The following is a 142,598-nucleotide window of genomic DNA, read 5'->3' on the forward strand; positions in this document are numbered from 1 at the left end:
TTCACTTTGGGTACATGGAGCCTCCATGCTGGATAGTGTTTCCATGCAATGCAGGACTCTCATCACCATGCAGGGATGGAGGGTGACATATTAGCAGGGATTAAAGAAGAAAAGAGTGGTACGTCTAATTTATCATCCATATAAAGAAGAAGGATTAAAAATCAAGGGCTTTGGGATGAAATAACTAAGTAGGAAAAACTGATGAGCTTAAATAAAGTGCTGGATTTCACAAGGAGAGACATAACACACAATGAGACAAAAGAAAACCAGAAAAGTATATTTTAAAAAATCCCATCTATTTGTACAATAGTCTCAAAAACTTGTTATCAGTGCTTTTTAAAGCCACTATTTGTCTGAAGAACCTTCACAAGTGATCTCTGAATACGCTACAGCCTGGAGGAAGGCCAAGTGACTCGCTCTGTTCCCATATTTATTAAATACCAATTTTCTCAATTCTTTACATGAACTGACATTTTAAGGCTATCCTTTCAGCAAATTGATTACAAATTTGGAAAACTAGAACTTGCTTTGATGGGTGATTTTAGGTTTATCATCCCTGGCAAATTCTGTTCTAAAGAGACTTCTAAATTAAATCAGTTACCAAAAATAAAAGGTCTATCAAAATGTTTTCTCTTTCTGATTTTAAGGTGAGAAAACAGGATGAAGGAAAAGACACTAAATGAAGTATTTTGAAATTTGGTTTTCTCTTAAAAGTAAACTGAAAACCTAAAAAAGAGAGCTGAAATCCCATATTCTACGTGCTGTTTTAAAGGCAGTGCAATGCAGAGGAGTTCATCCAAAATTAAAAGCTTATTTGATAAAAATATTCAAATCCTACCCAAGACGGTTTTTTCTTTCACAAATGGAATACCAATGAAGCTGGCCAAGTCTTGGTAAGGCTTTTCATTGAAAACACTCCTACTGTAACATTGACAAAGTCTCAGAATGGTTTTATTTAAACATTTCTTGAGTACTTAGCCTAACTATGGCTTTCTTCCCTTAACACCTTTGCAGCTTCATGCTAGACTATCTAACACCATATCCCAGCTTGTCTACCTACCATGGTCCACTTCAACCAGTGGCACCAAATACTCAGCTGTAGGATTTTGCTAATTCGTGTCCCCCAGTCAGGAGGTGACTGAGCCTGCAGTGCTGCTTCCTGCCCAGCTGCTGGGCAGTGGGGATGACTTAGGACCTGCCTCCAAAATGTTTTCCAAGGAGACTCTATGACACCAGGGAGCATTCCCCTCCATCAGTTTGATGGGGTTTTATTTTGTGTTTTGAGCATCCGTGGCTTAGCAGAGGCAAAACAGAAGGTTTAAGAGACTCAAAGGGGATTAGGGATGAGACTAAAGCAAAAGCAAGTGTTGTTCTCAGCATGAGAAGTGGTACCTTGCAGCCGTATACAATGGCTGGGGAGAAAGGAGACCTGATGGCTGCTTAACTCCTTCCTCCGGTTTCCATTGAGATGAAGAGCAGCGTATCCTTGACACCTGCAATAAGAGAAGCTACTCCACCTGAGTTTAAGTTATTTTTGGCTCACTGCTGGACCAAATCTTTAGCTGTTGCCAGCTGCTCACTCTAGCTACAACTTCTACAAACCTTTAGCCACTTAGGGCTTCCCAAGGTGCCTTGGTGGGGCTGGAAGTGTTGATCATGCTGTTGGCTCCCTAGTATTCACAGGAGATGGTAAACATCAAGAAGCTTTGCAGCTCTGAGAAGGTCAATGTGATGTTGATCCCCCAGGGCTTCTGGCACTGCAAAAATCATCAGCACAATGACACAAGCTCAGCTGTCCCACCATGGAAAAGATGAGCACCCATGCTAATCAGGTGTCTTCAGCAGGCATCTTCCAAAGCAACGCTGCAGTTGGCAAGGTTGTGGGTGTACTCTCTGGCATTGACCATTGAAACGTCATTGGCCTCCCCACCACAGGGATTTGTGCCAAATGGTGGCCTGCTCCCAGCATGGTTGGTGGTGGCTCACACAAAGCAGGACCATGCATTCCCACAGCATTTATTTGGGGTGGCAGAGCTGCTGCAACTCCCCCAGGAGGTAAAGACCACTTTTGCTCGCAGTGAAGCAGAGTCCCAGGATGGGTCCTGAGCTGTCACTGACTGTTAAAGCCACAATGGTCCTTGGACATTTGATATCTGTTAAGGAAGCTTCTTTTCCCTAGGTTTCCTGATGCAGAGACTCAAGCATGGATTCCAGAAATTATTAAATAATTTATTTGCAAGATACAGCATAGAGCAGCTCGAGCAGGTTGCCTCCAGAAGAGGGACTCCCAGCCAAAAACCCTTGGGCAATTATACACTTACAATATAAGCTTCCTACCTTTTGTGCAGCAATTCAGGCCAATGGTAAAGTTAGAGTCTGAGGTCTCTCTGTTCATCATTGGATCTCTTCATTTCTTATCTCTGTGGGTAGTGGTCTTTTTACTGACCAGACTAGACATCAAAGTCCTGACCTTCAGTTATTATTTTGCACCTGCAGCTGGCGAGAAAAATAAGTTATTGGCAATAAACAAAACATTATTCTATTTGTTGTCTTCTTTTAGACCTGCTGTTCTGTCCTTTTACTTATCTCCAGGGACGCAGTTCTCACCAGCAATCAAAAGCTCCCCTTATCTAGTAGTTTGACCTGACTCTGAGGCCTTTTTTGCTTAACGAGGGAGAAAGATCAGAAGTTCACTGCTTGCACTCTAAGCAAACTTACTTGTATAAGTGAATTCTATATAAGCAGTTTCTAAACAAGTTCCATAAGAAGTAGTATACTAAGTAATTCAATAAGCTGAGGCAGTGTCTTAGGAATTACTGTAAGAGGAGCGAAACCGTTGGGAAGGCAGGATTGAGAGGATTTTTGCCCATTTTTTTTGTCTAAAGTGTTTTTCATCTCTGAGGACTAAAGGGGCCCGATTCTGCTGTCAGGGTTACATGGTCAGGCCAAGACATCAGGCTGTGGGAGAGCACTGAAATGCTCAACATCTGCAGGGGCCAGGCATTGGGAGGTGAGCACATGAGAAAAGCATCCAGCTCTGCAGCTGCCTTGGGGGAATCAGTGTTATTTTCCTACCCATTTACTGTCTCAATGACAAGGCAAACAAGGGGGAAAAAAGGGCTAGAGAGGGCTCTTCCTTCCTTTTATTTGGTCCTTTCACAAATCAAAATCCTTTCTTATACCTCCCAAACTGGAAAAGCAAATGTATTGGACAGAAACATAGCAGAAGAGTGAATTCCACCAAGAAGAAGGGAGGGAAAAAAACAGTAGAAATCTTTTGGGCACAGGCAAACAGGTGGGGGGAGTGTCTGATTTGCGAAGGCAGGGTGTCTGCAATCTTTGTAGCAATTAGATTTAATGGGACAGAAACGTTTCTCTCCTTCACGTCCCCTCCTCCTCCCAGCCCGAGGGGGAGAAAGGAGGGAGGTGGTGATGAGGAGGTGGTGGGGGGAGACAAGATTTGAAAGAGTCTTTGACGTCAGCCCTGCCCTATAAAAAGCTGGCAAGAAGCTGGAAAGCGAAGATCAGAGCTCGTGGAAGAGCAAAGATGCCAACCCCGAACATCTCCACCTCTGCAGCCAAAGGCTTCCGCAGGGCGGTGTCAGAGCTGGACTCCAAGCAAGCTGAGGCCATCATGGTAAGACAAAGCTACTCCACTTCTTTCCCTTCTCTTCCAAAAACTGCAGCCTTTCCTGTAGCTATATGCAGAGGCAGGGTGGGATAGATGGACCAACACTGCCCTTGTGGGAGATTCCCCAGATGGGCACCTCCAGGCTCCAGGCTGGCAAAGGGAAATTACCTGAACAGTTCTCTCTACATAGTGGTACATGTGAAATGCAAACTTATAGGTAGATTAAAGCTTGAACTAATGCAACATCCCGCCGCTGGCAACAAAAAGCAAGGTAAATAATCTGTAGTATACCTAAGGCAGAACTAACAAGGAATCCCCAGTGTGAAAGGTAATTTGAAAACCTTAATGCTCTCCTGATTTCAAGGCAAAAAACTCCAGAGATTTCACCTGTTTCCAGCATAATGAAAAAGTGTACCTGTATTTCAGACAATGTGCGAGGCACAGGCCGTTTAATCAGTTTGTTCACTGCTGCTGTGTCCGCAGTTTTGCTCTCTCCCAGCACATCCCACTCCCATTTCTGTTCCCAGCCTTGCCTGGTGTGTTCTCAGTCCTGGATTTAGCTTGGGGAATGCTTCTACGCACACCAGGTCTGTATGTGGCAAGGAAGGACGAGGAAAACTTCCTGTTGAGCTGACAAGTGTCTTTAGAAAGCCAAGTTTGGCCAATCCATTGGACTGGCTGTAGGGACAGGGACATTTCACCTCCTAACCCAAATGCCGGGACAGGCAGGAGAAACCTGGAGACTCCTGGCATGGGACAGTCCTGTGGGTAAGGAATGTGGCCAGTCTGTGGATGGCCCTGCAGGAGCCAGAGCAGCCCGTGGCAGTGGGTGCAGCAGGAGGGGACCCCTCAGGATGCTCAGCATGTGGAAACCTGGGAATCAAGCTGGATTAGGGAGCAGATGTGCTTGGCAGATGTCTGTAAGGTGACTCCAGCAGGGCAGTTATAGAGCTCCCTGTTTCCCTCCCCTACACACACTGCCTTTTTCACCCACTCTCCTCTTAACCCTGTGTGATGCTCTGATTCAGTAAAATCAGCCACTACATAGGCAGCAAGAGGTGTTTTGTAGAGTGGAGTGTGCTGGAAGGGAACAGAAACATTTAGGAAACAAGGAAGTAAGTTTGCTTTCTCTCATAAATGCAAATGAAGAAAGGCTTCCCTCTCATTCTCCTTTTCACTCTAACAAAATAATGAACATTCAAGTGGTTCTTGAAAACCCGGTATATTTCAGGTTGCTCATCAAATTGATACTTGAGACGCTTGTTGCTGTCTGGAGAAGGGATGAGTGCTTGGTTATTACACATTCTGGAGTGCTGCTTCGTGTTTGATGGGAAATGGGCCACTGAACAAAGGGACCAAAGGATTTTGGGTTCACCAGGTGTGCTGGCAGCAGTGTGGCAGCCTGCTTGGGGTGAGCGGCTCATCCAGCCTGGGGCAGACATAAAACCTCAGCCTGTCTTTGCATCCCTTCTTTGAATGGAAGTTGTCATTAAAAAAATAATAATAATTTTAAAAAACCCTTAGCCCTGTTAGGATCACTCTGAAAGCAGGCTCCACGAATCGCTTTGCCCTTTGCTCTCACCTAGCACAGAATCTCTCCACAATCCCATCACTTATTTTACTGGCTTGTACCAGGCAAGAGGCATGACTCTGCATTTGTATGTGACAGTGCGTGTTCCTGGCGTGACCATGAGCAATTGGCCACCCAGTCTCTGCCCACCACCACACCAGCTCTGTGTTCTCTTGCCATTGAGCCCTGGGTACCAGCACCCCGCTGCAGGGGAAACTGTCCAATCTGTGGGGAAAAAATGGCCTTTGTATTCTCAGAACTCATCTACACCAGCAGGTATTTTACACGTCAGCTGTGCCAGCCAAACACCAAACTCACACTGCAGAAAATTATTTTGTTTTGTATTTAGTTTTTCTGCTGCTAATAGTTTTTAAAAGGCACCCCAGAACTACAACTGGGGCAGGGTTTGGTTACAGAGCACACAGGCAGAAGACAGCAGCTGGAGACAAACCAGCAGGAAGGAGCGTCTAGGGAAGCAGGGGTGGGTCATTACTGTCCCCACACTGCAGGGAGGGAAATAGTTTTTAGGGTCCTTCCTGCTTACTGCAAATAATGAGCTAGGGAAAAAAAAGCCAAAGTACTTTAACTCAGAACACAGTACTTGTAATGACACTACTCAGGCTGGGCTCTCTGAGCTGCAGCGAATTCAAAAAAGGAAAAACAAACTAACACTTCTTAAGAGGTGAATGATTTTATCAGAATCAGGCCCTGGTTAGGCAAATAAATACTTTGCAAAATCGAATTAAAGTTTACAGTGTAACTAGATATACACTCAGGGAATTAGCCTTCAAGACGATTCGGAAATACCATGTAATGGCACCTTCCAAAGCAAGGAAGGCATCTGTCATGGGAGATCAGTTTGGTTAGTTTATATCCCAGATTCCTAATTTCCAGCAAAAAGGAGGTAAAACCCTGATGAGCGTAAATGTGAGAGGCAGAGGAGAGGATGATGAGATGGGGAGCACACAAGCAGGCAGGCAGGCAGACCCCTTCCAGCTCCCTTCTCCCAAGCAAAATTCAGCCTTTTATCTATCTATGTATCTATCTATCTATCTATCTATCTATCTATCTATCTATCTATCTATCATCTATCTATCTATCTATCTATTATCTATTAGATTTACCAACCCAAAACATGCCAGCATGGAACTAAGTAGCTTCCAGGACCCCTTGACAGGGACCAAAATCCCCTTCTCCTGCCTGCCAGGGGCCAGCCAGTCCCAGCTAACAGGTCTGACTTGTTGGGACTGATGCTCCCAGTGCAGCTTTCCAGTTGTACAGGTCTACTCACTATTTAAACTCCTCTAGTCAGATTTTAACCTGATTTGTAGCTTAAACATGGGAGTCTAATTTCCATCCTCTCTTCCCTAGAAGTAAAATCCTGCTGCACCTCTGTGCCTTGGGGCACGCTATGATAAAACATCCTTGGCTAACGCAATACCTGGCTTGGGACCATTGCAGAGCCCCGTTACCATGGCTAGCACAAGGCTGTTTGCCCTACTTATTGCAGGCACTTTAAAGTAAACACCAGCTTAGTTTCAAACACAGTAGCAATATAAAACACACGCTTAAAGCTGAGCAGATGCTCCCAAGCTTTTAAAAGTTATGGCTGAGGATACTTATTAGATGTCTTCTCTCTTAGGGCATGAATACTTTCAATTTAGACAAGCAGCCATATGTGCTTATTTGTTAGAAGGAGTTTTTCTGTGCCACAAGGAATAAAGGGGTTGAGGATCAGCAAATACAACTTCAGAAGGGTGTCTTTATTAAAAAACAACTGTATAGAAACGTGTGGGCTGGCACCTAAGAGTGCAGTATTTCTCAGACTGCATTTAAAATGTCAGCTTTACACCACTAAAGTGTCCGAGAGGATTTTCACAGGAAACATTAGTTACTGATGGTAGGCTTTGAAAATCAGAGAGAAAATGGGCTTAGTATTCGAGCAGGCTTTTTGAAAGGAAAACATTCTCCAAATTTTCACAAGGTAGGGAAGATATTTTCCAAATACTTTCAATGTAATCAGAGGGAAAACTTCAGCTTGTCTCCCTCTGTATGCAGATGCTAGATGGCTTTATATGCTGTTCCTTCCTTGGTAAAATGTTTCTTTTACCAAGTTCTGAGGGTTTGCCATCTAGTTTGGGCATTGAACACAGAAAATGGGAAACAGCTGAGCTACCTCTAAATGGAAACCTGGTTGTAAAAAGACCAGGAACAAATAAGTTAGTATATGAGCTATTTGTATAACAAAAGAAACAGTAGTGATGGAAATAGCTTGTAGCTCACTATAAATACAAACAAGTGACCTAATATGACCCCAAGCACAGCGTTGCAGCATTTTGTTGCAGGAGTTTGTTGGGACAAAACAAACCTATAGATTGGTTGAAGGAGTTTATTTTTTGGTGTATATGGATGTGGTTCCAATTACACTTCAATGGGCAAGCAGAAGAAAATGTCACGTTGGATACTGCAAGAAGTTTAGCTAAGCTGCCCTGCTAATATACCTGCAAACAGTTCATGTTTCTGGGCCCGACCACAGCTGTGGGCTTCAGCTGTCCCTCATAGTCTATCTTTTCTCAGATGTTAATCTAATGCCTCTTCTCTTGAGTTCAGCAGACATTGAAAACTGTGTAAGATAGTTTCTCATTTTTATTTTTTGAAGGATATTGAAAACTGTTGCTAGGGAAGGTGAGGGGTGAAGCCCACTCTCTAATCATGCTACAATAATATTTTACACAGATTTTTCCTAAACATCAACATTTCTAAAAGTTCAATTCTTAAGCCTCAGTACTCATTACCAGATGTTCCTCTACAAAGCCAGGCAAGTCAGTCCAACCTTCTTTTCTCTGCCGAGACACATTTGTCACACCTCACCCAGCTACCAGCATTGCCTCTGATCTCCCCTACAGCTCTATCAGAAGTGTTATTTATTTCTATTCTGCCTTCAGTCTCCGCGGTTCATTGGCAGACGCCAAAGCCTCATTGAAGATGCCAGGAAGGAAAGAGAGGCTGCAGCTGCAGCTGCAGCCTCTGATGCCACAGAGTCTACGGAGACAATTGTCTTTGAGGAGAAGGATGGGAGAGCCATGCTGAACCTCTTCTTCATGCTCAAAGGAACCAAGACTTCACCACTGTCCCGTGCATTTAAAGTATTTGAGGTGAGTACCCAAACTGTTGTATTGGAATCAAGGAATACACTACACATTTCCTGGCTGTTCTGTAAGAAATATCACTTCAGTCAGCTAAAGAAGACCCAGACTAGGTCTGACTACTGCCAATTATCATTTAGTTGTCTGATGTCCCCACAGTCATGCTTTACTCGTGCCCCAGTGTGGCCTCACTTTCCATCACTAGGAATGTATCACATCTCTGTCTGGTAGGGCTGTTAAGCTCTGGGCTTAACTTCGCTTAATTACTGGAGCCAACCACACAGTTTCACACCCACAATCCACATCCTTGTGGCTTGTAGAATACTCTGACGGTTCCCTCTACTGCTCAGCACTTCAACTTCATGTGCAGGGCTCTCATCCCATATTCAAAACATACCATGTGCCCTTTGTGGCTAAAGACCAAACCTGCCCTGCTTGTGGGTCAAGGCTTTGGCAGTCTCTGAATGGTATCGCCACATTTATTTGATCAAAGAGTTACAGGAACAACTTTCACCCTGGGTGTAAAACCTACATAACGATTTCAAAATTAGCTTCCTACTTAAGGGATGAGTTTGATTCACATGTTAAGGGTTCTCTTGGTTCCCCCCAGAAATGCAACCTGTATATAGTATCAAGGAAAACTGGTAACTAATTGAGCATTTTCCCCTGAGCCAGCAATATAGTGTTACATTATCTAGGATCTCATTACCATGAATGGAAAGACTGAGATAAGCGCTAACTATTTAAACAGTAATCAAAATATGACAACTTGCATTTATGTAGTATATTTTCATCCAGAAGGATTCAAAAGTGTTTTACAAACTGAGGTTCTGAGTCATGGTTTATCTGCAGTAGTTTAATTTCATTGACTTCAGTGGGGAGAGGACAATTTGTTCCTGTTAATCAGTCACATGGATTGTGAGGGGCCCCTGGAGGTCTCTAGTCCAATCTCCTGCTCAGAGCAGGTCCAGTCACAGCAGGTTGTTTGGGGCCATGTTAGTTGCATGCTGAAAATCACCAAGCTTGAGATCCCACAGTCTCTTTGAACCCCTTGAGCAGTGTTTGACAGCCTACATGATAAAAAGATATTATCTGTTTGGTTTTTTGTTTGGTTATTTGTTTGTTTGTTTGTTTGTTTGTTTTCTTTTTCCCTTGCTTCCAGCTTGAGCCCATTGCCTCTTGTTTCCCACTGTGTACTGTTGAGACAAATCTCTGTGTTGTTTACATCCTCCCACCACTACTAGTAGACAGTGACTCAATCTCTCCTGCCCCTTCACTTCTTAAGGCTGAAACAATCCAATTTCCTCAGTCTTTCATCATATAACATTGTGCTCTGCCCCCATGAGCATCTTGGCAGCCATCCACTGTAACTGCTACAATGCATCAATATCTTTCTTCTATGGGACATGGTACTCCAGATGTGGTCTCTGTCATCCCAGATAGAGAGGAGGATTCACTTCCCTTGACCTATTGTCTGCAGTCTTACTACTACAATTAAGTATGTGGTTGGCCTTTCTCATCACAAGGGCATACTGCTAGCTCATATATTAATACACATGATAATTATATAACACCTTCCCTATGAAATGTCACCACTTCTGAGGTGAAAATAGATCACCAGAAACCCTGTACAGCAAACCCACTGCCTAACAGCTGTAAACACATAAAAAGTGTGTTTTGGTGATAAGTATTTCCCTGAAATTGTGGGCATTCTAGCTATTCATCGCCCAAGTAGTGCTATCTCTGATAATCTTATGAAAAGTGTTCAAGATCTTCAGCAATTACAAAATCATAGAATCATAGAATGTCCTGAGTTGGAAGGGGCCCACAAGAATCATTGAGTCCAACTCCTGTCCCTGTGTATGACAACTCCATAGTTCATACCATGTGTCTGAGGGTGTTGTCCAATCTCTTCTTGAACATTGTCAGGCTTGGGGCTGTGACACCTCCCTGGGGAGCTTGTTCCAGTGCTCCAGCACCCTTTGGGTGAAATTACAAAATATCTTGCATCTTCTCTAGGAGGACTGTTGCAAGAAAATATGTTTCCTGGGAAACATATTGTTCTTGTATCAAAACTGAAAGAATCCCAAAGACAAGCTTGTCAGACAAAAGCCTTTGTATTGCTGTAGTTGAGGTCTCCTTCCTAGAAGTGCACAGCTGCCACATAAGGCATGAAAAATCCATCAGTGTTAACATTTCAAATGCAATACACTGCTTAGTGGGTATGAAACATCGAAATGTAGGCTCTTGTACTTGGTATATTTTCTGTTACACTGGATTTAAAGTCTATAATCTAAACAATTTCTAGAACATCAAGCAAGAAACAAGGGCAGCTTATGTTAAAATATTGTTTTTTAGTTCCTGGAGCAATTTACTTGCTTCATCAAGATCTCTTCTGGTTAAAAAAAAAAAAAAAAAGCTCTTTGAGCTTGTCACAGAGAGAACTCTAAATATAATAAAAAGAAAAGCATGTCAAGCCACGGCAGAGGAAGATTCATTTCCCAGATCCCTCTGGCAATGCAGGTACAAGATATGAAAGCAGATGGGCATAATGACATTTGCCTCATCATGAACCAGGCTGCAGGGAAGCTGACTTCCCTCTGCTATATGTGTTTCATGCAGCCAAAGCATAGGTAATGCAATCACAGCTGACAGATTAATGCAAAGGCATTGATTGTTGAGGCGACAATGTAATAGAGAAATTGGTAGGTACATTCAAAAACACAGGCCTAAATTTAATTTACCTGTGGCGTCGCATCTGTTCCTTCTCATTTTTTTTGCCTCCAATTAACAAAAGAAATCATGTCCCTTCCTTTACCAAAGATCTCACAGATACATTGGGAAGGTTGGGTTGCTGCCCAGAGATCTGTGCTTGTACTGCCAGTTTTCACTGAGAAAATATCCACAAATCTACCAGGGCCCTTTGGAAGACTATAGACTCCATCTTGTCTGCTTCTTATTATTTGGGGACGGTCAATTCTAATAACGGTCCCGAACGATCCCAGCTCTGAAAGCGATCCCCAAATTACCGCCGCCGCTGTCGGGGGCGGGCCAAGCCCCGCTGGTTCAGCACCGCGGCCAGCGCCGCCTGCCCGTGCCCGCGCAGCGCTCGCCCCTACGCGTCACCGCCCCACAACCCCAAACCAGCCCCAAAGCACCTTCACCTCAGCTGAGAGACGGATGGAAAGGGGGTCATGGGAGGTGGTGTTTTGCCACATCAGTTTCCCCGCTTGATATGATCTTCTTTGCCACTATGGAAGTCTTCTCTTGATAGTTATTGGCCAGTCTCACTGGTTGTCTGTGCAAGAAGGAAAAACAGTGAAATTAATGGAGAAGTGTGTTTATCCCAAGGGAGGGGAAGTAGAAGAAAAATACAAAGGGCTGTCCCTCCCAAATGTATCCATATGGGCACCTTTGGGAAGTACCAGCAGGTGTTTCAAGTATTGTTTAATGTTTTTGTTCTCCATTTCCATGTCCTAAAAGACATTTGAAGCCAAAATTCACCACCTGGAGACCAGGCTTAGCCGAAAGCCCCGTGAAGGGACCGCTGAACTGGAGTACTTTGTGCGCTGTGAACTACACAGCTCTGACCTCAATACTTTCATTAGCTCCATCAAGAGGGTAGCAGAAGATGTGAGGACCACTAAGGAAGACAAATGTAAGTAACTTAGAAGCTGTTACAGTTTTGTGGACAGGCTGAGCTGTAGAGACAGGGTGGAGCTTTTGTTATTCCCAGAAAAGCGGAAGGGCTACCGTGTACTGAATTTGAGCAAATCAGAAAAGAGTGCCTCTGGGACACCTGAATCCTGAAAGCCACTTCCCTCCTTGCCCATTTCTCAACTGACTGCAGAGTCCATAGACAGTTCTTCTGTCACCAGATTGAAAAAATAGAAATAGATGATGAAATTTCATGTTTTCTTTATACCTATCCCACAGAGTTTTCCATGCCTACTACTGTTTTTTATTATAAATGTAAAGTAGTTTCCTAACTATGTGTTGGGAACTCTGTACAGATCCACCACTAAATTACAAGACACCCCCCATGCCATCCTGTTCATAAGACAGGTGATTCTTACTGTAAAATATCCCTAGAAATCTGCAGAAATTACTCAATGATCAGCCGGACCTCTGGATTTGTTTTTAATGTGAAGTCTGGAATCTAGAAGTAAAATCCAATTTTCATCTTCTTGTTTACTTTTGTCACAAAACACTCTGCTGAGAGATAGGCAGGGAGGTAATGAAATGGAGATCACGGCATTAGACCTGATTCGAGGACAGGAGTGCTGAGAGTGTGGGACTACTTCCCAGAAGGCACAACTGTGTCCTATGATGTTGTGTGTGTGCATTTGGTACACCAGGTCAGATGTATATTATTCAAGCAGGGGATGCTCCATCCTCACTTCCACAGCTAGTTTTTATCTTTCTCTTTCCCCACAGTTCACTGGTTTCCCAGAAAAATCTGTGAGCTGGACAAGTGCCATCATTTGGTCACCAAGTTTGACCCTGACTTGGATTTGGATCACCCGGTGAGTCAGTCTGTGTGGCCGCATCCTCACATGGGAGTCCTGAGCCTTCCCTCAGAAGCAGGCACCTGGAGAACACCTATTATTTCAGCTGATCAGGGAACTATCGTGCAATCACCAGCAGGAAAGAAGTTCCTCCAGCCAGTGATGAACTTTGTTGGGTGAGAAGTTATAGTAACTGATTAAAAATCCTGTCTCTGTTCCTGTTTGTCATCACAGGGCTACTCTGACCAAGTATATCGCCAGAGAAGGAAATCAATAGCAGAAATTGCTTTTCACTATAAGCAGTAAGTCTCTTTCCTAACATCCATATGGGGATAATGCCATTCCAATGCAACCTGTTGGGAACTCATTGTGCGACTTACATGAGACATCTTTTACGTTTTGTCTCCCCATTCAGCCTTGACAGCTCTTTTTGTGTGCCTCTTCTCTCTATGTATTTGGGTTTCTTGTTAATTAAAAAATGTCTCTGGTCATTAATTCATACACTAATAAAACCTGAATAAATTTCCTGCATAACAAAAGCCACGTATAATTCCATCAGATGTCCAACTTCATTTTGAATTGTAGCATCTGTTTTAGAATGACATCTAATCCTGACTTCAGTGTTTGAAGTACTGAAAAAGCTACCAGGTGCACAGAAAACTTGTCCCAGCGGTTCATTATCCTGGCTGTGAAAAAATGTAGGGTTTATTTCTAAACTGAACTTTGTTAGCTTTGACTTTCACCCAAGAGATCACACATGCCTTTCATCTATTAGATTGAATTCTGCTATCAGACTTTCATTTTTGTTTTGTTTTGTTTTGTTTATGAAGGTATTTATAGACTGAATTGTTCACCTCCTAACTCTCTCTGATAAATTAAATAGATTCCAGTAATGGTCTCATTGTTGTCTTATATAGATTTAAGACTATCTCTTATACTCCCACTTAATACTTCTGTTCTGATATATGCAGTAATAGCACTCAGCCTCTTCACTACAACATCAAATTGAACTCTAGTATTCAGTCTGGTTTGTAAAATATTTCCTAGATCCTATTCAGTAATACTGCCTTTCACCATAGCGTCTCTCTCTCCGAACAGCACTTTAAATGTAGATTTCTGTAGCGAGCCATATGAAAGCAGGCTATGGAAATTATATGGGTCACCTTCTTGAGCTACTCCTGGAACTAGGGTGATCTCAGAATGGCTTTCTGCTTTATTAGGTTCCATGTTCTTTGCAGATTTGAAGCCCAGGATACAGACATTGATGTTTTTATCCTGTACTAATACTAAATGCACAGAAAGTCACTATGTCAGCAGGAGAGTCCTGAGGGACACAGGAAAAAATACTCTCCTAAGATGATGCACCCATTTAAGATGTCTTCTCTCACATCTCATCTGCAGATTGGCATTTATGAGCCCCTGTGTAGCATCCCTTCAGGCTGTTAATGGAAAAAGAACTATGCTTTATTGCTGTAATACGTGAACATCTCATTTGTTCAAATACAGAACAGAAGGATTCAGAAAATACAATTGCTAATTATGATGCAGAAAAGGCAGAAGTGTCAGTCTTATTTAATTCCCACTTACAACAGTATTAAGATTTTCTGTCTTTGTGCCCTTAGTCTTACTGACAATATATTTTCCTGCGGTTCAAATGTATTTAGTTTTCCTTATTCGCTGCTTTTATTTCCCCACCACCGATTCATTCTTGAAGCCATCAGCCCCCTGAAGTTCAGGCACATGAAATTAATTTATTTTCACACAAAGTTTCTTTTTTTTTTTTTCCCAGTGAAAACTTCAACTTTTTTTTTTTTTTTTTTTTTTTAGTGTTATGCCCACTAAGCTTTTGCTCATCCCGTGTTCACTTATAACCTCTGGTTAGACTAATGCTTTTCTCTGTGTTTATGTGTTTGTTACACCTGTACCACTGACCCAATACTAAAGCTTTGTCTTTCCTCTCACCCCCCTGTTTGGTTTTAAGAAGAGCGTTTGACATGCAGAGTTTCTCCAAAGTGCTTCCTTCTCAAAGGGAAGAGGAGCCTGGCTTGTGCTCTGCTACTGTCAGTAATGGTGCCTTTGCCTTGCAGTGGGGACCCAATCCCTCATGTGGAGTACACAGCAGAGGAGATCGCTACCTGGTGAGCACTGATTTAATCTGTGACACGTATTTGCTTCACCACTAGAAGCTGGTAATCAAAACCTAAACAGTTAGGATGTGACCTCTTGAAAAATGTATCAGAAGTGCAAGCATCCCACTTAATGTCTTGTTACAAAAAAGCAGTAACTCAATGCATGGTGTTTTCTGGTAGCAACTGCATTTGGGAGATAAGTTCAAACACAAGGTGAGAATTTTGGGGTTGTCTTATGCACGGACAGGAGTTGGACTCGATGATTCTTGTGAGTCCTTTTCAACTCAGGACATTTCTAGTCTAGTCTAGTCTACATCCAAAACAGTGATACTCTGTCTCTTCCTCTTTTGGGGCTGCACCAAGAGCACTTTCACGCTGCAGCCCCCAGGAGTTTCCCACAAAGGATCCTCCCCAGAGAGTGAGGTAGATAAATTGGAGTCCTGCCTCTCCAAGAGCACCTGGCTTAGTAGCAGCCTCCAAAGGGCAGTTATCATAGCTGCAGAAAGAAGTATGAGGCCCATGGTGAATATCTGGAGGGTACCTTGCTGTCCCCACTCATGAAAACACTTTGAACAAGTTTATTTCCAGCAGTGTTGCTGCAGGAGTGTCTCTGAAAACAAGGCTGGCCAGTTTATATGAGCTGAGTACACAGGCTCCTAAACAAGGCCATCTCCTGGTTATATTGACTGTCTTCACAGTACAACTTCAGGAGGTAACCCACAGGGAATATTTTAATACCAGTTAATACGTTTTATACAATCTTCTGACCTTCAAGGTCAGAAATAGTTCTGTGCAGATACAGCTGCTGGCTTTACAGGCTCATTTGAATGTGCGTCTATATGTTTACATACCCCTATCAATGCACACAGACATAGACTTAGTGGTGGAGAAAGGAGAAAGGACAAGAAGCCTAGAGGTTTGATAGTGTATAACCAGAGGACAGGAGAGGACTGAACACAACAAGCCACTGAGTGTCTGCCATCTCTTGTCCTGAAGGAAGGAGGTGTACAGCACCCTGAAGACTCTATACCCCACCCATGCCTGCAAGGAGTACCTTGAAGCTTTCGGTCTACTGGAGAAATTCTGTGGCTACAACGAGAATAACATCCCTCAGCTGGAGGAGGTCTCCCGCTTCCTAAAAGGTGGGTACAAGCCTGAAGCACCCAGGCCCAGGTTCTGCCAGGGCTCCAACATGGTGGTGGCAGCTAGAGCCAGGAAAGCTGAACCCGAAGGAGGAGTGTGTGGGCAGACACTTGGGAGGAGAGCTGCTGGAGGCTTGTGTATTGCCCACAGAGTAGATCCTAGGCAGTGGGGACTGCAGCTAAACACAGTGGGCTGCAACTGAAGGTGAAAGCCATAGTCAAATGTTCCCACTGGCCATCTAAAGAACAGATATTGCTCCCTATCAGGAGCAGAAAGACTGGGCCCGACACAGCAGAAACCCTTTAGTTTCCAGCACTGATGTTTTTGCTGTCCGTGCGGGGAAAATGGGGCACCAGCACAGCCCCTGCAGAGATGGTCTGTGCTGTTTCAGAGAGGACTGGCTTCCAGCTCCGGCCAGTGGCTGGTTTGCTGTCAGCGCGGGACTTCCTCGCCAGCCTGGCCTTCCGCGTCTTCCAGTGCACGCAGTACATCCGCCACGCATCCTCACCCATGCACTCCCCCGAGCCGTGAGTATCACCCAGCCCCAATCACCTCTGCTGCCTGGGCATCCCACCTGGCCAGCAACTAACCTTCTCCCTAATGGGCAAACTCTATCTGCTGCTGACTGCGTTCTTCACCTTTCCACTGGGCATTGGCAGGGACTGCTGTCACGAGCTGCTGGGGCACATCCCAATGCTGGCTGACAAGACATTTGCCCAGTTCTCTCAGGTAAGGGGGAAGGGCATAAGGTGGGAACCCAAGACAACCACAGTCTCACCACCTAAGCATTTCTTGTTCTAGGATGTATTTATATTAAGCACAATGTTGAGGAGACCTAGTGATTGACTGAGAATATAGAGTAAAAATATCAGGCTCTGCAGCAAAACAGTTTTAGTCTGAGCACGATGAATCCCCAGCAGATGCACGGCAGTGCAGGGCAACAATATGTGTTGTCTCAAGACAGTAAGACAGAGGCCCTCAGACCAAATCTATCCTGACACTCACCCCTTCCCTTCTCTTCCCAGGACATTGGACTGGCATCTCTGGGAGCAACTGATGAAGAAATCGAGAAACTTGCGACTGTAAGTTTTCCTCTCTGTTGGGTGGTGTCTCTGACCCCCTCCAGCAGCATCTCTGTGGTATCGGGGGAACTGATCCAGCCTAGTCTCCCCAGATCCGCAGGCTCAGAGCATCTACCTGAGCAGCCCAAGCCCTGCTTTCATGGTGCTTGTGCAGAGCACGGATCAGTTAAACAGCGGAGCTCACTTGCACATAAACCCAATTTTCTCAGGCACTAGAGTATCATGAAGTATTTCTAGCAACAGCACTGCTGTGACTCTTTGGGATGGGATTAAATGACATCCACTTCCTTTGGCTCTCCCTCTGCAAGGTGACCCATCCTGCTCCAAGGGCACTGAATGGCAGCCTATGCAATGGCCAGATGTGCAGGGGACCAGCCTGGGGACTCAGTTTCCATCTCTTCCTGGCATGGCAGCAATTTAGTTTAGCACTTTGCTGTAGCAGTGGTGGGTGCAGGGTAAGGCGAGAGAACAACGTGCCAGGCACCCGCTCATTTAAACAAGCCTAGACCCTGGCTGCGATGCAAGTGCTCAGAAGTGACAGGGAGATGAAGAGGTGAAGCTGTGTCCCCTATGCATTTTTCTTTCTCCTTTCACAGCTTTACTGGTTTACAGTGGAGTTTGGACTCTGCAGACAGAATGGGATAGTCAAAGCCTATGGAGCTGGGCTTCTGTCTTCATATGGGGAGCTCATAGTAAGTCCCAGCATAATTTGCCTTTCTCTCTGCTCTAGATCCTGTATAGCAAACACCTTCCTTCTCCGCAAATCTCCAATGACTTTATCTGATCTAGCCTCCCTCTCTGTCTGTCACATACATGCTCTCTGATCCTCTTAATTTTATTCTGGCATTTTTCTGCTGTGTCCATAGCACTCCCTGTCAGATGAACCAGAGGTGAGGGACTTCGACCCTGACGCTGCTGCTGTTCAGCCCTACCAGGACCAGAACTACCAGTCTGTCTATTTTGTGTCTGAGAGCTTCAGTGATGCAAAAATTAAACTGAGGTAGGACTGGATGGTGAGGGTGACCCAAAGAAAAGGAAATGAAGCTATAATATATTGAAGCAGGGCTTGGCACCATGGCTGCTTTCAATTCAAGGTCTCAGAAGTACTCTGGAAACTGTTGTCAGGTCTGTCAAAGTAAAGTGGTTCTCCAGCTCCCACAGGGTCCAGCCTCAGCCCCTTGGATTTGCCCAAGAACCCGCCAAAACGTGCTTGACTCAAGGGCTTGAGTGTGGAGGAGTGAGATGGAGGCACTTGTGGAGAAAAGACCGAGGGAGTAAGATAAATCTAACTTGTCTCCCTGGTTCTCGTAGGAAGGAGTTACAGACTATCTTCAGTTCCCTGGTGATGTCAAGCAACAAACTTGAGGGCTAGTGGTCCAGAAATTGGAGACCCAAAACATTCACCAGGATCCTCCCTATTTCCTTGATGCAGAAAGACCAAATGATTCAGGCCAGGTACTGGCTGTCCCTCACAAGAGCACCCACCAGCGTGTCCTAAAACATGGACTTCTGCATCATGTGAAAGTTTGCTCTGTGGGTGAAAGTTTCAGGAGAGGGGTGAAGAGCTGCTCGAAATGGTGGCATTTAGGGTGCAGAGAGACATTTGACTTCCTGAGCAGCTGCTGGGCAACTTACCCATTTATCATTCAACCAGCAAAAAAATCCCTAGCATCATTAGTAGCCCATACACAAACAAAAAATATTTGCTTGGTGTGAATAGTTTTAACCATGGAAAAAAAAAAAGGAACATTTGTTTCCTAGGCTGGTTAACTTGGACTAGCAGAACTCAACAGCATCCTACCACTGTAACTGAGTTTCCCTATTCCATGGGACTGCAAATAGAATGGAGAGGGGCAATTCTACCCAGGGACATCTATTCAGAAGAGAATTGTCTTGGACAACATCCAGATTTGCCCAAAGAAGGAAAGCTCAGTCCTTTAACATTTGACCGACAGAGGAAAACTTTGCCTATACCATTTTGTCTTAGCATAGGAAAGGGGTAGGATGAAATGAAGTATTACACAATGTATATGACTTTGCATTTCCTCCAAATGGGGTAATTCATATAAATAATGTGGTGAGGACTGCTATATTTCAATTTCTGCTTTTATTACCCTCACTTGCACCGTCCATAAAACTCAGAGTCCAGCTGCTCAAAAGCAAGCACCTGGAGAGCCTGTCCTCTCACACACACTAGATTGCTTTAAAAAAACCCACAACTGTTGCTTAATGAGTCATTTCCTTGCATTTGAAAAGGAAAAAATCTACCACATACACATCCAAGATTAGGCTAGAGGGTTTTGACAGTGACAAGCACTGGAAATGATCCTCTTTAAAGAGCTCAGAGACCACACAGATGTTACTCAGTAGCGAAAACATTAAAACATCTATATTTTTTCATTACTGGCAGCTGCCACCATAGACCTGATTGTCAGCGTTACCTCTCAAGAAAAGCCTCTTTTCCCAGAAATACACACTCTCAGTGCCCTTTCAGGCACCCATGTCATACTTGAATGCTTCAAAAAGGTGTCAGGTGAACACATCCATGTTGGAGGGCAGGTTTCTAACCATTAGAAGATGTGCTGTGAGTCATCACTGTGGCTGATAGCATTAAATAAGCGAGGTGAGCTGGACCTTGCCTGGTAGAACTGAGATAAGCCACATATTTTAGGAGGTGGACAGAAAACCTCTCTGTTTGCAGGTTTGATTTTTTTTGTTTTGTTCTGTTTTGTTTTGTTTCGTTTTGTTTTCTTTCCCCTGCAAGCATGGCAGCTCCCTGCAAACACAAGACTGCGGCTTTGGCCATGTTGCCTCTTGGCCCTGTCCAGTATTTTCCTCCAAATCCTGGCAATTCAGGATTAGGCTTCTCTGCGGCGTGCAGTAGCAGCCCGAGAGTGGGATGCTCTTCCCCGAGCCCTGCGCCCGAGCAGACCCGCGGTAGCCACAAGAGGGTACCCTAAGCTAAGCAATTCAGGCGCGAAGGGGTGAAGCCTCAGCAGAGGTGAGAAGAGCGCCTGTTGCTAGTGCTGTGTGTCCGTTCATTTGCCCAGGCCTTTCCAGCATGACACTATAGCCATGAGTACCTACATCTAGATTCCCAGGCTCATATTTACACAGCCAGTAAACGAAAAAAAACCTACTTTGTTGAGTGTACAAATCTTAGTGTTGGAGGTGAACATGAGCAACATTGGGGAAATCTTACCCTTGATTTGTTTTCACTTGACCATGCACTTCTCCATTAGAAAGACAGCAACAAAGTCTTGCTCTTGAGAGGTTTCAGGTAAAGTCAGGCTCATCACGGAGATCTAGACTCTAGTTGGCTTTGGGTCCAGTAGTGCAACTTTGCTCAAGCACATGGCTCTGGTGATGCTATTTCCATCCTTTTTCCCAGGCCTGAGCTGCAGCCTGTCAAATCTATTCTTAATATGGCTTGCAGCTAGTTCTCCCCTCCACAAGCAGAGATTAGTCAATAAATGAATGTCAGAAAGGATTTAAGAATATAATGCTATAATACCATGGGCTTTCCCTGCAATTAGCTTCTAAATCTCCTTGGCATTTTCAAAAAAGAAAAACATAAATTAAAGTAGAGAATGCCTGGTGATGGCCACAGAGGTGACCAGTACAGTGCATCCTCCAGTTTGATGCAATCCCATGTGTTCAGCCCACAGAAACCTGCAGTCAGACACATGGTCTTCCTTGCTGAACAGAAGAGATCTCAACTGCTGCTATAGGTCTGGAAAGGTGGGAAACCAGAGCCTTTGTGCTAACCTAGAAACTGCCTAGAGAAGGCATTAACTCATTGTGACCTGGGTAAGTGGTGATGGGCAGGAGGGAGACTCAGGACTCCTCTCTTGTACCAAGCTCTCTCACCCCTCTCCTTGCAGGAACTACGCGGCACACATCAAGCGGCCCTTCTCAGTGAAATATGAGCCCTACACCCACAGCATCGAGCTCCTGGACAGCCCTCAGATGATCTGTCACTCCCTGGAGAGTGTAAGGGATGAGCTTCACGCGCTGATTAACGCGCTCAATGTTATCAGTTAATACGAGAACTGGGGTCTTTCCTTCCTCTTTTCCCTCACAGCCCCCAAACCACCTGCTGTGCCCTCACCTAGTTCCCAGCTGATAACTCCTACCTGTCTTCTCCAAACATTTACACTGCTGCCTGTCACCCCGTGACCCCAGCAGCTTCCCAGTTTTGTAAGTAGGGCCAGCTCAGAGGAGGGCAGAGTGACGGACCCAAGGCCTGATGGCTTTTTGGGTAGCTTTTCTATTGACTGCTGGAAGAGGCTTAGCATAGATCGAAAGCATGGCCAGGCTACAAATTTGAAGTGAAGAGCTGTGTGCTAGGCTCCTAGGTGCAACAAAGAGGAGAAAAGCTTCTTCATCTAACAAAACAAAAACTAAAATTTAAAAAAAGCCAACAAAACAACAAACCAAACAAACATAAAAAAAAAAGGAGAAAAATCTCTATTTTGCCATTTGAGAGCATATATTCATCTGCATTTATAGCCCCAAAGCAACTCCTATAGCAATTTAATGAGGGACCCTCAGAACCCACTGTCTCCTGCCTCTTGCAGCCTTGTATATTTGGGGAATGTAGAGCTGCTCCAGAAGCTTTTCTGCCTGCACCAACCCTGTGAGGTTTAAAATTTAATCTCCCAGCCTCCTCTCAGGTCTTGCACAGGGGAATGCTTAGGCATGAAGCCCTGAGCTGCACCACCCTACCAAGCTGTAATAAGCATTGTAGCTTCCCTGAACCTCTAAATTAACCTAAGCCAGGAGCTGCCTGTCTGGCTTAGAGCAGCCCTGATCTACTTGTATCCTCCCCAGTACAAGCACCACAGAGCCAGCCCTGGCCACCCTGAACCAGAGCATGGGCATTGCCTTCAAGCCCTTGTTTAAAAGCTCCCACAGCAGGGAATGCTCAAGAGCCCAGCTGCCATCCTTCACAGCAGATACCAGTCATAGCTGTCAATGTTCCTGCATACTGGTGGCCCTGGGCAGCCTCGGCAGCCTCTTGGTGTCCTGAATTTATTGGTTATTGCAGAATGAGTGGGGCCCTGGGTGACTCTAGTTTGCCAGTTTTTAGGGAGGGATTCACGTGCTTTCACTTTTTCAGTCTATTACACAGGTACAGCATTGTCTTGCTCTTAGATATCCCTGTATCACTGTCACCTGATGCAGCTCAGGTGTGTAACTAATGCTGTTGCTGGCCGTTTCTGAGGAAGGTAAGATATGGTTAGGATGCTCAAACCCAGTTTCATCCAGCTTTCACTGTAGATATTAATGGCTCAATCTGATGCAAAGTTCTCAGTTTTCCTCCCCCTGCTTTTGCCCTTCTTATCTTCTTGTAGGCTGTCTCATAACTTAGCGGTTTGCTAAGAAGTTTGGCCCAAGGTTATGCAGCTGTGCAGTATCAGAGCTGGGCTTGGGATGAGTGGAGGCAGCTAAACAGCTGTGGGGGACTGCAAAGGGGAGAATTACACATGGTTGTTTGCATGATCAGTTATAACATTTCTGTGTAGACTTTTACCATCCTTATCCACTATATATGATTTTTATAATTTCCTCTTTAAAGAAATGCAAGGCTTAGCAGTTAAGTTTTGGCTATTAGCTGTAAGTACCCTCCAATACTTATGTATACCATCGCTCTCCAATGTTACTTCTACTGTAGTTGAGTCATAATAGTGCACAATCCATTATGCTTTATCCCTTTTCAGACCTTTACACACATATGCTTAACCCCTAGTTCTCTCAAATTTTAACTGCTTAGCTACTGACAGCACTTAGTCTCCCCCTGCTTAAATTCCTCCTTTCCATTTCCTTTCTTACTTGATCCCCCTCCAAAATTCCTCCTGAAATGCTTAAAAGACCATTACTGAAATCAGCAGTTCAACACTAGGGCTAGCTGCTTCTCCTCAAGTTGTTCCTCCTCAGAGGACTGTCTTGTAAGTGAATAAAAATACTAAGTTCATTCAGTTATTGTAATTTTAGAGCACTTTTTCCAAAGCTCCAGCTATGATTTCCCAATCTGGGTGGATCCAGATCTTGACAGTAACTCTCAAAGCTCCCTTAAGAGCTGTAACAATTTTTAATTCGGGGTCTTAAATTATTACAATTAGATTAGGCAGCTGGGGTAAGCTATGCAAGACTAAAGCAGGTTAGGTCATAGGTTAGGTATCCAGCCCTGAAAATCTGATTGGTGACTTCAGTAAAACAGACTAAAATAAAGAAAATAAACAGGTCAGATGTAGCAATGAAGCCTGTGTAGTTAAAGCACAGCTTATGGCCTTGTTAGCAATGATCATGCCATGTTACTGGCTTGTGCATTGCTGTTTGTCCTCTCCTTTGGTATTCTCCAGCTCCTGTGTTACAACCCATGAGCACAGCAAGAATGCTGCAAAGCCTGCAGTGACACCAGGCTCCTCATCAGGACTGAGCAGGGAGTCTGTGTGGAGGCCTTTGCTTTCTGGTCTGGCTCCAAACCCATAAAGGTCTGAAGGTGGTCACCTCTAGTTCTCCAAAGCACTTCACAGTCATTATCTGTCTTGTTAAATGTCTAAAATTAATGCAATTTAGAAAAAGACCAAAGTTATTAACATGGGGCAAAAAGCCAAGTTAAAAATCCTTGCAACTGCAGGAGCCCTTAACTCCTCCGCCTTGCCTCAGAGTTTGCATTGCTGCTCTGTGACTCTGTCAGCTGTTGCTTGTTCGAGGAGCTGTAGTAAAATCTGTTGCCCTACAAAAATAGAAAATAAGCAAAACTCAAAGCCTAAACCAGCCCTGTTGGTATGCAAGCATATAAACAGATCTACTGCAGCCAGGCAGGAGGTGAGCAGCACACGGGCTGCATCCCCTTGCTTCCCAGTGATGAGGTGGTGCTGGGCACGCTGGGAGTGAAGGGGCTCAGGCTGAACAGGCACCCAAGGTTTCTCTTCGGGATACTTTTTGTGTCCGTGACGGTGGCCAGAATTTTTAGGCCCATTAGGGGGACATCTAAGAAACATGAACCCGTTTGTATTTACTGCTCCCGCATCCATTTAATATCTTAGAAGATTTATCCTATTAGTAACATAATAGGTCCCCTTCCATTCTGTCTCCAAGGCTTGTTCCTTTCTATCTAGTTTCAAATACGGTACTTGGCCCCTTATATCATAAGCCATATAGGAATTGAATTCTTCCTTTCTCATTTTACTTATTTTTCTCATTTTGCTGCTTCTACCTGAACTTTGTTTTCTTCTGTATCCTGACATAAAACTGTAGGGTCTTGGACACAGGGCCACCAATGAATGAGCTATCAAAAAAAGTGTGGTAGGATTGTAAGCCAGTCCTTATTCTGTCACTGCTTCTTAAGCTACTAATATCAAGGTTAACTTTTCAGCCCATCACTTTGGGTATTTTCCTACAATTTTCTTCAGTGTATTTTTAATAGTCTGACTCATTTCTTTCTACCAGTATGGAGAATTGCAGGTGATGGTGTATCTGCAACCCTTGTTTAATCCCCAGGTTATTCATTAAGGTTCGAGCTACTTCACTTACAAGCCCCCTGCTCTTCATCTCATCCTATCTCAGCTGCTGTTCCATACCTATGGCAAATTTTCTTTAACAGAGTTTTTACAGTTCCAGGGGCTGTATTCCTATCAGAATGATCCCTTTGCAGTATTTGCTGAGGTCCTTGATTTAGCCAATGCAGTAGAGTTGGCAGCTTTCTTTTACTAGTACACTTTTGCATCATTGCACATCTTATGAAGTTTTTATTCATGTTCTCTATTTTTTGCTTCATTTGGGGCCAAATAGAAATTCTTTGCACTCTTTTCAGTGTGCCCTGTACTCCTTTATGTAACTTATTATGACAGTCTGAAATAATTTGTTCTCATTCAGCTGGCCAAAACATCCATCCCATCTTCTCTTTTAGATGATTCCTGGTCGAAGCTGCAGTAAACAAACTCTTAGTCAATTAATCTACTTGCTCACTACACTGTTTCTCAGTATTGCTTTCAGTCTTCCCATGTACTTTAACATCTTTTACATATATTTTATTCTCACTGTCCCTCTAAGTTTGTAAAATAAACCCTTTTTCTTAATGGGAATCCCTTTATGCACTTGCCATTGCCTTTCTCCATATCATGCATCCAGTATTTTATTCTACTATCAGCATTGTAACTATCTGCAGAGAGATATTGTGTAGAGGGGTCTGTCTTTTACTGACAGCCTGTAAACTGCTTGGCATGATCCATCCTCTGGTTTCCTCACTATTTGTTCTGTCATTCCACTAATAGCAATATCTTGGATTGCTTTTCCTCCTTGTTCAAATCTAGCACTCCCATAAATGCACGATGTCTTTGGTTTATTACTGGTTTCATTTAAAAGGATATCCACATTAATATCCATTTTTTCTTTTTGTGCTCAAGAGCAGAGTATGAGTAGACTGAGGTGTAAGTGGACTATTCAGGGGGAAAGCCTTGAAGACCATCACTGTCTCTGTCCAGCCTTTCTCATGACAAGGGAAATTTTGGTATAGCCCCCTGAAAGGGAAGGACTCATATCCTACTGGTATCCATTTTCCTTCAGTATTTTTCTGTAACAGTACTGCTTTCACAGAATCAGCTCATGTTGAAATTCTTACTACAAATAATTTTCCTTTGACCGGGAATTTTAGTGCAGGAGCTCTTCAAGCAGCTTCTTTCACATTAGATAAAGCATTGTCTTGCTCTTTGCTCCAGCTCCCTTCCTGATTCTTTTTCTGTCATTTCCATAATGCTCTGCTGGTACTAGCAAAGATGAATACACTGCCATAAGATACTAGCATGGTTATAGATATACCGCCATAAGAAATTAAATCCTCCCAGCACTCTTCAGAGGTGGGACTGATTAGCTGGAGTATTTATTTCACAGAAAGCTTAACCTTTCTAGCACCTATCCATCTTCTTTTTTTCACCAGTTCCAATTCCCAAGCAGTTAACCTGGGATTGTGTTAATTGCGCCATATTCAAATTGACTTTAAATCCCATTTGGTCTATTAGTTTTAAAACTCAGCTACTTCTTACTTGTACCTCTTCTTCTGTAGCTGTCCCTCAAATACCATCCGCATAAGACAATTTCTTTGTCACCTGGATACCATAATTCAAACACTTTCTTACTTCAAGCGTGTGCAGCAAGGCAGGTGCTCGGCTCTGTGGGATGCAAGTAAAAGTACATTGTTTGTCTCTTAATGTGAAAGCGACTTTGTAGATTGCTTCTTCCCCTGCATTTTGCCATATGGGAGTTTGCTGTGAATCATGGGGGTGCATTTGTGCCGCTAGCTCTCCTAATTCATCCACTGTCCAAGGAACCTGATTCGGCCTTGGGGCTGCCAGGACAATGGAGATCCCTGTACTCCCTTGGCAGTGGGTGTGTTGGTACATGGTGTCATGTCCTGCTGACATTCAAGAAGCTCCCCATCAGCTCATTAAAGAGTCTCCATCTTCATTAAGCTTATGGACTGATGTTAATGCTGCCAATTTCACCCTTGTCTCACCATTCTCCTGGGCAATTTGATTAAATGCCCATGATAGCATGATTAAATGTTCATCAAGGAGATGCCCAACATGCAGTGAATAAAAGCTGGTGGTGCACACGCTCTAATCAATTTATGGCTTAATTCCCATTTAATTCAAAATTTGGAGCAGTTTCTCTAAGTCTTACACTCCACTGTACTGCTGTACTTTCTTTCAGTGGCTTCATATCTGCAGCTACCTGCCTTGGGGTCATTTTTTTTCTCTTTAACAGCTATAGCAGGTTGAACTGTCATACCTCTTTGCCCTGGGATGGCACTTGTAGACTTTGTGGGATAAGCTGCTATTCTCAACTTCTCTTCTGATTTGCCCATATCATCCTTGAAATCATTTTCCTCTGGTGGCTCCCAATCCAGTTCTCTCCACCACTTCCTGCAGCTACAGCCGTTATTTTTAATTTTTGCATCCCAATCTGCTTTCACAAGTGTCTAATTTTAGCTCTGCGTTTATTATGATCAGGTCCCTTTTGAGCTCTCCCTTGCTCCAGGGTGAATCACTGCACTATATGTGTTAATCCCTCTCTTTGCTTCTGCAGTTTTTCATTCTCTTTTTCTAAATTCATCTGATTCTCTAACTGCCGTTGGACCTCCTTATTGCCTTTTTGGGCCACTAGATTGTATTCCTTTTCTGAAGACAAACTTATTTTAAGTCACTCGATAGACTCTTAAAACACAATTTTCCCATTGAAGCAGTTGATATTCTGATGTTGCGTTGGTTCTGTTGGCATGGGTTATTGCTGCGTCTCATACCAATCCCACTAACAGAGGTGATGTATTCTCAAGTCTCCTTTCGTCTGCTCTCCCATATCAAGGAACACTAGGTCTCTATCACCCATCGGCTTCCTGTGGGCTGGTGAGGCGCCAGCCCCTGCTGTAATCTCCAATATAGTTGGGATTTCCTGTAGCCCTCCAGTATTCCTGGTTTTAGACTTTTTCCTGAGTCTTTTTAGATTTTTCCCATGCTTTAAATTTCATCTTAAGTCATCCCTTAAGTGTTGTGCACAAGGCTGGCCAGATTTGTAGAGCTGCCTTGAACAAGATTGTTCAGAGGAAAAGACTTAGAGAATCTACCCAGTCACACCTTCCACCAAAAGATGTTATAAATTCCCTTTTCCTGACCATGGAGCAGATTTGTAGGATTATGTGGCTAGTTAGACCTAAGCACAAGCTCATGTCTTTTGGCTGTGTCATAGGAGTCTTTTTGTCAGACCTCATCAAACGTGGCTGCAAGATGTATAAAGAGTGACCTGGAGAAAGCCAAAGTGATGGGTCAGCCCAGGTTAAACCCTCCTGTAGATGGAGCATGGGCTGGTGAGGGAGGAGGAAAGGAGAAAAGCCTTCCTTGGAGCCAGGCCCCGCCGTACCCTCTGATATTTGCGTGTCCCGGTGCCTCGCTGAGTCGTCTCTTGTTGTCGCTGCTGCTGCTGTGGGTGGATCTGTCTGTGTGTCTCTGTGTGAAGAAAAATGAAACAGAATTATTTTTCATTTTGAAATTGTGCTGCTGCTGACACTATATTAAGAATAAAAAATATATATTTCTGGTCTAGCATCCTGAGTTTGGCTCTTGCATCCTTCTGCTGTCCAGATTCAAGTTGGTCGTCTTGCCTTCAGGCAGCACACAAAATGCAACCCTGAGCCCATTATGGCAGGAGATCTGTAACTTGGGCTCATGCAAATTGTTGACTTGGAGGTGTAGAACTGTCCCTTGTTTGCAGATGAGCTGATCTAAGCCTTTCTTTCCCAGGATATTACCAATTGCACAATTATGCACGGAACAGTAGTTGGGAGGTCTCTTTTAAATAGTAACACACCAGGGGGCCTGCCTTTGCTACGTGCTTTCTCTCCCAGCATTTCACACTACTTCTGTTCAGTTCCAGTAATGCTGGCCGTGTAGGAATGCCAGTGTATGCACTGGTGCCTGTTAATGTAGTCTGGTTTGCATGTAGCCAGGCTATGCAACCCCAATCCTAAATGTGTTGAAGACCCTTCTAAAAGTAATTAGGGGTGGGTCCTGCTTGCTTAAGCATAGAGACTATTTTAGATGACCTAAGGCATCTGCTGCAACCATCAGCAGGATGTAGGATGCCCAGGAATTGGAATGCATCCCTGGGGATCAAAAGAGATGCCCAAGGCCACAGAAGTGTTTCCTGCTCTAGAGTTTTCCTTATGTTTACAGAAACTAAATCCAGTAGTTCTGAAAGTTGGCTTTTACATGAAAGCCAGACTCTTTCTGCGGTTAAATCCCTTCCCGAATCATGGACAGAGGTGGGTTGATTTATTGCCGGCACAGGTCTGGACCATGCATCCAGGCACCCCAGCACTGTCTGAGAGGGAGTTTCCTAATTTAGGACTTGTAAGGATACCCTGTATCTTCACAGTGCTCGTTAAAGTGTTACAGCTGTAATGAATTCATCTTCATTACACACTTGGGAGGTAGAGGAGTACTCTTGTCCCTGTAAAAGGCTGATGGATAAAAGGAGGCACAGAATCAGAGAGACTCAGACCAGACACAGAGCCTGAAAAGTAATTACATGCCTAAACAGCTTTGGGAAGAAGTGTCTAAGTGGCAGATCTGGGGCTTGAACCTCTGTCAGCCCCCTCAGGACCAAATCTTTCTGTGCTGTGATGGTGTGGATCAGAAGAACTCAATTATTTACAAATCCGATAGCCACAGGTATCTGTGCACACACGCACTGCGCCCCCCAGAGACAGGAATTGATTCAGATTGGCTGCAGCTGACCTGAGCTGTCACTTGTGCTGCCAATCTAGCTCAAATCAGACTTTTTTTTCTTTTCCGCCAGGGACCAGAAAAGGTACTCCACTTTCCACTGCAAAGAATTTGTTTTCAGTTTTCCTACACTTGCTCATTACGATGTTTGGGAAAATGCTACATTTTCTAGGGGAAAGATGATCTTTTGACAGTTTCCTGGCACAGCTGCAAGCAGAAAATATCTGAAATATCTTGAGAAGTGATCAGATTTTTTTTTTAACTGAATAGAGAGGTTTGCAAAGATTAGGTAAATGATTTAAAACCCTATGCGACTGCACCACAGATGTGCTGTCATAGCCTTGCAGCACTCCCATTGTGCAGCTGGTACTGTTGGCAGTGGGAGGTCAATAAAATGATCACTTGGGGACTAGATATTTTTCAGACTTGCAAGTACTGTGCTTCAAATGAACAGGGATTTCTTTGTGCCTCTGTTAACAAATTCACTTTGACCATCTTGTACCCGGTGTATATCATCTAGGAGAAGCTGGAGCACATGCGTATGTTCACGTTCGTACTGCAAGCCTCCCAAACCCACATATGTCCCAACAGCGATGGGACCCACCCAGACTCCTCATGCATCTCCCACATCCTCTCCTCCAGACGAAGAGACCTAAATTTCCCCAAATACAAACTGGTCTCCAGCTCCAACCAGCCACTATCGCGTTTCTATATGTGATGTTCAGAGGTTCAGCTCGGGATGGAGCAACTGGTTTTGAAACTCATGTGAAACACAGGTTTGAATTAGACCTGAACCACAGTGATGCAAGATTGGACAGGCTCAGTGGTGAGCTCCAACGCCTGATGGGGTCAAGGCCCATCCTCATTCATTTTCCTGGAGAGGTAATGATGCAAAATCCTTTTTTTTCACTCCTGACATTAGCTCTACTTGGTCTCTTTGCGATTATTTTCTCAGGGCACAGCAGGGTGAATTGATCCAGAAAATATTTGCAGGGATGGTGGAGGATTAAGTATCTCTCACACATAGTTAGATGCAACAGTTGTTACCCAGGACAGTGGACAGAAAAACAGGGTGGGTTAAGGGAGTTGTTCATTTTCTTTGCACTAAGGTCAGCCTTAAATAACTCTCTCACCTCCCTCAGAGGCTGAGACAAGATAATAAGGACAAAAATGTCAAAGCAAAGCACGGGGCCCCTCTATTTACAGCAAAGGCCAAATCGCTAACGAACAGATTGGAGCTTGCTTTCTAAACACCGATAAGCGGCAACTTTGAATTAGCAGCCCCAGTTCCTCCGTTGCTGTAAATCAGCCTGACCCCGACTGCCCGTGGCACCCCAGTGCCTCCCCCTGGCCCGGGGCTCCCCGGCATGAGGAGGGAGCTGCAGTGGCGGGCTTACCCCTCCCAACCCCTGGAGATCCCTGTGCCTGGCTCCAAACACGCCCCTGCCTCCAGCTTCCCAGCCCCCTAACACTAACAAGCCTTATCAGTAGGATTTACACCTCCTTGTCTAGAAACCCATAGGCAAGTCTGCAGACCAGTTACCGGTGTGCATCCAAATCCTTAAAGCAGCTTTAAGTGCTCAAAATAATCCACTTACCTGGTGATAATTAATGATATCAGACCCGGGAATCCCCATGCCCTGGCAGGGGAGATCAGAGCACTCTACAGTGGGGTCCGTCTGACTGCGAGCAGGGAGTCAGTCAGCCCTTCTGCAAATCCTTGGCACCTCCCGGCCCCAGCAGAGCATCCCGGGAGTAGAGGAATAGCTGGTGCAGCTGGTGATAACCCCAGAGAGATGGATGCCTGGGGGCAGCCACTGCTCATGAGAGCAATGGTGGGTTTGGTCTTATTTGCTGCCGGATGCTGTGTTAGGAAAGGTCCATTGGTGCAGAGCTGTGCCGGTCGGCAAAAAACAGTTCCCATGTGGACGGTGCTGTGGGAGTGAGGTGAAAGGGGGAAGAAATCACAGCTTCTGTTTTGAGCCCCAACTCAGATGGACACATCTGAAGTGCTAAAGCTCAGAGCATCCTGCAAAGGCAAAGGAGTGAGTGGCACCTCCAGATGGCAAGCCACATCTCCCCTTAGGGCAGCGGCATCAGGGCAGCTTTACCCAAAAATTCCAAGAGCACCTGAATAGCAAAATGTGCTTTTAAAGTAAAGATTATTCAAGAAAATGGGGTCTCAAAGCTTTGTATTTAAACTTGGCAGAAAGTGTGGTGTAAGAATGAGTACATTGTTCCTCAATGTGCTCTCACAGTATTACTTGCAGCCCCTGATTTTATCATCAGGGAAACTGTGGCAGATGTTCATGGTGCACCCACAGCTACAGAAACGAGCGGTGGCAGAAAACACAGAAGCATGTGACATTTTAAATCCACAAGACCACTTTACAGCAGGGGACAAATCCAGTCTGAGCCAGCTGATTATAGCAGCCATCACTTTCTGCTGTGTCTACTGCTCTCTCATGGCCTGCCCATGCTTTCCAGCATCATGGCCAAGGACCAGGTCTTCTTCTTCCATATTTTCCCAAAGGTTTCTCCAGGTCATCCATGCCTTTGCTTTCCAAGTGGTGCCTGTGATGCCACCTGCTGTGGAATACATGCTGGTGGAACCATGAAACTTTAGTGCCTACAGTTGTGGACACTGGAGAAAACTCACTTGTGGACTCCATGGTTGTTTTCTGATGACCAGGTCAAGATCCTCTTTGGTTCTTATAATGGACTTCCAAGACCTGAAGAAGGATAGGTGTGGTATCAGCGCTGAAAATGTGTATTTTTGGATTGGTGCTGGTCAGGCTATTTTTCCAGCACTTCTCCACTCTGTGAAAGCTATTTGTTACTTCTGTTGTTCGTTACTTGTCCGCTAGCAGGGCATCATCACCTCTTCTAATGTTTCTCTATCTATGACAAGGATTACTTTTGGGCCATTAATAGCCACAGATTTAATCTTCTTCTCATTGATAAACAAACTAATTGTTCTGCTGCACCTGCTAATAGCTGTGTCTAGGAACAATTAGTAGCTCTTAGGTGCTATTTTCTCCTCTACCTTCTCAAAAAAAAATGTGGCCAGTAATATTTTAATGGGGCTAAAAGGAGCATACCTGTTTTTTTCCATCTATATTTATAACCTTGCATGTGCTTTTCCCAAGGTGGATGGGAAAGGTTTTGAGAGCTTTAATCTAGAGATCATTCCATTCGGTCTGTTTTACTCGGGTAGCTGTACTTGTGTAGATGTTTGAGCCTGCAGAGGCCAGGGGGGCTTGAGCAAGGTGCAGCCAAGCCAATTTGCAGGTACCATGGTCTCTGGTGATCTGGGCTGGCCAAAGGTCAGCATTTCCTTGCCAAGAGGCCTGATGTGCTCTGGAGGGACGGCCAGAGGGTCTGAGTCTCAGTAGGCCATTCTCAGAGCACCAGCACACCTGGGAAACTCCCTTTTCCTCTAATGAAAGCTGCTGGAGTTGTTCCCTGGGGCATCTTCTACCAGTGAGCTGCATCTCCAGAGGTGCGAATGTACTCATGACCCTCTCCACTCTTAGCAGCTAACCCAAAGGTGACAGAAAAAAATGGTTCAGATCTGATTGGTTATAATGGGCTTTGGGTTACACCGGGCTATGGGTTACATCCTCCATTTTATGAATGTCCCTGGCCTGGAAGAGCCTGGAAAATTGTGAAATCTGTGGTCTGTCAGGAACATCTCCCTTGAGCCTGGTGTCTAGTGGGGCAATGGGGATGTCTCACATGCTCTGCGCCCAGACAGCCACCTGGATTAGTTTATGGAGGCACCTGAGATTACTTGTATCCCAGTGAGTGGCCCCCTTCTCTGCTTGCACAATGTCCCTTTTGAAGTGAGCGCATCTCTCACTGTGTGCTCCAGATAACCCGCAGAGCCTCGCCGTTTGCTATAGCAGCTCCATCTCCACCCCCTCCCGAGCACACAGGGGCTGCCCCACCTACCCCATGTATCTCTGCAGGTATTGCAGGATTTGGTTGCAAGTGTGCATATGATTAAGCACCCTTCTCCGTGCCGGGTCCACCTTCCCACCCTTCATCTCACGCTGCTGGCAGGATGGTCGCATACTGCTGCTCCAGGAGTGTTTGGACATGTCAACAGGAGCACAGCTGCTGGAAACCAAACGGAGACAAGAAGCACAGAGAATGCCGGCTTCCCCGCTCTGCACCACACAACCAGCTGCTGCAGCACTCTGCGCGGGGACCGGAGCAAAGACCGCAGTGGGCAACCGCTGCGCCCAGAGGGTCCCTTTGCCCCGCGCCAAGTGAAAAGCTACACCTCTGTAGCTCAAACAGCCCATGTGTTTGAATGCGTTACCTCCACTGCACATCTCCAGCTACTAGTGGCCACACTGGGGCAGGTCCCAGGAGCTGGCCATCCCTAAAAGCTGCCCTTGGGGGTGCAGACCCCTCTGGGTGCCTCAGGGCTGTGTTTTGGCAGGCTGCTGGCACAGCACAGGGGTGCATTGGCAGGCAGCACCTCCTCAGGAGCTATTTGTTTCACAAGCTCCTGGATTTGCCCTTGAGGGAAATGGAGGCATACCGTCCCCACTGTGGTGCTCTCTGCTCTGCTTTGGGACCAACACACACCTGGGGATGGGCAGAGCAGCCGCAGCAGTGGTTGCCGAGTGTAAGAACAGCAGCGAAGATGTGGGCGGCATTTCAGGGTCCCCAGGTGCTCTCCAAGAACTCACTCACCTCCAGATCTCACCTTTGCTGTCAGTAAAACTTGCACAAACTTGTAATTGTTAACTAGTTCCCCCATAGCAGGCTTGTTATTCTTTTCAGGACAGCTTTGAAAATGCTAGACATCTATAGTAGTAAAGACTTTATTGTGCTGGCGATGGACTGTAAAACTTGATTACGTGACACTAGGGATTGCCTAAACCTTGTTCCGACTTATGCAACTGCTCGGGGTTTAGGGGATGTGATCGAGGGAGGTGGCTTCGGGTCACATCCAGAGGTAGTTTAGCACCAACAGCAGGAGCCAGAAGCACTCAGACACTCTCACTCTTTGGCCAAGGGACCCCAATGTGGACCTGAGGAGTTGAGGGGTTCACGAGAGGCATGCGTAGCTGAAACGATGGATGAGTGTTTAGCCCATCACTGCCTAGTCACATGAAAATCATGGGGAAGCACAACCTGGAAGGAGTGAGCTGAGATTTTTCTGTAGAAAAAGCTTTAGTGTTGAGAAACAGGCTCCCCTGTTGTCCCCCTCTCTCAGTTCACTGCTGACATGGGAGTTTTCCCTCTAAGACAAAACTTTCCATAGTTTATATCCATTTTATATCACTGCTAACATTTTTCATATTCCAAAGGACCATTTATGGTAAGAAAATACAGTTTCCAATAAATAATCAAAGGGATCGTATTTTGGAAGGGGGAAAAAAAAATCATAGTGGGAAACTTTTGCAAAAAAACCTCGTCTGTGCTTAACTTTGAGCCAACATGATATCTTTTTTCCTTCCAATAAATCTTCTGGCTTATTTCTGCACCCAAACTATAGTGAGCCAAGAGGGATTCCTAAAAGCTCGGGTACAGTCAGCCCTTCCCCTCTGGGGCTACAGAAATGCCACGAGCTGTTTTCAGGATTTGGTTAGCCAAGAATAAGAGAAGAAACAGACTAATAACATGGCATTTCCAATGCAAAATAAAATATATATTTTTTTCTACATCACTGGGGTAAGCCCCAGGGAAGGAGAAAGCCCACCAGGGAAGTTACACAGAAGAGAGAAGAAAGTGGATAGAGGAAGCCTCCTCACAAAGTCCCCCATCAACAAAACGAGTTCAGGTGAGCTTAGGTACCATTCAAAAGTGCAAGAAATAAACTCCTAAATGGCAAATCTCAGTGTGTGTGATTAACCTGCGAAACACCCTGCTCTGGAGCCTTTCCCAGGTGACCACTGAACTGAGGTCCATCAGGCCACATGCAGTGTGGTAACTGCATGAAAATGATGACTAAGGAGATCTGTAGGGTAATTTGGCAAGTTGTCCCCTTCGTGTGAGATGCTGGGTGGGAGATTCCCGCCCTGGAGGAAGTGTGAGTGGCACAAGGCTTCTGCATCTGTTTTTGACAGCCTGCCAAGTTTTATCCTGTGTAGCTGCTAATTTCCCATTTTCTAGTGGTAGAAAGAAGGTCTGAGTAAGTGAATTCCCTCTACTCATATCTTGCTGAAACCTGAGAGCTCTTAATGAGTATACCACTAGGTCATTCAAGTACATCCCATATCTTTTTTGAGGGGAAGTGAGGCAGAGATAATGTTACACGTTGTGCAGAGATGCTATTAACTGTAGTTGAGCATCACAACTTGGATTTGTTAGCAGGAGGCCAAAAGAATCACATGGCAGGGGATGTAACTGATAACCTTGTCTCACATCTATTTGAGTAAATGAGTCCCATCCCCATACACTCATCAGAGATTTAGCACTTTTCAAGAGCCTTTTTGCAATCGCATTCATTTAGCAAACATATGATACTTCACACTTTAAGCCATGACAGGGGCATGTGAGACTTCCTAACTCCTAGATGCTGATGGATGAAATTGCTTTGGCTACTTAAGGAATCAAGGGTCTGGTTTGAGTCTCAAGGCATTCTGCAGATTTTGGTGAACTTTTTCTGATATACTATGTATGGACAGTCAGGCTTATTCTAAGTTAAACAAGCAGCAGAGTTCAAACAGACGAAAATGCCTTCATTTCAGTGGTGCAGAGAACTTGTAGTCCCAAAGTTTAGAGCAATGGGAACCTTGAAGATCATCCCATCCCCAGCATTTAAAATGGGCCTTTCCAGGGAGGAAAAAAAAAACGACGTATACTTTAACCAGTAAAAAGGTATATGTGTGCTATTGGTGACAGAAATGTTGAGCACAGAGGTATCAAAAAATGAGGTAATGTTGTGAGAGAGAGTTAGACCTGTTGCCAAAGTCAGACCCATGAAAGCCAGTGGACCATTCCTGCCCATCATCTCCTATTAAGAGCAAATTTACCTGCCAGAATGGAGATAATCAACTATCTCCTGGTTTTCGCTGGGATTTACCAGAAACATTTCTTGGTGTCAAAGACATAATTTTGGGCAGATCCCCAAAGAGAAGAGGTGCACAGAGCTCTCACCTGCAAACCACAGAGACTGAGTCTCTGTTCTTTTTTAATCCCAAACAAGAATTTGAAAGGGCACCCGGAAGATGAAGGAAGGGGCCTGCCTTTCAGTGAGCAAAAGGGGAAAGGCTTATTTTTTCCCATACAAAATTTCAAATGCTCTAACTCTGGCCCCATGCTGAGCTAAAAAAACGACCCAAGGTCTCCTGCAAAATGCAGATGTTATTCCTCCCCCCGGGTCAAGCTGAGAACGCGTGTTTCTCTTGCCGTGCACCGCATGGCCAGGGAGTGGGGCCGCAGGTAGCCTCAGCACAATAATGTGTTTTCCTTCCTTGAACACCTGACAGTAGCATGGTCTCACTGACAACTTGGTCCCATCACTGCATACTTTCCAAGGTGATATTAATCAGGCAGATCAACATGTTTGCCTTTAATTTTACTTTTTAGAAACAGCTGTTGAGCTACCTCAATGCCAGCAGTGCCTATTGCCAGCATTAGTGTCATTAGTAATCATTGCAGCTGTAATAGCACCATTATCTCCTGCTAAAAGGGTCACTGATGGCTTAGGACAGAGCTTCAGGGAAGCAAAAACAGATTGGGTGAAATGAGATGGAAACTGCAAACTGTTGCTTCTATCTTAAGTTGCATAAAGACCTGTGGATGCTATGTAGAGGGAAATTAATGTGCACAAACAGCAAAATTTTGGCTAGAGCATCATTGAGGAGGTGGGACTCGTGCTAGCTCTTATGTCACTTGGGCTAATGTAGACCATATAAATATGGGAAAGAGAGAATGCGGATATTACTACCAACCAAACAGTCTTCATCTCTCAGAGCACACTTCTCTCCATCTCTTGCTGCCACTTCTTTGGGTAAGTCTAATTGCCACCATTTAGCTTCTACCTGTTTTGCAGAACTGTTTTTTTAAGTTGATGTAGTTAGTGGTGATAAGTGCTGGCTTGCTAGTTCAAGAAAATAAGGTCTCTTCAGGTCTTTGAGCATATTGTGCTGGGTTTTGGGTCATCATCATAAATAACAGGCCCTTCTGACTTGGAAGAGAGGTCTTTTCCTCTGAAGGTGTCTACTGATCTCAGCTCTCCTTGGCACATATGCTACAAGGCTCAGTGGGATGGTGCTTCCAGTCTAGTTTAACCTTTTTGGGGAAGACAGCAGGCGATGTGAACATGTGGATGGAGATGAGCTTCTACTTATATTATTAGTCATTTACTGTGACTTGTAAAGCCTGATACAGAAAGATACCCTTCACTCTCAAGCTAGGGCATCTTTGGAAGGTCCATCTGCTGCTTTGGTATCATTTTCATGCCAAAGGAGCTGGAGGATATAAGATGATTGATGACAACCTATTTCTCCCTCCTAGACCTCTTTGTGTCTCCTCTGTCTCTTAACCCTAGGCCTCACCCTGCTCAGCATGGCTCTCTGGATCCGATCGCTGCCTCTCATGGCCCTGCTCGCTCTTTCTGGCCCTGGGACCAGCCATGCAGCTGCCAACCAGCACCTCTGTGGCTCCCACTTGGTGGAGGCTCTCTACTTGGTGTGCGGAGATCGGGGCTTCTTCTACTCCCCCAAAGCCCGACGGGACATTGAGCAGCCTCTAGGTAAGTCAGGCTGACCGTGAACGCAGTTGTATGCCATGCGATGCAAAATGCAGCAACTGCCTATCTTTGACAGTGACACCACAGATGCCCTTGCTGGGGAATGCCAGGAATACCTTTAACTTAACAACAGCATCACATTGCTGATGAAAAGCTCTGCAAGTTAAAAAGGCAGATGTAAGGGCAGGCAGGGGAAGAGGATTCGTGAGGCAAAACGAATTGTGCCTGAAAACTCAAACTTGTCTATTTCTTTGTGTGGCCATTACACTGCCCTGGGAGCATTTGGAGAAAATAGAGGTAGAAGGAACCCAGGAAGCCTCCTTCTGGCCCAAGACAGGATGGGTTGTCCCCATCCTATTCCTGACCCACCCTTGTCTAGTAAGTTCAGTAAAACCTCCTGTGAGAAAGCTGCTTCTGCCTTCTGAAACTGCTTGTTCCCATGCTTAACTGACCTTCTTCTTGAGTGTTTCCTCTTGATAGCTAACCTGAACATCTCTTGCTGTAAACTATTACTTTTCTTCTCCATAGTGGACATTGGGAAGTGTCTACTCCTTTCTTCTTTATGGCCACTTTTCGAAATATTTGAAAACTGTTCCCGTGTCTAGTTTTAGCCTTTTCTCAGCCAAATTCCCTCTACAACCTCACACTAACTTCTTAGGTCAAATTTTCTAGATGTCTGTCCATTCAAATTGTTCTGCATTTGGTCCACATCCTTATGGACTGGTGATGCCTGAACAATTGCACAGTACCCCAGCTGAGGTCTTGCCAGTGCTGAGTGAACAAACTGGAAGAATGATATTGCATGTTTTATAAACCGTGTTTCTGTTTACACAGGTGGTTTGCCTGTTTCAAAGCAGCACTGAAATGTTGATTGATAGTGATCACTGCCTCCCTTGGACACTTTGGCCATTCCTCAGGTGGATCAGCAGTCCCTGAAGGACCTCTGTAACAGTCAAACCCTCATTCTGGATGTGCAGCGCAGTCTCCCTGACTACCTTTAGCACCTTTCTAATTTCTTACTGAACAGTCTCCCACCTTTTCAGTGTTTCTATAGTTTCAAAGGTAATTTTTAGTGCTAGTCTTGCCCTTCAAGAAGCTTACAGTGCCCACAGCTTTGTGTCATCTCTTATTTCATGGTGGTGAAATGCTGGTGGAGCTGCTTTCATTCCCCTTCTCAGGACTTCTGGACCGCTGACAAGTGTAAGAGCCAGGAGGCAGGAGGAGATGACAGCCCTGCCTACACACCTTGTGATGCTGGTTCACTGCCCCTGGTCCAGCACTTTTTTTCTGCGTGGAAATGCAGGTGGGATAAGGCAGTCCAGAGAGCTGCACTTCAACATGGTGTTTGTATCTAGATGGGGACAGGAGCTGTAATGCTCCAGCTGTAATGTGAGGAGATGGGTACCTGCAGCTCCTCTCAGCTTTGGCCCCTCTAAGAACCCAGCAAGCACATTCTCTCTTCTGTCTTCCAAGCTAGAATAGATGTAGAAGAGACCTCTGCTGAATTCCAGCCTTTTCAATCATCTTGTTTTAAGAAGGACCATTGCTTATCTTCTCCTGACTACAATACACCTCTCCCACCATTTCTTTCCCTATCACACACCGGTTTAATTTGTATCTGATTCCTTCTCTTGCATATATAACCATCTTGTGAAATAGTCTTAGAGGTCTTTGGAAGGTGAAGCAAGGTAATGTCATAGCAGAGGGTTTACCATGATTTGTTTTGAATAGCCAGTTGGGCTGTTAGTTGCTCCTTCCTCTGATTATTTGTTTCTGAAGATCACCACAAATGGTTTGGAAGTTTCATTAGCCAAATTCCCTAAATACTATATGGAGAATTGTGTTGGGCCAGAACAGTTCGAAAGCGTCTGAGGATTTTCTGCCTCATTTTCCAGGATTTTTGCCTGAGCCACCCACCTCTTGGTCACACAAGCAGGTTGTGTTTACAGTCTGCTCACAGCTGGCTTGAAGGATGAAGAAAAGTAAATCACAAAATATTGACTAACTATTTCCTTTTCTACTTAATGTTGGACTAAGTCTTTCCTAAATTTTCCTCCTAGCACAATAGCATAATTTCTTGTTACTCTTGTGCCTCATTCATCGTATCATGCTTTGGGGGCTTGGTGATTTTGCATCTTGTGCTGTACTTTTGTATTGCCCTAGAAACCACATCTCATTCTCCTTTCTGAGCATTTTCTTTTTGTTGTTAGGAGCTCTTTTCTTCTTCCAGGAAAAATCACCAGTTTATTTGCTATTTTCTATATCTTAATTGGGCAACTAAAACCCAGACAGTTCTGTCCTCAAGTTTCCAAGTTCCAAGCAGCAAATGAGACACTCTGTTGGGTTTTGTCTGTGTCCGAATACCCCAATTCACTATTCCTGCTAAAAACCTGTCCCCAGCTATAAGCAGAAGCAGGCTGTTCAGGACCAGCTGGGAAATGCACCTAGCTCCAGAATTGGACTTTCCTTGCAGTTCCATGGATGCTCCAGTTGTTTGCCCAGGTTTTTAGAAGAGGAGTAACTGGCTGAGGGGGGCTGCAGTCCCAAGCAACTCATCTCTCTGGAGCAGATCAGCCTGTTTTATCATCTTACTTGCCAGCTGCTCAACCCCAGGGAAGGTGCAGGGTTCCTCTTCTCTACACCTTCCTCAATAAAGCCCCTGTATCTCTTCGTCCCTCACACTGCTAATATCCACTCAGTTTTGCTCCTTCTGAGCACCACAGCATTGTTTTTGGAGAGGAAACACAGAGTATGAAGGTGCTACAAACAGCATCAACCTGGTGAAACCTTTGAAACTTCCTCCCCATTTTCCAGCCAACTCTGGCTTAAAATTCCGGTGTCTGCAAAGGGGGTGTCTGCAGGGCTCAACAGCCAGGGCTGATACTGTGTGATGTCCCACAGCTTGCCTTCTTCTTCCTTGGCAGTGAGTGGTCCCTTGCATGGTGAGATAGGAGAGCTGCCCTTCCAGCAGGAGGAGTTCGAGAAAGTGAAGCGAGGGATCGTTGAGCAATGCTGCCACAACACCTGCTCCCTCTACCAACTGGAAAACTACTGTAACTAGTGGCCAGGCCAGCAGCGGGAAGCTCGTCGGCCATGGGTAGAAACATGCACTTAATGCTAATGCACCTTCAAAGAAATTGAATAAACGTTGTGGATCTCTTTGAAGGACTGTGCTGGTTCATGCATCCATGGATTGAGGAGGGGGCACTGGTGTTTACTTTAGGGTGTTGCCATCCATGCTCAGGTAAGGCAGTTTTAAAAGGTCCTGGAGCCACCCATCACTTCACACTATTCTTCTGCCATCCAAATGAGCTCCCTGGGAGGGAGGAGGGGAATTAAGCAGCACTGAAGTGGGTACACAGAGCACCTGGTACCCCCAGGGGACAAGGAGGAGAGGGCAGAGAGGTTTGAATGGGAGTTCCCTTTCTAGGGAAATGTTACAGGAGAACATCTGTGGCAATGTCATGCTGACCAGTTTCTTGCAGTTCACAGTCCAAATATAGCATCTGGGAGATGAAACTTACTCAGCAGCATAATGGAAACTGTTCAGATTAAGCAAAGAATTAAGTCACCTATTAATTGTACCTAGAAAAATCAGGGATGACCACCATGGCCAATTTAGAAAGGGTGTCCAGTTTTCCCTTCTGCTTGTGGGTGGCCCAGGCAGAGTCCCTGCTGTGCGACATGCTTGTCATTCACAAGTATTTGACAAGTCACATGCAGAAAGTAGATTTAATCCAAAGTGAGTTTTGAATGTATTGGCCAAGAACCGGGCATTTCAGGGCAGCATAGCTGTTCCTGGTGCTGCAAATCTCTTTCAAGTATCTGGCCCCAAAATTGTTGCTTTCTGGGTGGAAAAACTGCCATGGAAATGCCAGCTGACTGGGGTGGTAAAGAGTGTGAGGAAGAGCCATGTCCCCTCTGCCGAGGGACTCCTGTGCCAGTGCAGGAGGTCCCCATGGGATGGGCACAGCCTGGCAGACGTGGCAGCAGTGGCTGGGGCCGCATTTTGCTGGTGGCACATTTGGAAAGCAGCCTGAGAGGGGGCTGTGGTTTTAGCAGCCTTTTTTCCCAAATCAGACCTGACTGCCTCTGTTGGAGCCATGCAGATGGAAGCTGCCATCTCATCCCTGCCAGGATGCATTGCTCCCGCTCCTATCGTGAGCACAAAACTGGCAAAACTATCGCAAACTGAAAGGCTGGAAATGCCTTCTCAGCAGAGGAGCTGCTGAGAAGACACAGCCATAAAACAGAAAACCAGAAAGCACCAGTGATTCCCTGGGGTGACCCCCACACAGGCTTGCTTCCCTTGATACATCCAAGAGCCCATTGCAGGGCCCCCTCCTGCAGCTGTGGCTGACTAGATCTGCTATGCTGGTGCTGCTCCCCTCAACCACCCTCCATCCCTCTCTGTTGTCCGTTCTTCTGGGCCCCACTGAATATTCCCAGCAGCAGTGCTCACACCTGTGACAGGCAGGCTTGGGCCCAAATCTTGTGGCTGCGGAAGCATGGCAAGACATTTGCTGTTTCTGAGTTACTTGGCTCCCACCAGACCTCATAGCACATAGATGCAGTGGTTTCCAAAGGGGACTCCCTAGAAACAATTCTCCCACCTGTCTTGGTGCCCTTGAGATCAGGACTGATGTTACTGCAGTAAAAACAGCAGAGTTATTGCTCATGGTAAGGCCACCATCATATTCAGGCACACAACCGAGTTCCGGCAATCCCATAAATCCATTCGACCCAAGGAGATGCCACTCTGATTCCAAAGGCAGAGTTTCATGTCTGCTTGCGTGGTCTGGAGGGAAAGCTCATCAAAGAGAAGTGATCCCCTTCACAGCTTAAAATGAAAGATTTGTTGGAGTCACCTGGAGTTGTCCTGCATCACCTAGGACTGAGATCTTATACTTAGCATCAGGGATCCATGGAAAGCAAGTTAGCAGAGAGGTTCTCCTGAGACAAGACTCAGACTTTCTAGTGCAAATATGAGACTTCCATCTGTACCTATCTGACAAAATTGTACAGGTCTGTTGGTGGGGAAAGTTGGAAGTGTGAATACTGGAAGAGAAGGAGGTGGTATAGGAGGAGCCTGGAGTTCCTGATTGCAAGACTGGTACTGGCACTTCTCCAAGTGCTGAAGAGTGGTGGTGGAGAGAGCTAGAAGAAAAGGGATGTAGCCAAGTCTGTGGAGACACCTCTGGCTTCTCTAAGAATGGGGCACACAGGTCATGCCAAGGACAAGTGCAGACCGGAGTGGTCTAGAGTTCTCATTTGTAATATCAGAGCTGCATCTTTCATTATAGGGATAGCCTACACATACATGTTCAGCATCAATGGGATGAGCAGTCACAGCAATGTCGAGTGTCTGCAACAGAGCATGGTGGTTCCTGTGTCCACCCTAGAGCTGTTCATCTGCTGGCACTCCTGCCCTAGCAGCAACGCTCGGGTGAGGACAGCTCTTTGGAGATGCCCAGCTCATTTCCTGCTCTCTGCCATTGTTTGGTTTGCTTGTTTGTTTGTTTGCTTTTTCTGAATGCTCTCAATTAGGACTGGTTGGGAAACTGCAAATGCCACGTTTTTGCTGGAAAATGTTGATTCATCAAAATCAGCACTTCCCACAGGACCAGACTGGTTTTAGCAAGGCAAGATGAAGGGACATGGGTGGTTCAGGTGCTCCTTCTGCAGGCATCAGGGCAGGGATTTCATCCTCTGTGCCCAATTGCCCAAGACTGCATGCTAACCACCAAGCTCTGGGCTACCCCGAGGTGGACTCATCTTCTGCTGAAAAATTCCAGGAGGTTTCAGCAAACACAGAGTGGGAATTGTTTTGAAATCTTAAGATGGGGCAGGACTATCCTCTCCTACCCAGCTCGAGATGCAGCCTGATATTTTCTTGCCAGCTTTGGATGCCAGGTGAGACAGGGGTCTGGACACATCAGGGGCACAGCTGGTGATTAGTTTGGGCTGGAGCAGAAGAGGGAAGGGTGAGGAGCAGAAAGGGGCCATGATGGACATTCCTCACTATTCCCCTGCCTTTGTGCTTCCTGGGAAAAGGAGTCAGCAGGTCCCTTGGTGGGGAAGGGAAAAGGAGGGAGTGGAGATGACCTGGGATCAGGGAGGGAGGGATGGCCACATGTCTGCTTTAGGGACCCAGGCAGTCTGAGCTCTCTGCAGAGCACATGCAGCTGCCCTTGCTCCCTTCCTCCCCAAAGCAAGAGCTGTCCCAGAGGTGTATGGCATATGGTGATCTATTCCGCTTTGCAGGAGGTGCAGGAGAAAGTACTGCATCAATTTAAAAGCTGTAGAAAACCTAAAAAAAAAAAAGCCCTTATGAATACACTTTGGTTTCCAGGACTGAAAATAACACAAAGGGCCAGCTCTTCACTTATAAAAGCTGCAGCAAGGTGAAGGCCAAAGGAGAACCAAGGTACTTTTTACCCTTTTTCCTGGGACTCCAGAGAAGGAAGCCTGAAGGCAACCCTGTGTGGAACACACAGCTGCTTGTCTTGCAGAAGTGATGCTGGCAGCTCGCTGACCCTGTGCTGTGACAGGTCACGAAGCTTTAGCCACTTACCCCACACAAACCTGATGATGGGCAGGAGCCCGGAGTGTCCTTAACTGTGGTCCAGGATGAAATTTCTTTATAAAGCCCCCCTCAAGCCCCTGTGCCCTTGCCTAAGCCATTCCCTGCTCTCAGATGTTCTTGGGAGATGCCGGATCTTATGAATTCCTGCAGGAGAAGTGACTCAGGGACAGGGAATGCTACATCCATTGACCTCCCTCCCTGCTCCTCCTCCTGTTTGGCTTTGCATTGTGGTCGTTGGGAAGCAAATGTATCCAGCCCCCTTTATTCTGACTCAGCAGTTGCTTTGAAGTGATTTCTGTGGTAGCGGTGGGGCATAATGCCCAACTAAAATATCTTGGCTCTGCTACTCTTGCAACAAACTTCCAAAGGTCTTATGCTAGCGGTGGAGGGCAATTTGAAGAGAATGCAAATAAAGGCTTCAGTTCATTCATGCTACTTGAATAGAGAATTGAAACTGAGCCACAGAGGGGATTGCAAGACAAACTCTTTGGGCTGCCGAGTTGTTAACACTGCCTAGAAAAGAAAGGACCAAAGTTGCCCATTTCCCAAGTGCGCGAAGCCTTCCTCAAAAGGGCTCCAATTCAGTTTTGAGGAAAGGGGAGTGACACACACAGAAATGGGAATGGAGAGGAGCCACTGCGGGGCACTGACCAGTGGGGTCCCCAGTGGCTGGGTGACAGACCACGTCCTCTGGGCTGCTGGATGGGCTGCACTGCTCCAGCTTATCTGGAGAGGAAGGGAAGCTGCCACTTTCCCAGAGCTAATCCAACTGTATTATTTCCTTTTCCGGGAAGCCACAGATGTAAGAACTCTGCCTATTATCCTGTGCACTCACAGATTTACTTTATATAAGAAATAGACAGACTATACTCTGGGATTTCCTTTAACCATCTTATCAGCTTTTTAGGAAATTTTAAACCTGCTTCAGCCTCTCTCATCTGCAGAATAATTTCTTAATTAACTGGCTTGCAGAGGTGACTTGGGTTGGAAAGCATGAACATAGTACATTCAGTGTTAACATCCCAAATTCCCTCTGATTTAGAGTGACCTCATCAAAGACACCTATTTTGAACAAAAAATAGACCTTCTTCCTTCTCCTTTCACCCTGGGCAGGAAGAAAGGTTTAAGTCAGGCTGTAAATTGATCTGGAAAGTCATTGCCAGTACATTGTCTCTGAGTGAATTATTCCTGTGTGCCACAGGGAGGGAGGAGGTTGTTTTTTTCCAAGTCCAATGCCAGGCTGGCTCTTGCATCCCCACAGTCCTGTTGGGCAGAGCAGGCAGGAGCAGATCTGGGACAATCACGGGAAGAGAAGCAAGCCTGTAGGAGTGCACAAGGAAATGATCTGAGCCTAAATCCTTTCCCTATATCCCCAGCTGGCTTCAGGAATGGCAGTGGGAGGTAGACAAACCATTTGGGTTCCTCCAACCTCCTTTCTTTTGCTGAAAGAGCTAGCCAAAATATGGCTTTTTTTCCTGCCTGGTAAATGCCAGAATTTCAAGGACACATGTGGTTGCTCACACTGAAACTTCCTGTACAATGTTTTCAGATTTTGGAAGAAAATGGATAACAAATAAATTTGGCTTTTGATTTCCAGGTTGTTGTTGTTTGGGCATCGTAATGCTGCATTTTGCGGGTGGGGGTGTTTTACAGAAGTGCCAACTTCTGAAATGTAACTTTTTGCCAGAAAATAATGCAGCTTCCTCTTTTCTAATCAGAAAACGGAAAATCAAATATAAATGACACCACCCACCCTACATTGACAATAAACCATTCTGTGGAAGTTTCAGTGGAAAAAATTTCTAGCCTTTTTTCCACTTATCAGAAACCTCCTCCACTTTGGAGCCTGGGATCCAGCAGGGTCCTGACTCTGCAGATGTGCCTGCCGGCAGATCTTGCGCACCCAAGTTTCCAGCTCTTCCTACCTGGTATGGGAATGTTTGGGGGGATTTTTAAAACTTATCCCCAATTATTGCTGTCTTTGCTTGAAACAACTCAAGACCTGACCCATGACTAGTAAAAACAGCTCCTTTGCTCCTGCAAGATCACTGACCTCACTTCGGGGACACCGAGTGGCACCAAGCACCAACATCATGGCCATTTTTCCTTTATGGTTTTGACTACAGAGCCCTGATTTCATTCTTGAGATGCTTGCCCTTACTCTTCACCCTGCAGAGCTGTTGCTTTGACTGCCCCATTTCACCGTGCATCCCATTTAAGAACATAGTACTGGGAGTGACTTTCAAGCTATTCGCCTTGGCCCTTGCTAACCTTGCATCACTGTGCCTTCTTCTTCTCCAAAAAAGCTTTTTGCATCACAAAATCTTCCTTTAGCCAGGTGCAGTTTTAGTTTCTGGAACCTCTCCTGAGGAAATTGTCCTCTCCTGGTGGGTTTCATGGTCCTCACAACCTGGAAAAGATCCTGAGGTTTCACATATCTGTTCGAAGCAAAGCAATTATCCGTGGCTCTGCCATTGAAATAGGGTACCACAAAAATGTTGGGAATCTGTTAAAGCCAGATTCCTATGACAGCTCTGCCTTCTCCTGCAGTCCCAGCTGCTGCCAGGGGATGGAGTGCAGGGCAGCCCACAGCTGGATCGGGTACCCCTGCCTGCAGCTGCCTGGCAGCACTGTCTAGGGCAGGGCAAGGTGGCATGGGCACCAGGGGCCCCCAAACACAGGGAGGAAAGGTTAATAAATACAGTCCAGGTAAGGTGTTGGAGAAAAATTTGCTGGAGGTGTGATTCTAGAGTAAGCCTTTGCACCAAGGCCATGGGACCAATGGAGCTGGGGCAGTAAGGACATGTCTGAAACAGTATGAGGAAACTGCCCATCTACCCATGGGTGGTTCCTGACAATGATGACAGCCCTTGCTGGTGTGGCTGGTGACCTGGAGGGATGATGAGCTGTGTTGCTGCTGCTCTGGTCTTTGTTTAAAGATGGTATTCCTCCAAGGAGGATTTTAGTTGCCTTTCTGAACCTCTGGGCTTTTGAAACAAGAACTGTCAGCCTGACTCTCACACCCTGGGGAACCTTCACCACTGGTTCACTTGTCGCCCTGCAGCACACCTCTCTGGCATATGCCTTGGGGAAACTTTACCTGCCCAACATTTCCTCTGATGCAGCATGTACCTATGGAGTGTTTTGGGTCAGATAGACACGTGTTTTTGAGTCAGAAATGCCCTTTCGAGCAGACCTAGATTTAGGTCTGCAATAACCTCTGGTCCCAAAGAGGCTGTGCTGTGCAACAAAACCCTGGGCTCTTCTGGCTCACCCTGGCACTGAAGGACTGCCAGAGCATAAATATATATCCTGAATACAAATATTAACATTTCAAACAAAGCTAGGATGTTCCCCCACCCAGAATTACCACCAGGCTGCTGCTGAAATCTTCGCTCCTGCCCGGTTCACGAGGCATTTCATGGCATCCCGATCCTCCTCCTCCGCTGTGACACAGCTTTCATCAGCTATTCTGCTGTTGGAGATGTCCATTGCCCCGGCTGGCATCTCCTCCCGGCGGGTTGAGACCATCCCGGGGGCTTACGAAGTGAGGCTGTAGCCAGCAGAGGGAGCGCTCAGAGCTCCAGCCGGCACCGGGACGGCTTGGGAAGCGCCGAGAAAATGCGTTGTACTGAACCCTGGCCCGAGTGATGGGGCACCCTGGCTCAGACACCAGCATGGTGATGCTCAGCTGTGAGAGGACGGGGGAAAAGAATCTGCCACGAATCCTCCCAGAGACCTCGGGTACCGGGTGTGCCAGAGATGAGGATTCCCAAGGGAGAGACATGTTTGAGCCTCTCAGACTTGGGTTATTTTGCAATGCCCACTCCAAGTCGTCGAATGAAATCCACCGTTAATTCAATTCTGGGTCTGGCCTCTTACGATTGCTTTCCAAATCAAGTCATTGCTACAACTCAATTATTAAGTAATCACTCCTATAGCATTTTATTTCCAAAGCAATTCATACCTCCATCCCACTACCAGCCTAGTCCTTGTGCCCCACATCAGTGCCAGAGCCCTTGGTGGCCTGGGACCTGCAGGAAGCTTGAGTGTTTTGGGCAGAGCTTCATTTGAATTTAGGCCAAGCAGAGCAATACAGAGCTAATTTGTATTACTTTAGTGAATTCAGGACATAACATCTGGCAGTATCTGTAACAGCCTCTTATCATAGAAAAAGGGTCTAAATTATTCTCCATGAAATGCCTCAGTGGTAGGGGTACGTCTCCACTCACATACAATAATAAAATATGCTTAGTTAGCCAAATGCACATCAGCAAAGGCTCCTGCCCTGTTCCCTCCTAACTGTGCAGATCCCCCAGGTTTTTAAACAAAGGGTCTTCAAGACCAATGGGCAACTTTGCAACTTGTGTCTATATAGATCAGTAACTAGAGAGTAATGTAACTAAGTCAGGTGTTTCTGGGATTGAGTTAGGACAAGCCCATGAGGAGATCCTGAGGTGGATGAGATAAATATGTCATTAAATGACTCGCAGAGTGAGGTTATGTAGGGAAAGCAGAGTGCTGAGTGTTAGGAAGATGCTGTGAAGGGTGAGCACAACCACTGATTAACATCCCTTGCAAAGCCTATTGCAAGCCTGATAAAAGACAATGGGCCACATTTTCACCACTAAATACATCAGGGATGAAAGAGAGCTGGGAGAAGAAGCAGAAAAGAGCACCAGGAGTGACCCGACCTGCCTGAAACCTGCCTTTCTACTAGAGAGCAAGGAAGTTTGCTGTACTTACCCAAAAAAAGATTGAAAGACACTTGATTACAACAAAGACGGTAGATGTGAGATGAGCCTTTATGGTGCACAGCAGCCAAACGCCTTACAACATTTAATGTCTGGAAGGTGAAGTTAAGCCTGTGTACACTGGAGTGGTGTTTGGTGGGCAAGAGGCAACTACTCAGTGGGACAGATCAGAGTGATGCTGTTGCTGTGAGGGGCTGCTCTGCTGGGCAAAGCAATACATAGGTGATGGTAGAGCCATGGGCAGTAAAGGTCTCCGCTGGAAAACAACCACTTTTTGCAGTCCATAACCCCTCACAGCCGAGATATTTCAGTGAACTCTGCCACCAGGTGAGGCAGTCTGCTGGTGTTACTGCTCCCTTCCCAAAGCCAGGATCAAACAAGCAGATTAAATCTCCAGGAAGGAAAAGATAGATCCTTGTTCCTTCAACCCCACATTTTTTCTCAAATTACTCTTCCTCCCAGGTCAGGAGAAATCTCAGGCAGTTCTGTAGCAGAAGACACTCTCTGCCTCACTGACTATGTTGTGTACTGTTGGCTGGTCCCAGCTTTTACGTGGCAATTCCTTGACCAAAGGCAGCCTGGTATTTCCAGTTTAAAGCTACTCAAAGTAAAATCTGAGAGGAGAGCCAGCACTTGCTTGTGATGTGGGTGACTCCTTCAAATTCTGAACCTGTCTAGCACACAGCAAACCAGGACTGGCAGGCCTTCAGAAAGACAGGATCACAAAAGCTGCGATAGGTTCAGTCAAGGAATAAGGGGACAAAAATCAGTGCTAAATAGCTCAAGCAGTGATTTGTTTGGGCTTTTGTTATGGCTAGCTCCAAATCAACAAGCACAACCAAACTGTCAGCAAGTCCATTTTAGCCATGAGCAGCCGTCTAAAATTTCCATCAATCTTAATCTATAATACCCTCCATACATGCTAATCCAAATCCCCTTTTTGACTACTTGATAAATTGAAACTTAAAACAGCTCTTAAAACACCCGATGCCCAGTACAGAAGTGAGAGAAGACTTCATCTCCAGGGCAGTGAGAGTTCTGGGGCGATGCCTTTCCCCTTGGCTACCCACCACACTGTGACTGTAACAAAACTGGCAAAGCAAACCACTTTATCTGACTATTTCTGATTGTCAAAGTACTGGGGCAGCCCAGCAGAGACACAGGCGCTAACACACTCGCCCTGCTTGGGCACTTGCCGGGGCACGATGAGGTTCAACACACCAGTGAAGGTCCTGCAGAGAATTTCTCACCAGGGCTGCTTCATCGCAGATCTCCATTCATGATCCTAGCTTGTATGCTTTGCTTTCCTTCCCCAACAAAGTTGTGAACAGCAGCAGGGCAACTGCAGAGCCTGGGAACAGCCCCTGGGAGGAAACCCTGGGGGGAAGCAGTTTTCTGTCGGAGAGCCCTGGAGCAGCTTGTATTATTAAAAAAGAGGCTGTGGTTGGGAGTCTGGCTCCCCACAGCCTGCAAGGTGTCAAAGCCAGAGAAGAGACAGGTGAGAAAGTAGATGCTGTTCGGGTGCACGTGTGGCAGTGGTGCCTTCCCAGCCAGGCGCTGAACGCCAAAGCCAGCTGGAGCACAGCCAGCTTAAACTGAGTGAAGTGATCACACCCCCTGGTCCGTTGTGTCTGGTCTGTACGGCTCTTGCAGCCTCATGTTGCTATCCTCCACATCCCACCCCACAGCTGTGGGAATCCCCATGCCCAGGGAAACTGGTTTTGGGATAAAGGGATGCTCCATCCTCTGTCTGGGCTTAAGAGCTCACAACACTCTCACCCGTAGCAGGTGGTCTTTTAAAAGCATCACAGGATCAATTCTGGTGCTAGAAACTGGTGGGCAGAGAGAGAGGTAGGTCACAGGGGCTGGCATGTTTGGTAACTAGAGGCCACATGCCAGTGGCAGGGAGAAGAACAGCCCAGAAGGTGGGAACCACTGCCAAAACCCTCCAAGCATGGTGGAAAACGTTTCCTCTTCCCCAGCCTTCTGCATCAGCCTCATGCAAATTGTGCAGCCTACTTGCAAACAAGCACTGTTCCCTGGCTCTCACCTCCCCATGAATTACCCATTGGCCAGGGCAGACCCTTGAAAGTGAAGCTCAAGGGCCAGTTTCCCATTTTCTTGCAGGGGTCTGGGGCTGTTTTCACTTCTGAGACCAGAACCTGGCTCCAGCCATTGCTATCCTAGCAGAATCGTGCCCAGAAAAGCATGCTTAATTTAAAAGCCAAATGTCAACATCCCAAGCCAATTGTTTAGACTAAATGAAAGGTTTTTAGAAAAAAATCAGTCTGACTTAAATTCCACTCTCCTTCCCCTGGAGATTGTGCCCTATCTGGTTGCCTCCCAAAGGTGGGAGCAAAGGCTTCGCAGTGAGTTACCTTTTATTTTGTATACCCCAACAGTGCTATGAATGCTTTCATGTGGGTCACCAGGAATGGCGAGGGTGGTGATGGGTGGGAGAAAGCGGCCATGAAACAGGCATCAGCCACTGGAGGGGTCTGTACCCCCATTGCATTCCTGCATGTGGGGGGACCAGTGAGGCATCCCCAGAAATACTGCCCTCCCCAAGATAGTTCTGGCTTGGGGCAGGACCTGCTGTCCAACGTGAGTGGTGTCTCAACAAGGGATTGGGATGTGAGCTCTTAAAACACCCTGATGACTCCAGCAAATATGAGAAGATACTCAAGTTAATTAGGGAGCAAGGGCAGCACTTGGCCTACCCAAATGAGCCTGAAGCCCCTGGGCTGACTCATTGGAAACAGTGGGGTTCACCCAGAACTGAATATCAAAGCACCTTGTAAGAAAGAGCAGTTGCAGGCACTTACTGCCTCCAAAGATGCGATTCCTGGAGCGGGACCCAGCAGGTCTGGCTTGAAATCATTCCACAGCTCCGACACTAATGTTCCTTGGATGGAAAGCAACTTTCCTCTAAAAGTCCCTTTTAGCGGATGCCTGCTATCCGTTGCTAGATTTTTCTCTCTATCACATACAGAGACAAAGGAATTCATTCTACCTCTGGGAAACATCTTTTTCATTTTTTTTCTCTTTGGATTAGGTCAGTAGAGAAGAGGTTGTTCCAGTCTGGCACCTCTTGTGGTTACTGTACTTGTTTTGACTAAGAAACATCCGTGTGATCTGTACATATTTGAAATGGTTGCCTTTAATTAAAAAAAAAAAAAAATCTAACCCAAAATCTACACAATTCACTTTCAGGCAAAAATAAAATAAATCTTCACCTCTGTGAAGATCTACTTGGTGGACTGAGGTGGGTCAGCAAGAAACCCACTTGGAAAAATAAAGGGAGGAGTGGCAGGCGGATTTGAACTAGAGATACAGTTTGCATTGTTATAATCACACTTGCTAATCATTAATCATATCCATGTATTTGGATAACCGCAGCCCCCTATCATAACTAGGGATGCCCTAAGCTGGGGCCTGCTGTAGTTGAGAGCATTATTTCCACGAATTTTGGTGTTGTCTCATCAAACTTTTGTCCATGCAGGTGTTCTACTACTCTCTAGCTACTGAGCTGTGAGCAGTGTGTCCTTGCACTCAACTCAGATAAAAGCAGAAGGACCACTGCAGGATGAGGGGGGGGCCACGCGTTGCGCACAAGCAATGTCACGAGGATGGAGAAGCCGCCTTCAGTTTGAATTCGTCAACACATAAGGGGGTTGATTGTAGGGCCATCCCACGAGCTTCACCAGGAGCAAACTCACCAAGGGTAAGAAGCCCTGCACCACGGGAGGTGGCTGACGGTGCGTATATCCACATATGGATTATGCAGGGAAAGGTTCGTGGGGGGTCTCCCTTGCCCATAGTGGTATCTTGAGTTGCAGTTTTCTTTAAACTGTGGGGAAGTTGGATTAGGTGAGGAATTCCACAATTTCTCAGCTTTTCAAATAACATGTCTGTGATATCGCCCAGTCTGACTCGCACTCCCACCTGTCTTGGGAATCCAGTTAACCCTTTGCTTGTGGACTTCAGGGTTTGCACTGGGGCTTCATGGAGGGTCTTTTTGGAGTCTGTTATCTTCGGCTGTTGAGACAGGGATTTAAGTTGCACTGCCAAAGTGGTGCCAGAAATAGGGGGTAGAATCAGGATTACCTGCCATTTGGCTCTACTTACTTAGCCAATCACTCGCTTCCCCCTCAGCACAAAAATACGTGTGCACACACATGCCTGCACATGCTATGCAAGCATACCACCTGCTGTTTTGAAAAGCTACATGTATTGTTTTTGGTGGGGGCTACCTTCCAAGTAATCAGTAATTAGCTTAGCAGTCCTGAGGGTCCTACCCTGTGAGGTCTCCTGCTTCAGGAGCACTGGGATCTCTACAAACCCTTGCTTCCCCCACCAGAGGCTTTCTGGAGCACAAGCAGCACAATAAAAAAGCTTCCCCCCCATCACACAGCATTGCATTGAACCTATTTGCCCTGATACACTACTTCAAGATGCCAACCCCATCTATTCTTCCGTCCTTGGAGGTTAAATAGCCCCAATGGCCAACAGGAGACAGCAGAGATGAGGCTTTTGAGGGCATGTGGTCCCAGGTGGAGCTATGTGCAGGAAACCCTTTCCCCCATCTCTCCATTCACTCTTCCCATGTGAGAGACCCTGGGAACCCCTGCTGGGATGAGCTGGTGACATTCCTGGGCCCACCCTGGCTGGGACCTGGCTCGGGGTGCAATCCCCACCTCAGCTGCCTCTGCTCTGTCAGTGCCGTGCCACACTATCACCGTACTGGGTGGATTTTTCAGTGGCAGAGTATAAACATTTCTAGTGAAGTGCACTTAGTGTAAGTTGCTTTGCCAAGTGCTGTTGCCTCCTCTCCTTCGTTATGATTATGAGAGTGTTTTGTTTAAGTGAGAAATGCCGTGGGCGTCCATCAGCTATGACAAGGGCAGGACGGTCTGGAAGGGATGCTGGCAGAACAGGTGGGCACAGGATGTCCTTGTGTCACCTGCTCCAGGAATGGCAACCAGGAGAGGGTGCAAGAAGTGGGGATCTTGTTGCAAACTCCCATATAACCACTGCCAGCCATAGGTATCAAAAGTCCCAGCCCCTAAAGGAATGAGGCAATGGTGGACAGATTTATTCCTGTCTGGATCTGATGAATGGAGTTACAAACCAGAAGGAAACAAAGTCACTTTCCCAAGATGACATGTGGATGCAGTGGCAGAGGAAGGCTGTGCTTGGGATGTGGGAGCCCTGTGTGAGTCCTGTGCTGCCCCTTCTCCTGACATCTGCAGCTGCCTGCCTGTGGAACCTCAGCCCCACATCTTCCTTTGGGGTCTTCACTGTTCAGCCCAGAGGCTGCCAGTGGCCTGCCCAAAAAGCCGCTGGCCTGAGGAAGTGATGGGAAGGTCCCTGCTGGGACTGGCAATTGGAGATAGAGACGGTGGTCCCAGATAAAGGGTGAAGCCAGAGATGGTGGTCCCTGATAAGGGGTGAAGCCCTGTCCTGGGGAAGATGCCGCCCGCCAACCCTCTGCCCAAAGACAATGAGAGCTGCAAACAAAGACCCACACTGAAGCACAGCAGCAATGCAAAAAGAAAGAAAAAAAAAACACAGAGGAAGAAACGCCTGAAAGATACATAGCTGGGATTCCTGAACCCCTCAGAGGTATTCGGGCTTAGCCAACAGGCTCGGGTTTTTTTTTTTCAAAGCCATTAATTACACAACAGAGACGTATCTGCGCCACTCCACCTCTCTGCGGCAAATAAGGGCCCCACGTATATTCCCTGAAATTCTTCACCCTCTGTGCTCAGTGTCATTGCCTCTCTCAGGCACTTGGAAAAGTAACCCATCACAGGGTGATTTTCCAGCTGACTCTTGTGTCTCATTTTCTGTGGTGTATTGAAAAGGCACTCAAAGCGTGCACCTCCAAAGAGCACATCTGAAATATGTGAGCTGCATCAGTAGCAAACACTGGAGACTGTGGCAGAGGGTTGAAAATACTGCTCTGCTCACCTGGGCAGCTTTGCTGAGTGAGCTGACTGCTCGACTAGGCTGAGGGGAAGCTCTCCCAGAAGCTGTACCAAGGGAAAATCAGTACAAGGAGTGCATCCACCTCTAGCACGGCCCATCACAGGCATTGTCACCGGCCACTCTGCTGTGGCTGCTCTGTTGAAGCTGCTGGAGAGGACTGCAGCAACAACTGCTGTATCCCTTTTCTTTTTTTTAGAAAGAAGAATTTATTAACAGCTCACCTGATTTCACTCATGAATCCAGCAGCACCCAGCAAGACTGACCAGTTCATACTGATGCTATTGGGAACAGGACAAAACAGTTTGGAGGGTGAATCCTGAGTTTTTCAAGTAAGAGCAGAGTGAAGAGTTGTGGGTGAGGGTGCAGTGCTGGGGGGGTGAGACATGGACACCCTTAGAGGGCACGGTGTGGTCCTGCTTGGAGGCAGGTGGCATGCCTGCAGTCCACCTTCCCACTCTTCAGGTTCTCCTCGGGACACAAAGATGCCCACTACTAGTGCTGCCTTCCCAGAGCATCCTCGTCGGACCAACCCCGTGGGGACACAGCTATGTGGAACAGTCCTATCCCAAAAGATATTATAGTTTAAAGGGTTTCCCACTGCATCTTGCAGCACATTTCATTCACAAGCTGTTTTGACTCAGAGCTTGCTCCTCAAACAGACTCACATTTGCACAATGCTACAAAGACCCAACTTCATCCTCTGGTGCTTGGAAGAACTAATTGTACCTGCTGGACCTTTTCTTGATCCTTAGATGAGCTTGGACATCTTCTCCCCGATGACATTCCAGTATTTTCATGGAAATGCTTTAAATAAATAAATACAGAAAACAGGAAATGGTGATGTGCTTAGCTGTTAATGTAGGCACAGACCCATCTTCCTTCTGTGCTACTGTATTTGTTGCACATTTTTGACATGAATAGTCAGACAAAACTTGGAGCTTTCCAGGCTCCCTCTGCAAAGAAAAGAAGAATGGGTGAGGGCAGGCATTTATCCTTATCTACCCTATTGCACCCTTTTCAGAATTCCCTTTTGGGAAGCCATTAGTTAGCTGAGGTGGAGTCCACTTTGGCAACTCAGGAAGACCAAGATATGTCAAGGACAAAGGAGGCACTTCAGACCCATCACATTTCACCTTCTGAATGTCATTAGTGCTTTTTCTATTCCTACCTGGCACTCATCCACTGTGACACCTCCCCACCCCATGTCCTCCTCCCCACAGCCTCTTGAGCCAAGCAAGACTGCTCAGGCTGTAGTTTCACTCTAAGCTGAATTTTAAAAGACACTACAGGAATACCAAGTCTGTCCAGCCTAGCAAAAATGCACAGTTTATCTTCCAGATAAACAGGGGTGAAAACACCTGTGTCTTTTCCTGCTGTCACAAATTTCTCTGGCACAGTGCAATAACTTACCTTGGAATAACTTCATTTTTGCCATGCTCAGCACCCTTCAGATCCTCAGGATGCATTTGCCAACACTGCTCCTGAACACCTAAGTCCAATGAGTGCTCCAAGGCATTGGTAGAACTGGGCAGAGGCTGCTACAAAAGTTTCCCTTGTGCTCTGCACATGCCAAAAAAAAAAAGCCCTCTAGTCCTCTTCTGATCCCTAAGGGCATGCTGCTTTTCCCCTGCCTATATAACAACCCCGCAGCAGAAACCCCCTGGCCTGGTACCATGGCCCCAAAATGCTTTGCCCACCCAGGGATGCCAGGACCCCTGAGCAGTCCTGCCCAGCCTGTGCTCTTGTTTGCTCTGTGTTGACCGGGAGCCCCAAGTGAATTATTCCTCCCATTCTTAGTTCTTTGACTTCGGTTTCATGCAGGGACCTTTTATATATCACATCCCCTTTTGCCAATGAATCTCTCCCGTTCCAACAGTTTAGTGTGCCCCACAATCAATATATTTTAGCAGCATGCAAGGACACAGTGTTATTGCCAGGTTCCTGGGTTGTACAAAACAAAAGGTATCACTTTCTTAAAGCCACTGAAAAATGCTCTGGGCCAAGTACAATTATTCCTCTGCCGTTAAACAGCTGTGTATAGGACTCTGGCTAATCACTCTGTTCTTGTTAGCAATGAATTTTTCTTCTAGTCTTCAATTACAGGAGACCCAAATCCATGGTCCACTCTGACCCTCTTTTTGTCTCATCTTGGACATCTCAACCTTCGGTGCCCAGATCTGTTAGGCTTGTCAGTAAAGCTGACTGGTTTCTCCTGATTGTTTTCCCTCTTGACATATGAGAATGTAAGGTGCTTTTCAAAGCGGGGTACCTTTGTAATGCTGTAGGCTAAGCACCTGAACCACACACCTCAAATCCCCATTATGCTCACCATGTCATTTGTGGTATAATTGTGAAATAGGACTGTGGTGGTTGAGGCGGACAAACGACATAAGACAAACAAGCATCATAGGGTGTCTTCGTTGAGCTGGGTTTAGGTGACCTCTTTGGATTATAGGTGGAGAGGAAGGGAAGCAATGTAAATGTTCCCTTCCCTGAAGATATCTGCTTGGCTCAGCTCCCCAGCAGCATCACTAACATCCACTCTGGCCTGTGGCCACTGCATTTCTGCAGTTATTTACATTCTTCTGCCTTTGCTGAAGCTCACATCCCTGTCTGCAAGGTCCAGCCTGGCTCAAGCTTTCCTGTTCTTCCCCCTTTCCCTGGAAAGCTTTCCAGCCCATTGCCACATGTTGGTGACCACCCACGAGCCACTTTGATCAGCTCAGATGGGCAGCACCATCGGGGAGCTTTGCAGTCCGCCCAGAGGCTTCCACAGCCACTGCAGCAGCAGAGGTTTCCTCTCTGAGCCCTGGGCAACCCCTGGTCGTTTCAGTGCACCTCTCAGACGTCACTTTTATTCCAGTTCCTACTTCAGATTAATTTCATTTCAGCTTGCTTTGGCTGACTTTGCTTTGCAAATGCTGTCTTTGCTCCTTGTGAATTTAACAGGAACCCACGACCGCAACTTCTCTCCCAAACTGTGCCGATAACCACGGAGGTCAGACAACGCAAGACGCAGTGGGCTGTTTGTATTGCATTTCCAGTGGTTTCAGACGATGCTTTGCTGCAGCCCTATCCACTTTCAAACCAAACTACTTCCTGGGATGCTGTGTTTTTTGCAAACCCCTTGACAGCCAGTGCTGTGATCTGGAGACTTTCCATCTCTTTCTGCCTCTCCATCCTCAGGTTAGCTACACCCGTGGCTTTAACTGGTTCTCCTCCTGCTCTCCTTCGCAGGCCCTCTTTGCAGGCAATGCCAGGGGCTGGAGTTCGGGGTGGAGGCAGCTATTGTTCCAGCTATCTGCAGTGTAATGTTCCTTATGACTGTATTAAATGAAGGGTGGAGGTCACACATCCCTAGTTTAAATTAGGTTTAGGCTGACCTTTAACAATATTACACTCGTGTATCCTCTCATAACTCACCGAATAAACTCCCAGAGGGTTTTACCACCTCCCTCTTTTCTTCCTACTGTAAGGATGCCCGAGGCTTAATGTGCTTCTCTCCAATTTCGCTTTGATTTCTAATCCTATCCCCTTCTCCCCCTTCTCTCCCACCAAATACAGATAAATTCACTCCTTTAAAGGTGGGGGGAAAGAACCTGTTCCTTTTCTCTTCTGGGCGACAGCTATTTCTTTTGTGTCTCTTTCTTCCCTTCCCCGCCCCCCTCCTCTTTCTTGACACAATGCACTATTTATTTGCACTGAAGGATAACTAAGAAGCAATTAAAAGATCAAAAGGCACAAACACAAGTAGATCCAGTGGCAACTTGTGGGGTTTATTTTGCTGCTGCTGCTGCTGCTGCAGCTTCACCAAACTGCTGCCTTGTTTTTCCCCCAGCCGGAGAGACACCTCTCTTACTGGGTCGCCTCTTCCTCCGAGCAGACTTTTTTATGATCGCTATTTTTCACCCCCATTGTTTGCTATTGCAGTTGTTTACTGGAAAATCACTTGTTTTTCTCAGGGAGATTAACCCTCCAAGCTTTCTTTTGTCTACTCTCAGGAGGTCCTTGTGGTGAGCTGGGGGAAGGGAAGGGAGCCGGGCTATTAACAGTAGCTTACAGCCCTGCTTACCCCCCTGCCAAGGTTGGGTCCTTTCCTTTGATGGGGTTTTGCTTTTGCAGTGAGGAAAGGTAGTGGCTCTTTGTTAAGGAGACCAGCTCTGTTGAATGGTTTGCAAGGACAAACAATTGGGATTTACTAAGTCCTGGGCATCTAGGAGAGACTCCTAAAGCCAAAGGTAAGCATCGGTGGAGATGGCTCTTCTTGGGAGAAATCTGGAGCCCTGATACATGCTGGCAGATGCTCAGTATCTTTGATGGCCAGGCTACATATCTATATCCATAAGATCTGATGCCTGTGTTTGAGTCTGGTGTGCAAAGAACTGCTTCCTCAGCATCACGTCTCTCTCCCAGGTGTACTGATGTTTCAGCTGAAGCCCACAGCCCTGACAGCAGGTCTGCTGGGTGGGATATGCAGTGACACAGCCCAGAGAAGCACAGCCCAGAGGACAACCCAAAGAACAGAAGGATGCTGGGGAGGGAAGGATGTCCAAAGCCTAGTGAGAAAGGACCAGTCCTGCTCACAGTTTTCTTGGGCGTGTCAAGGGCAATTCCAACTGTTCAGAGATGCATCAAGACCCCCATCCTTAAAAGAAAAAGTGCAAACTTGGAAAAAAAAAAAAAAAGAGAATAAAAAGTTTCCTTTATTGCATGTTGGGGCGAAGGCCTACTCACTCCACTACTTTTGGCAAGTGCTGCCTGAGAAGGACCAACCTGCCGCTCCATCTTAGGCAGCACTGCTCCTCTCTGCTCTGAGGAGGGTACATGCCCACAGCACAACATTGGCTGTGTGTGCCTGCAAGGCGGCACACACCCAGGCAGTGGTGAGGGTGCGGGCTCCTGGGGGCTGGCTGGGGCTGCCTTTGCCACTGGCAGAAAGCGAGCAGGGTCCCTTCCCCTGAGGCAGATGCTTCCCTGGCAAGGCAGACTTGACAGGCAGGTCTTTGGGAGAAGGCAAGTTTTGCTTAATGCAGCACGACGTGACTGCCATGCAGCACTGGAGGTCCAGCGAGCTTGTGCTCAGCCGGCGCACTGGTGTACATACAGTGAAGCCTGGGGAAAGTCCCTTGGACTTAAAGGCAACCATGCTTGCTTGCAGTCTGTGGGAAGCAGAGGTGAACTAGCAAGCAGGAACCATACAAAGAAGGTGCTCTGTGGAGTGCAAAATCCAAGTGCTGCTGCCCCGCTGAGGGGGAGCATCCATGTTGTCCACACGGAGATGCATGGGTAGATGCGGGGGCTCACTTCTGCTGAGGTGTGAGTTTGCCCACCCATGCTGGGGCGCATAGCACAGGGAAGGGCCCCGGGGCAGGTGTGTGAGCCCTATGCAGCAGGCACCCCTGCACGCCCGCACCTTCTCTGGGGAGCCCTTCAGCACAGTTTGGGGGCCAGTACGGGGCAGGGTGGGTGGCACAGACACCTGTGCCCCGTGTGCACCTAGAGAGAGCCTCGAAAGCAGGGTGGGCAGGGCAATCTCCCGTTGCCCCCACTTGCCCCCCCAGGGCTTGGAGCTCGCCATCCAGCTGCGAGAGGTGCTCAGGAGATGCCCCCCAGCATTTCGGCCAGGGGATGGGGTGCGGAATCCCATCTCCTCCCCTCACCTGCGTGTGCGCCTGGGAATGAGCCCAGGCTCCCGTCCCTCCCGGAGCCGGCCGGGGTGGGCCAAAGTCCCCACCCGGGAGCAGCCCGCGAACAAACCGTTCGGCAGAAACTTTCTGTCCCCTCTTCCCTCCCCGAGCTGGACTCCGGAGGGTTACGAGACAGAAGGAGGGAAGAAAGGAAGGGAGGGAGGGAAGAGAGGGGGTTAGACCGCTCTGCAACATTATTGGCTGCGTGGCCGGGCTGGTGCTCGCTGGGGAACTCAGAGCATGCCCATTGGGGGGGTATAAAAGGGGGGCAGCCGGAGCGCCCTGCCTGTCTCCTCGCTCGTGGGGCAGCCAGTCGGGAGCAGCGGGCAGCCAGGCAGCCGGCCCCTCTGCCCCGGCCAGGGCAACGCCGTCAGTAAACACAAAAGTGAGAGCCACCCAAGGGGCAGCCAAAGCAAGAGGAGAGAAAGAGAAGGGAAAAAAAAAAAAAAAAAGAAAAAAGGAAAAAAAGAAAAAAAAACAGAAAAAAGGAAAAAAGAGAAAAAAAGAAAATAAAAGGAAAGCGCTCGCTTGCTCGCGCTCTAGAATAACAAAATACCTGATCGTCACAAAATAGCATCCTTCAGACAAGATCAAGCAGGGACTTGACATACCAAAAAGGCAAGGCGAGGAGAGCGAGCCAGAGCGCGGGGAAGGCGAGCCAAAGCCGCGATCGCTGTCAGGGCAGGAGAGCAGCATGTCAAGCGCCGTGGCACACACGGATGAACGCTGCCGGCAGCCTGCCTTCCTTCCCGGCCCGCCGCCGCCGCAAGAAGTTGAGAGTAGCAGCGGCAGCGCCAAGGTAAGCGCCGCTCCGCTCCGCGCCGCGCCGCTCTGCGCTATCCGCGCTGCCCCTCCGCGAGCAAAGGCAGGAGGGCTCCCCCGTGCCGTGCCGTGCTACGCCGGGCAGACCCGTGCCATGCCGCGCTGTGCCATGCTGAGCCGTGCCATGCTGAGCCGTGCCATGCCGAGTCGTGCCGCTCGGCGCCGGCCCCGCTGCCCGCCGTCCCCACGCGTGTCACTAGAGGGACCCCGAGAGCCGGCCTCGGCGCGGGCTGGCGGGGCGGCCGCGGCGCTGGGGTGCGCGGGGTGTCCCCGGGAGGAGCCCCGCGTCCCGGCGGCTGGGACAGTTCACAGGCTGCCCGCGGCTGCAGCGCCCGCATCTTGCGGGGGGGATGCTGGCAGCAGAACCGCTTGCTCGCCTTTTTGGCGGCCGAGCGGCGGCGGGGAGCCGGCGCCGCGAGGGGCGGTCCCGCGTGGGGAGCCGCGGAGGGGCGTGCGGGGCTGGCCGGCGGCAGCGCGGGTGTGCGGGGGCCGGGCTGGCCCGGCGGTGGGGCCGGGGCTGTGCGGGGTCAGGCGGGGCTGCGCCGCCCCGGGCTGCCCGCGGCGCTCTCTGCGCTCCCGGGGCGGCAGTGGGAGCGGGGAGACACTGGTAGCGGCACGGGGAAGGGACAGACAGTTCTCCGGCTTCGGAGACCAGGGGGATTATTAAACTCTCTTCTGCAAAACACTGCGGCATGTTCGGTCTCGAAGGGATAAAAATACAGAGAGGAAAAACAAGAAAGCCAAGCCAAAATTGAGTGAGAGTTAATGGTTGGCGTGCAGCCTTTGACTTTGTGCGATTTTTTTTTTTTTTCTTCCTTCCCAGTTGATTTTCCCTACAGTAATTGTTTAAAAAGCGCAACTTGGAAGGGTTTTAGCACTCTTTTGAGCAGTAGGGAATTGGGGCACATGAGGAAACTGGGATTTAGCATAACTGTACCAGCAGATGTGGCTGCCTTGCCTCGAGCCAGTGGTACTTTAGCCGGGTTTCTGATACGCCAGGTCTCGCTCAGGCGGCGTGGAGCAATCAAGTGTAAAAACAAGGTTTGTGTGGGTGGTTTTAAATAGACTTCTCAGGAGAACTGCTGCTTTCAACCCTTGAATCAAGGCTTCCTATACAAAGTCTGTAGTTTTCTTCCAAATCCTGGGATGTGCTTGAGAGGCCAAGGCCTGGATTTCTTTGAGTTTATTTGTTGTCAGGTTGTGTGTGGTTTTTTTTCCTTTTACTTAGCAGTTTTCAGTGTGGTGGTGCTTTTTTTTTTTTAATTTTATTCCTCCTCTTGCTCTGATTTAGTGGAGTTGAGGAGCCTGGGTTGTGGAGTTTTGTGAGGGTGACTTTGTGCTAAGGACATCTGGAGGAAAGAAACTGACTGACACTTCTGATTGGAGCTTCACTGAGCTGTTTTGGACCCAGCTTGACAATTCTGGTGGGGGTGAATGGGTCAGAGCTGTAAATCTTGCTCCATGTTGTCAACACCCACACAAGTTCACTCAGCCTTTCAAAGGGGCTATCCCGGCTCCTGTGAAAATTCATTAAGGGATAAAAGATTTGACACCGCGGGTCCCCTCCCACCACCACATGAAATTTGAGAGCCAAAATGTGTCTGAGTGTGTGTCCCAGAGCTTCTTCTGACAGGTGATCCTTTTTGTAGCCTGGCTGGAGGGCTGCTGTTTTGACCAGGCAACCCGGAGGTGTCAGTGCGTGTCTTCCCATTGATTCCTATGGGCTTTGGAGTGAGCCTGGCTTGCCTTATGGAGCACCAGAGAAAAGCATTTCAGTACTTTTCTTTTTTTAAATAAAGCAAACACAGCAGGTGAGGTCTTATTTTTAGAGGGACTGAGAAGTTGGTGTGTTTCCAGCAGTGCATATGAGTACTGCAAATGAGTGGCCCACCCTCGCCCAGCTCGTGTCCTGGGACTGACCTCTCTGATCCTTCTTTGGGTTGTCTTTGCTTTTAAAGACTGCTGTGTGCATCTTAATGGGGAAAAGAGATACTGGTCTTTTTTGAGATGTTTGCATGAGGGGTCAGGAGAGTTGGGGGCACTGGGGCAAGAAATCTGCCCTGGGGTAGCAGCCTGGCTCTGAAAGGGTTAAAGCTGTTCTTCCAAGACATAAAGCAAGTTCAACATGTTGTGGGAATATCACTTGCCAGTAGACTCCAGTCACCACAATTTCTGATTTAACAGCTTAACTTGCTGTTAACTTTCCCTTATATATGCCAGGTTTTAGATGGGAATGCAGAAAGGAGAGAGGAACAATAAAGGAGTTAAGTGAGGCTACTAAAATGGACTTAAATCCCTTCCCTGGGTCCTGCCAGCTGTCTTTAGAAGAGTTAAGCAAGATTGCATTTCCTTTTTTTTATGCAGTAAATCAAATGTTTCTGGGCTGCATACCAAAATTTGTGCAATACGCTCTTACTCCCCAGTGGGGTGAGTAAATGGTACTGAATACCCCATTCACCTTTTTCAGCTTGATTTTTCCACGGCTAGAGTAGTCCTTGCTGCAGCACTGATAGACGTGGGGTGCAGGGAGCCTGCCCCAGCCCTGCCCCACTGACAGAGGAGGCAGGCGTCTTTCCTCACTTGCAGGATGGGAGGCAGAAAGGTGACCCCCGGATCGGGACGGAGTGGACTGCTGATGGGGACGAGCAGTGAAGACAAAAAAGTGAGGGCTAAAAATAGCAGCAGCATTGCCAACCTCAGCCATATAAATGTCATGCGAGCCAGGTGCCAAGAATCATGAGTTTTTTATTTTTTTCAAGCCTGAGCTAAATAGCAAAACCCGTGGTCCTGCGCTGGTTTTATTTGCCTGATAGCTCAGTGGTCAAAAGTTTTGTGTTTTGAAACTGGCTTTTTCCAGGCTGTGGGCTGGAAATCTCATTCTTTCTCTTTCAGACTAAAGGGAGACACTTCTGCAGCACAGCACGTGGCGGCTTCTCTCCCATTGGGTACTGCTGGGCACCTCATCCCTGGGCCTCTGCCCAAGACGCAGCCCAGGGTGGTTTTTGGTTGCCAAGGCACCTGCCTCTGCCGGCCGGCCTCTGCTAGCCCTTTACTACTTGGCACCTTGGGGCATTGTGGCCTGGCACCCTGAGCGAGGGTGCCCGTCGGCAGGAGTGGCACTTGCTTGGCACATGCCAGGTTGGCACACACCTGTGTCCTGCCCTTTCGGGAGAGCTGCGCTTCAGACCAGGACAGCTCCCCGCTTTCCTGAGCTGCCCTCTGAGAGCAGGAACAGAGAGAGATGCTCAGCAGCTCTTGAAGGCAGTCGTTGAAGTAGTGTAATGGGTGGAGTGTGATGGAGGCTGGGATGCGCAAACTGGGGTTTTCCCCTCCTGCTTACACCGCTGGGTTTGAGCCGATGACTTATCACCATGCTCCCTTTTAAATGCTGCATTGCTCCACAAAAAAGCAAGATTTTTTTTTCTTTTTGCTGTCCAAGTCCAAATTTTGCAGACTGGGCCATCTGTCAATTCCCTCCTACATTTTTCTGTTCATATTAAATTGTAATGAGGGCCAGACTGAAGAAGGAATTAGGTCAGACAGGAGGTTTAGTGTCTGTTTTTGGGGAGATGTTGGTTACCCAAGAGAAGCACCATGGTTTGGTTGGCTCAGCACAAGCCTGAGAGCAGGGGATGCCTGAGCTGTCCTCCGAGATTTGACAGCAGGGCCTTGTAGCTCATAATGGACTCTTGGCCCCCGACTCCCCAACAGCTGGACAGAAATTGTCAATCCAGCTGAATCTGCAGCAAATCCTGAAAAAATCGTTTAACAGCCTTAGGCAGGAGGGTGGCTCTGCAGCAGACCTGCCCTCAGGCTTGTTCCCGGCACATCACAGCAGCTCCAAGACAATACTCTCTGTTGACATGTTGGCATGGGGCTGCTGAGAGGTTTTGGGGGGTCCTTGGCCATGGGTGCAGCAGCCTGTGTCATGAGGGGGGAATATGCGGCAGTCCCGAGGCAGCCAGGAGCATCCTGCACATGGCAGCTCATGGCTGAGCTGGCTCCAGAAGCAGCCTGGCTTTGCACAGGTACCTGGGGAAGCAGTAGAACGCAGGAGAGTCACAAAGGATGGAGAGCAAAGCAGACTCTCTCTAGGCAAGGAGAGGCCAACATCATGGTCCGGTGGCTTGTCTGTGCCTCTCCTGCACTGAGGAGGCTGCTCTCAGGTGTGATTCCCAGGATGGTACAGGACACCTATGCAACCAAAAAATTCCTCTTGCATCACCATCTTGCATGCTGTGTGGGGTCTGAGCCTTTGTTAGAAGGAATTCGGTACTCACATTTTTGGGCACCAGGCGTGCCTTGCACTGCTGTTCCTGCTGCCCCTGGTTAAACTGCATCCTGAAGCATTTGACCTCTCTGCAGGCAGGTGATAGGGAATGGCAGCTGGCATGGCTGATTCAGCCTGCTTCGGCAAGAATGAACCTTGGTTGAGAGTAGCCTCTCTCCTAGTGGACACAGAACCTCATCGTTTGGGAAGGCACCCCGCTTACATCTCATTCCTTTATTCCTGTTACTCCTGACAAGACAGAGGGTTTCTAATAAAAATTGAAGGATTTTCCAGATGTCAGTGTGAATTTACTCCTGTCCCACAGCTGAGGTTTCTTACCTGTCCTAAAAGCAATGCTATCTCGTATTTCCAGCGGAGAATGAAGGCTCGGAGAAGTTCACAGGGCTTTGACTCATGATGCTAAGCAGGATTTGCTTGTGACAACTGAAGATGCATGCAACCTGGGTAGCCAGCATGGTGCTTGCACTGGGTTGTGGGCTGCCGATACTCAACCATGCTGTGCCACCCTATTTTAGGGAGCAGCACCTACTCTGGCAGCCACAGCAAGGCCAGTATGAGCTGTCCTGCATGGGTACTGCTCATCCCTGCTAAGGAGGATTAGGAGGGCGGAAGGATCTATTGAACGGTCACTGGGATGCACTGAGCTGCTGACGGTACCCCACAAGCCTGCCTAGCCTTTGGGTGAAGCCTGAGGGCTTTTCTTCCACAGGATCAGTTTGGGCAAAGTCAGAGGGAAGGGTTTATCAGGTTGGGTTGTTTTGCAGCTCCATCAAGCTGGGGATAGACTGCAGCACTGGATAGTAAATAAAGATGCTTTTTGCTTTGCTGCCCGGTTTCTCATTACAGGCTGCTGGAGGGAGCAGAGAGACTCCAAGGTGACAGTGGTGGAAAGGGCTGGTGGTTGATGTGTGAGCAAAGGGGGACTTCATCGCATTGCACACCTCCATCTTAGCTCTGGATGACAGTGCGGGGGACATCCCTGCTCTCATGGCTTCAGGGAGGCTTCCTGGCTGGAGTTAGGGGGTGCATGGGCCCCCTAAAAGAGCTTGAGATGGAGGCAGGGAGGGCTGCCAGGAGCCGCCCTGTGCCTGTGGTGGAGGTTACGCAGGAGTGGGTATTTTCCAAGAAGCACAATTTTTTTTCCACAGAAGGTGTCAGGTCTCCCCAGCATCAGATATTGCCCTGCCAACAAAACTTCACTCTCCCTTTGCTTCAGAGCATCTCACCCCTTTCTCTAGACTGGATGTGGAGGAAAAAATGCATTTGTCACCCTTTCCCCTGAGGAAGCTCTTTCTTGGGGACTGGCTCTGGCTCAGGGGAGGACAGCACACAGCCTGCATATTAGCTGCTGCGCTTTACGCCCCTGTGAGCCTAATTGGGGACGGGGAATTATTTGGGTGTCCTGGAGTCCCATGTCAGTAGCTTCAGTGGCAGCACTGGCTGCTGCACATCTGCTGCCCTGGCAATGAGCTGTTGGCGTTACCTGCAGCCTGGGAATACCAGCAATCAGGAGCTGCACATAAAAAAAGAGGAAAAAGGAAAAAAAAAAAGGAAGCGGGATCGTTGCTGTCTTGTTAGTCGGAGATCTGGCTGCCAGTGCTGCTGCACCAAGGGCATGACTCAAGCAGTGCAGGTGATGCTGCGGTCATGCTGGGGAAGCCCAGTGAACACCTGTTGGCCACTGGAGAAAAAAATCAGGGTGAAAAGACGTTGGTGGCAAAACATTGCAGCTTGGCAATGTGGTGCAGTCACATCCCAGTGCCATCCCTCTGGCCATAGTGTAATATACACCAAAGCCCCCCAGGTGTGCTGAAGGGTCTGGTGCTACTGGAAAAGCTGGCCCTGGTCCCATCACTTGATGATTTGAGCCCAGTTTATTCCCAGGGCTTCTACCCCTCTTGTCTAGAGCCCTGGAGGGGTTTTGCCCACCTGACTGATCTCTGCCAGCACAGGCTGAGCAATATGATGGGCATCGAAGCTCCTGTTGGGGGGATGCCCCCCTCAGCCTACCTTGACCTTGCAGCCTTCATTTTGGCTTTTCTTGCTGCTGATCCCTGTACTCCTGCTGCTCAGGAGAGCTTGTGACTTGTAAACACGGTGTATTTCTAGCGGCAATGATTTGAGCTACAGGCTCATAAAAAATTGGTAGCAAGGGTGGCTTTATTGCTGACAGGACTGTAGTGAGGCCCCGGGGGAGCTGGGCTAATTTCCTGGCTGCGCTGCAGACTTCCCCCGTGACCTTGGGCAAGTCATTTAATCTATCCTGGCCTTCAGCTCCATCTCCAAGCATCCCAGGGGGGTGAGGTAATATTCATTAACTGATACTGTTCTCGAGGCTAGATGTGAAACCCAGCGTCTTGGCTGAGCGTTAGCAGGGAGAAGGATTGCTCCGCTTGAGATTTAACATTGCCCCATGCTGGCTGCTATTTTCCGCACTTCATTTGCCCTCTTTATTTTGAGCTGACGTGTCTGGCCACCATCATTATTTGGCTGTGTATATACCATGATGCTCATCACTGAGGGACTATAACACCTTGAACTATCCATGGGTTTTGCCTCATCCAGTGAGGCAATAATACCCTCACTTTACACCTACAGAAGCTGACATAGAGGTAAAGCTGTTTGTCAGAGCTGAGTCAGGGGAAATCTTTGGGTTAGTTAGCAAATATCCAGGGAGTTTTGTTTTTCGTCCTCTGTGCTGCCTGATAGCCCCTTGGCCCTCATTGATGATGCCCCAGGCGCATTTTCGGTGGTTCTGCTCTGCTCCTGAAGGATGTCTTCTCAGTCCCAGCTCTTGTCAGCAAACATGGCTTGTGCAATCAGCCCCTCAATTGCCTGAGCCTTGGTTGTGTGGGTCTCTCTTACACCAGGGATGAAGGCTGCCGCTCCCTGGCAAAACTCAGCTTTCCTCAAAAGCAACTCTAGGACAGGCTGAACTTCATTTGTCTCTGCTTTGAGAGAACATGCATTCAGGGGGAGCATGAAAACCTGTAATCAGAACTGGAAAAAAAACCACCTCCTTATAATAATTTTGATGATTTCCCATTTAAAAGGGGAGGGGGGTGGAAATTGCGCTGTTGAAAGAGCTGGAGGAATAAAAGCCTTTCAGACGTAGGCTGAAGTGAGATTTTCCAATGGAAAATCTGCCTCAGTGCAAACCTTTTCTGGCCAGAGCGTCTGACCAGCAGGACGAGCGCGGGCAGCCCGCTTCTCACCAGCGGCTGGCTCAGCACTGCCGGTCCTTCCCTGCAGCATCCTAACATGTCCGGGCATCAAACCCTGGGCCTGCTGTGGGTGGGGGTGAGTTTCCCAGGGGAGGTGACAGAGAGGGGTCCATCGCACTGTGTTAACGCTGTGCCTCTGTCCCCAGGTGCAGAGGATGTGTGCGGCAAGACGGATGCTGCTGCTGCTGCTGGCTTTCCTGGCCTATGCGCTGGATTCGGCTGCGGCGTACGGCACAGCGGAGACCCTCTGCGGCGGGGAGCTGGTGGACACACTGCAGTTCGTCTGTGGGGACAGGGGCTTCTACTTCAGTAAGTGCCAGGTGGCTGCCAGCAGCAGGCAGGGTGCTGCCCGTGTCCTGCCCTTGCCTTCGGTGGAACCGGGCTGGGAGGGGAAGGAGGAGTTTCCCAGCTCAGTGCTTTTTGTGTTTGCCTTGTTCTTGGTGGCAGGCCAAGAGAGAATCAAGAAAAGCGATGTGCTCAGGGTGACATGCTCCCACCTCGTGCTGGTTTTGGGGACTGTCTAGTGCCATGGGGAAACTGGGTCCTGCTTTGGTGCTCAGAACAGTTGAGTATCACTGGGAAGCCATAGGTGGTTGGCACACCAGTGATGTGGGCAAGTCATTAAAATGATGAGTATGTGTGCAGATGGCCCTCTGCTGAGCTTGGGCCCTGGCTAATTTTTAAACCTTGCTGCCTAAGTGCTGCATCCGGAAAGCAGGTGGAGGAGCTGAGCATTCCCCCTTTCTGGGCAGCCTTTGCTCGGGTATAGCAGCAGCTTCTAGGCTGCTCCCAAAATACGCTTTGTGACCCCCTGGCTACCTGCCAGTTAGCCTGTCTCTGAAGAGTGGTGTCTTACCCTTTTGCAGCACAGCTATTGCCAAAAAATGCAGTGTTGCTATTGTCCACAGAGTGCAGGTGGCTTCAGGACAGTTGGCTTGAGTGGTCTCTCCACCAGGATGCTTTGGGGTTTTGGACTGTTGGCATAAGCAGTACAATGGCTTAGCTGGTAAATGGACAGGAGGAGGAGCAAACCAGTAGTGAAGGATGCTCAGTAATCTGTGGGTGAAGGTGCCTAGAGCGTGACACCTTGTTCTAGTGTTTCTAATCCCCTGCTTTGCTTGGGAAAGGGAGGACCCTGTGTCTTGGTACTCACTGAGGCCTGAACTGCAGAGTGACTGACAATAAGAAAGTTGCAAAGCCAAACAGGGAGGAAGAGGATGAAGATACCAGCTGCACGTGGTGCCATGCTTTTGGCAGTCTTCCCTCTGCCTTGGGAAAAGGAATTAAAAAGTCATAGAGTGTGTTTTGGAGTAGTGGAGAGCCAGCCTTCCTGTCTGCCTGTTCAGGGAACGGGGTGCTGCAAAATTAGGAGACAACCCTGGATGTCCCTTCTCAGCCTGGATCCTCAGCCAGACTTGGTTGATGCTGCCTGCTGAGATTGGGTAGGGAGAGGCACAGGGATCCCACATCCAGCAGCAGCCAGTGTTTGGGCTGTGTAATTTTGGGCAGGCAGCTGGGCTGCAGGTGCCTTTGCAGCTAGCTGGGGTGATCGCCCTGCCCTGTCCCAGCTGAGCAGCAGGATGTTTTCATGGCCCCCAGAGCGCTGCGCTGGGGACACCCTGGGCACGCTTCCTTCCTCTTGCTGAGCCAAGCGGCGAGGGTTTGCATGTCAGCTGCCCTTCCTCTTCTCATCTCCCCCTTTCCTTTGCCAGTGAGCCCCATGACAGAGCTTGGCCAAAGCAGCGTGTTGGGGGCTGGCCTTCGCAGCACAGCAAGGAGCCGAGCTCCTCTCCTGCTCTCACACCTCTTCCTCTCCCTCTATATATAGAGTAGCATCCGTCTCACTCCCCTGGTTTCTCTTCCCTCCTCCCCCTCTCTGGGGATGAAAGGGAATGGGGCTTTTGTTTTATGGACAAACTGACCTCCTTTCACCTCAAATAACCCAGCTGCCTAGGCCAAAATAACTTTTGAAGGCAGACAAGTCGCTTGATGCCAAGTGGCCAGATTGGTGCTTACAAGGGAATTCTTGCTTTTTTTTTTTTTTTTGTCCTCTCCCATCCCCTCTTCTTATTTTTGAATATTTCTGGAGAGCTCAGGTGCTGGGGGATGAAGCAGTCACATCCTCAGCATCTGCACAGCCTGCGCTGATGGCTCTACTTGACAAAGGACATGGACATCCCCAACTCACTTTGTTTTTTCCCTCTGCCTCCATCTAGTTGGCTCATAAAATGATAAATTCTCCTGATCATATTAATCTTAATTCTTAGACCCTTATCACTACACTAGTGTCACTGTACAGGCTTGATAGGGCATGGTTATGTTGCATGATCACGGGTTTATGTCTTAAAAGTGGGCCTGTGTTTGTCATGAGTACTTCTCAGCAGGGGGCATGCGACCTGGAGAGTGACTTGCACTATTGCAGCCATTTGTACCAGAGGTAAATGACTTGGGCAACCTTGTCCTGCAGGTAGAAGTGGGCCCTGCTTGCTGGATACAGCTTGTTGCAGCCATCTAACTGGTAATCTTGGAAAAAATGAAAGCAGTATGAAGATTCATTGTCAGTTTTCTGCTGTGGTGGTGATTTGAGTAGTGAACCGATGCTCTGCATTCTTACAAGGGAGCACTTAGTTAGCAAAGCTATCTCTGAAATACAGCGGTATTTGCATCCATGCAAGCAGGTGCAGCATGCTGACGCTGTTTCATGCCTCAACATCTGCCAAGAGGGAAACATACAACCTAGACTGAGGAGTGTGCACCCCCTGATAGCTGGGATGCCCGTCTGTCAGCTGGCATGGGGAGCAAGTTGCAGCCGCTGGGTACCTTTGGCAGCATCATGACTGGCAGGTGTTTGGGGCTGATGATGTTGAAGCTGTTGAGAGCTGGGGCTGCCAAAGAGCCGCACCAACAGGGGCAGGAGCCGGCAGTGCTGGGGTTACCCAGCCATGGGATGCAGGGTGGACACTGCGATGTGCACCACTCCAGCCATGCACCACATCCCAGGGGTGCCTGGGCAAACTTCAACTGGAGCCGCATGTGCTTTGCTCTTGGCCTCTGCTCTGATTCCTCCCCTCTGTTACTTTTAAGGCTTCTGGGGCTGGTGCACAGGTGCTGGCATCCTGCCATGGCTCTGCAGTGGGCTCAGGAGCCCATTTCCTTGCTTCCGAGAAGCCACCCCAGGGATGGCAGAGTGGCCCATGGAGGGATGCTGAGTACAGCCCCAAGAGAAAAAAGCGGAGTGGGTTGAGAGGAAGCCTTGGTCGCAAAGTTGCTGTCATGCACTGCCGGCAGGGAGGGGAAAAGGGGCTATAGGGGGAGAGGCGTCCGACTTCTCTGTAAACAACAGCTCCTGTTTCCTCCTTTCCAACAGCTGATAAGAATTTAGCTCTTTGCAGCCGCTTGTGCTGACGGAGCACATTCTTGCGCGCCCGCCGCTCCTCCGAATAATACTAGGAAAAAGCAGGGGAGAAAGTGTGGTGCCGAGGTGGGGGAGGGCCAGGCTGGGGGCACTGGGACGGGGCCTGGTGCTGCACAAAGGCCCCCTTGTTGGTCCTGACATTCCTGTGACAGGGGCGCGGGGACTGTTTACACCCAAAGTCCCCTTCCACTCGGCTTGCCGCCTGATTGACTGGAGAAGAGGGAACCTGGCTGGGTTGGCACCAGCGCCACACACCCCTTTCCGTAGCATCTATCTGGCCCCAACGAGGGTGGGGAGGCCAGAGCAGCAGGGTGGTAGTGCCAAGGAAATGACCCTCCTGCTCCCCTGTGGCTACAGTGGTGCCACCGCCTCTGGCATGGAGGCAAAGCTGAGCTGCAGGTATGTGGCCTCCAGGCTCTCCTGGGAATGAGTCACTGGAATGCCCAGCCCTCCTGGTTGGGATAGCCCATTGCTGGATGGGAATAACCCCAGGCAGCCAGAGGGCTTGCATCTCTGGGCTTTGTGTTGCCGGGCTTTACTTTACCGGGCTTTGCAATGCTGGGTTTGCACCCCTGAGCTTGGCCGCTTGGCAGAGCTGTGGGAAGTTTTGGTGGAGCGCAGTTTGGGGAAAAAGAGACCATAGTCATTCATTGAAGGCTGAGAGGAAGCGTGTTTTCCCAGGAGGAGGCAGCTATGGCTGCAATGGGAAGTGGCCCACACACCGTGGTGGTGCTGCAGCCCGCTGCCCACACAGCTCACTCTGTGGGCTTGGACGAAGTGGCAAAACCCTCCCTGAGTCTGGCAGTGTCAGTAAAGCAAGATGCTACCCATAGATAAATGCTAGGAAATTAAACCTTTAATCCATGTGTAAATTGCGTTACAGAACAAACACTTTTCCCTATTCAGGTCAGCAGCGATATTGCTGTTAACCAGCGATGTCCTAGCATCTCTTCCCTGGATTGTTGTCTCCAGGTACTTTCTGGGACTAAATCCCTGTTTGTTATATTTGCCTGTTTTTTTTTCCTGAAGTCACTCTCCCACAGAGGACTGTATTGGCATTGGCGAGATCTGTATGGGTGATTATATAATGGGTAATGTGTCCTATCGGACTGTCACAGTGGAGCTGGCAGCGGCACCAGCAAGGGGAATGGCACGCAGCAGCTTTATGCAAGAGAAAAGGGGTGGTATGTTGGGGCCGGGGGCTGTGTGTGTGCCTGTCAGCTGGGCCAGGGGAGGAAGGGGCTGTGCTGTGGTGATCCCTGCTGGGAGCTCGCCCTAGTGATGCCACACCTGGGCATTTGCAAATGTGCTGCTGTGATCTTCCTGTGTGCTCCCATGCCAGAAAGTGCCCTTGATGGCAGGGCAGTGAAAATGGTCCTGCTTTGCTTGTTGTTTTTTTTTTCCCCTCCCTTCTTTCTAAACAAACATGTTGCTGCAAGTGGGCAACTTCTGTTTTCAAGAGGAGATGTAACTTCTCAAAACCTCAACTTCTCCAAACCTCAACTTCTCCCTCAACTGTGTGTGTTGTCACTTCACCAAGCTTCTGTTCTGTGAGAGTGTGAATGCAGCCCTCTAGGTATGTGATAGCAAAATGGGGTGACTTTAATTTTTTTCTCTTTTCCTTTGAAATTCTCCTTCTACCCATGCTTAGGGTTCCTTTCTGAAGCAGCCTAATGCTTCAGGAACCTGGTGTGCCCACAGGTTTGGGCACTGGGGTGGAAATATGCTAAGCGAGGTGAGGTCAGTGGCACCGCGGGTCTTCCATGGGCCTTGCTGGACATCAAGTGCACCTGGCCCCAGGCTGGATCCTCTCCCTTGTCTCCCTTGCTCATTGCCAACCAGATTGCCTGCACCAGCATCACTCATACATCTGTGGGCACCCAACACGCCTACCCTGCCTTTAAAGAAGGACCCAATCCAGCCTGCTTGTTGCCCACAAGCTCTTATAGAGAGAAAACTGAATTCCTAACAGGGCTCCCTTTGCTGAGCCTTTGCCAAGAGGGAACCATCCTTTCTCCTTCCTGTGAGGCTGGCTAAAGGCTGTGCCTAAAGTTTTTCAAGAGAAAAAGAGAAAGGGAAGGTGGTGGTGCAGAGGGGATGCATGTGGAAAGCAGGGCATTTTAAATTACTTCTGAAGGTGGGCTGTGTGGTATAGGTCAGCTGCCCCATTGCCCTACCATGTTTGCTCTCATGACCCCTGAGTGTGGCAGCAATGCACCTGTGTCAAGCAGAGGGCTTCCCTTTGGTGGGGACACATCTGGTTTCAACAGAGAGCAGGTGCCGTGCTGCCAGGGGCTTTGCTATTACAGAGCCCGCAGTGAGGTACAGTCATGGGCTTTTTCATGCCATCATTGCACACATGGAGCTGCATTGTGCATGCAGGGCTGTGTTGAGCATGCAAGTCTGCGTCGCACATGCATGTCTTCACTGCATGCACAGAGCTGCATTGAACGCACAGGGCTGTATTTCACATGCATGTTTGCATTGCACATATGGGGCTGCCTTTCACATGTAGGGTTGCATTGCATGAACAGAAAACTTCTGCACTTTATCCTGAGGCACTTTGAGTGGGCACCTGGATGAGGTACCCCCTGAAGAAACTGGTCAGTACCTTCCAGGCCAGGGCCCTTAAATCTTAACCAAGGCCAAACACTTGAGTGCTTGTTTCATCGTGAGCGTGTGAGGGGACCAGAGGTTGTGGACAGAGCCAGCACGGCTGGCGGGCAGGGGCTTGGCCAAGGTCAGCATGGTGAACAGTGTTAGGCGTCGCGTCTCCCCAGCTCGCTCTCAGTTTTTCCCATGCCCAAATTCTCCAGGCCAGGATGTGTTACCTGTTTGCAAGCCCTGCTAGCGCTGGCCTCTGCTTTCCTCCCTTGGAGCATCTTTTGCAGGGAAGAGGTGCTCCTGGCAGTGTGCAGAGACCCTGCCACAGACCCCACAACAGCACAAGCACATAACACTGCATGTGAAAGTGAGGAGAAAATCCTTTTGTTTTGGGCCAGTTGATGTTTGGGAAGTCACAATTCCCAAGGAAATTTGTTTTGCATCAGAAATTTGATTTTGCCCATGTCTTTTATTTCAAGAGGAGGAGGAAAACCAGTGAAAGTGATGTAAGCTTTTCCTCTGGAGCGCTTTGGCTGTCATTGAGCAGTGACATGAAATGTACTTGGTTGTTGCTGCACCAAACACGAGCTTTCGCATCCTTCTGCAGGCAGAAACAGGAGAGGAACCCTTATTAAAAGATTAAGTTTAATAGCTATTCTTGGCGGGTGCAGGAGCCTGTATTCTTTCTGCAGCTGTCTCAGAGCTGTCCCATCTGGTAAAATTTAGCCGCCTTGGTTCGCTTCACCTGCTTGAGCGTCGACCCGACGGAGGGAGGTTGGCAGCCGCAACGCTGTGCTGCTTCTTTCTAATAAAACTTGTTTGCCAGGATCAACATCGGAGACGGTCGCAGTAATCAGCGCAACGCTGGCTGCCGGGCTGGGCTCGAGCTTCCTCCCTTTAGCTGTGCCCAAAAAGGCTGCCCGCACCGGAGGTGTAGAAGGGGAATAAATCACTGTCATATAAAGTGCCTTTAATTAGCACTGCACGCACACAGGGAGACCTGTTGGCATCAACAGTGTTTGTCTGGGAAAGCCTTAATGTGAAACTCGGATGGTTTGCGGGCGCGTGTCGGCTGGTTTGTGAGAAGGGCTGCTATTTTTGAAGCATGTGGGACCCACCAGACTATGGTGGCTGGTGGAGGAATGCCTGCAAGGGGGCAGGTGCCGTGGAGCAGAAAAGAAGGTATGGTCCACATCGTGGCTAATGCCAGTGTCTTTGCCATTGCAGGCAGACCGGTGGGACGAAATAACCGGCGGATCAACCGGGGGATCGTGGAGGAGTGCTGCTTTCGGAGCTGCGACCTGGCTCTGCTGGAAACCTACTGTGCCAAGTCCGTCAAGTCCGAGCGTGACCTCTCCGCCACCTCACTGGCGGGCCTGCCGGCACTCAGCAAGGTAAGGGGGGCTGAGCTGGGTTGACGACTCTTCTTCAGAATAAATAGCAAGAGAAAATGTGGGAAGGCCATGGGCGGGAGAGGACAAACCTCAGCTGCAAGGTCTGCTGCTTCTGCAGAGCCTTCAAGAGATGGCCACTGTTGGTGACTCATGCCAAATACCCTGCAGAAAGTCAGCTTTGAATAAGGTGGGGGACTAGAGGTGGGCTGATCATAGAATAATAGAACAGTTTAGGTTGGAAAGCACCTTTAAAGGTTACCTAGTCCAATCCTCCTGCAGTGAGCATGGGCATCTCCAACTAGATCAGGTTGCTCAGAGCCCTGCCCAACCTGACCTTGAGCGTTTCCAAGGATAAGAAAGTGTTTCCATGGGATGGATGAAGCTCAAAGAGGTGCACCCCCATCCAGAGAGTGGGCAGGCTTGCGGGGAGGCTGATGTTGCTATCCCATCCCCTTGCAGGAGAGCTTCCAGAAGCCCTCGCACGCCAAGTATTCCAAGTACGACGTGTGGCAGAAGAAGAGCTCCCAGCGGCTGCAGCGCGAGGTGCCCGGCATCCTGCGGGCCCGCCAGTACCGGTGGCAGGCTGAGGGGCTGCAAGCGGCCGAGGAGGCCAGGGCACTGCACCGTCCCCTCATCTCCCTGCCCAGCCAGAGGCCCCCAGCGGCACAAGCCTCCCCTGAAACGGCTGGCCCCCAGAAATGAACCCTGACTGGCTGTCTTGATTTTTGATCTCCCAGGGGAGAGCGGGAGGACTAGCAAGACCCAGCCCCCGAGCCCCTCCGTCCCCGGGGCTGCCGAGCCCAGGAGCGGGACAGCGGGGCACCCTCACGCTGCTCCGGCCCCAACCAAACAACTGACACAGCAAGGAGGGGATTGCGGCGGCGAGCAGCGCCGCTCCCACCACATCGCCCTTTTGGGGTGGGGGGGAGGGTTGTTTCGTTTCCCAGGCCTGTTTCGTTCCCCTGCGCCCCCAGTATTTCCAAGCCTGTACTTGCAAAAGGACAGTTCGGCACTTGAACTTTTTGCTGCCAGGCACTGCGTGACATCCCTGGTGCCAACGCCAGAAGAAAAAAGAAAGAGCAAGAGGGAAAAAGGATATGAAGTTAAATTTTTTTTAATCTTCTTTTTCTTGAGAAGAAGAGTCCATTCCATGTCTTTCTTGACAATAAAGTGAAAAATAAAAATAAAATGGGGAGAAATATGGAGGAATATAATTTTTTTCACCTCATTCCCACCCCACTTTTTTCTTCTTTTTTTTTTTCTTTTGGTTTTCTTATTTTTATAACTTTCTTTTGCACCTTTAAAAGAAAAACGTACCTGAGAAGTTCTGGGGAGCCCCCATCTGCATTTTTGTGTGTGTGCTTCATTACAAGATTCCAAATCGACTTGCACCTTTTTGAAATCATCGATGACGTGAGAGAGGAAGAGTAGAGAGAAAGCGAGAAAGAGAGAAGAAAAAGGAAATGGGAAAGAAGAAAAAAAAAAGAAAAAAGTGAGCTGATGCTCACTTTAAATGGAGGAGGCGTCTGCATTGCACATTTGCCACGGTTTTAGTTGATTTATATATATAATATATTATATAACTTTTTGGCAAAAAAAGCACTATTTTTATGGGACATTTTGTGTAGTATCTGAAGAAGGATTGTAATGTTTAAAATGTGTTATGGTGCTAAAGTAAGTTGGAAGGGAAAAAAAACAGAAATAGCAAGGGAGGGTGGGGAGGGAAGGACAAGATAGCAAATACTGAACTTGAAATTTTAGCTTTTCGTTTTAGGAAAAGTGTGATAAATGTGTTTCTTTTCTCTTCTGAAATATAGCTTGGTCATGACCATATGAGCTAGTTGGCTGTTACTCATGTACACAGATGCACGCACACACAGAAATACATCGACACGCGTCCTTTTTTTTAAAAAAAAGAAAACAACAAAAACCAAAAAACAAATCCACCACAGTTTAGACTAAAAGGGAACTGTTCTAGAGACAAACTGTGTTGAATGGTGAAGGTGTTGCCTGTTATAACTCGAGGCCCTGCTTCTGCAGAGACCCTGGTGGACCTTGGCTTCCCGAGCAACGGGGGCCCCCCTGTTCCCCCCACCCTGACACCTCGCTCCCGCCGATGCTCCGGCCAGTGGGTGGGCAGGCGAGCGACCCTCGCTGAGCCCCTGCAGAAGCGCCAGCTCCACGCACCACCGTTTCCTTTTCCTTCTCTTGCCCTTTCCGTCCTTCTTGCCGGACCCCCTACTCCCTGCCCTGCGCCCCCTGCTCTCCTCCCCTCGCGCCCCGGGGCTGGAGAGGAGGAGGAGGGATGCACCGGGGCGGCTTCAGGGCTGGGACCACTGCACGGGGTGAGATGGGGCGGGGGGAAAGGCAAGTCTCTGGCTTGAGGCTCAGGACTTGGTGAGCGGACGGGTTTGAGAGGTGGACAGAGGGCTGTAAAATAGGTTGGTTTTAAAATAATATATATTATCTGTCTAGGAACCGTAAAAAGGGGGGAATCAATTACATCTCCCTATGATATACTCTCACTTGCTAATAAAATGGGGACACTCTGTTAACCAGTTCTGTACTTGCTTTGTCTTATATATCCATACATTTAAAACATAAAAAAAAAAAAAGACTACTTGAATTGTATTCTATTTCGTGTTTTGGAGGGGAGGGCTAGGGGGAGTCTTGACAGGGGGAGGATTTTAATGTATAGTCCTTTTGTTTGTTATTACCTTGCAATGTTGAGCCATGAAGCCTTTGTTTAAAAAAATGGCACTGCAATACACGACAAAGAAAATCCTTTATTTATTTTATTAAATATATATGGAAAAGAATGAAAACTGCTCCAAATTAGAAGGGGTGGGGAAGGGAAGTGGGTGGGGTGGGGAAGGCAGAAAAAAAACAGAGCAATTGCAAATAATTCACTTTTTTTTTTTTCCTTTTCATGTGTCTTTTTTTAAAAGAAACCTAGTTTTTATTTTTTAAAAAGAGAAGTAAAAGCTTTCCTGGATGCTTTGTACCAAAAAAGAAAAAAAAAAAAAGAAAAAAGAAAAAAGAAAAAATCTGTTAAGCAAATAAATATCCATCCAGAATATGAAGCCTGCCTTTTTCTTTTCGTTTATTTTTGCTGCTGGGGTGAGAGTTGGGTGGGAAGGAGGCCATGCCAGGCGCACTCTTCGTGGAGGAACAGAGTGTGTTGCAGCTCCTCTTTTCGGGGCTCAAACCTGCAAGAGAGGGTGAGATGCCCTTGAACTGAACCCTGAGACCCATGGCAGATGCACCCTGTACCCGCCATTATAAATACATGCCCAGCGATTCTTGGTGAGATTTGGGTGTGTTTCCCAGCATCTGTTGGATTTGCTTAGCTCTTTCCAGTTTGGACTGAATGGAAGCTGAAGATGTGCCAAAGGCAAAAAAGGAGAAAAAAAAATGTTGGATCTAGGTTAGGTTTCCTAGTAGATGGTGTTGCTCTGGTTTCTCAGGGTAGATGTAGCCTCTCTCAAGTGTTTAGTGATCCTGGTGAGCTGCTTTTCATCACATGGAACCACTGTGCACCAGTGTAAATGGGAGGCAAAATACTGCAGTTCCAGATTGGTAGTGGAGCAACTGCTGGACAAAAACGTGCTGAAGAATCCCTAGTGCCCCAAGTCAGGCAGACACTGCGTGGGCTGCGCAGTCTCACTGGCATGGCCAAGGACTCTCTACTGCTTTGGGGTAAGGGACTTGAGCAAGGACCATGCGAAGCCCAACCTCCTGCACCAACATGGGCTGGAAAAGATTTTCCACCTGAAAACTGGAGTTTCTATTTAGGCACCTAAAAATTGCAGATTTTAAGCCTGTTTCTTTTTCAATTTTGCAGTAAGGGGAAAAAAATTCTCAGAGAGTTTTTCCTCTTGGGAAAGGAGGGTTTGGTCAGGAGGGTTGATCATGAGAGTTTTTGTATAGATGCAGGCTCAGCTACTTCCTTTGGACACCTACTTTATTTCAGGTGGAGACCATCTGTGCAGACCTCTGGTTTTCTATGCACTAAAAGGTGTCCCTATGAAGGGGAAAGGACTGACTTCATCACAGTTTCTGGTGGCCACTGTTGGAAACATTGGCTTTGAGAGATTTGGTTGCTTTCTGCTCTTTGCTGTGTAAACTGCTATCATGGGAGAAATTTAGAGATTATTAAAAAACAAGAAAAACTTCAGCTAAACTTCTTCCCTGTGTCCCCCAGGGAGCAAAGCAGCAGTGCTGAAAACACTGTAAGGGTGAATGTGCTGTTTCCAAGCATGGCTTATCTTTAACGCTTCTTTCTGCTTTATCCTGGCCTGGGTCAACATGAGGCCAGACCAGAGCAGCTCATTGTTTTGGATACTAGAAGGCTGTTCAAAATGTGCCATCCTGCCTTTTGCCCTGGTAAGGACTGGGTTTGCCTGAAGGAGAGACCCAAACAGCCACAGGAACCCCTGAGATGGGTCCTAGCCAGTGAGTGAGTGGGAGACTGGGACCTTTGATTCAGCTCAAGTTTCTTCTGTTGCCTGCAAAACCTCTTTGCAAGTTGGCAGATAAGTCACAGGCTTAGCTCGGAAATCTCAGACTGCAGCCTTGAGAACAAACCCAAGATGCATGTTTGCGCAAATGGATGGGCAGAATCGACTCTGGTTTTTGTTGTCATGCCTCTGTACACAAACACAGCTCCTAGGGCTTAGCTGTTGGATTGCAGAAGCATTGGAGGCTGCAGCAGTGACCATCAGTGCTCCCTGGGGAGGGACAAGTGGCAGGTCTGGGCACCCAGCTAACCTCCATGTCCAGCCCAGCTGGTCCAGTGACCTCGACCCACTGCTCTGCTGATGTGTGAGAGGGTGGGGAGACAAAGGATCATTTCAGCAGAGAAGTCTGAAAGGCTGTGTAGTGTCCCAGGAAGGACTGTATCTCATAGCAGCTTCATCCCTTTCATTTTGCTTGCTCTCAGAAGCTTGGTCTTCCACTGATGTACTGTCCTGGTTTGTTAAAAAACAAGTTTCTCTTTTAGTGAATTTTGCCTGTCAGCTAAAGCCTTCATATTAGCTGCATTTTCCTGGAGAACCAGATATATGTTTTGGTAAACCCAGCAATGGAATGCAAACTTATTGATAAGCAAGGATGGACGTCTCACGAGAGGGGCAATGAGAAACTGGTGACCAAGAAACTGACCAACTGTGTATAACATTCCATTCACGTGAATACTTCATATGAAAGTGGGAGATCACGAGAATATCGCCCCTTTCCCTTTTTTCCCTTCTGCTTATGGCCGACATTAGGAGAGGACCTTGCTAGTTGTCCCTGTGAACTGAGGTCCAGTGAGAGACTGAATCCAGCTCCGGTTGGCTACAGAGTCTAATCCAGGACTTTGGGTGCTGGCTCTGCAGTTGCTGAGACTTACAAGGTTGGTTTTGTATATTTTGTATTATTTTCTCTATTCTTATTAGTAGCATTAGTAAAACATCTTTAATTTTTCCAACTCTCTTCTCTCTCTCCTTCTTTCCCTCCCGATCGCCTGTCCTGAGTGGGAAGGGGGGAGAGGGAGGGGCTAAAGGGGGAAGTGGCGGGGTGGAAGGAGGTTAACAATACATCTGCCAGGGTTTTATTGCCACCCCGCGATCTAGCCCTCAACATGTACCTAGCTGTTAAATGGAGGGAAGAAGCATGTCTGTTGCTTTTTAAAATATACTTTATTTCCCTGTTGCATGTGTTATTATCCACTGATGTTTTACGTGGCTGTGGGGAGGCCTGGCAAAGGTGTTGATATATGCTTGGTTATTTCACTTGCATGCCCTCAGCAAGACTGCAAGACTCAGACACCTATTGCACCTCTTGTTTGTAATGCAGTGTCAATAAAGCAAAGCAACTATAACAACCTTCTGACATCTGATATCTTTCCCCCGCCCCTCTTTATTTATTTTTAAAGAGCAGGTGAGCTGTAAAACACCCCGAGGTTGAGGTAGCACAGCAATTCCATGGCTCCCAGTGCAGCTGAAGGGGTAACCCCAGTTTGGAAAGACAAACAGACCCCATGTCCTAGGAGGGATCTGTCACTCCCACTGAGGGGCTGGAGGTGTGTCCCACTCTCCCCCACGAGGGCACTGGAGGATGCTCTGGCTGTCAGTGAGCAGTGTGCTGTGGCAGACATGACTTCAACCTGCCAGAAAGGCATGGGTCCTTGCAGGAATCTTGACCTGCTTCACTGCTGTGCTCCCAGCTGTGCATGTCCCGAGGAACGCACTTGCTCATTAAAATAATGTCAGCATTTGCCGAGAGCTCCACGAGAGCCTCTTTCCTTCTCTTTCTATCTGCCAACAGTAGACTGAAAGCTAAGATTTCCAACCTGCCAGGCTTTGGCTTAGCCACCAGCAATAGCCTGGAGGCAGGAAATTTCTGAACTAGGGTTTTTTTTTTTTGGCTTGGGCAGCATGGGAGGTCAAACGTGACAGTCAAAAGGGGCTGTTCTGGTCTGTAAGCCGTCTGCTCACAGCTCTGGGCTTGGGTTTCCAGGACAGGCACAGTGTGCAGCAGTGATCAGAGGTGAGCACCACGGTAGAACATCCATCTCTGTGTGTGTTCTCCAAAGAGCAACATGACAACCAGCATTGTCCAGAAAGCACTAAGCATAGCACAGTTTTGGATGGAAAAAAGACACTATTCAAATATCAGAGTAATTCACAGGCAGCAGCAACAGAGAGAAGTGCAGAACTTGCACCCTGTCAACAGCACTAAAATATTTACTTCACTTTTCAAAATTACTAGAGATAAATTCAGCTTGTATTGACTTTTCAAAGCTCTTGCATCTATTTCATGGACATGTTTGTGCTTCTTTTTTGGCCAGCTTTAGAAAGAACATAGCTCATGATTTTAGGACAGTGAGATGAAATAATACCAGAGATTATAAAGTAAATCAAAGTATTTGCCTGCTTTTCCATGGGAGAACTACTGGGACAACCTCTTTGCCTTCTTGTCTTCCCACCAATTTGTTTAGATGAAGGCCATGCTCCTTCTGTACAAGACTACTTCCTTCAGCTGCGTCAGACTCAATAGGAATTGGTTTAGGAAGGCAGTCAAGACCCAGGGGTCTTGTTATAAAGCTTGCTATTGCAAGCAAACATTAAAAAAAAAAAAAAAATTATTATTAATGGAGATTTTCCCCCAAAGCACCCGTGTTTCTTGTCTCATTGCCTCTATTGGCAGACCAATGGTGCCTTATCGCTTCTGTTGGCTAGAAACCATCTACTAATGACCAGACGAAGCCACCCGTGATAAAATCTGTTCTAATGACAGCCCTGTCTTTTGTCTTCTCTCCCTGGATGGAGGTGCTAATCAAGTTCTGCCAGCATTTTGGGTACAGTTTTCTTAAGCTCCCTTTGAAGAGCACAGGGACCTATGAGGGTATCCCTCCAACTTCTAGGACAGAATACCTCCTCATCATCCCCCATAAATAAAAAAAATCTCCAGGAACAGGAGTTTTGGAAACTTGATTTTCCTATCTCAAGCCAGAAGGGCACACCGATAATGGTAATCTTTGTTTTCTTCACAGCTGGGGCATAGCTGCAAAGGGAGGGAGGCGATTAAGAGAATATTAAGACTTCATCTTCCAAGACGTTGTTGCTTCTCTTCCTCCTCCCTCTCCCCTCTGTTCCCCGTGCTTAGCAAAGAAAGCGGCAGGAGTATTATTTCTCAAGGCCTACACTGACGTCAATACGCAGGGTATTTATTTATGAAATTGAATCTAACAGTGGGGGAGAGAGGAGCGGAGGAAGATGGACGCACAGAGCTAACAGCTGCCAAACTATAACAGAGCAACAACCTCCCAATATTTTTCTGCCCTCTTTCTGGGGGAGGGGTGCAGTGCCCAGAGCTTTGGAGGCCCAGAGAAAGCGAGGCAGAAGAGAAAACCAGAATAGGTAGACTTAGCATTGAGAGCAGAGGAAAGGTACAGTAAGAGGACAACCTAAGCAAGTTAAATAGCCCATTTCTGGCACTGGAATACTCAGGTTCAGTTCTTAAGGCAGCGAGGGTAGCACTGCAGACACTTGCCTTTAGGCAGGCTCTGATCAGGCTCTAGCAGCCCTTTCCCCTCAACCTCTTTGGTCTTTACATAGCAAAATCAGAGGGAGTTGAAATTTCAGCCCAAGAAATTTTTTCTCCTTTTGATGCACCTTCCTCATGCCCTGTTTCAGGCTCAGACAGTAAAACAGCTGTCTGGGAAGCCCAGCAATAAAGTTAACATGAAGGTGTCCCCTGCAGTCAATGAGGAACAGTTTTCCAGAGTACCAATTTTGTCCATTGATGTTAATATGTGCAGAAACATAGAAAGATGAAACTCAGAAAGGGACAGTAGTTTTTTTCTTCCTCATGGGGGATACAAGCCCCAGTGCAGAGTGGGGAAGAAAGCTTGAGGAGCACAACATGGTGCCTTCAGCTTCAACTCTGGCAAGTGTTGGGAAAAGACACTTTTGGCATCCCTCACCAGCCTGGAAGTCATGCACAGAAATGTGCTGATTTGCGGATGGGAATAGAGTAGGATGGCTTTTGCATTTCCCAAGTACAGCTGGTTAGCATAGGATAGGGCTGGGCAGGGGGAAGTGGGAAAGGAAAACATCCGAGTGTGGAAATAAAATTCTTCCTCTTCAACCCTCTGGGTTCCATCAGGCTTGTTGCTGGAAGCCTGCAAGGAAAACCTTCACTCTCCCAGCCCAAGGAAAACCCGTGGCATAGAAAGAGGTGCAGCTGAAGGAGCCCTGCAGGTCTCCAGGTTTGCTGACAAAGCCTGTGCCCTTCTTGGGATTCCCCTGCCAACTTCCCATTGCCATGCACGAAGAAGAGGCAATGCCCTGGACGAATCCCTCCTGCAAAGGCTCGGTTCATGTCCTTGCAAACAGCATCAAGGTGTCAGCCAGTCCCAAGCTTATTGTTCCTCCAAAATAAGGGAAGAGAGACATGTTCTGGAGATCTGTTTACAAGTCGGACTATCTCCAGTTATATAATGACACAAGCTCAGCTGCCAGCAAATTGTTGCTCTGAGCCAGGGAAGACAATTAGATCGCCTCTCAGGGCGGTGAGCGTGCACAATGCAGGCTTTGTGCCACCCTGCCACCAGCCTTGGCATGTGTGAGTAAGCTCAGCTCACCCACTGTCTTCACAAGAAGAGGTGGCGGAGGGAAAGGAAAAGCCCCCCGCCACAGAGAGGCAGCACCTGCACCTGGGTGCATGCGTCTGCGCTGAGGCCAGTGTCGCTGCCAAGGGCTGGGGGCACCGGCGATGAAACCCATCTGCGCACGCCTTCCTGTCCTGGCAGCGAAATGATAATGGTAAATTGGTTGTCGCGCCACAGGGCAGAGACAGCTCTGACCCTTCCGCTGAAAATGGGATGGGAAGTTTTGGTGTTTGGCTTCCTGCACTTCCTGGTACGCTGACAGATTTAGGCTCTTGCTGAAACTCCTGGCACTGCCTGCAGGGTCAGTGGAAAAAATGTGGTATCTAGAGATGGGAAATACCAAACACACTCAGAAATGTGCTCACTTAAAAGGGAAAGGTGGTTTCCGGGTGAACTTGCATTCCTGTCCTCAATGGACATGGATGGGAGCAGGGCCTTGGAAAATTCAGATACCAGACTGCTGCAATGCAACGTATGACGAACAATAACTGAGTCCTGCTCTGAAGAACACCTCGGTCACAGCTTGCTTCTAGTAGGGTTATACTGTCAAAACTGCATGCCTGGCCAAGGGTGAAGGACAGGCCGCTGCTGTCCCCTCAGTGTGGCGGGGCTGGGGCACACCATGGAGCTGCATGTGAAGAGCATCTCCCAGCTCTCCTATGTGCAACAGCGGCCCTGGTTTCAGCAGTCACAGATGCATAGATGGGAAAGATGGTCTGAAATAAAATTCCCAATGTCGTCAACAGCCGCAGATTAATTCAGTGAAATTGCTCCTTGCTGCAAGGAGTTAGCGAAAGAAAAACACTGGGAAGAGAATGCTATCTCTGTGATGAATAAGGGTACACGTAGTTGCATTTTGCAGGGGAAGTGTTGATAAACATTGCTAAACCCTCAAGCTTCAGAGGAGCTGAGTGCTGATAGCCCAGGAGGCAGAGGACACTTCTGCTGGCAGCTTGCTAAGGCACGACTGCCCACGCTGAGCACTTTTACCTTGTCCTCTGCGGTGTTGCCCCTGGCTTTGTGGGAAGCTGAGTGTTTAGTTAAGTATACCACTGCTCTGAACCAGTTAGGAGGTTCCTGCTTGCCTGGACAGAGGTGACTCGTAGACTTCTTTTCTGCTGAGAGCATAGCAAGCACCCTTATGCTAAAAATACTGGTGAAAAAGCTGTATGTACATTTGCACTGCAGAGAAACAGCTGCATGCTCCGCTTGCAGAGCTCCCCTGGTGTTTATGAAGCACACCTGCTCTGCATGCCCATCATAGAGTTTACTGGACGTCCATCTCATCCATGTGGATGTCAGTAAAGCCCTAATGGCAACCATGTACTAAGACACAATGCTACTCTCAGCTCAGCCCAGCAAAACAGTTCCCTCTTGAAGTGAGTCATATTTCTTCATCTTTCGAACCACTTCAAGTAACTTGTCTTGCAGATTTTCTGACTACATTTACACAAAATGCACCCTTCCTTTCTTTCTCTTTCTGATTCCATGTATGGAGTTATTTTAGATGGTGTGCTACCGTTCACCGTCACACACACACACAGAGCAGAGAGCATGCTATGCTTTTGGTAGGTACTTGGCAAGGTTTATGCAGGTGGCAGACTCTTGATTTCCCTGGGCACTCACTATGGATTTACATGCCAGTACAACAAGAGAAAAGGCTAAGCTGCTGGTCACTGCCAGAAAATCCATGAGTTTGTCTACAAAGTGCAGCTTGTAGATATGAATAACCTCACAAGACCTCTGGAAGTAAACTGGGAGTATGGGTTACTGGCAATCTTAAGGAGGTGTAAGGGAGGATGGAGTGTGAAGAGGGTTCCAAGAATGGCTTGTACACATGTACAGCATGGTTAGGAACTGTTCCTGCCTGGGATTTGGGTGCAGGCTATTATTTATATCACTGTAGCTCTGACAACATGTGAGTCCTGCAGCATTAGAGCTGGAACTCAAACTCTGAGCAAGCTGCAGGCTTTCATTCACAACTGCAAGATGCAAAGACCCTTTGAAGTCTGAGGGCAAGTGAGGCTGAACATAAAAATAACCTTCACAAGTTTCACCTTATGGCTTAGTTTCCATACCAACTAAAACAGGCATCTTCCAGTTGGAAAAAACATGACTGGGAGGTATAGGAGAGAGGTTTTTGAGGTTGTGAGCAGCATGGGAGCAGGGATGGGGGAGGTTTTGCTGTCTCTTCCCTGTACAAGAGCAGGCAGCATTACATGGATTCAGAAGAATCTGGGCTGAAAAACAAACAGAAAGAGATGGCTCTTCATGCAACAGGTAGCAGATCTGTGGATCTTCTTATCAAAGGATGTTGTGAATATGAGAAGTTTACATGGATTCAAGGAGAGTTCACAGAAGAGAAATCCACAGACAGTTACTAAATACACAGGAACTGTATCTGGCTCAGGACACTCCTGAGCTGAAGATAGTTGGAGGCTGGAAGAGCATCGAGTGGAAATACTGTATGTGTTTTCCCTCGTTCTTACTTCTCCCTAGGCTTCCACTCATGGACTCTGCTGGGGTCTGGATGCTAGGCTAGACGGACCTTAGGAGCTGGTTTTATGTTCTTATGTACCTTCATATTCATATTGGCTTTATCCTGTTCTTGCGTGGCTACTTCCCAAAGGTCACCATCTTCAAGCATCCTTACCCACTCTATGTTCACTGTAGCTCAGGCACTGCACACACCTTTTTCTGGGTTGCACTTGGCTGAGCAGCTTAAGATTCTGACTGCTGGTAGACAAGTTTGTTGAACAAATTAAGGTTTGTATGCCTGCCTTATACATCATCCCCAAGGAGTCCCTCACTCTCAGGGCTTGATGTTATCAAGTGTTTGGCAATAATATTGATGTCAGACACTGCTACCCCTCTTGAAACTGTTGTGAACCCAGATGTCTTCAGTAAATTAGAATTCTGCTCTGGTCACCAGTTTGCCCACTTGATTCCAAGTTTGGCTGTGGAAATTGAGTCCTTATTGGCATCTGTGTTAAAAAATTCTGAAGCTGCCGAGACAGTGCATATCTCAGATGAACTGATTTGGGAATTTATTCGCCCTACTTGGTATACGTTTTAAAGGGTTTATTTGTAGTTATAACAGTCAGACCCTTTCTCCCCCCTCTTTTCCCTGGAAAACACCATTGGAAAGATGAGTCTCTGAATAACAACTGAGTGGCCTTGTTAATCTTCCCTTCTCATCTTCCCAGATGCTCCTTTGAGGTCTCCTGTCCTGAGTGTCTCACTATGACTTTGAGAAACTGCTATAAACCAAGAGTGATAAGGATGGCAGTGACTCCTGAAGGAGAACTAAGAGAAAATGGTCTCCCCTCAAAAAAAATAAAAAGGAGAAAAGATGTATACCTGGAGTCCGTTGATCCTATTCTCTCTTCCAGTAAGAGGACAAAGGATTCATGGCTACACCAAGAGCTATCTTCTGAGATAAATGCATCCGTTCAAGATTTTGGGGACTTCGTAGCAAGCCATCTGTTGTGGAAACAAAACACCTAGCTCTGTTGCAGTTCAAAGATCACTGGTGTTGATGATGTCTGATTATCAGCACATTTGCGATACTACAGGGATTACTTGATGTGGAATGATTGCCCTGACTTTGCTATCTCTTCTGTCACATCAGCTGTGGATCCCACTGAGGAAGCTTCAAAATTAGCCAATTGTCACTCAGAGATCTCCAAAAGTGGACTGCTGTCCTGACAGCTAGAGTGGGATGTCTGCCTTCTGTGACATTTACATTGTTGATACTCTTTTTACTTTTTGCTGTTGCTCACATAATGGGGAAGCTATTCTTAGCCTGAGGAGCCAAATCTTAAAGAAAAACAAAACAAAACAAAACATCCCTCTGTGAGCCATTTCCACAACAATAACTTGTAGCAGGGAGGAAAGAGGGTGGGCCAAAATATGTAGCTCTCTTCACCAAATAAGGACCCTTGTAAAGGTGGCCCCAAGTGTTGGAAGGCTTAGGAAGGACAGGGAGGGCTTTGGACTGGAAGAATGAATCAGCACGGCCATCAGGTCACACCCACATGAATAATACCTCTCACTTCCCTTGAACTGTACATTGTGATAAAGACCTAGCTGCCTTTTTTGGTATTCCAGTGTCTGCCCAAGCAGAGTCAGATGTGAAATTAGGTTTCCTGTGCCTTAATAGATTAATTTAGTTTGAACTAAAAATGAGGGCATGTGTACTGTCAGGAGCCAAGAGGTCTCAAATGACATATATCTCCCTTTTTATCATTTTGTGTGTGTGCTTGGTAAGTCTAAAAATCGATTAAAATGTGTTTTCTCCAAAACTTCTACAAAATTTTAAAAGTTTACTACTACAAACAACCCCACTGCTCACGTGCAAGTGCAAAACCAAAGGCGATATCTACACTGCCATCTTCTTGGCTTTTTGGGACCCCATGGGGGCATTTCTCTACCACTGGAGAAATATTAACTCCTTCTTTTGTTGTCATTGAAGTGTTCTGTCTTAACAGCTGTGCTTGCCCAGACTACATCAGCTCTCCAGACTTCCTTCTGACCATCTGAAGGAGAATCCCCTGGCTCTTGTTATCCTTCCAGTGAGTCTCATGGCAGGAAAGATGCAGACTCTACATCTTATCTACTAATGGGCATTACAGCACACATCCTGGGTGAGAACAGACAAATGAAGCCAGAGACAAAACTGTACTTCCAGTAGGGAATCACAAAACCCTCACATTAAAATTTTGTTTTCCTTCAGAGATCCATGACAGGTTTCTCTCTCACAAAAGGGATACAGATGGGAATTTCCATGGTGACTGTGAAGACACCATCTTTACCTGAAGGTAACTCAAGATAAACTTTTCCATGGCAAAGTTTTCCATGTGACTTGGAGAAGGCTGCTATGCATATTGGACAGTCCTGACTGAACTTTCTTGCACTTTTAAGCTCTGTGCTGCTAAAGGAAGCATTTGCAGTGGTACCACAAGATCAGCTCTGTCCTTTTACAGATATAGTACTGGGAGGACACTGCTATGCCTAGTTAAAAACAAACATTTATTACTCCTCAGTTCACTCAGAGGATGCCAACTTGAGCTTTAGGAGAAGATATAATGAGGAAAAGATAGAAGGAAGGTTATATGGATAATAGAGTCACTGAGTGCAGAGTAAAGGGACCTTGTCAAAGTCTTCTTCAGGTCTGGATGCCTTGTTGTTTTGCCCTCTTGAAAGTAACAAGTTCTAGAAAATTTTAAGTCAAAATTGGTGCTAACTCTGATGAATAGACAAGAGTCTCTGGTATGAGATGTTTTTGGAGGTTTCATGCCTCAAAGGATATAGAAAGTGGTATCAGTGATAGCCTGATGATACCTTCAAATACCAGAAGGAGTCATAAGGCTTGTCACCAATTTTCCTGCCATCTCCTTTTCCATCTGCGAATCCCTGCCACATTCAGAAACCTAATGATATATTTGAGAGTGGACAGTAGGATCTTTTCCTGCCATGTAGAATCTCGAAATCTTACAAATAGAACAGAAACCTTGTTTTTTCCCACCTGCCCTGTATTTTGTGAGGTAGCTCTAGCTAACCCGCTGGCTTTATGGCACAGGTTTTTCTGCATTGGTTCTCTGGCTACAGTCAAAAACCCCTCCCCTAAGGCCCTCCTGTTATGATCAGTAACCCAGTACCACCTACTGAAGCAAATGGCAGAGCACCAACTGAGAGTGTATCTCAAGTCCTCTCTCAGGGTCATATCGTATGGTTACATATTCATATTATGTCCTGAGACAGAGCAAACTTAAACCTAATTTTTAATAAAGTGTTATTTCATGCTGTTAAAAAATGCATTTTCCCCAACGCATTGCCACACTGTATCAATTTACTGCTTCACCCACTCATAATAAAAGATAAAAAAGTCCTAGCCCTGTGTTACTTGTGGCTTTTGCTGGACATGGTTATCTCCCCTGGTTTCCTTGGCTCTGACCAATATGTTTTTGTGGTCACCCACAGGCTCAGATGCTAAGCCCACAGGGGCAAGGTCCCTCCGCCTCTGGAAGCCCTGAGCAGACCAAACCCTGGGGCCTGAGGAGGACCTTCTGCATGGTACCACACTCATTGCCACCACCTCCTCCTCCCAGCCAGCTGGAAGGAGCCAAGAGTTTCCAGCTCTCTTGTCCTTCTTCCTTTTTGAAGTGGAATTTCAAGGAACTGTGTCAAATCAACAGTCTGGGACAAAGACAAAAAAAAACCAACAACACACAACTGAACAACCATCAGGAACACCCTGGAATTTCCTAGTGATTGCTGATAGCACATGAAAGACACTGAAGAACAGCATCAATGATTACGATGATTAATGTTTCTTTCCATGTGAATAATACCGAGGCAGGAGAGTTTGTGTGCATTGAGAGAGCAGCATTCCTTTGTCTTGCTCATCTGCCCCTCATGCAGACCTTTTTCTGTTTTTTAAATCCAAAAATGGCTTGTAAGAAAATAAGTCCTCACAACCTCACAGCTTGTGTCGCTATTCTAAGCCTGTCCTCCAAAGAGTGGTCAAAGTTAAACCGACAGTATTTCAGGTCTTTCCCCTCCCTTTTATTACCCCATCTGCTAAGGGGACCTCATTTTAATTATTATTTAGGAAAAGACAGCTGCTTCCTGTTTGTATCATTAGTTTATTTTGTTTCCTGAAGGGAAGCTTCGGTGAAAAGAATCTGCGGATAGCTGGAACGTCTCACAAAATATCACTGGCTGCACGGGCCAAGGTTAAATACAATAGCTAGGTTTATTTTTAAATGATTATTATTTTTCTAAGTCCATGCCAAATCAGAGACTAAAATTCTAGCACATGTAATGAAGCTTTTACAGTAAATTTTGCCTTTCCTACATAACTCACCAGAAGGGAGACAGGCATTCTTAGTTACAACAAAAGCTGAAACGCCAATTTCCCTCCAACTATTATGAAAAGCAAGGCCAGAGGGAGATGAGGTGCGGTTCCCTTTCTCCAGTTTCTCAAAACCTGACACTCTGGTGAATTTGATATGCTGAAATCATGCCTGGCCATCGTGATAACCTTCTACAATGAGATGAGTGGCTAGGTGGATGAGAGGTGTGCAGTGGATGTCATTTATGCCAATTTTAACAAGGCTTTTGACACTGTATCCTATAACATCTTTATAGACAAACTGATGAATTATGGATGACGTAAATGGGCAGTGAGGTGGCTTGAAATGTGGATGAACTGTTAGGATCAAAGGGTTGTGATCAGTGGCATGAAGCCCATCTGGAGGCCAGTCACTCATAGTGCACCCCAGGGTTTGATACTGGGGCCAGCACTCTTTAATGTCTACACTGATGACCTGGATGATGGGACTGAGGACAGCCTTGACAAGTTTGCAGGTGATAAAAAAAACAAGAGGAATGGTTGATAGAGTAGATGGTTGTGGTGACATTCAGAGGGACTTCAGGATACTGAAGGTGTGCGTCAACAGGAATCTCACAGTTTGGAGGTAAATGTGATGTCTTGCACATAGGATGTAATAACCTCAGACACCAGTATGAACCAGGGACTGACCAGCTAGCTGTAAAGCAGTTCTGCAGAAAAGGACCTTAAGGTCTTGGTGCACAACCAGCTGATCATGAAGAGAAGGCTCAGGAGGGATCTTATCAATCACTATGTATAAATATCTGATGGGGGGGAGGAAAGACATCCCAGTGATGCCCAGTTGCAGGATGAGAGGCCACAGGCACAAGCCGAAAGAAAGGAAATTCCATTTAAAATATTTTTTTAGCTTTTTTGTGGTTGTACACCAGCACAGGTTGCCCAGAGAGGTTGTGGAGTTTCCATTCTTGGAGATACTCAAACCTCAATTGACCAGAGTTTTGGACCTGCTCTAGCTGACCCTGCTTGAGCTGGGGAGTTTAGTATATGATCTCATGAGGTGCCTTCCAACCTCATCTACTCTATGTTCTTGTGAACCCACCTGCAACAAGAGGACCAGGAGAAAATGAGGGGCTAGAGCTTTTCCAGACCAGCAGTGGGACATGAACCATACTGCTGATGCCGTCATTGACTATGTGAGGAGCTGCAAGCTCCCCCTTGCACACAATCAGGTCTTTTATAGCATTTTTGAAAGCTATTAACACCATCTATTTCCAAGACCTCCAGTCAGCCCCTGTTCAACTTCTCACTGTTTTGGCAGATTTGTCCTTTCCACTCATTTCAGTTGGGAGGCACCCACCGGCACCAGCAGCCTTATTGCTGTTCAGTCTTCCTGCTGCGAGGAGTTATTTGGCACCAGTGCTATTGGCCTTTTCATGAGACCAAAGATTATGGAAGATTTTATTTATTGCACATGAAGTAACCCCTTGCCCCCTGCCCTGTTTTTTCTGCTTTCTTGTGTTTGGTTCTCTCCTTCACTAAGAGCTTTCACATGCCAAGTTGCTTTGATGGAAACCACTACTTGAGAAAGAAAAATTGTACAAGCCTTTTCTTCTGTTCCCTCTTCCTATACTGAGTATACCTTAAAATTGAATAATGAATATTTGTTTCCTTAGAAGAGTTTTTAATGCTCTAACTTCAGCCATGAAAGGCAGGATATGCTAAGATACACTCCAAAGAATGGGGTTGTAAAGGCTTAATAACAAAGTGGACAACGTTTTAAATATAGGGAAAACTACACGTTATTCCTTGCACATCCAATGACTAAAATGACTGAAGGTTTGCTGCACTCTTCCCTTGGAAAATAACTTCAACTTGAAGCAAATAGTTAGTTTGGTCAGGTTAAAAACTACTGAAAAGCAACCTTTTAACAAAAATACCAAATAACTTTTGCTCTAAGGTAGCATTGCTGACAGCAAGCTGGTGCAAGATTTTCAGCAGAAAGTGAATTCTGCATGTGGACTTGTGTAGAAAAAGAAAGGTAGGGTGAGCAGTGTGCTTGAGAAGTCATGTTCTCCTGTGCCACAGAAATGCGGCACCCTTCAGCTGCACATGATGAGCAGAAAGAATGGGTAAGTACTGCAGCTGCACACAGAATTAATTTCTGTCACATCCCAGGAAATGTTTTTTTCCACAGGAAAGGAATAATATTGCAATGTGCATTAATGAGCATTCAGTGCAGGCAAGAACCGTTGTTTAAAATTGTGATTGAATTTGAGGTTCTCTCCTGCAGGCCTAACTGGAACCAGCTGACAGGGTTTCCAGCGTTGTCTGCAGTGAGTACTGGGTCATGGCTCGTGCCCCGCCGGGTGACACACATGATGTTGCTAAGCCATTTCCCAACAGTGCCCGCGTCGAAAGCTGGGCTCCCACTCCACTGCCACGGCTGGGTGAGGCAGAACCTTTGAATTGTAAAAGACTTGGACTTCATTTTTAGCTGGGAGATGGGTGGGAGTCTTTTGATAGTACTATTTCCTGCTGGAGGGACAGAATTAGGAAGAAAAACAAAACTTTAACCTCTTCACTCAACTATGGAGAAGACAGTCTCACCATTGGGCAAGGTTTATTCTGCTGGGAAGCTCAGGCTATTCCCATCCTGGGTATAACGTAAGGTCAACAGCAGCAGTCTCCAGGAATATTAATCTTTCACCTCTCAGACTGTGCCATGGGTAATTAATCACTTGATTGCATAACTTCTTGTAAGACAGGAAAAATAAGCTGCCTTTGCCAGCTTTTTGGACAAGTTATTTCGCATACATTTGAACTTTCTTCCAGTACTTGTTGGGTTTTGATTGCAATGAATGAATTGCATCCAAACCGTTTCCCAGCCACAGAGGAGCCAGACAGCATGGAGGCGCATGACATCCCAGTGCAACGCTGGGGAGTGGGTCGCTGGGCTGTTTTGAGGGAATCCCTCCAGCCTCTCAAGGGGTGGGGAAAGACATGGCATCCAATGGAGAAGCTCAGCCCAGGGCAGGATAGCAGAGAACAGCTTTACCTTGTGTTTTACACATGTATGTAATTGAAAGCAGGATCTGGCCAAGCTGCTGTTGAATCCAGAGAGCTGAAATTTGCTTAAGAGTGGGGAAATCCTGAAGTTTAATCCTAGAAAGTTAAGTTTTGCTGTGCTACAATCACCTGGGATGTGCTGCTGGGATGGGCCCAGCTGTAGCAGACTTTCAGGCCCTGGCACTCATGTAAAGCTGAGAGGGGTGTTGAGCCAAATGCATTGCTGGAGTGGCAGAGTATCAACACACCTTATCTACCCAGCATGCTGTGGGACTTGCTCTTCCTTTCTACACCTTCATTAAATGGTGGTGAAAAAGCAAGTTTTTTCTTTAAAAACATTTTATACCCTATGTGGTAAAGGAATGTGAAACAAGATGCTAAGAAGCTACCTCATGCTTCATGCTCACACGAATACCAACCAGCCTGCTTCCAACGTTGGGTCTCTGACTTCGGGTGGAGGAGAAGGCATCCCCATCTGCTGCAACACTGGTACACCCTTCAGCAGCCCCGAGCATCTTACCACCCCACTGCTGCCTCCAAAGCAGGTGGCAGCCATCCTTCAGCTCTTTAGATTACCCCATATAAATATTTGGTGAAGCTCCACTCTCATCTCTGAGTGATTCAGACCACTTTCTCCCAAAATCTTTCAGCCTAAGGCTGGTGGTGGTACAAAAGAGCTGAAACAAGGAAGAAATAATGAGTTAAGTGTCCTCCCGAGTCCAAAAGTGGAGGACCATCGGTAACACACAGAGAGGGACACTGAAAAAAAATCAGTGGCCACAAGAATCAGAATTGGACTGGGCTGGTGGATGAAAGCACTATTCTTTAACAGCTCCTGGAAAAGCAGTCAGGAAGCTTAGTTTGAAAGCATTCTTGTGAAGATCATGTTATCCTTTCGCTTTAGGTAGCCTTTTGATAAAAACTGAGAGAAACATTTCCCTGTACTAAGTGTTCTGAGACCCTTGCAGGAAAGATGCTAACAAAGCTGAGGGCTTTGCACTGTGTGCTGTTAAGTGTCACTGCATGTTACAAATGCTATGGGTGACATGTGGGGAAGGGGCACGATGAAATGCAGTTTCCAAAACCACAATGAATGAGGACAAGAGAGCAGAGTGGAAATCCCATGAACATATGGGCACTCTGCACCCACTGACATACCAGGTTGTGCTCGCACCTTGTCTACTTAACCTAAGGCTTTTTGGTGCTCCTCCCCACTACCCCACTGTCCCTAAACATCTCTGGAAGGAAGGAGGCAGAGAGCAGCCCCTCACCTGTCCAGGGTACTGGAGACATCCAAGAAACATGTTAGAGCTTTTTAGCTGGTTGCTCTGGCTTATGCTTCATGGAGTAAAACCATCTATCAAGTGAACTGCAATGAGACTTCTGACGTCTTCCCGGCCATGCACATTAACATGTGCTCCTCACTGTGCAATGTGTGGCTACAAGCAGCTCACGCTCCATCTGGCCATAGTTAAAGGGCTATCAAGAATAGGTCATCCACATGAATTTCCTCCAAATCTGGTATTGGACCAATATAATGACATGACGCTGCTGAAATACAGTCAAATTAAAACCAAGGCCAGACGCAGCTATTCCCCAGGTACCGTTCACATGAATAAACAAGATAAAGTCTGGGAAGAAAAGTGCAGGAAATGGTTCTATTTACAGCTTGATCACATGTCTTCCAAAAGCAACTGAGCCAGCTGGACAACTTACTATCTTCAACCACTCTCCTGCTGCAGGATGCTGCCCCTCCAGATTGGTTGGCAAAAAAATGAAAGAAGCTTAGAAAGCAACCACCCAGGCAGTTCATAAAGCATATCAAAAGAGATAATAACTTCCAACAGGTGATGGTGAGATGCAGGTAAGGAGAGAAAAGAGGGGCTGATGCCTTCAGCCAAAGGGCGAGTAATACAGCAGGCAACTAGATAATTTTGAGGCAGCAGCAGAAGAACCAGTAGAAACCAGTTCACCCAAATATCTCATGGCTCATAGACCATGAAGCATTCCAGTTTCCATCTGTGGAAACTCTGCTGCCAGCTCAGTTTCCTGGAAGAAGAATTTGCTTAAATGAAGGATTATCTGCTCCCATAACAGGCAATGCAGAACCAGCTTAGGTCAGAACTTAGGAGGTTCCAAGCAACTGTAAAACTTCTCAAGAAATAATACTTCATGTTCACTTGATCAGTGCAAGAAAGATTTGCTCCTCCTCTTCCTCATTTTCTCTACGACTAATGGAAGAGAAGGAAAGAGGAAGAGTCAGTCTAGTCATTTGGAGGATCGCCTTATGACCAGCTATGGAGGCTTTGAGACACTAATATGCCATAGATGAGTGCAAATCAGTTAAGCTACATTAAAAATAAAACAGTTTTCAGCAGACTGAATCAGGAGACAGACATTTCAGTTCACAGAGTTACAGCACTTTCACTTGGATCACCTAAGCTGAGCAGGCCAAGGACTGTGTTTTCTTGAGCAAAATTCACATAGACAGCAGAATGTATGGTTTCTGGTCACTACTGGGTGGCACTCTTATCTTGACTCTTGACCAGTGGTGGACAAAAGTGGCTTTCAACAAGGCGTCTATCTGACTAAGTCCCTGTGCCTCTTCTCTATGAGCCTCAATGTCAAAGTCTCATGAGATGAGTTTGAAGGAATTGCCTTTCTAAGGTCAGGAGCTATTATTTATTTCCTAGTTGACTGTAAATAAAATGTTATATTTTGACAAATTTTAAACCACTCTGGATTTTGCACACACTTGTAAGAGTGTGTGGACAAGTGAATGTATGCAGGGATTGTTGAGGGTAACATAATTAGAAAAGCTTCAAGTTGCATGTCTGGAGTCCATGAGTTAATATGGGACTACTTCTGTCTCATGTACTACAAATTTTCCTGAGCAACTTCCTAAAGCATGGAGGAAGATTTTCCTTTTTTTATTGACAGAACAGTTTAGCCAATGAATTGAATCAATGGCTTTGGTGGCACACCCACTTCTTATAGCAGTGTCCCAGGAATAAAATATCTCTGCAGTCCATTTTGGAAGTGAGAAGAGAAAGCTGCGAGTGCACCGTAATGCTTGTAGCTGAAGATGATGATATGATGCTGACTTCACTGATTGCTTTTTCTTCACTCCCCTCACCCTTCCAAGATGGCTGCAAAAAAATTCCAAACTCCTGAGGTTATTAACATCTAAATACCCGCCAAACATATTCATTGCTACCTGTTTACTAGGGAATGGAGAAGAAATATCTCAAAACTATTTCCAACTCAGACAACGTGAAGTTGGGTATCCCCTATGGAAGCCAGTTTTTTAGATGGGTATTCAGATTGTATTTACCTTCTACTTTTACGTGCTTGTTTTGTTTGAGCTTCTAACAATTATTTTTCTCATTCCTCCTAGAATCCTGACATTTATGTGAAGGTTTTGACACAGAAGCTAGGAAGGACGTGAAGCCTTTTCAACAACCTGCTAGTACTAGACTGCATGGAATTATAAGGGTTTTCCTCTCCCATGGTTTGCACCGAAATGGAGAAGGGCCTTATATGGCTAGACAGTGCAGACTTCAAGAAAGTGCATGTCCCCATCAAACCAACATGCATGTCATTTAAAAGAGCACAATAAATAGCTCCTTGAGCAAGGCTATCAAGGGTGCTATTATGCTAGCAAAGGGGTGTTTGTGTCATGATTGTCACTGCTAACTTGGTTGCTTCGGGCTAAACTTACAGCTAGCAATGGAATTCATGAAGGTAGAAGAGGATTTCCAGGAACATATGTATTTTTCCAAGGATATCCATTAATTATCTTACCTCCTATATATTCTAGGCCAGACAGTTGTAAATAATGAAAAACAAACCCTTAAGGAACTTTGCTCAAAATGAGCCAGTCTCTGTGAAGACGTCACTGCACTGGGCAGGATGGGTGAGCTGTGAATTTGGCTGCAGAAGTTCAGTAACCAAGAAGAATCAATATTTTGGTTGGGAAGTATTCAAGTTGTTGGTTTGGTTGGAAACTCTAGAGATACAGCTTTTCTGCTAGGTGCCATTAACTCTTTCACCCTTGTCCTGGTTTTGTTAAAAACAAGACCAGTTTCTCTTTTAGTAAATTTTCCTTTCAGCTAAGTTCTTCTAAGTAACAGCACTTTTCTGAAGTTAGATACATGTTTTGGTAGACATAGCAATGGTATGCAAGGTCACTCATAAGAATGCACATCCCGTTAGCAAGGAGGAGTGAACTGAACAAGTGACTAAAACTGACCAGCTAAGTATTTCATCCCATCCATGTCATAAGACCATATAAAAGTGGGCGATCACGAGGGTCTCGTCCCTCTTCGACTATGGCCAGCCTGCTGGTTGTCCCTGCAAATCTGAGGCATAGTGACAGACTGAATTCAGTTTCAGTTTGCTGCCGAGTCCAACCCAGGACTTCTGGGTGCCTGCCCTGCAGCTGGCCAAGCAGCTGGTGCTGAGTTGCCAGGAATGTCAAGATTGGTTTTGTATATTTTTTATTATTTTCTCTATATCATTAGTAGCATTAGTGAAACATTTTTAATTTTTTCCAACTTGCAAGTTCTCTCTCTCTTTGCCTCTCTTTGTCCTCCTATTGCCTCTCCTTAGCAGGTTGAGGCGGGGGGGTGGGGATGGGGAAGGGGAGAGGGTTAACAGAGCATCTGCCACGGTTTATTGTGAACCTGCAATCAAATGGTGACAACCCTCCACACCCCAGTCTACATCCATTTGAACTGGAGGCCCAGTCTGCAAGTTGGATGGGGCACATCTGTACAAGGGCACTGTGGGTTGGCCAGGGTGAGGAGTCCCCTGCTGGCTTGACCATGCAGTCACTGTTTGTGTGTCTCAGGATCTTTAAGTGACTCCTTGCTTTGGTGGCATGGTATTCTTCAAAACAAAGCGTAGCTAGCCCACCAGTCTGACCTTACAGAGCAGCTGCTTCTTGTCTTCACTGCTGGCTGCTCACTAACAGGCTCTGAAATGAAACAAACAAACAAACAAAACAAAATAACAAATGAAAACCCAAAAAGCCCAGAGCTTTGGGTACTCATAGGACAAAGTTGGTCATAAAATTGTTGCAATGCCAGTCAAGGATAGCCTAGGATCTAACCATAACCTTGGCGCTGTGCTCCTGCCGTAATATCCCCCACCACTCCAGGGTGCGGTGCCTTTGCTTCCAGCCCTTCGCATGCCAGGAAAAATGGAGGCAAGAAGAGTAAAAATAGGCATTGAACATAGGACAATTTTTGCCATTGTATGATTGCAACCTCACTTCCTTTACTGCTGCTGTGGAGATGGCCCATGGAGGAGACATAGGCTGTCCCACAGCCTTTCTTGCATCACTTTGCAGGTGGATACATTTTCTTAAGAGTGATACACACACTTTTTCAAAGAGAGAGCTTTTGTTTGCTAAAATGCTTCTGGAGCCTGTGCAAACCTTTCTGTCATCCCAACTGCTCACATACATACTTACATTGCTTTTCATACCACCTTGCAATCAACACAACTCCTGTAGCACCAACGAGATTGGTGTGCCAGGCTTTCAAATGTGAAATCCACCATGAGTTGTCTGTCTGTCTGTCTGTCTGCCAGCAGTTCAACTTGGACACAAATGACCATGGGTAGTCCTATTCAGTTAGTCACCCTGTCATCATCTGGTTATCTGAGCACAATCAATGTATTTGTAGCCACACATGAAGAAAAAAAAAGCTCTTAGTTCTTTTTGCTACCCACAAACAGCTAAAAAGTGACCACTGAAAGAAGAAAACTCCACTTGGCCAGTATAGTTTTTTTTTTTTTTTTCAAAGCATGTGTTAAAAATGCTTTCCTGCCCAAGGAGACTTCATGTGAGGAAAAAGTAAAGCTAAGTTACAACTTCTTAAAAATAGGACATAGAGTTTTATAATTCCTTCCCTCCCCCCATTACTGTGCAGAGCCACCCCACCCACATGAAACTGCTGTCTGACTCACTCCTGTCTCTCGCTTGGAGAGAAAGGCTTTCCACCAACAGAGGCACCTGGTCAAGAACATGACATTCTGGGTGGTGTTGCCTCTTTACACTTAATTTTAAATAGCTTTATATCTATGACTACAGGGACCTTCGCACAGACATAAGCATTACCAATGGAAGAGACATGTTGTCATATCCTTGCAGTAAGTAGAAAGATCAGATCTTCTGGAAAATTAATCTACTTGGGCCAAGCTGACTCAATGGCTTGGACAATAAGACGTTTCTTCTGTATCAGTTCATTTGCAGTATTACACTCCTCAGGCAGCAAGTTACCCTTTGCTATTCTGGGAACACACATTTGACCTCTGTTACAGGGGTTTATTGTCAACATGTGTCCACTGGGAGCCTCAGCAACTTCTCCCATTGTCTATTGTGTTATAAACAGGCTTATAAAAACACTGCAGGAAAGCCAATAATGCACCAAAGTGGAGATTGCTGGTAACTCAAAAGCTTAACTTTCAACTTCTGTATCTTGCAGTGGTAGGAGTGGTGAGGCAAGGGCAAGTAACGTGCTGTGTCCTTTTGTTGGTGTCCCTACACCTGCATGTGTCGCTGTGTTGGGATGCAGAGCTGCTGTGCTGCTGCATGCTTGCTCAATGCATGGTGAGGAGTAGCCCAGTGATGCCACAAGCACTGTGTGAACTGGGGTTACTGCTCTCCAATGATTTCAAGGGGAAAAACTGAAAAAAAGAGAGAAAAGTTGGTGGCAAAGAAACTTTGCTGGCTGACCCTAAAGCAAAGTGTAATCTATTATTTACCAAAACTCCAGCTTGTGACGGGGCTATTGTAGTAAGCACAGAAAAGCTGGTGGGTTTTTTTGTTTGCTTGGTTTTTTTTTTTTTGTTTTGTTTTGTTTGTTTGTTTGTGGTTTTTTGTTTTGTTTTTTTTTTTTTTTTTTTTTTTTTTTTTCAGTTCACAGCATTGAAGTCTCTCAGCTTAATCCATGAATGAAACAAAACCTTGGGAGCATGTTCATCCAAGGGAAGGCAGCATCCTTAGGAAACATCCCAGCGAGATCAGTTTAGCCAACTTCAGATTCATAACATTCAGCCTCCAAATGGTGATGTGCAGAGGCAGAATCCACTGTGATGTTTTAAATGGTTCCACCACTTCCAATTTGCTGCTGCAAACAGGCAAACAAAAGACATTTGCAGGGATTTTTGGGAAAGAGATCCAATTTCCTTTTCATGCAGAGCAGAGCAGCATCTGGTACCCAAGCAACAGGTAGGGATCAGCCAGCAGCTTGCTGTTTTCCTGGGCCACTAGACCTGACAGGGAGTTCAGGAGAGCAGAAAATGGGACAACTGAAGACCTACATTAGCGTTGCTACCAGAAGCATCCTATCCCCTCCAGCAACCGGGAAGGGGATTCTGCATCCCTCAACAGCTGCTGGTAGGTTCCAGGGCTAACCAGACACCAGTTGTTGGAAGTACTGCTAACTAGTAATGATCAGCTAGAGCAAGGGGAAGCCATTGGTGTGACCAGGGCTACACAAGCATGAAAAGAGCAGAATTAAAAACAAAACAAAGCAAAATTAAATTTAAAAAGGAGATAAACAGAGAAGAACCCCTAAAGAGACAGACAATCTGCTGTACACTTCATCTGCTGTCCCTGTTGTGTCTCTTCCCACATACCATCAATGATGGTGAGGTCAAAGAAGAGTTTTGAACCTCTCTTTGTATTTTTAATGCACTGGGTGCTCTCCTGCCCTTGGTGAAACCTTTGTCTTCCTTTGAGTGCTGTCAACGCCAACATAGCATCTGATGCTGCAGTAAGCACCATCATTGGATGTCTCCCTGAACCAGGCTCAGTGATAGCATGGTTTGGAAGAGCAGAACTGGGGTGCAGCCCCGGGCAGCCCTCCTTCCTGCACCGTGCCCTCTCCACTGTCCCTGAGCTGTTTACTGCCAATGGTCATGACTCTTTCACCAGTAAACCAAAGGCCCCCATCCCAGCAGGGACCACTTAAAAGTTGCTCAAGAGCCTGCAAAGGTTATGTTGCCTTGCTCTCTGAAAGCAAATCAGTTTTAGCGGAAAAGAAAGAAAAACACTCAACAGCAGCAGCAACAACAAAAACAAAAAGAACAACCCATGGTGTTTGTTTACAAGAGCGCATTCACTCGTGTCTGGAGGGTTGACTCAGTCTAAAATGAAAAAGGGTGGCACCAGGCAAGCTGTGCTGGTGAACAAGTCCACCTCCTGCTATGAGGTGGTCTGAGAACTGGCTTTCCTCACCTCACTGAGGAACCCCGGCCTCCTCCCTCTACGGACCCGCCCTACCCACAGAACTCTGGGGAAGCCTGGCTTTGGGGCAGTAATGGGTGAGCTGTCACTCTTCACCATGCAGCCCTCACAGGGTGGAGAAAGGTCTTGGCATGAAGAGCTGGAGTTGTTGTCTGCTTGGGCATCCCCACAGAAGAAACAGGGTGGTTCACAGCCCCATCTGCTTTGCTTTGCAGGGGTGTGCTTCTCCTCAGTGCCTTGCATGCCTGACTGCACGAAGGAGACCCAAGGTAAGCTTGCTTGGCACGGAACAGAGCAGAAACTCCCGTAAAGCAAACTCCATCTGCAGTCATTTCACCAACCACAACTCTACAGGCAAGACAGAAAGGTTGTGCTTTGGCTACTCCTGGTGCATAAGGCAACATCTTCACATTGTGCAGCCTGGCTCAGCGATCAAAGGGATGTGGAAAGATCATCGGGACATGTGCTAAGATTGGTACAGCATATATGTAAGGAAAGCTAAATAAAAGCATCTGGGGGCTCTTGAGTCTCAGAAATAGCATCTGTGACTGGCTGTCCATCCCAACATACAGTTGTACTCAAGTAAAACTCACTCAGCCGATATGCAATTACTTTTACATTCAGAACACTTCTAGAAGATTAACACCCAGGCATTTTCTAATGTGCCTCATTTAGCTGCAATTAATAGCTGAATTTTGGGGTTACTAATGACCTATTCTTTACCAGTTAAAATACTATGTTGTTTCTCAAAAGCAGGGTCAACTTCCTTAAATTGGGCAAATGCAGAACAATGAAAAGAAACACTTTTAAATTTTCAAAGTTTCAGTGTTGAAAAACAAAGAAAGAAACAAACAAAACCCAACCCAACCCACCAACCAAAAATACCAGAAAACCCAAACCAAACAAATGAAAACCCAACAACCGTCAAACCAACAAACATTGACTCTCTAGAGATGTCAGGATCTTCACACTTCACTGAACCTACAAGGAGAGAGGAGTCCCTTTCTCCCTACGTCCAGTCAGTGGGAGCATATCTTGCTGATATGACTGTCTCTAGAAAAAACATCTTCTCCATATCCAGCCCAACAGAAACTGTGTCCATGTGGTGACACAGGTGAGGACAAAGGGTACGGGCTTTTGGAGGAGAGATACTGCCTGACTCCAGAACTGCTTCTGCCTTCATGACCATCATATCACCCTTCAGTAAGTGGGTATCTAGCTTTGGTCCTATAGCTACATTATTCAGCTGATCCTTTCTCATCTCTGATTTAACTTTTCCTTAAAACTGTTTTGCCATTAAACCATGGAAGTAAAGCAGTCATTTGGACCCTAAAACTTAAAAACCTCAAGAGTCACAAATCTTCTATTTATGCCTTTCTTATGTGGTCCAGACACATTTTTCAGGCTTGCAGCATCATCTGAACCCTGTTTTCCTTTATTTTGCCTCTGAAACTGGCACTGAAGTATGTTTGCACTGTGTAATCAAAAGGTATATTTGTCACCACAGAACTACATCTCACATGGAAAATGGTTTCTCTCATTTCTTCCCCCTGTAATTCTCAGAGTGGCTTGGCACTGTCAGGAACAGGTGTTTAAGAAATGCTGATATATGGCAATTTTATGTTATTGCATGAAGCTGAAACTTGTTTGCAATACTGATATAACAGAGGGCTACTACTGTGCTTCAACTAAACCTTGGATTTATTAACAGCATGCAGGCTGGGAACGTGAATGGTTGGCAAACCTGCAAACTCTAGCATCTGTAGAAAGACATTATGAATTAAAAAACCCTTATTCCATTAAGAAATTATTTCAGAAATCCAGAGCACAAATGGCGAGTGCTGGTTGGCTATCCGTGACGTCAGACACATGTCATTAATATTACTTAATGGGTTTCCCTTGTCTTTATTCATAAGTTCCATTTCATGCAGCCGTTGCCCTGAAGGGTAATTATTACACTTTTTGGGTGGTTTTGCTCTTTTGGCCTTTGGCCTCATGCCTCAGAAAACCAGTCAGGGTATCCAGTCTCACAGAAAGGTTTGTGGCCAGTTGTGCTTTCTGAAGTAGGTACTTTTTTTTTTTTTTTCCCCTAACTTAAATAAGCCACATAAACATTTCAAAACATCCTCAGTTTCCATTGGTCCTATGACGTCATTGCCCACCCCAGCGGAGAGCTACGCCCCACATCTCTGGCTGGCTGAGGAAAACAGTGCTGGTAGGATGCTCATTTTTTCTTGGAGAGGAATAACAGATACAAGAGCACGTTTTATGCAAAAGGATGTTTTGGAGCAATGGTTCTACTTAACATTGCGTATTTACACAGTTCTAGTATCTTCAAGCATATGACGCAGTTAGAAGCCTCAGAGTTGATATTTACCTGTTTTAATACATTTCAGTATATATTTGGGGTTTTTTTTTGAAGTTGACTGACAAGACTCTTTACCCATGTACTTTCAGCTTGCTTCAAATTAGAAGCTGATTTTTATACCATATTATAACCATATTTATTTAGGTTCCCACATTCTGTCAAAGTCTGTTTACACAAAGAACATTTGTTTTCACTACTGCTTGCAAGGAATGAATATAAGAGGTGCCAAGGGATTTTAAGAAGTTGAGAGAATTAGTATTTGGAAACAATACATTCAGCTATTTCTTAGTGGAAGATTCATGGAGCACAAACACATTATCCACTAAATCTATCAGGATGAAGTAGTTCTCATGGAGACAAAGCATATCCAGTCTCTTCTCAAGTTTCAAACATTTTATAAAATCAAGAGTTTCTGGAAAAAACAACAGCTTTTTTTTTTTTTTTTTTTTTCCAGAGAAAAATGGATAAAGTAGGCTAAAATAATTTTGCTTGTTGAAATAAAAATGTCGAGTCTGGCACTGAAAACCAGCATCTGCTGCTGCCCAACAGCATCCCTTTCCACTTGCACTGCTTCACCATGATGTATGGCGAAATAAGAGTTACAAACAAATTATCTGTCAGAGACTGTTTGTCGTAGTTATAACGCACCACTGTAAATTTCAGCATGTACTAGATTGGGTAATTCTGATATTAAGACTGTCACAAAGAATATTTTAGCTCGTTGAATACTGCTCACAGCTCTGAATATGTAGGGATTTTCTTCAACTTTTCTGTGTCTCAGAGGCTGATGCTGCAAAATCTCAGGGGTAATTTTGAAGCTTTGGTTTGCAAATAGGGAGAGGCAAAAAAAGGGGGTCTATTTCTGCTTTATTTTGTGGTATTATTTAGAAAATGAGGAGAGCAACTGTTCGTAAGGCACTTCTCATTCCATTTGCTATTGAAGTGTAGATTGAGGAATGGCTCCCCAAAAATCAGCATTAACATTACCAGCTGCAAGTGCTGACACAACATCAAAATTCATGTCATTTGATTTTAGATATTATGATACCCTTTACATTTCAAATATTCCTAGGAGATTTTGTCTGCTATCTGGAAAATAATGAAATATGTAATGGGTTATTCCCTTCATGACTGTGTTCTAACAAGCTAGAAACATGGGGACATTTCCATCGAAGCATCATAAAAAAAAAAAAAAAAGAAAAAGAAAAAAAGAAGTTAAGTCCTTTTTACTAAACCTTTGATTGTAGATTTGTTCTGATGCAAATATACAGTTGAATGGATGTTTTTAAGCTGTGCATGAGTACTGGAAAATACTCTGTATGAATGTCTTTAAACATGACTATTATACTGTGATCCATTTGCATGCCTTCTGTAGAAGACATCTCAGTTATTTTGTCTTTTGAAGTTCCTAAGCACCAACCAACCAAAAGTTGTTTCTGGAGGTTTGTTGTTAGAGGCTAAGCTGGAATACACTTATGATCCATGTTGTTTCCTTGCTGCCTTAAACCTGGTGATTCATTACGAGCCGATGACATTTTCCTGAAGAAAAAGTTTTGTGGCAATTACCGTTTTCTTTACTGAACAATAGTAAATGGTTTATTTACTCATCCCAAGCCCCACAGCTCTCTCCTGCCTTGCAGTATACTAATTCCCACCACTCTCTCTGGTGCCAGGATCCCCGCTAAAAATGCTTTTATCTTGAACTGAATTGACTCTAAAGCAGGAGAGGTCGCAGGAGACAGACAATACCTCCCAACAAAAACACCTGCAGAAGACTAAATGATTATCTTTTATCCATAGCCTTTCTTGTTTGGAGAAGCAACGTGACTCATCTCCTGCTTTTCCCAGAGCAACCCCCAAACACCTGTAATTACTGTCTTTCTTCACCCATGGAAAAATGAAAGTCAGCCCTGCTGGGCAGCCTGCAGGAACATAATTGTTGCAAAGGACGTTCACAAGGTAGGATGGCAACAAGAGATCTCAGTAGTCCAGAGAAAATCACCAGAGAGAGTGCTAAGTCCCCAAATCTTCCCATTTGAGGTATACTATGATACTTAACTTCATATTAAATATTCAGTCATCATTTCTATTGCTGGAGGACAGTTTCTGTTTGCACTCAAAACTTGGCCTCTCTCCAAATCAAATGTGCTCAGGAAATAAAATAGTGACACGTGTCTCATATTTTTAACATATAAAGAACACGTAGATTTAAAAGGTTTCCTCCTTGAGTTGCAGAGTAAGAAGCCAGTCAGGTCCTGCTAACGCCTTGGCCAGGGTGTCTTATGAAGCTTGGGAGACAAACTTGTTCCATCATGGCTATGTTCTCATCCCAGGTCTTGGTATTCAGCTTATTTGTTCTGCATTTCTGGAAATCAGCTCTTAAGAGGTCTATGCAGTTATCTCTGATATTTTCCACTGCATATGTGACAAACAGACCATGAGGTAAGAGTCCTTTCGAGATTACAGATGGTGCACAAAAAATAACACAACTTGCCTGCAGTATCAACTGAATTGAATCTTGCCAAGTCTCAGTCCCTGACTGAAAGCACTCACCACCACTCAGAAAGCAAGCGGAGAGCCCCATCATTTAAGCCAAGTCACACAACATATTTGTCTCATGACTAGACTGACATGAACTCATTTAAGGGATGTTTTTTCCAGGCCACAAGCTGGTGTAAAGCAAATTTAATTGTTCTATGAACAGTGTCCTGCGTTTGTTTAGCGTTTGTCATTTCCACAGGCCTCTCATTAATAAATGGGTACTCAGGAATATTTGTGTAATGTTAATAGCCACAGTGCATCTGCTGGAAGATTTGAAGTGATTGGTCAGAGAAAAAAACATTTGAAGTCTTTCCACGTGTTAAGCAATGAGCCTGCTGGTTCCATGTGGCTGCTCAGGTTTGCTTTGCTATCCTGCAGGTTTTCAGAGAGGCTGCACTGCCCAGCTGTGCCCTGAGCTCAAAACTGTTGGCCATGGTTAACCATGACAGCCATGGGAATAAAGCCGGGTGGAGGCTGCGTGGCTTCCCTGTGGCCCTGACTCCAGGGACCCTGCTCTGGGAGGTTGCATGAGGAAAGCAAACAGTGCTGGGCAAGGCTCCTGCCACCCTCTCCCAACCCTGCATACCCATCCCTTCCCTCCCCGATAGCTGTGGCCACTTCTCAGCTGCTGTTTATTTATCCTAGCTATAGTGTAAAATCTATAGAATAAACAGCCCAGTTGGGGGGAAAACAAAGCACCAAGCTAAAATAAGAAAACCAGTTTTAATGAGGAGGGGAGAGAGGCAAACTCCTGCAGCTAATTATTCTCAGCATGGCCTAGAATGAGCTAAATCGAGGCCGTTGGGAGACGTCCCCCGAGGTCTGCATTGCCTGGTTCTCCAGACATGAAGGAGGCAGGAGGAGCTGCTGAAGAGCTTGTCTAGCTGGGCAGATTCCATCTGTTGCTTTGTTGGAGGGCAAGAACCTTCACTACTAGAGGTTCTACACTAAAATGGGAAGAGATTTGGGAAATCCTCTGGTGATGGGGGCTCAAACTCTTCGGCATCCGCTTCACCTCAGCACCACCCTTGGGACCTTCAGCAACCTGACACGGAGTGACCATCACAGAGGCACACGTTTCCCCGGGCTCAGCATCCCCATCCCTACCTGCCACCTTCCAGGAGCTGCAACCCTCCCATCTCTGCAGGGGCTGATCCTGGTCGTAATCCCTTGGGTTATTCAGGTAGCAAGTGAAAAAAAGGGCAATAGTGCCAGAGGCGGCAAGGAGGACGCCAAGGAGAAAGCATGCCAAGACTGGGGCCCCTCGTGACACTAAAGTTCCTCGAAAGGAACATTGGAGGCAGTCACACCTCTTCCCACACGCGGCTGGACCCTGTGGCAGGCAATGCGCCGCTTCCTGTTATTAGAAAACCTTGGGATGCTCTCACAAGAGGCAGGTTTATTAAGGAGCGAGTCCAGAGAAAACAAAAGAGCATCACCCCACACAGCCCCAGTGGTGGGGCAGCAGGCTGAGACCACCCAACTCATCTCGCTTGTGGGCTCATGCTCAGGGAGCAGAGAGGAAGAGAGAGAGCGGTGCACAGTACTGGAATCTCCGCAGACAAGTGCGGTGAACATCTAGCTGCACAAATCTATCTGAAATTCCCAAGAATAACAGGAAATCCAGCCGCTAATTTTCTGTCTCACTTGCTTTAGGGCAGGCACGCACCCTGCAAGGCCTGGAGCCAGGGAGCCCCGCAGAGCCCCAGGGTGGGGGAGATGCAGACGAGATAATCGCATGCTCCTGAGTCAAGAGAGAAGAAAATAATTATGATAATTAAATAAAAAAGAAGCGGCTGCCCTGGCAAACAATAGCGGGGAGGCTGAGCACCCACACAGCCACAGCGGGGCTGGCCAGCCCCAGCCCTGTCTCCCCGGAGAGGGCTGGGGAGGCAGTGAGTACCTCGGCTGCTGCTGCGCTCGCTCGCTGCACGCTCGCTGTGCCCGCTTCTCCCCACGGCCGCACATTATCATCATTTATTCATTCTGTGACCTTGAAATCCCTCTCCCTTACCAGAAAAACAACGAATCCCCATCAGAAAAGTGGGCTCTACAAAAGAGAGGGGAAAAGAAAAAAAAAATTAAAAAAAAAAAATCATGCAACCTCCCATGTTGCTTGTATTAGGTCAGATGGGAGAACATATTTAATTAGTGACTTTTATAGGGCTTTATTTTTCAATGCCCAGTGGAGTAGTTAAGATTGGTAATAAGAAAAAAGTCTGGTTCCATGCCAGCCCTTCTAAGACAATGGTGCAGGGAGGAAAGAGCCAAGCAATGTATTTGAATGTTTACAGTGCTTTGGGTTTTTGTTGTTTGGGTTTTTTTATTTTTTTTATTTTTTTTTTTAAACCTTATTTTTCAGTGCCATATTCTAAAATCATTTGAAGGGTGTACACTGAGACGAAGGGAAGGAAATTGTTGGTGGTGGCCCAAGGGGAGGATAACGATGAATAATGGAACAAACCTGAGGAAACCGCTTCTTGCTCTGTTTTCTCCATGGCTGGGGAAATTTCCCCTGAATGAGACCTGATCCAGCACAGAAAGATGATGGCTGGTGGCTGGTCAAGTGCCAGGTTTTCGGTGTAGATAGAGGTATATGGGTCAGGTGAATAATCATGATGGATAACTAGGGGGAGGAGGCATAAGAAAAACACCAATTCCTGCTTTGTTTGTACTACCGTCTCTTCTCATGGTCCATTTCTGCCGCTCATCCTCATCAAAAAAAGAAGTACTGTGGACTCTTTTCTTCAATACTTTCCACTGAAGGAATAGGTTCAGATTTACATATCACCCACTGGGAGACTGTGCATTTCTCAGGACACAGATCTGGCTGCAGGTGCTGGGGAGCTGGGTATCCTCCCCAGCAGCCCTGACCACACAGCACACTCAGGGCCACTCTCCCAGGATGAAATGAAGCACACAGAGTATAAAGCAAAACAGATGCCACACTAGAGATTTTACAGCAGCAGGATTTTGCTCTCTTTGGGCCCAAGAGCTGTGCTACCCACTCACCAATTGATAGGGGAACTTCCAGAGGCTAACCGCAGAGCTCTTCAAAGCCAAGCATTTGAAGGACATTCATAGGCCACCATCTAAGACAGTAGCCTCACCAGTGGCCAAAAAACTCCATGCAGCCTGATTGCTCAGTAGCCAAATTTTGCTACTCGGGAGGGGAATCAGCCTGTTTCCTGACAGCAAGAATAATAATGTAACAACAGCATTCAATAGATTCCTAGCAAATAAACAAAAAAGCCCACCCCCAACCCCAAAACCAGAAAAAATACTGTTGAGCTTTGTCCTTTGCAAAATGAAAAATATAGTTGTTTTGCTCCATGAAAGGAACAGAGGAATCAGCTTTAAAATCGACAGTGGATTTGGCCAGATGCCACAGCCCTTTTGGCTTCAGCTTCCTTCCAATAGTCATCTCCCTGCCAATTTGGAGTGCACAGGGCACAGCTACACACCTGATGATACGCTGAGTAACGGCCTTGGCTTGCAGCTATCTGGTCCATGCAGCAGGGAAGTGCCCATTTATCAAAGGGGTTCATGTGAGTACTTGTGGCTTCCTTGATATGGTGGCTGGCACTGCCCTCACAGTAAAAGAGATGTAACTGTTGGTACATGAGTGGGGGGTCCCCGGGGTTTCAGCAGGTGACTGGTTGCAGAAGCAAACGCTCACAAATCACTGATGGCTCTATCAGCATCTTGCAGCTTCAAAGGAAAGAAAAATAGACAATCTGGTATTGAAAAGTTAGATGTAGCACAGTAGGGATGGTGTTTGGGGAGCATGTAGGAGTTCATGCTTCTCCTAGACCTGTCTTTGTTGTAGGTGCTTGCATCACTATGAGCTCCTGGGCTGCTCACTGCAGTATGCTGACATCTCACTATTAACAGGTTTCTTCCACTACTGTGTCAAGGATCCCACTGCAATATTGAGTGGTTTAGGCTTCCCTGCCTGAATCATGTGCAGCCTGGGGATCGCTTCAGCCTGAGCACCGCATGGTGCTTGTGCTCCCTCTCATCGCCAAGCCTGTCTCTTGCTGGTGCTTTATAAATCCTCATCTTCTTCTATCTGTCTCTTGCTCCATCTTCACCAACTGTTGCACTACTGCAAAACAGCACCCTTACTAGCATTTTCTGGTCCACAGGGAAAGGATTTCCTTGGGAGACATATGGGAAAGTCAAAGAGCATTTCACAGCTGCAGCAGCTGAGAGGCCAGAGGGGCTCTTGCGCAACAACAGAAACTTTAGGAGCACATCCTGGTATCTATACGGTTATTTGTATCAGAATGCTGACATGAAGGACCTTTCAGCACTGCAGCTTGGGTGACAATATTTCTTTCCTTGCTGTTCCTGCCTTGACATCAGTGAGAGAGTTTGGGCTCCAAAAGGGCATCATAAGATAGAAAAGACAATTAGAAGAAGTTAGAAACAGGAAAGGACATGTCATAAAAGTTATTATCAAGCCTTGCCTGCATTCCCTCCACATTTTTCATAGGGAAAAATGTTCCCTCCACAAAAAGAAATTTGGAAAATTTCCACCTATTCTACTGGCTGCATCCATGAGAGTATTTCTGCCTCTGGCAATAGCTTCTGCTCGAGTCTCACTACAGCGATGAGACATATGGCTCCGACGTATGGCTCCAGTATCTTTCTTGAGGAAGGGCTGGTGTGAGCAATACAGCAGGAGGTGCTACAAATAGGCAGAAAGTTTTGCAAAAACATGGAGTGGGAAGAGTGTGCTATTGCAGCTGAAACCTGTGCTTGCTACATCTAACGCAAACAGTCCTCTGCTTCCAAAATTACACAAAACTGGCAGCTAAAATAACTGCTTTTTGACCTTTTAATCTTCTCGCATCTCTCTGAGCCTTGCCATTCTCCTTTTGCCTGCCCCGGCCACCTGCCTTTGTAATTAGAAATAATCAGCAGCAATAAATAGGCAACACTTCATTGCTGCGGAAGCAGCCTGAGATGTTTTGGGCCAAGCCAGCTGGGCTGGAGATTGCAGAGCCCACTGGCCATTGAGAAAAGATGCTGTGAAAGTCACCTTGCCACCCATCCTGGAGGTACAAGGTTTACAGAGAGCAACGTGCCTGTGTGCAACAGTCGTGAGGGTCCGAGATGCCCCAGCGGAAAGCTGACTGGGCTGGAGAGGAGTTACTACCCAGCAGTGGCTTCTGGATCAGCAAAGGAAAGGAGATAAAGCAGAGGCACCATGACTGGGAGAAAAACATGAGCATAAAGCAGCTCTGGTGGGACTGGTGGAAGCAAAGAAAGGACACCTCGACTGGGGGACAGATGCTCAGCAGCGGTCCATGCAGGTTCCTGCAGGACTTGCAGAAGAGTCAACCTGTTTGGTATTGGAGACTGAACAGACATAACTGAGAGGGGAGGGCACTCCAGACCGGTGGGGAGGATGGGTCACCAGGGCAGTGGAATGGAGATGCTCTCAGCTCTTTCAGGTGCCCAGCTCCACAGGAGCTATCTGCAGAGGTACCTCTAAGGCTCTGGTCCTCACATACTTTAGTCACATTTTAAAAATAGGAAGGGAGGCTTCTACATCGCTTTGGTATTTTGGAAAATTTTACTCAGCCTTTCTGCAGCTCCTGTCAATCTTTCTCAGCACGGTGCCAAGATGCATACATGGCACGTACACAAATAGCATGCTTCCTTGGCTCCTTTCAGCCACAGCTGGGACACCTTGAAGGACTTCCCCAGCCCTCCTCCACACCTCAGCAAGAAGGGTTTGGGGGGATGACATCTCTGGTTCTCCTGGCAACAGTGCCCCTCTGTCCCCATGGTGTCAAATGGGACATGAAAAAGCCCACAGCATCAGGACAAAGGGGTCTCAGCAAGGGGATGCTTTTGTATCCAGGGCTGAGGTGATGCAACCAGGCAGAACGATGATGACTCATGGCATTCTGCAGGTGCCTTCACCTGCTCTGCAGTCACTGGAAAAGAATATCAGTGTGTGATTGCAGAAAAGCAGATCAGGGCGAGAGCACTGCCCGGTATGCTGCCAACAGCAGGCAGTTAGCTATGGGGAAGGATGTTTCCTATTTGGGCTTTTTCAGACCAGAAAACTCTGCAAAGTTCAGCTCAGAGAGTCCTATCCAGATTGTAGGGACTGTTTGTTCCCAGTTTTGGCAGGGTCGTGAATGATGCATGAGTAACAGCATCCCTTAATTAGTGTAATATGCTGTACCAGGTTAGAAAGCACTCTCTGGTTTTGTTTTTGCTCTGTGTGTGTATTTCTCTTTAAAGGAGAAGGGAATGAACAGAAAACATTGCAGTTGTGTTTTTGTTGGTTGGGGCACCGATGAACCCTGTTCCGATTGGGCTGGTTATGAATCACTGGAGACCCATATCCACACCAAACAGCACTGCAGCCAACCTGATGTCTGCTTGGCAGTCGTACTGAGCAAAAGCTCCTTCCTTACTGTTTTTGTTGCTTGAATCTTAGTGGAATAAAGAGGAAAACAAAAACAAAAACCACAACACCTTTGAATTTATGAGACTGGGTGCACAGGAGGGTGTATGTGTGTGTGCACCTGCATGTGTACACATGCACCAACACATGTGTGGTTTGCTTTGACTCTTGGGTTAAAGGAGAAAGCTCCATCTCTAGTTTTATTTTCCTTTGTCTATCTGACTCCCTTCTCTCCCCTGGCTGTTTTTGTTTGGGGCGTTTGCAACGTGCCCATCACATCCCAGCCATCAGGAACGATGTTTTCATTAGCATAACCATAAAAGACATCAACTGCCCTCCCGCCCTTCCTGCCATGCCACATTGCCCCAGCGCTGCTGTGCCCAGGAGCTGCTCTGCCTCTGCCCTTTGCCCACATGCCACTGGCACTCCTCCTCTTCCCTGAGCATCCTTCCTGCTCCCACACTGAGGTAACCACTACCTCCCACCCTGAAATCCCTGGCTTAGCCTCTTCTCCTCTGATTCACGCTTTTTTCCATTAAGGGATGCCCCAAGATCCTTCTCCTTTTTTTCCTTTCCTCCAGGGTTTGCCAGAGCCAGCGAAAGGGTGCCACTGGACAATGCTGAGCCTTGGCTTGTATGGGAACCACTGCTGCTTTTTCATGTGGGACCTCGTCAGCCTCTGCTTGCACAGGGACTGGGGCAGCTGGGGAAAATCGCTGGCACCGGAGGCTGTGGAGCAGAGTGGCACTGGGGTCTCGGACCGGTGTGGAAAGAGAAAGCTCTCTCCCACTGGGTAACCCGGCAGCAACTGCTATTTCAGTAAACATATCATTTTGTGCTCGGTAAACACACATTCCAGAGGAATGCTCTCATTGTTTTTTTGCTCTGTAATGCATTAATGAAGAAATAAAGTTTAGGTTGTGTAATGGTGACAGCTTGAAGTCATTTTGCCTAGTGTTATTTCTCAGTGAAGGCTCAGCTCTCCCTGGAACAGGAGGAAGAAGACCAGATTTCACTTCAAACTCACAAACATGTGCAAAAAAAATCAAAACACGACAGCAATTAACTCCCCATTCACATGCCCCAATAAAACTACCTCTCTCTCTCACTCCGAGCTTTGTCACGTATGGGGCTGTTTATGGAGGAGATGATACAAAGTGGGTTTATACAAGGCTCTTGTTTTAATTTTTGTTTTATATCCACTGGAACCCTCTAGTAGTGAATTCATTTCCTGATATAGTAAACATTTCTGATGGCCAGGATTCTTTGTCTTTTCCCAAATGAACACAAACCCCTGGTCTAACTCACCAGCGGTGCAGTCTATACAAACAGACCATCAGCTACATTTTCAAAGAATGCATCTTAAGCACACAGCTAGGAAAATAAACTAGCAGCAACACCTTCATGAGAGTCTGGCAGACCCTGCTGCAAGCAGGAAGCTTCTCTCCCTAAAATTTGCTCAAGCCCTCAATTGCACGTGGAAAAAATATCAGCTTTTTCCCCTATGCTAGGAAACAATCTTGTTCTCACAGTTGCACACTGATGGCTCCCGGCTCGCTGCTATATGATCTACACAGTCCCTCTGATTTGTGACCCTATTTGCACTATGCAAATGTCTTCTGACAGCTCTCTTTTCCTGTCATTAAAACAAACAATGGCCCCTGTAACCAAAAAGGAAATCAGTAACAGGCGAAAGCTGTTCTCTCTTTTTCTTTGCCTTTATTTTTTTTTCTGGTTCTGGGACTAACTGTTAGTAATTACTCTGAAATATTCACAAACTTTTTCCTCTCCCAAACTGCTTTACTCATCCTAGTGGCCAGCTCAACGTGTCTAATATAATTGCTCTTCTAAAAGACCTAAACATGAACAAAAAAATCATTATCAACCAGGTAAAAAGCACCTCCCATTTTTTTTTTTTAATATATGTATCTCTCTATCCATACACGTATAAACAAACAATTAAATATATATTGCCTGTTTTGAGCAGCTTTTAAAATAGTTCCTAATCTTCCAGGAGTAATTTAAATATTGTTCTGAAAATGGAAAAACATGAGCTAATGAGAAATAAGGAGGTATTGGTGGGGGGGTGGGAATGCACACCTTTCTCTCTAGTCCAATCTCCAAAGCCTCCATCCTGTCCTAAACTATGCATCTAGCCCAAAAAAGTGCATTGTTGGTGGCCACAGCTTCCCAGTGACAGGTAGGACTCACCTGATTCCAGCCTCTCCCTGTAAATGGTTGCTCTGCCTTTTATTTCAGTGGGAAAAGGGCTGCATTCAGAGACTTCGAGGTACTTATACACTCCTGGGATTCGTTTCTTTATCCTTTAAATAATATAGCATACATAACCTAAACTGGGACAGTTTTCCATCCCATCACACAAGCTTTGTGCCCGTAGGGCTCAGCTGAAGTCAATGGTGTTAATGTTGACATAAGACCATGATGACCAAGTGGGAAATTAGTCCTGTAACAATTGTCTTTTGCAAAAATTTTCTAAATGGTTTTAATGGTTTTGTTTGTGGTACGTGTTGCTTACTCTTGACTGTACTTCTGCCAAGTTGTATTTTTAACTGTAAACACTGGCCTCTCAGAAAATTTGAAGTAAAGCAAACCAGAAAAGATGTTCAAAATAATGTTACAATCTAATTTAATTTATCCCTTAGTAATTGCATTTGTAGGAAATGAACAATGCAAACAAAACAGAACCCAAGCCATGACAATTGCTTTCACATGCAGATGCATTGGCTACAGCCAGCATACGGTTAAATCTCCGACTGTGTTAGGACAAGTGCAGCAGGGTGTTTGGAAGCTGTGAGGTGACACCTGCCTTGGATCCATGATTGTAAGGTGCCATCTATTGAACACCAGTCCGTCTGCCCACCTCGGCCAGCCAGCCTGGCCAGCTTTCCCATCACTCTTGCTTTTCCTGCAATTCCCATCCTTAATTCTTCAAGTACCAAACGATCCGCTCCATGCATCAATCCCAGAGGAAATATAGCTGAACAACTACTCACCAAACTCAATTAACCACTCAACTGTAGTTGCCTCTCCTGGCCCTGTTTCAGCAAGATATTTACATGCTTGCCTAATTTTAATCATATGAACCACCCCAAGTAAATCCTGTTGAACTTGGGCCTTTGTTTACAAATGCTGTAGGAACTTTACAGATGTGTTTGACACGCCGTTATTACGTGAATGGTTTCTCTGGCTGTTTCTCAGTCTTTGGGTTGCTTGTAAACTATGCAGCCTGACTGCAGTTCAACTATTTGTTATTTGCCTTTCTTTTTTTTTCGTTTATGCTCTTCTTGTTGAGTTCATGCGTGTGTCGTTGTTTACCTCCGTCACATGGGAGAGATCCTCTGCTTTGATTCAAGGAGTTCCAAACCCACAAGCAGCTCTCAAAACCAGTAATGCAAATCCCTCACTGCACAGATCCACGTGAGAACAGATTTGCACAAGCATTTGTCCAACAGTTTCTATTTACACAGGCATCTGAAACATGTCCCCATCCTCTGAATATTTCAGCAAATGTTGTTGTACCTGCCTGATAGCTTGCCAGAAGAAATCACTAGGAAAATCACTGTCACTGCCAAAATAAACTCGTGGTTTTTATTTGAGGGAGGACTTGTAAATAGTATTTTTCTAGCATTCATGTGGTTCTAAGTGGAACTCCCTGTGTGATGAATGCTGTTTACAGTGCAGCTCTGTTTGTTGTGAAACAGGGAAAAAAGGCCATTTCTTGCACTTGCCAGCAACACGCCAATGCAGTGGAGGAAGGTACATCCCCTCCTGCTGTCACTCTTGCACGAAAAGCTGATGCCCCATTTCTTGCTCTGCTTCACACTAAAAGCCCACATGGATACATAGGACTTTCATGTTCTCAGGGTGGCAAATTGTAAGAAAGATGAATGGAGAAAGTTCTAAACTGGGTAGAGGAATTAGGACATTTTCCCTACAAGTCTTGCCATGACTTCACCACTCAAGGAGCCATTAATGGAATGACATGATAGACCCTGCAAGGAATTATAAGTCATGTGCATCAGTAGATTCAAAGGCAGGAAAGGTTACTCCCAAACAAGGGAAATGCAGGTAGCACGTGAATTTCTGAAAGGCAGCTCTCCCTGGGCCAGCATAAAGCTGCAGGGACATGAAGAGCTCAGGAGTGGGGCAGGATTGGGTGCAGCACAGGAGGAAGGCAGACGAGAGAGACAGAAGCCCCATCTCCACCACTATGTCTCTCCAGGTAGATATGGTTTCTCCTTCACACCCCAAGAAACCCACACTTCACAATGATGAAATCACACTTTTCTCCCACAAGGGAAAAGGAAGTATTTTTCTTTCTGCTTTTTACCACTTTGCTGTGTTCACAGTGAAAAGGAACTTTCTCTGCAGATGGAGTGTAGGAATGGGAGTGTTGCAGTGTCTCTGCAAACACCATGTAATCCTTCCAAAATCCTGCATCTTCAGCCATTCAAGACCTGCCATTTTCCTCTCTGCACCATCCTCAGGAAAGAGAAAGAAACACCTGGAGGCTACTGGTGGCTCCAGGGTGGTTTGGAAAGATCAAGGATGTGGAAGATTATACAGGAACACCAGCTCAGTTAAGGTCAGTGCCATTAGAAATTGCAAGTGACTCTGGTAGTGCAAATGGCATCACTCTAGATTTCTGAGACCTGAAGCCACTTTTGCTTTTTGACATATAGCCACTTTGCTATCTTTGACATAGCTCCAACGTTTGATCACTCACCTCCTCAACACTCATGTCTTAAATGGGAGCTGGGTGCAAGATCTTACCGCTCCAGGGAGTCCTTTGGTCTCCAGGTTGGAAAGTAGTTGCCAGTTGTAGTGACACTTTAACTATTTTTTTCCATTTAAGGCTTGTCCTATATTACCTTCACTTTTTTGACACCCCACCCCCCCCCAGCATTTTTTTTATTCCCATATTTAAAGCTGATTACTGTGCCTGCTACATTAGCCATTCACCTGTTTTGAAGACTGAGGAATGGCTTAAACACTCTTTTGACACAGTCCCTTTTAAATGGATTGCTCTGCTTTGGTCAATGAACATAGCGTGGGAAAAATGCATTAATACTTTCACTGGTAACACTGAAGATGGCTATAAATAAACCCTTCATTACAGTATTTATGTATTATTACATCATATAGCCACTTAAAACAGAGAGCAATTGGAAGTGTTGAATAATGTAAGGATAATCTTCTCTACATTAGTTCCACTGTCATTGGCATTATGTATTGCTTGGTGATATTTCCATGCCTGTTACTTCGCCCACTGTTGCGTGACATTGGTGGTGACGTTAGAGTGTCAACGGGCCCTCTGCGAATGATATACAGTACTTTGCACGGCACATGTCCCTCATTATATAAGAGTGCTTCACTGGGGAATTTTGGCAGCACATGTTTTTTTTCTGATCTTTTCATTCCAACAAGGTGTCCGTTTCTTGAAGGTTTGCTTTAAAGCAGCCATCTCAACATGCCCATTGTGCAAAGCTCCAGCACCCTCATGCATGGAGAAGGCAAGTTTGCGTCACAGTGGCTGATTGTGCATCTTAGGAATCACACCATGCTGTGCTGATAAGGGACATTGGGTCCCAGGTGGCTCCTGCCCACTCTGATGCCTTCTCCAGCCACAGACACAGCTGAGAGAGATGGTGAAGGCAGAAAACTTCGATGCTTGGAGCTTGGCAAAAATGCATTTAACTGGTGAGACTCAACATCATGTTGTCCGAATCCAGTTCTGGGGAATATGGAGGACATCCTTTCAAAACCAATCAGATTGCTTCAAAGTGTTATTAAATGATACAAAAGTATCATAATTCCTTTGGGTATTTTTGTTGTTGCTGCACTTCTTCTTTCAGATGAGGGGAGTGGGTGGATACATCCTTGACGAGACCGTGCTTAGACCATGGCTGAGTAGCTTCTGCTGACTGTGGATTTCAATTTTCCCAGTTTTGACAAGCTTCCCCATAAGGAAGTCCCATAAAACAGAGACTTTTTCTCTTGACTTGAATGTCTCACTGCTGGTTTTCATGGCAGGGATGCCCATCTCAGTTACAATCTGGTCAACAGTGTTCAGTGCCTCATTGATCATCACTTGTCAGATGAGCTTCTGTGTGGCATTCAGGACCAAGTCTGGAGGAAAATCTCCTCCACAGTGCTTGGAAGGGGCTGCTCAAAAAATCAGTCATTTCAGATGTTGTGAAATCGCTTCTCTGAACCTTGTCCTCACATGACATAAGACCAATTTCTGCACAAAGATCTGCAGTCAACTTTTATTACAGCTCCGATTTAGCTGCTTCTTTGATTTATCGCAACAATGCACATTCAATATCTTTCTTCTGATCTAGAGGCCAGAAATATAACTCTACTCATATGTTTGTATTCTTAGGACTTGGGATTTTGTAGATTCAGAAACTCATTCATAGATTCACAGGGTTTAAGGCCAGAAGGAACCATGAGAACATCTGGTATGACTTCCTATATTTCAAAGCCATTCAGTTGCAGCCAATTAGCCCAGTATCGAGTCCAATAGCTTTACTGCATCTTCCAGAAAAGCATCCAGATCTGGACATACCAAGATATGGGAATGTGAACACATCAGAAGTTGGAGATTCATGACCTTACTTGATTTTGAAGCTCGCATGAACTAAAAAAAAATGCCCTGTTTCTAATTTGCTTTTCTTTGGCTTCACATCTAGCAATCAGTTTTGCACCTTTCTCCTCTTTAAAACTGAGCAACATTGCCTGGCAAGCGACATTCTTCGAATTTTGGAGGTTATTTGTTGTTGGTGGTGGTGATGGTTTGTTTGTTTGTTTAAATTTTTTTTTTTTTTAAATTTTTATCCTGACATCTGGACAAAAGGCTGATATATCGAAAGTATTTGTGAGTCAACTTTGCTGTAGTTTTTGGCTATTTAAAAACTTTTCACACTGTTGCTTGCATTATTATTTGTTGTTAATACATATTTCTCAAAACACTTTTGTTTAGAAAAATTAACAGAAATTGAACTTGCTGATGCAAAAAACAAACTGATACTTCTTGCTGAAAAGAGTGCTGTGACCGGCCTTGCCAAAGGGCTTCTGAACACCTCACCCATCTCCCAGCACAAATGTGTTGTACTTCAGTACTCTCTCCTCAACTCCTTTTGACCGGGAGATGGAGATAGATCTGTGTCTCACAACATCAAATCGTATTTTCCAGCTTTGAAACTAGTTCTGGAATCTTAATACGCATCCTATCTATTTTTCAGCAGCTATACCATTCACTCAGGCTCCTAACCCTGAAGGGCTTGATCATTGCTGTATTTTCTTCTTCCGGTTATTTGCCAAGGACATACTTTTCTCACCATTGCCAATTTACACCAGAAGCTTTTAAATTTTGTTCAGTATTATTCCTTCTTCCTGTTTCTGAGTGGGCAGAAATTTTAATGCCATATAAATGACCTTCTGAAAGAGGCTCATTTCAATTTCATTTTCTGAGCTCTATGACTTTCCCCCCTTCAACGAAATGTCATTGCTTTTCATTATTTTTAGTGTACTTAATAAATAGCAGCTGAAGACCTCTGAAGAGTCAGACACTTTTCTCACACAGATTTCTCCATCTTTTGTACTATATGAAATTCAAGAAAAAAAGCTGCCTTTTGGGTTGAGGAATGCAATAGCTGCACGCTGGCAGGCAGAAATGCCAGTGACGTCAGTGGTAGGAATGTGGGTAGCACCTAGCCGCACTGTTACTAATACTTGTAGCTTTTACCTCTGGGTCTGAAGAGCCACGTCATCCATCTAGCTGGAAGTCATGCTCTGAACTTGTTTTGGAGAGCTGGTGCGTGATTGTAAAGACTTACAGCCAAGGAATGTGGCTATGTCTTATACAGTGCTGGATTAAAGCATACAGGCTGGGGCAGGAGGGACTGTTGGCCTCCCAGGAACCACAGAGTGTGGAAAGGGAAGAGAATAATAAATATTAAGAGCAGTGGCCTCACAGGTGTACCCTGGAGCTTCGTCAGCAAGTGCAATTCCAGCACGCAAGGTATGGAGCAAAAAAGAACGTCGTTCTTTTGCTTGAGGATGATCACAAGACAGATGTATCTGAACACCACAGGCACAGCCAGTTACTGCATGTTCATGGGCTTCTGAATGTAAGCTATTAATGAGCCCTTCTGTAGGTTCATTTCATCAACTGAGGGTATCCAAATATTATATAAGGTTATGAAAAATGAGTCTTCATCTGAGACCTCATTTTTGCTGGTAGGAAGAGAGTGTTTGGACAGAGGCAGCTCATAAAAGAAAAAAAAAAGGATGTAAACTCTGTGGCAAAGCCTGTCATTTCTGGAAAATTCTGACTTCTTTCTGGGTATTTTTTCAGATCCATCACTTATGAAATAGTTGCACATCCCATGTTGCTAATATACAATCCCCACATGGCTCTAACCAGTTTTACAGGCAAGGAGCTGAGGTACAAAAGAACATGAGAAGAGCTGAAAGACTGAGCCACGGGGTAATTCTTTGGTGCAGGAAAGAGTTAGCCTGCTTTCCCTTGGCCATACTTACTTTCTCTTCTAGTCTTGCAACAGCCATGGGGGAGAAATAGCCAAGCCAAGGTAGAGCTGGGACCTGCTCCTGTGGATGTAGATTCAGAGGTCTCCGAATGGTGAAAGCATTTTGATGTGGGTATGCAGGCTCAACCCCTTCTTCTTATAAAAGAAAAAAAAAAAAAAAAAAGAAAAGAAAAGAAAAGAAAAGAAAAGAAAAGAAAAAAAAAGATATAAAATGCTATGAAGAGCCGAAAGGGATTTTTTTCATTTTTCTCCTTTTTTTTTTTTTTTTTTTCTTGGCCCTCTTGCTACTTCTGCGGGAACCCAGCAGTATTGTTTCCAGAAGGCTCAGTCTCTGTCACCCAAGTCTTTGGCATGTTTGGGGACACCCTTACTATTTCCCTTTCCTCCCCTGCAGAAGAGTCCAATGCAGCTTTGACCACAAAGCCCAGGAGGCCTTGGAGTTTGTCTGAAACAAAAGAAAAAGATTGCGAAAGGCAGTGGTGTCAAATAATGCTTCCATTTAGTAAGAATTTTGCTCCCCTTGCATTCCCAGGCAGCACCTGCTGTGTGAGGCTCTTGGCCAGATCCTCTGAGCCTCTGTGGTAAAACAAACAAAAACAGCAGGGAAAAAAATTCCTCTTTATAACGCCTGTTATCCTCAGGCTACCTTCCAACACTGCCTCGCCTCCCCATGTTGATGGTACTCTCCAGGGAAACAGGGTACTACGGAGCCAGAAAGCCTTGTGCAAATGGGCAGTTGAGCAATGGAGGAAGAGACCCTGTCTTATTGAAAACAAGACTGTTTTCCTTCTCTTCCTTCATGTCTAAATGCAGAAGGGTCCTTATTGATGTCTCCGCCAAATGAAAAAAGAAAAAAAAATTGACATGTTGTTACTTCCATGGCAAAAGCAATTAGTAATTAGCCTGTGTTAGGGGAAAACAGGGTTGGGAAGGAAAGGGATGGGCAGTCTGCCTGGAGGGGCTGGGGAGAGTGGTCTTTGGAGATGTTCATGTCACTCTCCTTAGCCCTTGTTATCCACTGTTCCTTCTCACATGCTTCAATGTTTCATAGTAGTTCTTAAGTAGTTTTGTGTTTTGGGACATGGTGGAACTGGCTGTGCTGGATGTTGTTCATGTTTATCCGCTGTCTGGATCAAATGGACCGCCTGCCTTTTACCTGCTTAGCCCCCGGTGCTGCCACACCACCAGCAATGCTAGTGGGGGCTTGTGCAGCCTTCAGGAAATAAGCAAACCTCTCACAGGGTCTAACACCATCTCTCCCACCTCACATGCCCCTGTAGCCACTAGGTGCTCTGCACACGATCGATGGAGGAAGAAAAAAGACTTTCAGGAACTTGTTTTTGATTCTACCTTTAGGCAACACCTTCCAGATAGTACTCTCTAGGCCAAATAGCCCTGTGTTTGATATAGACAGACTTACCGGCTGTTGCGATCACCTGGCCTGACCTTCGTAGCACAGGCTATTGAATAACTGCTGACATCCAACACAGGTACAAGGAGCCTGTAAGCCTTGCTGTTCACCCATGCTTGATCTCACCTCAGATAGAGCTCCAAGTCAAATGTTCTCAGGAGACCTTTGGATTTACACTTTGACTAGTCTCCCTCCCTTCCTTCACCCTTATTGCATACCTGATTGAGGGTAAAGAGAAGAACAAAGATGCAGGAAGATGGAGGTACATGCTACGAAAATCCAGGGTTTGTGGAAGCCATGAGAGCAGTACATGAGACCTTCCACTCTCTTCCTCATCAGAGCTTTCCCAAGGTGTGGGCCAACACCTGTGTACAACCCACCACGGATCATGTTCAGGAGAGACAACTCAGCTCCTCATTCTGTTGGAAGCAGTGTTTTAGCTCTGTAGGCTACCCATGTGTCTGCCAAGATGTCTCTGCGTTCTTCAAATGAAAGATGTTCTACAAAGGGCTCTCCTTCTGTGGACTTCTGCTTTGAGCAGCTGTGCTTGGTGTCAGATGTGCATGTCCTTATTTTCAAAAGTGCTACTGAAACATCACAGAAGAAATACAGACGTCACTCAGAGAGTCTCCATGGTCCAAGAGTGATGTCTTGCTTCACTGTCTGAAAGACTCTGCCTCTGGAGATGGCTTCTGTTTCTGAACACAGTCCCTGTACTTAGAACATGAGACATCAGTTTTGGCCAAATCAAGCAGTGGTGATGACAGAGTTGCAGCTTCTCCACAAAGTTATGGGACAGTTCCTCCAACCAGGTGTAGGTGTCTACTTGAGGATGACATGAAACACTCTGCAAACTTCTCTCTGTCAGCTAGCCCATTTATGACTGTAATGGGAGCTTGGATGCCTAGCTTATTTGTGAAGACCTACACTAGAGACAGCTGAAGTGAGGGAGGATGAAGAGAGAATGCCTGATATTTGGTCTTTCACTTCTGGACTGAAATCAAAGTGGAAATTATTTCAAAACCAGTCCTGAACTTCAGCCATACATTTTATACTTGGTAAGGACATCAGTAAGTGATGGTGAGCTGCCTCTGTGAACCCAGAGCCAAACAGGCCTTTTTGCCTCTAGCAATCTCAACACTACTCCTGTGACATTTTGCTGGCACTATCTGCTCACGTTTTCTTGAAACTTGCCCGCCTTGTTAACACAACTCATTGATTTCAGTCCGTGTTGCACTGTTGACTTAGGAGTTTTATCTATCACTTCATTTTCTGTAGCCAGAAGATTAACACTAGCATTAGCACTGGAATTACCATGAATGCTGCTGCTGAAGAAGATCTCAAGCCACCTGCCATAGTCCACTGCTCATGCTCGCAGAAGTAAACATCCCGTCTTAGCGTCTGTCCTCCAGCACAGGGATCTTTGCTAAACAACCACCCCCTGTTAGCAACTCCTCCTGACCCCATTCCTCCCTCTACACCCCTAAAACCAGCCACAGCACATTGGCTTTGCTGGGCAGCTTTGAGATTTCAGGCTAGGGTTAGCATTTAACTAGTCAGAATGGTGCAAGAAGCCCCTATAATTACTGCTGGGATTGTGCAGTGTAGGCCCCGTGTAATGAACTCGCCTCAAATAACCCAGCTTGAATGTCAGAGCCCGTGCTGTATTGTGTTCCACATTCTGGCTGTGGGAGCGCTTCCCCAGCAGGAGTCAGGGTAACAAATCCCTTGCTCTCGCAGGAGGGCCCCATAAAATGAATGATTCTGGATCTCACGCTCCTGAGGAGGTCTTGGTTACTCCAGCAGTCACTGCTTGTAGCGGGAGCGACCATAGGGGATGGAGGGAGGGAAGGGTGGTTTGGCAGCCTTTGCTGTATCATCACCCCGTGTTAGAGTGGGAAGGAGTACCAGAACTCTGCTCTCCCCTCCAATCTATACTTTTGCATAGATGTTAAATTAAAAAGAAACCAAAAAACAGACAGTGGATAAACCCTGAGGCTGAGAGTGAATCGAATGCATCCGCTTGAAATCCTGCACTGCTTCTGGTGATGGGAGGCTCCCAGTTCCTCCTGGCTCAGACTTCTCTTCAAGCAGCACCGATGTCAGTATGTTTATGGGGTGGCAAAAAACGAGACGGTTCCCTCCATGCTCCTTGTGTGCCACGGCCAAAACCTGAAGCTCCCTCCTGGAGTAGCTTGTGGCATCTCCTCCGCCAAGTCCTGCAGCTCAGCAGCCAGCACAGCCGCCTCTCTATCCCTGTCAGAAACCCGAACTCCCCCACTTCTCCTTGGGAGAGGGAGGTTGTTTCCTGAACTATCTCCAGTCTCTTGTTATCTTGCTTTCCTTGTCAGCCAGTGAACTGTGAAGCGGCAGCGGAGAGAAAAATGAACTCTGACCTCATTTTTCCCCCCCCACAATTAGTCAGAACTGTGCCTTTTATTTATATTTTTTTTCCTCCCCACTTTTTAAATGATTAATAAGACAATTTGGTCCTTAGCTTCTGCAGTGAGGCAAGTGTGCTGACAAAGCACTGTGATGTCTCTTCCAGGTCACCCGGCAGCAGGCCATGTCTTTATGAAAACATAAAAATTGGAGGGACTTATTTGAGGAATTTGGAGACTGAGACGCAGGAATTTTGCTCTTCAGACCCTGGCAACTGCATGTCTGCAGTGGTCTCTGAGCCGCAGCAACTGCCATGGAAAGGAATAGCTGCTAAACAGCAACCTGCAAGCTCTGAAAAACAGATTCATTTTCTTCTTTTGTTATGTCTCTTTTAAATATGCAACCACTACCCTCTGCCTGCTTTACATGGTGATGGCCTCGGGGTGTGCAGCAAGCTGAATCCAGTGGCAAATCACAGATCTGTAAACATCCTCCATGGCAATGCACAGGGGGATCCTCACTCCTGCTCGCCCTGCACCTGAGCATCCCTCCTCTATGTGTGCTTATGCCTCTCCCGAGTTTCCCAAGTTCCTGTTGCTGTGAAGAGAAGCAAGTTAAGGCCAGGCATAATCTGTTCTCTTAGATAGCCCTTCCTATGTCTGTGCCGGCTTCATGTCACCTAATGTATTTGGAGACAGAAGCAAGCCTCTCTGTGCTCCCAGGCTTTGCTGGGTAGGAAGGACTCACACTACAAGGATGCTCCTGTAGTGTCCAGACAGCGGTGGGCAGGCAGCAGAAGGACCTTTGCTGGGGTAGCCATAAATGGGTAAAGGACTGGAGGACAGCACTGAGGGAACAATCCTGCATTGGCCTCTGGTTGGTTGCTTAATGCTCGTTTGGCTTTCTCCCCTACCAGAAAGCAGTGCCTGCCCTCTGATCCTGTCAGTTAGAAAACATTGCTTCAGGAGTTGCTCTTCACACTGCTCCCAGCAGACCTCTCCATATCACTGGGGCTTTAGAAAACCAATGCCAAGCCAATGCATGCAATACGTTTAAGACATTTTAAAAGCAGATGAGTACACAAGTGGCATTTGTCAGCTCCAGGCTGCTGCCAGAAAGGTAGTGGGAACTGGTCGTTTTTGAAGGCATCCTCAGCACGTTAGAGAAATCATCTGCTCTTAGCTATCGCTGTGGAGTGGCCTGTAAGTGATCTGATTCTTGCCATACTGTGTTGTCTTTGTTGGGTGGCTGTTGGTCACCCGGTGGGAGGAGGAGGACATGCTCTTGGCTGAGGGACAGCAGTGGCATTGCCAGGGGACTCACTGAGTGGAGTAGAAGCCAGCGGGTGAGTATCGAGTCTCCTTCAGAGTCATGAATGCAGTGGCAAACTTTTCATTACAGCTCTTGATACCATCAATATGGTTAAATGGATTTCAAGGCTGCAGCACTTGTCTAAAAGAGGTATATTCTGGGATCAAGGCTCTTGGTTTCACCCAAAGACAATATGCACCGTAGGCTTTTGGTGGCCTTGGTTTCACCCATTCCATCCCCACCCTCTAGGTGACAGGGGCTGCATTAGTCCCTGCATCTGCTCTCAGCCCTTCTGCCCTTTGTGCTGACCAGCTCTGAGGCAAAGTGTTTCCCTGCCCTTTCTGGGAGGCCCCTCCAGCTCTTTCAGTCTTTCTCAGAAGAGCTGTTATCTGCCCAGATGTTCGTGAGGGGGAGAACTCCAAGAAAAGCCTTCTTCATTACCTCCAACAAACTCTCCCTTTTCTCTGGCAGATGCTTCCCACTCCTCCCACTGCACAGCTGGGGCAGGGAGAAGGAGATGTCAAAATTCACAGGGCTGGTAGATATGGTCTTACATGTAGCCACAGAAAAGGAAAGAAACAGCAGTCACTACCCCTGGACAAGCACTCTGAAGTGCCAGAGATGTCCTGCTAATTCATGTATGCCACTTAATAATTAAAAACTCCCATACAATCATTTAGCAAATGCTAGTTTTTAGTCATCGTTATGAATTTTTTACTGTAGTACCTCCCAGGAGCAAGTTCGATCGGGCTCCCGGCATGCTATGCAATTTGCAAGCAGTCAGGGAGGCTGAATTCCTTTCTCTAGGAGTTGACAGTCCAAATAAACAAGACAGACAAAGGAGAGGAGGGGAAACAGAAGCTCAGGGGAGGTGAAGTGAGTTGTCCAAGGTCATGCAGCAGGTCAGTGCCAAAGCTGGGAGCAGAACCCATGCTGCCAGCTCCTGCTCTCATGCCCTGTCTCCCCAGGGAAGACTGGGCCAAAATAATTTATGAGACAAAGAACTTCTATCACATTCCTCCTGGCACCATGAAATTCTTCAGCTTGTGCAAATAAAGCACAGTCAGCTAAAGAGGCAACTGGGCACAAGATATATTTTGGTTTGTTACGTCTTTGTTTCTTAACATTACTGATGTTAGAAAAAATTCTTTATCAGCTAAACTAACTCATCATCTGGACAGAAGTATCAGAGTCAAGAGAGAGCATTGCTTTGGGTAACTGATCTGCAGATCTGGATGGGGGGGTTTGAGGTTGGATGGTATCTGGAGGAAGAAAGGTGCTGGCCTCCAGCCCCTAAGCCAGCATGGTTTGGAGATGAGATTCCCTTCTGCTGCACACTGGCACTGAGACTACAGTGGAAGAGCCGACAAGCAGCCTGGGCTGCTGCAGGGAGAAAGGGGTTTGAGAAAGAGCAGTGAGCTGAGATGAAGTAAGGCATCAGCCATATTCCATCGTGACTTCCCTCTGGAGGGAGATGAAGAAGCTGACGATGCCTCACCAAGGCATCTTTGAGTGCAACTAGGCAACGGACCAACTCAGTCTGGTTTCAGAGCATGGTGGGGGTGGTGTGGATGCTACTCACAGGGAGATGATAATCTCAGGACTCACCCTGTCTCCCCTGAGAAGTAAGAAAGGCCTGTGAGGAAGCAAAGCAACATCCTTAGGAACTCACCTGTTCTTTGCATGTGGCAGAGCTGTTAATCCTTTTGCTCTCTCTGTCCCACTGCTTTCATGTCCCATAATTCACATTTCAGCTCTTTCTCAGGAAACAGAAGGTCCTGCTGTACACAACATCCATCCAGGTACACATATATACCCTACTATCAAAATGGTATCGGCCAGCTCTACCTTTACTTCTTTAGGCAACAGGGTGTTAGCATAATACTTATAAGCTTTTTTTTTTTTTTTTTTTTTAAACTATCTTTGACTAAACTCTGGTTGGTTTGTTATTATGCTGTTGTGGTAGGGAGTGAGGGCTGGAGGCTGGGCTAGGACATCTGATATGCATATGAGGGGCTGTCAAGTTCAGGACTCAAGCCCTTGTCTCCCCTGTGCCATGAGGCAATAATCTTCCTGAAACTAAACTGCCTTCCCTTCCCGTCAGTGTCATCCTTTAGGGACCACACTTCTGAGAAGAGCTGTGGCATCACTTGAACATATGTTTGGGAAGCTAGAGAAGTGACTGTTCTTATTTTTGCAATTGATTAAATGATCTTTCATTAACAGATGTTAAACACAAGAACTTCCACCTCCACTTTTCTCTCTCCCCTAACAAATTTTCTTGCAGCACAAGGAGGTCCTGATCAAAATGGTAGGGCTATGCAAGTGGAAGCTGGAAGCTGCTCAAGCCATCCTGGCTGGCTGAAATGTTGCTGGCTGATGTTGTTAATTATGTGCAAAAGGTTCATTATCTCCTGCATGATGTTTTGTTGCTCAGCTGCTCAACTGTTCTAAGGACATGTGCCACCCATGCCCTGGGTGGGGCCCTGATGTCTTCAGACCTCGTTCAGCCCATTTGAGGCTCAGGCAATTCTCAGAACAAGATGATGACCACAGCAGCATCTGCAGGAGCATATGGTAGTAAATCAGGGTTGGAATAGAATAGACAGCCTGAGAGACCCTATTTATGCCATATGAGAGGTCTCTGAATGGAATACTACTTGTATTGATCCATCTTCCCAGTATGAACCAGACTGCCTACCTGATAAAGGAGCAAGAAGGAGGAAAAAAAGAAAAGGAAAAAGAAAAATAAAACATAAATCTAATTAAGTAGCAAGGTAGTTTAGCACTGGACTCTCAGAAAGTCTTCAGTGTTGTTCCTGAGGTCAGGTTATCTGACTGAGGGGCTGCCACAGCTGTCCAACATTGCCTAACCTCTGGTGAAGCTCATCACAAAAACTCTGCCCGCAGCCAAACACAAGCAGTGAAAAGTGGCAGGAACCACTCATTCCATCCTACATCAGGCTTTGAAATGGTGATATCAGTATGGAAAAGCAATTAAAAATGCTGGGCCCAAATCTTCTGTTGGTGTAACTTTGATGTCGGTGCCACCAAAGCCAGGAAAGAGATTTTTGACTGATGTGAATGAGAGCACCTGAAGCTGCTCGCTGGGATGCCAGCTTCAACTTTGCCCAAATGTTTGGTTTCTTTGTTTGGCTGGTTGGTTGTTTTTTCCTGGAAATGGTAAGAGTCAATCAGAATCAGAAAGATTGGTTTCAGCAAGGTCAGAAATTACTGCAAGACAGCAGTCCTAAGGGTATTTCAGTGCCTCTACTTCTAGTCAAATCCCAAAGAGGGCATAGGAAGATGAAAGTTGAAGAAAATGTTGACTGAACTTTTCAAACTCAACAGAAGGGTCAAGTGTAGTTTTGGTTAAGTCCCAGGTGAAGGTCGGGTACAGGTCTTCATCTACCAGAGGATATTCACACGTACGTGGTTCAAACACGATGTCACGGCCGTTGGGTAGGAAGGGTAGTGAGGCAGTGGACTCAGCTCATTGAACACCTGACTGCAACAGGAAAAATACATGGTTTATAAAATCTGTCACTCTCAGCAGTTTCAGTTCTGTAAAGGGCTGAGATGTCAGTGGCTGAGCAGGTGCACAAGTTATCTGCCCACAGCCCCGTGGCCACGCAAAATCTCCATGACTCCAGCCATGCCATGCATGGGCACCCATGCGGCACACAGCCCCACGAGGGCATGAGGCTGCCATGGCTTAATCCCGCTCATGCAAGAAGAGGGGGAGGTGCCCAGGGCCAAAGGGCTGCTGTGAGATTCAGGGTGCAGTAGGACTTCACAGAATCACAGAATCATAGAATAGTTTGGGTTGGAAGGGACCTTCAAAGGTCATCTCGTCCAACCTCCCTGCAATGAGAGGGACATCTTTAACTAGATCAGGTTGTCCAAAGACCTGTCCAGCCTGACCTTGAATATCTCCAGGGATTGGGCATCTAACACCTCTCTGGCCAACACGTTCCAGTGTTCCACTACCCTCATTGTAAAAGATTTCTTTCATGTGTCTAACCTAATTCTCCAGTCTTTTGATTTAAAACCATTACTCCTTGTCCTATCACAACAGGTCCTACTTAAAAGTCCATCCCCATAGGCCCCTCTTAAATACCGAAAGGCCACCACAAGGTTTCCCTGGAGCCTTCTCTTCTCCAGGCTGAACAACCCCAACTCTCTCAGCCTGTCCTCACAGGAGAGGTGTTCCAGCCCTCTGATCATTTGTGTGTCCCTCCTCTGGACCCTCCTCAACAGGTCCATGTCTTTCCTGTACTGAGGGCTCCAGAGCTGGATGCAGTACTCCAGGTGTGGTCTCACCAGAGCAGAACAGAGGAGCGAAATCACCTCCCTTGATCTCCAGGTCATGCTCCTTTTGATGCAGCCCAAGGTATGGCTGGCCTTCTGGGCTTCATGGAGACCCCCCTGCAGTGCCAACAAATCCTTGACTCAATCCTCTGTGCTTCCACCAGTTTTTTGTGTGATGTCGAGCAAGTCAGTCAGACCTCATTTTTTAAGAAGCCCTCAGGAGACTGTGGAGATGAATAAGCAGAAAACTGAGGAGATGAGGGAAGGATGCCATGTAAGCACAAAGGATGAGAGTTAGGAACAAATGTCCATTCACCCATTTCAAGACAAGGCTAAGGGCCCTGCTCATTCATGCACTTCTGAATTCACATAAATATTCTTTAACAGGAAAGTAAATGTCACTTACAGGTAACCTGTGCTCCTGTTTAGATCAGAGTTTTGAGCAATCCAAGCAGGTCTTTGGGGTTGTTTTCCTCCATTCTTCACTCTCTTTCCCAGTTGACAGAGCTTGAATTTGCCAGAAACAGCAAGCAATATCAGAGAAATGGATCAACCATTAATAAGGGTGGACAATGGTTAGGGATGTAGCTAAGTCCTCTGGTTATATCTAACCAGCTGGCTTCTGTATGTGTGTCATTGAGTTTTGTTTTTGGCAAGCTAGCCCTGGCTAAAGTCTTTTCAGGAGTTAATGAGCCAGAGGAGAGTCATCTTCCCCATGGGCACATTTTGAGCCTAAGGTTCTTGCAGGTTTTCTTGGCTACTACACATAGGAGCCGGGCTGTGATCAGGGTTGCTGAGGCTCTCTGCCAGAGGGCTTGTAGAAAACCTGACTTTCCTCTCGGCAGAGCATCAAGAGCTTCTCTTAGATCAAGGTAAAAACAACTGGTGTTTGGGCAAAGGCAACATCTGACCCAGTGCAACATCAGCTTCAGGCATCACCAGAAAGAGACATTTCAGGGCTACTGCAGTGTACATCCAGCTGCCACAGCTGAACTCAGTTGAGGGCTGTTGGGGGCACATGCATGTTTCAGCCTCTCCTCCTATTCTTTGCTTTCGTCTGGATCAGTTCCTCATGGGAAAAGGGCTCAGAGTACTCACAGCACAGGAATGGCTGATTGTTTGGCTGCCTGGCTGTGGCCACATGAGAAGGAGGACATCCAGCAAAGCTGCTCACAGCAAAACCATCCCTGGGACTTCCCTGTTTCGCAAAGAAACCTGTTCAGAAACATCCCAGGATCCATACAGTAACACTCGTTGTCACTAAAACCTGGGTTTGCTCTTCAGTCATCTGTTTAGCATCCTCAGCCTGCTGATATAAGAAGAACAGAAAGGGTGTCCTGATGTCTTTCTGGGTTGTGTCTGAGTTGATAGTTGGTACATAACAACAAGAGGAGAGAGATTGCCAGATTCAATAATCAAAGAAGGAAGGAAGGAAGGAAAAAAGAAAGAAAAGAAAGAAAAGAAAGAAAAGAAAAAGAAAAAAAAAAGAAAAACAAAAGAAAAGGAAAAAAGGAAAAGAAAGGAAAGAAAAGAAAGAAAAGAAAAAAGAAAAGAAAAGAAAAGAAAAGAAAAGAAAAGAAAAGAAAAGAAAAGAAAAGAAAAGAAAAGAAAAGAAAAGAAAAGAAAAGAAAAGAAAAGAAAAGAAAAGAAAAGAAAAGAAAAGAAAAGAGAAAAAGAAAGGAAGAGAGGAAGAAAGAAAGAGAGAAGGAAAGAAAGAAAGAGAAAAAAAAGAAAGAGAAAGAAAGAAAGAAAGAAAGAAAGAAAGAAAGAAAGAAAGAAAGAAAGAAAGAAAGAAAGAAAGAAAGAAAGAAAGGAAGGAAGAAAGAAAGAAAGGAAGGAAGGAAGAAAGAAAGAAGCCACAATATCTAATGCTTGTCAAAAGCAGGGTGGGGTGGGGCAGCAGGGTGGGAGAAGTGGGGAAGTTCTTTTGGGGTTAGTGGTAGAAATTAACATTTTGGTGAGGAGTCAAAGTTTGCCGTCAGTGAAATGAGTTTAACCACTTCAAGTCTACTACCTCTGCCTCTTGAGTAACATGCAAGCAGCTTTGAACACTGACAAAAACAAGTTTTCACTTAAGTCAGCACTCCCAAGCTCATGCAAAGCTAAAAGCGGGAACTGCAGGCCAGTTTTTGCTTCTCTCACAAGCAAGGCCATCAGCTGTATCCTGACCTCCACATATTTTTGGTAGGTGATAGCTTAAAAGGAGGAATGGCAAGCACAGGAATATGAATTCACCAAGAGCCACCTGAATCCTCCTCTCATATGTGAACGGGAAACCATAATGAACCGTTTCAGAAATTCCAGCAAAGTTCAGAGCTCTGAGATGGTCCATATAGTCTGGAAATTTTAAAATAAATCTCCTGACTTCTGAATTGCACAGAAATCTGGAAGCAACCTCACTCCTTGCTCAGATGCTGTGTGAGACTGGCAACATTGCCAGGCAGGGGAAGAAAACATCTTGATTTAACCTATAAACAATATTCAACATGGCAAAGGCCAGAGTCACTCAAAGGAAATATACCTGGGACATAAAGCAGTTTTACTGAGGTTCTCTTTAACTGAGGACCGATTAATTCTGATCTGTCATGAAGGATGCTTCAGATACTGGCCAAAACCATTTGCTATGAGATTTACTCTCCCAATTTTGAAAACCTTGTTCCCAGCTTTTCTCTGAGCCTCAGATCTGTGCCTGCTCCTGTTGGTGTTTCTGGACATGGTTGAGTTCCAGCAAAGTGATGGAACTTGGGAAGTTGTGCTTAAAATGCAAAGGGTCTGATAGGAACGATCCCAAATTGGGCTCAGAGAGAAGAGTGAAAAAGCCATGCTGCATCGACAGACTGATGGTCTTGCCTTCTCAGGGCCTCATATAAGGTACTTAAGATCCCTGCAAAAGCTAAGAAAGGAACTCTTAGAGGATTTATTAATACACAAAAGAGGACCAAGCTCTTCCCTCCACCACCCCAAAATACGACTGTATTTTAAAAATACTTACTTCATGCCTTGTGTAAAATCTAGCATTTCCCACATGGTATCTGAAAACATGCCCTATTTTTGTCACACGGGTCTCAGCCTGCTTAGCAGCTGGATTTTAAGAGGAGAAGAGCTGTAGCTCTGATTAAGTATGTGTGTGTATTGCTATGAAGCACAGCATGAGGGCAAAGACTCATGCTGCTTGGTGAAAAATCAGTAGACTAAGTGGTGATATTCTGTTTCCCAATCCTGTGAAAATTTCCAGAATATCAGAAATGTTTTTTACTGGTTCCTGAATCAGGACAAAGCCAGAACTTGAGAAACTTTGTTGAAGCTTGAGTTACAATGAATATGTCCAGAGAAGATCAATGCCAACTAGACATTTCAGTGCTGACCTATCCCAACCTTTTACCTCCATGTTCACCATATTCATAATACTATTACTGAACCTAAAATATTTTTGGTGCAGGTTTTCCTAGACCTGAAACCACTGCCAAAAGACTGCTTGCATTTGCTGATATTGAAACTCTACTTTTTCCTTTTTTTTTTTTCCCCCCACAGGTAGCTTTGTTTTGGAGTAAATGGCATTTTTGGATTAAAAAACTGAAAGTCTTTCAAAGGAAAACTCCTGACCACATTGAAGAATGAGATAAAACAAGGGCCCTGTAGTTTTCATATCAAATTGGCCTGAAAAGCTTTGCTTCAAGACACTTTATTGGGCAAGAGTAGCTCAGATGGATAGTAGGAGAGCTGCTTGCTGAGCCGTGTTGTCATCCCTGTGACTTACTCATGACCCTGTGGAAGGATCTCAAGGAACTGGGACCTGTTTTTCTGCCAGAGCAGACAGGTTTTGTGCTGCAGTGAGGGAAGCACATGCAAAACAAAAGGCATACAACAGCTCCTTTGGATGTGGCTCTGTGTGCCCCTGGCAGAGCTGCGGCCACTGCGATGGGATGAGTGGGATCTGCACGTCCAGTACCACTGGCTTCCCGGTAAGTTTCCACGAGTGGATCCATCTTCTATGCCAGCCTGCCCTGGGACACTTTCATTTGCCTTCTCTCCCTCCACTAGCTGCACTTCGAGCCAGGGAGAAGGAGCCAGGGAATGCGCTGAAATACCTCTTTCCCCAAACCGCAATATTTGCTGCTGCTGCCGTTCGGTCCTATCTGATAAAACAAAACACTAACAGTGAAACTTGCTCCGCTCACTTCCTCCCTCTGACGGGGGAATGAGCTCAGCACGCCCTGGCGTCTCAGCCAAATCCCACAGGGGTAATTTAATCACATTCCTGCTCCATCTGCCTCAGTTACCCCACTTGGATGTGTTATGTCTCCCTGCTTCCTGTTGTGGCATCCTTGGCATTCCCCACCGCGCTCCCAGCCACATTGCTGCTCCCTGTACGTCACTGCCCAGGACACTTCACCAGCACACACGCAAGCTGTCAGAGGCAGTGGGACACATTCCTGGGATAGACAGGTAAAAGCTTGTTCAGATGTATTCATCCCACGGCTTCTCAATCATGGCAGATTTGGGGGTGAGCGCATATTTGATTTTTGCCTTGGCACCATATTGAGAGAAAGGGGCTAGGGGGAGTTCAGATTTAGGATTGATTTTAGGGGATTGATGGCACCTGCCAATTGGGTGATTGCCTCCTCATGAAGTTTGCTATTGGAAGTTTAGTGAGAATTTTAGAGCACAAAACTCTTGAGTGCTGAAAGCCACTGTAAAAACATGTCCTAATGAGCAAATTAGCAGCAGATTCCCAGACCTCATCAGCCAAGGTTCTGCATGCGACCCTAAATGATGGAAAAATCTATTTTAAGAGTGTTCAGGGAACTTCTGAGGATGTGATTTTTTTTTTTTTTTTGTACACTGAATGTAATATTTTGTGTGCTGCTGCAAATACAACCTCTGCTTGGTACCGAGTCCAGACACACAAGGTGCTGAAAGACAGTGGGTAGGGTTCTCTTTGGGGAAGTGTAAGAGATGAGATACCCTTTGGAAGCATCCACTTTCAGCCAATATCAATGTCTTGCCTCATAGGTAGAAATATATTGGACACAAAAGGCTTGATTTTCAAAGTTCAATCTATTTGAATTCTTGTCCATTTAAATATATGGGTGAATGAGGGACTGAATCATGAGTGGTTGGGGTAGGAGGTGGGAGATGATGAAAATAGGGCACAGAGTAGAGTGCAAAGAACACCAACAATTACGTGACGTCACTGCCCATCTTGCTGAAAAAGTCACATAGGTAAAATACATTATGATTATTGTCAGTAACTTCCAAACTCTCAAATGTTTTTTTCCATTAGATTTTCCAAACATCTTCAGATCTATCTGCAAAATCTTCATCAATTGTTGGCTTTTTGCTTGTTTGATTGGCATCTGGTCCTGAGGCCACATCCTCCAGGCAGGGCTGAGTTGGAGGGCAGGCTGTCTCCTCAATCCACCCCCATGGATGACTCTGGTCCAGATTTTGTCCTGCATGGATGTTGGGATGTGTATCAACTTTGCCTTAGCCTGGAAACATGCAGGAGCACACCACATTGCAAGCCACAGTGATGCTCCTTGGGCTGTCTTCCATCACTGCAAATGTTGTAAATGGATTTAGAAGTGGGAAAACAGTCAAATGAGTGGATAGAGGAGGTCTGGCTTAAACAAGGGAGGTACAGCTCAGCACTAGCAACCATGGATATCACTGGAGGTCGCCAGGGTCAGGCACATGAAGATCACAAAAAATATCAGGCAGCATGAGGGAAGACCTTGCTGTTTGGCTTCTCTTCCCTCCCCTTCCCTCCTGCTCCTGTTCATCCCCCACAATGACACATCTCTCTTGGCCCACTGGACTTTAGACTCATGTGTGTGTTTTGGGCACTGAGTTCAGAGCCCAAAATTAGAAAGATTATGAAAACAAAACAATTTTGTGACACAGCCTAGCTGGAACAAAAGTATTTCTGCTACCCTGCCTGACACCCCAGATGGGGGAGCACCCACGAGGTTGCAGTCCCCCGCCCCAAGCATGTGCCCAGCCTGCCCTGTGATGATGGGGGTACAAAAGCCCATGGGGAATCCTCATTGTAGAGACTATCTGCTTCCAAACACCCCCATACCAAAGCCACGGTCCATGCCGCACCCTCATCAATGCAGTGCTCCGTATGCCCCTCTCTGGTGCTCACCTCCAGGCCAATGCTGCTCACCACTGGCACAGGCGCTTCTCACTGAGGAGAGCAATTAATTGCTGCTTGTGTGGCAGAGCATAGACCCAGGTCCACTGTGCACACTGGGAGAAGTGGATCCCAGCCCTGCTCCTGGCTAAGCAGAGCAGCTGGTAGTTTTATAAAAAAAAAAAAAAAAAGACAAGTTAGAGGAGGCAGGCAGAACAACCTGCTCCCAAAACTGCTCTGAGATGCTCAGCCTCAGAAATATGCCAAATTTGACAGTCCCAGGACTTCAAAGCGTAGGCAGAGAATGGCTTACCTGCAGTGTGGGTTTGCCAGCCTCTGTGGTGCTGCCCCTGCAAAGCCCTGCTGTGGGGTGAGGAGATGGCTGCAGGGGACCACACGGCATGTGAGGGAGATGTTTGGGAGGGCTGGGGGACCTGAGAGAAGCACTGCCTCAGCTTCCAACTAGTTGTCAGGGCTTATGAGTGGCAGAATTAACTGCTGAGAACTTCATTTGTACCTTGAAAGCATCCTGTTGTCTGAGATGAGCATCAGCCAGAGAGAAGACATGCCAAAATCTAAGCCAGAAAAAAGAATTTTTTACAGGAAGGAAGAAGCAAAGAGATGAGTCCATCTGTCCATTTCACCTGCCTCTTCCAAATGAACTTGCCTGTGGGCACCTGTGGTGTTCATCAAAACCTCTTGGGAACTGGTCATGCCAGGCAGTTCCAGCATTTCTGTCCTCAGCCCTGGGCACGCCAGCTCCATCTTTACTGTACTAACTTCTCAGCACATGTTCCACGCTCTGAGTTGATCACCCTGGGATGAGAGGACAGGTTTGGATTTACCAAACTAAACACTACATGTCTCTTAAATGTGCAAGCCAAGCTCTCTGGGGCCTCACATGTCATTTGTTGCTCCAGACTATGCCAATTTTGGCAATTCCTTGCCAGTAATGTATCCTCAATCTCCAACTTCAAGCATCTTAGCTTGGGAATGGGGAAGGCTTTCTGTTACTGAAGTCTCTCTTGTACTGAAGAGAAAGGACCACTTTCTCCAGGCAACACGTGAATAATTCCAAGCAAGTGGAGCCCAGGCTTGGCAGCATGACCTCTGAGGCAGTATTGCTGTAAAACCAAATGTGAAGGTGTCCTCCAGCCCCATTACACAGAGCAGGGATAGTGGGATGGGTCTTTTGTGAGCCCTTCAGGGGGCATCCTTGCTGGGAACTTTGAAGCTGGTTGGTTTGGCAGCTAAGGAAATAACCACAGAGCTGCAGGAGGGAAATGGAGAGCAAACATGGGAGCAGGCTACATACATGAGGCTTCATTTTTTGCAACAGTGGCAGAAGACCTTCAAGTGCAGAAGGGAATGAAGATGCCTGGGTGCTGCATGGTTCCCCACTTCACAACACAGGGAAAGACTGATTTCATTGCTTTCATGCAGATTGTCACAGGTGATGTAGTAGCAGTGGTGGCAAAGAGCTCCCAAGGTCCTTTCTGCCCATGGCTCCCCAGAGTGGAGGTGAGAAGCTGTCAAAGGGCTCAGCAGAAGCTTGGCTGTCACTGAGGAATTCAAACTGGATCCAGTCACACAATGAGACAGGGATCATCCTCTTTTCCTATCTCCTCAGTCTGCAAACTCCCAGCAGCTGACTGGGACTGGAGACATGCGCAGATGGAAAAGTCTGTAAGAATGGCACGGACTTTCCAGACCCGGGCTCCAGCATTCCTGTCTTTCCTCACGTTAAAAACTCGAGAAGAGAAAACACATGGTCCCACACGGGTGGTATATGAGTAGCACTGGAGCAATTGGTGTACAGTTTTGAGGAAGGGGATGGAGGCATAGGCACAGCTTAGTTTGAGATTTGTTCAATTTGCTCAGTTACTATAAATCTTGCAAGATATGTTTAATGGCCAAATTGACCTTATCACAGGAGTCTTTGAAAATAATAGACAGTTCAGGGTTGATGCTGGCTTTACATTAAATATATACAGAATATTTATGGCACAAACAGAAACATCAGGACACTGAGAAGGCAATGTCAAGCCCTCACAGTTTTGGGAGTTAGAGAACTGATATGTGTTGCATATCAGTTCATTTGCATTTAAAGTTGCCAATCCAAGATATGAAAGATTGGATGTGCAGAGATTGTCAGCCTATGGGACTGGACCTGGGAGCAGCCAAAGGCACACTGAAGATGCACAAAGACCTACAAAAAAAACTAATCAGGAAAAATTAAAATTTATATAGCTCATTCTACGTATCAAAATGAGTGGTTATACTTGGATGATAATCTCTTGTTGGCTCATTTCCCCTCACTATGAAATTAGGATGATAGCTGGCTCTTATCTCATAGGTAAGCTACAAAGATCTATTCATTGAAGTCTGGGTAATATTTGTAAAAGATGCAGACACTAGGGTGAGACCATCACAGAAACACCCAGAAACTAGAGCCTAAGTTCAGACAATATTTTCTAAGTGGGAGACATCAATCTTGTGACAATGTTTAGTTACAATAACTTTTATCTCTCCCATGCCAGTCAAGCCACTTAATCATTGCATTTGATGGATGCTGGGGCAGTAATGGTGGCAATTGCTCATTGTCAGGCTGATACAGAGGTCATGGGCTTTGCAAAGCTTTGGATCAAAATCCAAAACAGCCCCTGTCACGTCTGTCAGGTTTAAAAGAATAATAAATTCACCAATTTAGCTTTGGTGTTGGGTGGTAGCTGGTGCCACCTTTATCTGTCTCTCCTTAGAAAATAAACCAAGCACCACCATCCCCATCGCAGCACAGTGATGCTGCAACATGCTGTTAA

The 142,598-nt window shown here is 46.4% G+C and overlaps 3 protein-coding genes and 1 long non-coding RNA gene across 4 annotated transcripts; 3 read left to right on the top strand and 1 right to left on the bottom strand.

The window, feature by feature from the left end:
- Positions 1-3,503: 3,503 nt before the first annotated feature.
- TH (tyrosine hydroxylase) lies at positions 3,504-28,314 on the top strand. The gene is made up of 13 exons (XM_065839360.2): positions 3,504-3,637; positions 8,147-8,356; positions 11,831-12,005; positions 12,785-12,873; positions 13,090-13,157; positions 14,943-14,993; positions 15,981-16,126; positions 16,519-16,654; positions 16,787-16,856; positions 17,153-17,209; positions 17,806-17,901; positions 18,076-18,209; positions 21,094-28,314. The coding sequence occupies exons 1-13, from the start codon at positions 3,548-3,550 to the stop codon at positions 21,251-21,253; spliced, it is 1,482 nt and encodes a 493-aa protein (XP_065695432.1). The 5' UTR covers positions 3,504-3,547; the 3' UTR covers positions 21,254-28,314.
- Positions 21,105-41,324, top strand: INS (insulin). Its single transcript, XM_065839362.2, has 3 exons — positions 21,105-21,202; positions 38,009-38,212; positions 41,134-41,324. Exons 2-3 carry the CDS (start codon positions 38,026-38,028, stop codon positions 41,268-41,270), a joined length of 324 nt encoding a protein of 107 aa, XP_065695434.1. The 5' UTR covers positions 21,105-21,202; positions 38,009-38,025; the 3' UTR covers positions 41,271-41,324.
- Positions 41,325-61,500: 20,176 nt separating this feature from the next.
- On the top strand, positions 61,501-79,535 carry IGF2 (insulin like growth factor 2). Its single transcript, XM_065839988.2, has 4 exons — positions 61,501-62,026; positions 69,711-69,873; positions 76,811-76,977; positions 77,437-79,535. Exons 1-4 carry the CDS (start codon positions 61,922-61,924, stop codon positions 77,677-77,679), a joined length of 678 nt encoding a protein of 225 aa, XP_065696060.1. The 5' UTR covers positions 61,501-61,921; the 3' UTR covers positions 77,680-79,535.
- A 43,096-nt stretch (positions 79,536-122,631) lies between these two features.
- LOC139828089 (uncharacterized) lies at positions 122,632-134,356 on the bottom strand. The gene is made up of 3 exons (XR_011739307.1): positions 134,050-134,356; positions 131,005-132,840; positions 122,632-124,363 (listed from the first exon to the last, which is right to left on the bottom strand). It is a non-coding gene; the product is annotated as an uncharacterized lncRNA (long non-coding RNA).
- Positions 134,357-142,598: the final 8,242 nt, after the last annotated feature.

Source organism: Patagioenas fasciata, chromosome 5 (assembly GCF_037038585.1).
Source record: "Patagioenas fasciata isolate bPatFas1 chromosome 5, bPatFas1.hap1, whole genome shotgun sequence".
In the NCBI taxonomy this organism is placed as follows: domain Eukaryota; kingdom Metazoa; phylum Chordata; class Aves; order Columbiformes; family Columbidae; genus Patagioenas; species Patagioenas fasciata.

Excerpts from the sequence above, each read along its gene's own strand:
- TH (XM_065839360.2), top strand. The coding sequence starts at position 3,548 with ATGCCAACCCCGAACATCTCCACCTCTGCAGCCAAAGGCTTCCGCAGG. Across the intron at positions 12,006-12,784 it reads GACCACTAAGGAAGACAAAT|TTCACTGGTTTCCCAGAAAA; the intron begins GTAAGTAACTTA and ends CTTTCCCCACAG. Across the intron at positions 12,874-13,089 it reads ACTTGGATTTGGATCACCCG|GGCTACTCTGACCAAGTATA; the intron begins GTGAGTCAGTCT and ends TTGTCATCACAG.
- INS (XM_065839362.2), top strand. The coding sequence starts at position 38,026 with ATGGCTCTCTGGATCCGATCGCTGCCTCTCATGGCCCTGCTCGCTCTT. Across the intron at positions 38,213-41,133 it reads GGACATTGAGCAGCCTCTAG|TGAGTGGTCCCTTGCATGGT; the intron begins GTAAGTCAGGCT and ends CTTCCTTGGCAG.
- IGF2 (XM_065839988.2), top strand. The coding sequence starts at position 61,922 with ATGTCAAGCGCCGTGGCACACACGGATGAACGCTGCCGGCAGCCTGCC. Across the intron at positions 69,874-76,810 it reads GGACAGGGGCTTCTACTTCA|GCAGACCGGTGGGACGAAAT; the intron begins GTAAGTGCCAGG and ends TTGCCATTGCAG. Across the intron at positions 76,978-77,436 it reads GCCTGCCGGCACTCAGCAAG|GAGAGCTTCCAGAAGCCCTC; the intron begins GTAAGGGGGGCT and ends ATCCCCTTGCAG.